The 121,366-nt window shown below is 42.4% G+C and overlaps 1 protein-coding gene and 1 pseudogene across 1 annotated transcript; both read left to right on the forward strand.

Moving 5' to 3' along the window:
- The first annotated feature begins 10,226 nt into the window (after positions 1 to 10,226).
- TMEM150C (transmembrane protein 150C) lies at positions 10,227 to 98,788 on the forward strand. The gene is made up of 8 exons (XM_010358929.2): positions 10,227 to 10,455; positions 76,653 to 76,742; positions 77,885 to 77,938; positions 78,071 to 78,103; positions 78,204 to 78,271; positions 85,110 to 85,237; positions 91,377 to 91,554; positions 96,231 to 98,788. The coding sequence occupies exons 2-8, from the start codon at positions 76,663 to 76,665 to the stop codon at positions 96,437 to 96,439; spliced, it is 750 nt and encodes a 249-aa protein (XP_010357231.1). The 5' UTR covers positions 10,227 to 10,455; positions 76,653 to 76,662; the 3' UTR covers positions 96,440 to 98,788.
- Positions 85,414 to 86,748, forward strand: LOC104658819 (annotated as a pseudogene).
- Positions 98,789 to 121,366: the final 22,578 nt, after the last annotated feature.

Genomic DNA, 121,366 nt, shown 5'->3' on the forward strand with positions numbered 1-121,366 from the left:
AATGGCGTGAACCCGGGAGGCGGAGCTTGCAGTGAGCTGAGAGCCGGCCACTGTACTCCAGCCTGGGCAGCAGAGGAAGACTCCGTCTCAAAAAAAAAAAAAAAAAAAAAAAAAAAAAGAATCCAGAAACAAAAGATCATATATCATATAATTCTATTTATATGAAATATTAAGAATGGGAAAATCCATGGATACAAAAATTAGTTTAGTGGTTGTCCCTTGCAACCTTAATCTACTTTGGGGGGAATGAAATATTAAGAATGGGAAAATCCATGGATACAAAAATTAGTTTAGTGGTTGTCCCTTGCAACCTTAATCTACTTTGGGGGGAAGTGGGAGATAATGGGTATAGAATAATAGGACTGATAATAGGCAATGAAAATGTTCTAAAATTGATAGGGGTCATAATTGCCCAATTGTGTACATATACTAAATATCATTGAATATACCATTAAATGGGTATATTGTATGGTGTATGAATTATATCTTAATAAAACTGTGATTTTTAAAAAATAAATGAGTTAAATTTGTATGTATTGACTTGGAGGGATGTCCATGGTATACTTTTAAGTCAGAAAAGAGAGTTCTATAGTAATATACATACCGTAATCCCACTTTTTGTTTTAAAATGTGAATCAATATATGTACATGAACAAATTTTCAAAGGATGCATGCCAGACTGTTCATACTGGAGGTAGGAAGGAAGGGGAGATTATTAACTTTTTATTAGACATATTTGGATTTTTTTCACTTTTTTTTTGAGACAGAGTCTCACTCTGTCACCCGAGTCATCTTGGCTTACTGCAAACTCCACTTCCTGGATTCAAGTGAATCTCATGCCTCAGCCTCCTGGGTAGCTGGGATTACAGGCACGTGCCACCACGCCCGGCTTATTTTTGTAGTTTTTAGTAAAGAAGGGGTTTCACCATGTTGGTCAGGCTGGTCTCGAACTCCTGACCTCAAGTGATCCACCTGCCTCGGCCTTCCAAAGTGCTGGGATTACAGGTGTAAGCCACCGCACCTGGCCTTTTCACTTTCATTTTTAGAAAAAAGCTTTAGGTAGTTGATTAATTTATAAAAGTTTTGGTATACTTGTTGAAAATAAATTCCTTTGACCAAAGATATTTAAAACCCAAGAAAGGATCCACCAGCATCCATGTAAGATTGTAACAACCGGATTTCTCCCTGTGAATGACATTCATACAAGGTAACTCTGTTGCTTCCTACAGTTGCAAACACTAATGGATCTCCTTTTTTACCGTGCCAGTTAAACTGAACTCCAAACAATGGTTGGTTATAATATTCCTCGAGATTGTTTATACATTTGAAAGAATATTTGCGTTTCTTTGACTTCCATTTTCCCTTTCCCCAGCTTTTCCTTTCAGTTGCCTTTGGTGTGTTTGTAGGTGGATCAGGGCATTCAGTGTTTGTTAACACTTTCTATACTGACGGCGTCATCATTCTCATCTCCAAAGAGGTCCAGGTTGCTGTTCCTGTCACTGCTTAGCTTCTCAGTTTCACTTTTTAATTGGGCATGTAGGAAATGTATTTTTTTAAAGTGAAATAAAGAAAGAAAATCAAATCATTGAAAAAGAGAGTGGGGACAGAAAGAAAGGGAGATTGGAGCAGGGGAGAGAGTGGAGGCTGAGGGAAGGAAGTAGGGCAATCAAGCATACTAAAGGTGACCAGGACTTGCCCTAAAAGAGTAGAAATAAAAAGCAGACAGACTCCCAGGATGCTGTAAAAGTAGGATTAAGAAATAGGACTTAATTCCTGAGTGAAGATGAGATGGTTTGAAGAGAAAAGGAGTTGTTGCTAACTCCCAGATTTCAGGCTGGTCTATGAATAAGGAGGCTTCCTAGAGTGTGATTTTGAATTGGAGGTACTGGCTGGCTGATCACATAAAGACACAGGATGGATGAGTGGTTTGCAAAGAGATACCATTAGACAGAGGGAGAAACCAGTGTTAGAAGAGACAGGACCACGCGTAGAATGTTGAGGACCACGTCTGCACAAGAGGAGCTTCCTGGGAAGGAATATGTGAGAAGCAGTCAGAGAGGAAGAAGGAAATCCAGGAGATTGCAGTGACATCCCAGGAACAAAAGGATGGGTGAGTTTCAAGGAGGACAACCAGGAGCCTGCAGCAGTTAGCGGAACTTGGGACCAAAGGGTCATTCACTGTAAAGCTACAAGGAGCATTTTTGACAGAGGAGGTGTGGAATTGAAAGACTAGTGGGGGCTGAAAGTAAAAAGCAAGGACTGGAAGTAAAGGGGAGGTAGCAAGTGAAAACTATACTTTTGAGAATGTTCTCATCGAAGGGAAGGGAAGTGATGAAATTGGAGCTTGATTAAAAAGGCAGAATCTATGGAAGGTGTTTTTAGGATGGAGGAAATACGCATATGTTTGTAGGCTAAGTGGAATGACCACTTGAGAGGGAGGGATCAGGTACCAAAAGAGAGAGTATTAGGAGAGGACAGAATAAAGAATAACAGCTGATAGAGTTTGGCTTGGGAATAAAGGCTTCTTCTTTATTCTTCTAAGAAGGTAGAGAGAGAAAGAGAGATGAAAAAAGATACTTTTTGGTGGAGAGAAATTGAGAATATTTTCCAAGAGCCCCCAATCAGGGATGATATTGAAAATATGTAACAACCAGTGCAGAAAAGACACCAGCCTGTCAGACACTGGCTGCCCACCTCAGCAGATCCAGGAGGCCACCTTCTCCTTTTGCTGTTAACTCTTTAGTTGCCGGATCATAGCAAGGTCTCAGGGTAAAGACTGGGCAGTTGAGTGGCAGACAGCAGAGTGGGACAATAAAACAATCAGGCTGAAGCAACAGCACTTGCTTAGAACTTTAAAAAACTGAATAAGAATTACTAAAAGTCCTTAAAAACAGCCATTTGTGGCAAAAAGGATATCATACTGCAAAATAATTAGTCATCAGCTCTCTAATTTAGGAGGTTTTTTAAATCAGTAGAGAATGGATGACTTTCATAAGCTTAATGCATGTTGGCAAAAAGTCCAAAGAGGGGACTGATTAAAATCAAAATTGCTCGCTCTTTTGGCTTATTATCTTGTAGCAGATAAGAATCTCCTAGCTAAAATAGGGAAAATGGAGTAAAATAGGGAAAATTTCAGAACGCAGGATCTGGTTTTCATTTGCGGCTCTCCCTCTGAACACCAGTCGCAGATGGCTTTGCAACTTTGCTTCTCACTGAAGGAGGGTGGCAGGAGTGATACAGGAATTCAGAGAATAAAGGAAAATGCTCCGGAATTCCCAGATCACAATTGCCAAGTGCATAAGATGGAAACTGTCACCAAGGTAACATGTCACCTCCAAAGGAAGGTATCACTGTGCTTGTCAGTACCTCATTTTGGAAATACTTCTTCCTTATCACTCCAAACCATTGCAGCAATCTCACGCCAGATATGCTGGTCTGACAGCTGCTCACCTGCGAAACAGTCTGAAAACTTTGTCCTTGATCCGTGGTGTGCTGTAGCCTTTCCAAATAGAATTTTCTTACAGAAAGAGGCCTTGACAATCATCTTATCCAGGCCCTTTAGAGATGAGGAAACTACAGCAGATGCTTATTTAATAGAAGGTTAAGCAACATTTAGACCCCTCACTCTTTTAATCCAGTATCCTTATTTCTAACTTAGTTGTTGGAAAGCTTAAACTATAATTTATATACATAAAAAGGGAATTTCTTGACACATATTACATGCTAATAATTCAGGCAAGATGCCAGAATGAGACATCCTCAGAGGTTTTAAGATATAATATGGAGTGCATTATATTTGAATGAATAGCTGATATGCTGACCCAGCTGGGCTCATGGGTACAGTCAGAATGCAGCTTTATTCTCTTCCATTAAATCTGCTCCATGGGGCCTGTTTTCCTGCCCCTCAGATGACTGAATACACAGGCCCTATGACATTTTAGGCTACTCCCAAATAATTAAAAGACCTCTGATTACTTTTAGCCAAAAATACACTCTCATTTCAGTAATTAATATGCATAGTACAGGTCGAGCGTGGTGGCTCATACCTGTAATCCCAACACTTTGGGAAGTCAAAGTGTGCGGATCACTTGAAGTCAGGAGTTTGAGACCAGCCTGGCCAACATGGTGAAACCTCATCTCTACCAAAAATATTAAAAATTAACTGGGCATGATGGCGCACACCTGTGAACCCAGCTATTTGGGAGGCTGAGGTGGGAGGATCACTTGAACCGGGAGGCAGAGGTTGCGGTCAGCCGAGATTGCGCCACTGCACTCCAGCCTGGGTGATAGAGTCAGACTCCGTCTCAAAAAAAAAAGAAAAAAAAAAGGTTGTTAGAAGAGATAAGATACAGGCATACCTTGGAGATATTATAGGTTCGATTCCAAACTACTGTAATAAGGAGAATATTTCAATAAAGCAAGTCTCTCTCTCTCCCTCTCTCACACACACACAAATATATATGCATAGTACAATTTTACCCAGAAATTCATTTTTAGGTATATGCCCAAAGGAATATAAATCATTCTACCATAAAAACACATGGACCTGTATGTTCATTGCAGCACTATTCACGATAGCAAAGTCAGGGAATCAACCTAAATGCCCATCAACAGTAGGCTGGGATGGGCATGGTAGTTCATGCCCGTAATCCCAGCACTTTGGGAGGCCAAGGCGAGCGGATCACTTGAGCTCAGGAGTTTGAGACTAGCCTGGCCAATGTGGCGAAACCCTGTCTCTACTAACAGCACAAAAAATTAGCTGGGCGTGGTGGCGCACACCTGTAATCCCAGCAACACAACAGGCTGAGGCAGTGCTTGAACCCAGGAGGCGGAGGTAGTGACGAGCCAAGATTGTGCCACTGCACTCCAGCCTGGGCGACAGAGTGAAACTGTCTCAAAAAAAAAAAAAAAAAAAAAAAAAGAAAGAAAAGAAAAGAAAAAGAAATAGACTGGATAAAGAAAATATGGTACATATACACCATGGAATATTATGCAGCCATAAAAAAGAATAAGATCATGTCCTTTGCAGCAACATAGATGGAGCTGGAGGCCATAATCCTAAACAAATTAATGCAAGAACAGAAAACCAGACACCGCATATTCTCGCTTAGAAGTATAAGCTAAACATTGAATACACATAGACAGAAGTGAACAACAGACCTGCAGCCTACTTGAGTGTGGCAGGTGGGAGGAGGGACAGGATTGAAAAACTCCCTATTGAATACTATGCTTTTACCTGGGTGACAAAATAATCTGTACATTAAACCCCTGTGACACGCCGTTTACCTATATAACAAACCTGCACATGTACCCCTGAACCTAGAAGTTTTTTAAAAAATGTGTGGTATAGTAAAATAATCTTAAAAATTCCACACTTCAGTGGGAAAAGGTGGGTTATGGTAGGCTTCCTGTGTTTTCCTTTCAGCCTAGTGCTTCCACCTCTTTCTACTCTCACTAGCTACCCGGTTCCTCCAGGATGGAAGAGGGGAAGAAAGAGCTGAGGAGTTGGAAAGGTGTTGGATGGCTCTGGCTACCATGGCTACCTCTGGCCATGGCAGATGTTTCCAGCTGACTCTTTCTCTTATGAGCCCTGTGGTGGGTTTGTTGGACATCACTTACCACAGCCACTCTGCTGGGGAACTTCTTACCACCCATTCATCCCCTTGGCACGAACAGGTTCATTTTGCCTTTGCTTCGTTGCTTTAGAGTTTTGCCCTGGACCCTGAACATTTGGAGGCAAACCTCTGGCCTCTTTCTGCAGAGACCCCTGCCTTTCCAAGCAATCCTCTTGGGTACAATCAAGGCCAATCCTGCCCTGTGTCACTCTCTTAGACTTGTCTTCTGTGAGAGTAAATTACTTCCCCGACCACAGTCTCTACCTGATATTCAGGCCACTTTTGCTAACTCTGGTCCTTCAGGTTTCTCAGGCATGAGCCAGGCACCAGTCCGTGGTACTCCCCAAACTGCAGGGGACATCCGCGGAGCTCTCCAAGAGGTCTTCCTGAAGTCTTTCTCACCAGATTAAGGTGAGAGAAAAACCCCGTTCCCCTCCCTGTGGTAAGTGCAGAGAAAGAGCCTCTTAGAACGCCTATGACAGGGTAAATGAGAAATTCAGGAACACTCCTTTGCAAATCCTACATAGTAGTCCAGAACTTTGTTTGGAATGTGAGTGTGGTTGACAACTATTATCTGAGCCCTTTCTCAGAATGGGAATCAAATAAAGGCTTCCATTTAACATCCTGTGACCAGATGTATTCTTACTATCATTCCAATTGCTCTTACAAGGTTTTCTGTAATAGACAGTTTTGATAACAATAAAATGCCATTCCAATGAGACAGTCTTGCTCTGTTCCCAGATTGGAGTACAGTGGTGTGATCTCTGCCCACTGCAACCTCCGACTCCCTGGTTCAAGTGATTCTCCTGCCTCAGCCTCCTGAATAGCTGGGATTACAGGCATGCACCATCACACTCAGCTAAGTTTTTGTATTTTTAGTAGAGACAGGGTTTCACCATGTTGGCCAGGATGGTCTCGATCTTCTGACGTCGTGATCCACCTGCCTCAGCCTCCCAAAGTGCTGGGATTACAGGTGTGAGCCACTGCACCCGGCTGACTTTATTGTTTATCAGAGACTACTTGGATTACCAGTTGTTGGATAAGGTTTGACAATAACTTTGTTATACAGAGATTTTTATTATAATGAGAGTCATTGCAATTGGACCAGCAGCAGGGATTTACAGAATCCCTGAGAGCATTATTTATGAGCTGTGCTTCTCAATTCTGTTTTTTCAAATGAATTAGGGAAGTGATTTGAATCATAAAACAACAAAAACAAATTGACTGCCCAAGAGAAAGCAAATGAGCAAGAATATAAAATTTCTTTGTAATTCTAAATGTTCTGTAGTGGTTTCAGTTAGATAATAAATTCATTTATATCAGGAAAAACTACCCCCCTCCTCCCAACTCAGATAGATGGATGTTTGTGTTGTTCACCAGAGTTAGGACATCAACCTTGTAGAACAACATGGGGTCGAAATCAGGATGCCTCATTGTGGTTCTGTAGAATGTTGATCTCTCTGAGTATGGATCTCCATTTGACACAAAATTTTACAAAGTTTGTGGCTGGCATCTCTTTCTGGGCCTTACACTCTATTTCTTTCATGCCCCAGTCTCTAACTCTGTGCTTGGCTCTTTCCTCACAGCCTGAATCATTTTGGAACATATCAACAGATTATTTAAAGGTACAAAATGAACATTTGTATGTATTTTTTAAAAAGACAGCCAGTTGTAATCAAACTCCTTACCATCGGTAGGACACACACGAGAGTTCTGAGATCAGAGGAAGAGAGTTCACATATGAGAGGGCAGAACCAAGCTCAGTGGTGTAGGGGTTCTTGGGAACAGGGGGAGTGCTGCAGGTGTTAGACAGAGAACCTAAATCCTTCACCACCAATAGCCATTCCAGAGATGGCCTTTGAATTGGAGGCAGAAGTGGACAGAACCTTTATTCAATGTCACATTTTACAATGGATCAATGTGACAACCTCCCAAGTGATGCCAAGGAACAGCACATTCTCCGAGAGCTAGCTTCCTATAAAAAGGAGTAAGAAGAGGATGTAGGAAGATCCTCACAAATATGTGCTTACCTCATCAACACAACAATTCCTAACTCTCACTCCCCAAATACTCAGGACCAACCTGCCTTGGGGCCTTTACTGGTCTTTGTGAGGTAGAAGCAAGTGCTGGCTGGAAGCTTTCAGAGATTCATTTAAAATTCATCCCCCCGAAAAAATACACAAAAGAAAAAAGAGACAACCAGTTCTGGAAAAGTATTTCAGTCTTACACCCATATGTGATTTAAAATATCCACGGTCATATTGAGTACATGGTGGACAACAAATTTTAACAGATGGAATATCAAGAAAAAGGCACAGAGAAACCCGTGTTTTGTTTGTACTCTCGAAGCTTCACTCGAACTCTCATGACATTCACAGAATCTGCTTATAGCAACCAACTCTCCTTCATGGCCAGCATTTTAACATACAATTTCAGCTGGTATTATCACTGAAATGAATTACATTCCTGACTTTTTGGGTTTATTTGGAGATGAAGGCGGTGGTGATTTAGTGGTGCTGAGGAATGGCACTGAGCCTGCGATCCTCACAAACTCAAGTTGGTTTTTTTTAGGAAACACAGGCCTGGCTCTAAATGAAAATGAAAATGTTGAAATAAATTAAACGTGGTGCAAGGGCTCTCAATCCTTCCACAAAAAAATGGGGGAGGGGAAAGTAAGGGCGTTTTACAAATTGGGAGCCCTATTCCCAAGAAAGGCAGTGACATGGCATGGCCATGTCAGAATCACCTACAGTTCTTTGTCAGAATACCTTTGTTCTGGTTTCCCCCACCATCACCTCCAATCAGGTTCTGACTCTGGGTCTGAGGTGAACCCAGGCATCTCTATTTTTTCTAAAGCCTCCACTGGTGATTCTGATGTAAAAACAGAATACCACTTCTGTGTTTGAGGGACAGCTAATTATTTGGCTGGATCCAGTTCTGAAAGAATGAATTGGAAGGTCTAGCTAGAGGACTCTTTCCATTATTGCAGAGAGAAATGAATGGCATGGGGACAGGGAGTAGATGTATTATCATAGGTGGGGCTCATGGATGGGCCTCAAGCAATTCTTAACTTTGGGGGAGTCAGACCACTTTGAGGGTCTGATTCATGTGTAGTTACTCTCCTCAGTAAAATACACATAAGCTAATTCCCACAAAATAATAAATTCATTTATATCAGGAAAAACCACCCCCCACCCTCCAACTCAAATAGATGGATGTTTGTTCTGTTCACACAAACTGTTCCCACAAAATTAAGCATATACTTTCAAGAGCGTCTAGACTCTCTTGAAGTTTTTGCTTTTGCTGTTTTAATTGAATGGATAACTGTCCCACTCATTAAAATAAGGAAAACAAGAGAAGGCAAGATCCCTGGTCTCAGGAAGCTTACAGTCTAGTAGCCAGGAGAAAACAAGAAATCAATATACAGAAAAAAAAAAAAAAGAATCAATATACACATGGTAGACGATAATCACAAGAATTGTGGGAAAGGCAGAGTTCTGGAACAGAACATTAATTGCAGAATTTGAACATGCCGAATTGGAGAAGATTCTTAGAAACACCTGGTTGGGACGGGCGCGGTGTCTCACGCCTGTAATCCCAGCACTTTGGGAGGCTGAGGCGGGCAGAGCACTTGAGGCCAGTTTTGAGACCAGCCTGGCCAACGTGGCGAAACCCCGCCTCTACTGAAAATACAAAAATTAATCGGGCATGGTGGCTGGCGCCTGTAATCCCAACTACTCAGGAGGTTGAGGCGACAGAATCGCTTGAACCCGACAGGCAGAGGTTACAGTGAGCCGACATTGCGCCACTACTCCAACCTGGGCGACAGAGCAAGACTCCGTCCAAAAAAAAAAAAAAAAAAAAAAGGAAAAAGAAAAAAGGGAATGCCTGCTTGGAGAGACAGCAATTTAAAGGAGACAGGTGTGGTACGGAAGTCCCCAGAAGAATGGAGGGCAGACTGACAAAGGCGGATTGATAAAGGAGAGCCCCCTGTGGGAGGCCAGACAGGCTGTGTTTGGAACCTAGGCTCATGATGAGCCTGAGATAAAAGTGGCATTGATCCATGCTGCTGCAAGAGGTCACTGACATGGTGCCATGGGGTCCCATGGTAGGTTGGGGGTCTGGGGTGGGGGAAGCTGTCAAAACGCTGATGAACATAGTTTATGACGGACTCAGACGAGACCCGGGGAGGAAAGCTGCAAGCTGGCGCTGGGAGGGCGGCTTTAGTGTCTGCTGTTCATTGCCAGGGTCAGAAGTTGGCTCTGTGTTTGTTCAACAGGATGGTAAAACAAAAACAAAACAAACAAACAAACAAAAAAACGCGGGACAGCGCTGAGTGGAGGAGAACTACATTCAGCCAATGGGCATGAAAACGAATTTTAGCTGCTTTGTGCAAAAACCCTAGGTGTGCGGACGAAAGGGAGCCACGAAGAAGGTTACAACAGGTCAGGAATAAATAACCACCAGGCGGAGGATCCCAGATTCCGTCCTTCCTTTTGTTGGATGAGGAGTGCCAGGCAAACGCGTCCACAAAGGCTTCGGAAGGAAGCGGCTCGCCTGTCCACACCCGGCTCCTGCCCCGGGTGACTATTAGGGGCCCCGGGGGATGGCATAAGCCCGAGACCCAGGGGATCAACTCTCCCCCGAAGGCCTAGCAGCGGGGACCCCAGAATAAGTCGGGGGCGGGCCCCGGCGCGGCAGGAGGGGGCCGGGCGGGCGGGCGAGCAGATCCCACCCCTTCCTGAAGGAAGCGCCCTCCCCGCCGCGACTGCTGCCGCCTTCGCCACCGCCGCAGGTCACAGCCCCTCGAGGCGATAGCGGCCCCGCCGCACCAGAGCAGGTAGGCGCGGCGCCCCCTCCCCTGCCCGGGCCCGTCGCGCAGCCAGGGGGCGTCCGGCCCGGCCCCGCGCGCAGCCAGCAGGCGGAGACCGGGGACTGCCGGGGCTGCAGCGCGGCTGGGGCGGCTGGGTCCGCCCGGCTGCGGGGCCCTGCTCGGCTGCGGCCCCCTCCCATAGCGTCCTGGGCGCGGGGCCTCGCGCTCTAGCCCTCCGCGGGCGCACGCTTGCCGGCGAGTCCCGGAGTCTGTGCCGGCTCTGCCCCGCGCGCTGCGAACGCCCGAGCCGGCGCGCCTTGGTCCCAGCCGCCGCAGTGCCTCCAGCCCGCTTGCCCGCTCGCCCGCTGCGGCCCCGGCCCCGGCCCCGTCCTTTGACAGGTGTCCCCACCCCATCATCTCGTTATCGGGTGGACTCGGGTGAGAAGCGACCCCAAGTTTGACCTCCCGGTCCCTGCACTTTGCCGTTAGCCAGGTCAGGCTGGCTCGGGAAGCAGGGGATCCGGGAAGGAGGCACTAACTTGCTTTGCCCTGTGTACCGCCCTCCACTCTAAATGCACAGTCTTCTTTCCTTTCCTGGGTGCATACTTGGGAAGAAATGGGATTTTTGGTTTTTCGGCGGGAGGCTGTGGTAGGTGGGTTACCTAGGCTCTTTGGTAATCCGCTGCAATGAAAAGTGATTAGCTTTGGGTTCTGGAGAGAGTCTTTGAGTGGTTTTCCCCTCCTTAAATGAATCAAATGGAGAATGAGAGGGTTTTCCCATTTTAAATTAATACTCGTTTTCTCTCTACTCATTCCTTTCCTCCACCCCTACCCCTGCAGCACTTTATGATGTCCCAAACATTTCACTGGTCCTTTTGGTCAGATTTATTCCGGCCACACCGCCTTTCACGGTCGGGCCAGGATTGTGACTGCATGTGGGAACAAAGCTCAGGTAGAATGGAAGTCCATCTTCCCGAGTGAACCCATTCCGATGTCCTACATGCGAGGTCCTATTGGGGAACCAGATATACTAATGCCATGTTGAAAAATAAAACCAAACAGTTATTGGATCTAAAACAATAACAAAGCCTAAATGGCAGGATCAGTTCCTGCTTCTTTCTCTGCTTGAACCAAAGACATTTTAATAGTGCAGGGCTTTAACTCCATTCTGGTCAGCAGTTCATCGAAAGGATACTTGAGTGTGGGTGTATAAACTCCATCGTAGCAGTCATTAAACTGGCCTACTTAAAGTTTCCTATTCAAGGAAAAATTGTTAGGCTCATATATGTGACCTATCAAAGAATTTTAGTCTCAGCTCTCATGTATCAAATCCCAAACTTTTTCTTGTATGTGTTCTAGAGACTCCATATTTCCAGGATTAATTATAGCTGTCATCTATTAATGAGCTAGAAATGTGAGTTTAATCTTCAAGGCATAAGCATAGGAATTTTAATGGTGCGTTCCTTATACATTATTTAATAAATGTTGCAAGTCCCCCAAGTTGGAAGCTTACAAACTGGACATGGTAAATAAAAGGGTAAAGAAGTTTTGCTAACAATAATAACTAGTTGATAGATGTTATGACATTCACAAATATATTAAAGTATTTGAAAAACACTTTAATGCATGTTTATTATAGTCTGCCATTAGCTGAATGCAATCTGTTTGGATTATTTAAATTGGCATTTAAGTCTTCAGAGCAATTGCTTAATTTGTGCATTTCTCACAAATGCCTTTTCCATGTTGCTTTGTGAGGGGATAATCTGCTCTATGGAGTAATTTTTTTTTTTTTTGCATGAACACAATAATGCGTTATTTTTAGCCTTTGTTGTAGATCTACCACAATCATGTTCACAATGACCTTGCAGGGGTTTTTGTGCTCACTTTACCTGCTTTGCAGTTGTCAAGAGGGAAGGCCCTTTGCTTTACACTCTTGTCTATCTTCCTGCTTTGTCTCCCTTGTGACCCACACCTCTTTAGTACAGTGGGTCAGATTAGCAGGGCAGCCTGGAGTCATGAGAGAGGAAAAACTAGCTGGCCCCTGCAATCTCAGCCATTTGGTTTCACTGTAATCCGGCCATTTGGGATCAGTTCAGTAACCAATTAAGCAAGACAAACACTGACAAGATAATGTGTTACTTCTCAGTCATTCGCTTTCACAGAAGAATCAGTAACGCTCAGAATCAGCACTACAGTGTGATTAGGTTCTAGTAAGGGTCAAATGAGATGTATGCTGAAGTTCCCAAAACATTATAGTTATTGTCCAAGTGTTATTGAATCCGGATCTAAGTTCATGAAAAGAGTAGGACTAGACACAGGTGTGTAATAAGTGTGCCCTACCTTTTTGTTTGTTTGTTTTTGAGACAGTCTTACTCTCTCGCCCAGGCTGGAGTGCAGTGGCACAATCTCAGCTCACTGCAACTTCCGCCTCCCGGGTTCAAGCTATTCTCTTGCCTCAGTCTCCCAAGTAGCTGGGATTACAGGCGTCCGCCACCATGCCTGACTTTTTTTGTTTGTTTTTCTTTTTTTTTTTTTGTATTTTTAGTAGAGATGGAATTTCACTATGTTGGTCAGGCTGGTCTTGAATTCCTGACCTCAATTGAACCACCCACCCTGGCCTCCCAAAGTGCTGGGAATACAGCCATGAGCCACCATGCCCAGCCCCTGTCACACACGTCCCTGTGAAGAGAGTCCACCAACAGGCTTTGTGTGAGCAACATTGTGTTTATTTCACCTGGGTGCAGGCAGGCTGAGTCCGAAAAAGGAGTCAGCAAAGGGTGGTGGGATTGTCATTAGTTCTTACAGGTTTTGGGATAGGTGGTGGAGTTAGGAGCAATGTTTTGTGGGCAGGGGGTGTATCTCACAAAGTACATTCTCAAGGGTGGAGAGAATTACAAAGAACCTTCTTAAGGGTGGGGGAGTGCAAAGAACTTTCTTAAGGGTGGGGGAGATTGCAAAGTACATTGATCAGTTAGGGTGGAACAGAAACAAGTCACAGTGGTGGAATGTCATCAGTTCAGGCTATTTTCACTTATTTTGTGGCTCTTCAGTTGCTTCAGGCCATCTGGATGTGTACGTGCAGGTCACAGGGGATAAGATGGCTTAGCTTGGGCTCAGAGGCCTGACAGCCCTTACTTATTTTAACTATAAAGTTTTACTCCTGGAGCTGATGGTGCCATGTATCTTTATGCTTTTCATAGTTGTTTAACTATTTTCAAACTTATTCAAAAATTATTGGAACTTTAAGTTATTGTTATCACCAAATATCATTTCCTGGTATGTTTAGATTTTTTTTTTTTTTCTGGTATGTTTGGATTTTGAAAGACAACTTGTGGCAATGGAAAATCAATCATCATGCAAAGAGATTTTTAGATCAGCTATTTGGAACATTTTGAGATAATCGTGAAATCTTTGGCAGTAGCCTTCAAATTCAGCCCCAAACTGTTCTGAGTCAAACCAGCTCTGGTAGGTAGGGCTTGAAGCTCTTTTACCAAGTGAGAAATGAATATTTTCCTTTTTGGCATCTACAAACAGCCTGTTCCAGATCAGTGCTGTCCAAAAGAACTTTCTGCACTGATGGACGTGTTCTATAATCTGTCTAGTATGATAGCCATGAGCCACATGTGGCTATTGAACACCTGAAATGTGGGCTAGTGTAACTGAGGAACTGAATTTTAAATTTTATTTAGCCTTAATTAATTTAAATAGCCACATGGGGTTAGTGGCTACCATATTGGGCAGTATAGTTCTAAATTTTCTCCCCACGTTTCCTAGAGAGATAGCACTTAAGGGCAATTATCTTTTAATTAGAAAAAAAAAAAAGTGGCAGTTGGCATTGATAATACCAGAATTGAGATTTGACTTCATAATCCTATTGCTATGAAAAACCACTTGTGAGGCCACGTGCAGTGTCTCACGCTTGTAATCCCAGCACTTTGGGAGGCTGAGGTGGGTGGATCATGAGGTCAGGAGTTCGAGACCAGCCTGGCCAATACAGTGAAACCCGTCTCTACTAAAAATACAAAAAAAATTAGCTGGGCATGATGGCAGGTACCTGTAATCCAAGCTACTTGGGAGGGTGAGACAGGAGAATCGCTTGGACCTGGGAGGCGGAGGTTGCAGTGAGCCAAGATCATGCCACTGCACTCCAGCCTGGGCGACAGAGCTAGACTCCATATCAAAAAAAAAAAAAGAAGAAGAAGAAGAAAAGAAAAACCACTTGCACTTGCTCTGAAGAAGATACTTTGTGGTGAAGTTCAACTCTACTCTAAAAACAGTTTCTCTTTTTTAATTTCTATATGTCTGCTAGCCCTAATAATAAGCAGCACCCAGAGTTGTTTAGATGCTTGGCCCCTCATGTTAATGTTCATGAACTGGAGCTTATTTGCTCTTTTGCACATTATAGATCATGTATTCTTAGAGTCAGTTTCTTTATGTTTCAATTTTTCAAGGGAGAGGAGTTCAGGGAAAGGTAGGACATAGGTAGTGATGCACATCTCTCGCGCTCTTCCCTTGATTGCAATCACAGAGACCCTGTGAAAAGTCTGACAAATGGGTACTCCTGGCTCTAGGAGCAGCTGAAGTCTCTGCCTCTGTTGAGCCCTTCTTGTCTGGTTTCTTTCTCTTGGGTTTCAAACCCAGATCCTCTTGCTCAAGTCCAGCCTGTGGAGATTACCAAATCCACTTAAGGTATAACCTACCATTATTTTGGGATTATAAAATTATAAAATTATAAAAATGGGATTTGATTTAGCATCAACCATGTTGTTTCCATTTTTAAACTAATTTGCTCTGATTAAAACCATTATTTTGATCATGGAGAGGGACATGTTGTTAATTAGACTGTTTTACAAGACGCTGCCTCTCATGTTTCTTGGGTGAGTGATGCTCCCTCACCCAGCATAAGTATCTAGGGTATTTCTCTCCAGGCCAGGGCTCAGGGTCCTGGGGGTTCCCCTCCTCTGGAAGGGACTCTCCCTCAGTCAACTATTTAAACATTTATTGACGATGTTTGTGCTAACTGATTAAAGTATAGATTGAAATAACCCCCAAATTTTCCGTCTTGAAGGTATTAACACCCGTGATAACATTTCCCAGATTAGTGTCCATCCCATAGGGTGATGGGGGTGCTTGAATAAATGCTCCATATAATCTTTTTTATTTATTTATTTTGGAGATTTACAATGCACAATAGCATGGTAAAGCCTCTGAGATGAGATACATATACTTATTTAACTTTTTATTGTTAATGTTTTCTGTTCTTTTCTTTTCCCTTTTAGTAGAGACAGAGTCAGGCCAGGTGGGGTGGCTCACGCCTATAATCCCAGCACTTTGGGAGGCTGAGGTGGGTGGATCACAAGGTCAGGAGATCGAGACCATCCTGGTGAACATGGTGAAACCCCATCTCTACTAAAAATATAAAAAAATTAGCCACGCGTGGTGGTGGGCGCCTGTAGTCCCAGCTACTCGGGAGACGAAGGCAGGAGAATGGCATGAACCTGGGGGGCGGAGCTTGCAGTGAGCGGAGATCGCACCACTGCACTCCAGCCTGGGCGACAGAGTGAGACTCTGTCTCAAAAAAAAAAAAAGAGAGACAGAATCTTACTCTGTCGCCCAGGCTACAGTGCTGTGATATGATCATATCTCACTGCATTCTTGAACTCCTGGCCTCAAGATATCCGCCCACCTCAGTCCCCCAGCAGCCCCCCAAGTAGCTGGGACTATAGGTGTGTGCCACCATGCCTGGCTGTTAGTGTTTTCAAAACAATTTTTCTTACAACACTTACTGTAGTATTTTTCAAATTACGTGTTTGGGTTGTAAAATCAATTGAACAGGTTAGGATCAGCATTTTTCTTGATGAAATAAAATGTGTAATAGAAGTGGTCACAGTGCGTCCTTCTTAGTGAGGGTTACTAGTGTTTGATGAAACTTTGGCTCCTCCATGTATAACAAGTACCAGGCCACAAGGCAGTGGAGAGTAGTGGTTAAGAGCACTAGAGAGGCTGGGCACGTTGGCTCATGCCTTAATCCCAGCAGTTTGGGAGGCTGAGGCAGGTGGATCACTTGAGGTCAGGAGTTCAAGACCAGCCTGGCCAACATGGCAAAACCCCATCTCTACTAAAAATACAATATTTGTCAGGCGTGGTAATGTGTGCCTGTTATCCCTCCTCCAAGAAAAAAAAAAAACAACAAACAAACACTAGAAAAACAGGGCCCTGAACCCCTAGGTTCAAATCCTAACTCTGCGTCACTCAGTCCATATGTAATAAGCAGCATATATGCATATTTATTATTTGCATTATTATTACATAAGTGTATATGTGTATACTGGTTCATGATGTAAAATATTGCCTATGAAACTAGGCTTGGGATCCACTTCAGGAAACACTGACCTAAGACAAAAATAATAGCTAACAGTGAGTAACATTATTGCGTGCTTACCAAGTCCTCCATGCTGAATGCTTTACATCTGTTATTTTGTCTCTCACAACAGTCCTTTGATGTAGGTATTGCCATTATCCTGCAGTACCTACATCCCAGTAAGTAGTGAAGGCAGAATAGGAACCCAGGCAGTCTGGTGACGGCCCAAGCATTCAACCACCTCACCTCCCATCTTACCATGTGATAGTGATACATAGATGGACACCTACAAAACTGTGAGGTTCAAAAATTGTAGAGCATTGTACAAGTACAGAAATAAGCTGATGCCAGTTATTTTCTGTATAAGAGGAGGCCTGATGGGTGACAGGGGAGTCACTTGCACATTTAGGCAGGAAGAGACCTCACTGCTGCCAGCCTGTGGTCTCTGACGGTTAATGTCCTTGAAAAAGCAGCCGTATGCCCAAAGAAATGTGATTGTCCCAGAGACTGACTACAGATTGTGTCTCCAGAGCTGTCTTCCTTCCCTCCTAACCACTTCCTAACTTCTGCACACATTTGTTTGTACAAATAGGACAAATGGTCTAAATAGATACATCCATCTTATAAATCTACCACTGTTTACTACATCCTAAGTTGTCTTTTCAAAATCACCTCCTGCCCACAAGTGCCTCGTGACATAGTTTTAATAAAATAAATAGAAAACAATGTTGTTTTAAGAATTTCACATGACAAGAGAAGTCTTGAAATTGAGGCTGGAAATATTTTTTCTCCAGTGCAATCTAGAAAGTAAAACTAATTTCATTTTGGAAGTAGATTTCAGTTTTCCTTAAAGGTCAAACTTAATGTAATTGGATCACTTGAAGTCCATAAACTTTGTCAGGTAGACTAGAAGAGGCAACAGCTTGCCATCATGCTTACTTTTCTTTAAAAAGTACAGAAGCTGTGTCTAACATGTGAAAAATTCTAAAGCTATTCAGATTTTGTTCAAGGCTGTAGAATGAATCGTCCATCTCTGAGGACAGTGATCCAGACTCTGTCTGTGGAATACAAAGGAGCAAGATGAACTGCCTTTGAGAAAACATTGAGAGTTGGGTAATACTTTTAGACAAGTGTAGACAAAGCTTAAGAAGTCACTGTGCTTAACTATGGCAGTATAGGAAATTAGCCCACAGTTTAAATGATGTTATTTAACTCTGAAGCAATTATAATGAATTATAATGACAATCAACTGAATATAAACATAAATGTCTCCAAAAATAGCATAGCTTTACTATTCATCAAACATTTTATTTATTAACAAAGTAGATTTCTTACTCTTTTTTTACGCTTATGATGACTTGACTGCCAAAGAAATATTTAAATGGCAATAAGTGGAAGTTTTAAAGCATAAATTAAAACTGTATGTAGCTAAAATTAACATTATGTATTTTTTAAACTGTGCTGGTTGATAAAATAGTCTTTCAAGTTATTTTCATTCTGTTGATTCATGAGTGAATAGTGTTAATTAAGAAATGTTGATACCATTGTAATGCAATCCAAATAGAAATAGTATTTTTTTTACTGAACTTGAAGTATTTGCAAATTAAAATTAGAATTCTGTAATATAATCATCCTGGAACTTCTAATGGAAATATATCTCCTGGAATTTCTAAATTCTAGTTTGCACTAAAACTTAAAGTGTATTTATATAGAAACACTGATAACTAAAATATACCTACATGTAGTAGCAGGAATATTAACTTGTGGGTGACATTTTTTTCTGCCTTTGTGGTAGTATGTTCCCACATACCATAGACTTCAAAAGTATGGCATTTTGAAACATTTTCCAGTCTTGTCATCGACAGCACAGTGTTCACAAAAACCATATTTATCTCCTGTATTTTTAGCAGCTAATAGAATTGTTCTTGAGGGAGCTGATTATCTTTTCTATGACATTTTGATTGGTGTTTCCCCATTTTAATTTCAGCTTACATGTGGCATAAAATTGATTTATATGAAAAGGAGTGGCTTGCCATTTTATAACAAAATTTTCATTGTATATGTATGCACATAAAAATAAAGACGAAAATTCTCCATTAACTGATTCGCAGAACGATATAGTTATGATCAAATAGTGGCACATCGTGATCTTTTAAGATCAAGCCACTGACCCAAATCAATGTTCATTTACAGAGCCATAAATGTAGCAATTCAGAAATGTTGCTTTTTATTAGCTATCGGACAATATTTGTGAATTCCCTAGCACAGTCTCTGGCTCAAAGTAACTTTTTTTTTCACTCTTGTTTCTTGTTCATAACACAGGTTCTAACTTATTTTATCACATGAGAAATTAAAGAGGATTGTTCTGGATGATAACTGCTCCCCTGTTCAGTGTCTCAGAGTTAGAAAATGCCTTTGGAAGGCACGCAATTTATTTCTTTAGAGTCTTGGCTTAACCACAGCCATCACAGAAGGATGAGACTCCATTCCACTTTGGCCTATGAATATTTTATATTAGTTCTTGACATATTGTTTGTCCAGGCCAACTTAACATGACTCTGATGTTGTACCTTAAGGCTTACTTTGGTTTCATCTGGCTTCTAGTTTGCTTGCTTGTTGCATATTTACCTTGCCTTTCCAAATAAATCACTATCTCTTTGTGTTTAGAAATTTTATTAAGTAAATGTTTTTGTCTTAGGGCATTTGATGGTTTTTCGATAGGAGTCAGCTATTTTGTAAATAAAGTCCAATTGGAACACAGCCATACCCATTGTTTACATGTTACCTGTGACTGCCTCTACATGGACACTGAAGAGTTGAGTAACTGGAACAGAGATCATGTGGCCCATAAAGGTGACAATACACTGGCTTGCCTGTTGTTGACTGAATTTTTAATTTTGATTAATTCAAATTTTAATAGCCTCTGTGGCTACTGGACAGCAGTTTCAGATGGAACACAAAGGTGTGCTTTCCTCCAGGCCAGTTAACTATGTGATTTGGCTTCTTGTGCTGCCCTAAGATGAAGCACCCTTCCACTGGGTTCTTCAGACAGACCATTGACCTTTGCCCATGGCTGGCCTGGGCAGACCCTGGAGTGAAGAAGTTCTTGATGAGGTGCTACCTTGGACAGCACCACAAACCCGGAAGAGATGGCAAGCGAGGCAGGGGGCAGAGGTTCTCAACCATGGCTGCACAGTAAAATCATCTGAAGAACTCTACAATTCCAGCTGCACCCCAAATCTATTAAATCAGAATCTCTGGGTGGGTCAGGGAGCTCAGACACCAAACTTTTTTTTTTAAAGCTTCCCAAGTGATTTCATTGTGCTCTACTGGCTGGGCAACATCACAGGTGAGCAAGGTAGCCTGTGTACTTCAGAATTCCACCATGTCATCACAGGCATGCGTATAAGCAGATGGGCAGGGAAATGGACACATGAAGGCCAGTGGACCCCTAGCTTAGCTTAACAGGAAGGCTGTGGTGGGGACCTGTTTTCCCACCTGGTTTCTCTAGCACCAGGACCCATTTGCTCAGTAGGGCCAAAGTGTAGATTTGTGTGTGACAGGGGTGAGCTTCAAAGAAGGAAAAATGTAGGATCTTCCAACTCACACATCCAGTGCTTTCCACTTATATATTCAAAAACATCTATAGAACATGTTTTAATCCATTTTTGTGTTGCTATAAAGGAACACCCAAGGCTGGGTAATTTATAAAGAAAAGAGGTTTATTTGGCTCCTAGTTCTGCAGGCTGTACAAGAAGCATGGCGTCAGTATCTAGTTCTGGTGCGGGCTTCAGGCTGTTTCCACTCATGGTGGAGGGTGTGGGAAAGCTAGTGTGTGCAGAAATCACATACTGAGAGAGGAGGCAACCAGACAGAAGGGAGGGAGGGGCCAGGCTCTTTTTAACAGACAGCTTTCTTGGGAACTCATAGAGTGAAAACTTACTACTGTGAGGATGCTACCAAGACATTTATGAAGGATCAGCCCCCATTACCTAAACCCCTCCCATTAGTCCCCACCACTAACATTGGGTATCAAATTTCAACATGAGGTTTGGAGGGATCAGATATCCAAACTATACCAGAGTGCCTACTGCATGTTTAAGATATGCCACACTTATTCAGTCTAGTGGAGTGACCGCCGTGTAAACAGTTACCATACAGTGGAGTATGCATGCTAATTGAGAGGCATCCTAGGGTACCATGAGAACACAAGGGGCAGCCGCCCTGGATAGATAAAGGGAGAGACATCATGTGGTGCTTTCCAGAGGTGGTGACACCCAAGCTGAGTCTTTTAGGATCAAAAAGAGTAGTCACGTGAAAAGGAGAAAATAAAAAGCAGATACACACTGGGATGAGGCTGTGGCTGACTTTTCTATGCCTCTAAGTCTGAACACTATAAGACAGCTCCTTCCTAAGGAAGACTGTCCCTGCTATTTTAGCAAACCTCATGGAGTGTCCTTATTTTAACTGGCCTTTACGATTTACTCATTCATTCATTCATTCAAATATGATTTACTGAAGCATTGATATGTGTAGACATAATCTAGGTATTGGTGGTAGAGCGCTGAACAAAATGGACATTTCTGTCCTCGGGGAGCTTTATATTATAGTGGGGAAGACAGACCGTAGAAAAATAAATAGTGTAGTGTATGCTGTATGTGCTATGGAGAAAATAAATCATGGTAAAGAATTTAGAGTTGCTGGAGAATGTACTCTAAGTCTCATTGCTGAATGAGGCAACCCCCTTCCACCCTTTCTCATCCCAACTCTTCATTCAGCTCCCAGTCACTCCTGTTTATTTCTTAAAGAACTGACAATCTGGCTCCATGTCTTCCTGTACCTCCCTTTCTCCCCCAGCTCTTGCAGTAACCTATGGCAATGACATCATCCTAGACGGTCTGACCGATGAATTCAGCCTCAAACTCCATTGGACCTTCTTAGCATCTTCACCCCCACTAAACCATACCTACGCACTCTCAACCCTCCACCCAACTCTTGTCTGGCTGCTATTTTTTTCACCTCAGAAATCTTAACCCCACTATCCCATTCTCTGAACATCACTGTGCATCCTTTGGACATAACTGTGCATCCTTCCAGCTCTTTCTTTTTTTTTTTTTTGAGACGGAGTCTCGCTCTGTCACCCAGGCTGGAGTGCTGTGGCCGGATCTCAGCTCACTGCAAGCTCCGCCTCCCGGGTTCACGCCATTCTCCTGTCTCAGCCTCCCGAGTAGCTGGGACTACAGGCTCCCGCCACCTCGCCCGGCTAGTTTTTTGTAGTTTTTAGTAGAGACGGGGTTTCACCGTGTTAGCCAGGATGGTCTCGATCTCCTGACCTCGTGATCCGCCCGTCTCGGCCTCCCAAAGTGCTGGGATTACAGGCTTGAGCCACCGCGCCCGGCCCTTCCAGCTCTTTCATACCCTACTTCCTCCATCTCTTTTTTCATTGAGACATCTAGTCTCTTGACTTCCCTCAGCTGCCCAAACTCTTTCTTATAGATCCATCTGTATCTCTGTTTTCACAGGCTATAAAGAACTGCCCAACAGTGGGTAATTTATCAAGGAAAGAGATTTCTTTGACTCATAGTTCTGCGTGACTGGGGAGGCCTCAGTAAACTTAAAATCATGGCAGAAGGGGAAGCAGGCACGTCTTATATGGCGGCAGGTGAAGAGAGAGAGAGTTCATGAGAGAGAGCATGTGAAGGTGGAACTGTTAAACACATATAAAACCATCAGATATTGTGAGAACTCACTACCATGAGAACAGCATGGGGGAACTGCACTATTGATCTAATCACCTCCCACCAGGCCCCTCCCCCAACACATGAGGATTATGGGGATTACAATTCTAGATGAGATTTGGGTGGGGACACAGAAATAAACCATATCAGCCTCCTTTCCTCAGAGGATATGATATCCATTTTTCTTTGTGTTTAAGACTAGTGCCTCACCTGAACCTCTAATACCATCTCCTCTCACCTCCTTTGGGTCCGGGGCTTTTGCTCTATTATTATATTCCTCTCTTCTGTGGTCCTGTACCTCTGTCTGCTCTTTGCTAGCTCCTTCCCATCAGACAAGCATTTGCAAGTTTCTTCCATTCTAAAAAATAATTCTCCTGGGTTAAATAAATTAAGGTAGATCTCTACAATAGAATACTATGCAGTCATCTAAAATATTGACGGAGTTGTATATATCTCCAATAAAGAGACGAGTACAAAAAGAAGTGAAAAAGTTTAAAGAGCTTTGTTAAGTGATTTACTTTTTAAATTTTATTTACTTACATGGTTAATCCTTACTTGTGGTAGAATCCACATAACAGAATTGACCACCTTCACTATTTTTAAGTAGTCCTAAGTATTTTAACATTGCTATACATGCAATCTCCAGAACTTCTTTCATCTTATAGAACTGAAACTCTATACCCATTAAACAACTCCCCATATCCTCCTACCCCTAGCCCCTGGCAAACATTGTTCTACTTTTCTCTATGAATTTAATTTCTCTAGATACCTCATGTAAGTGGAATCATAAGGTATAGTATTTGTCTTTTTGTGGCTGGCTTATTTCACCTAGCGTAATGTCCTCATGATTCATCCATGTTGTAGTATGTGTCATAATTTCCTTCATTTTTTAAGGCTGAATAATATTCCATAGTATATATGCCACATTTTAAATCATTTTATTTTTGAAGAAAAATATTTTTGTTAGTATATGTAAATGTGTATATTCATATGAATAGATTACATGCAAACATGCACACATATATATTTGTGCAAAGGATTGCACATCAAATGTAACAGTGGTTATCTCTAAATTGGGGATTTTTTTTTAGTACTTCTCATCTTCTTCTTTATCACCATCTCTACCTTGTGAAGTATTTCCAATGAACACATTTTCCTATAGTGAAAGCCAAATGAGATTACCCCTCCATGGGTCTTCATTGGCTGCAATGCCATTACCCCCAGGATGGGTCACTTGTCCACCTCTCTAGCTCACCTGTCACCACTCTCTGCCTTACTCATGATTCCCTGAGTGTCACAAACTCTGTTTCCTGCACACACAAGTGGTTGGGTGCCTTGTAGCCCTGCCCATGCCCTGGTATCTGCATGCAGTGCCTCCTCACCAGCTTAAAGCCTTCACATCCCTGAAGACCCAGCCCAGGGCCATTGCCTCCTCGCTTGCCCACCGCCTGCCCCAGTGCTGGGTTAGTTTCCTCTCTTTGGAGCTCCCTGGTTTCCTGTACCAATTTCCAGCTGCTGCACTTGTTTCCTAATTAATTATCTATGAGTTGCATGGGAGTGGGACTGTGTCTTCGTATTCACACCATCTAGCACAGAGCCCAGCCAACAAGCTCAGCAATTTGGGGAGCCACTTTTGGTTGAGAGGGACTGAATTGCAGCATGCTAAGAAAGGCAGCTGGGAAAGGAGACGGAAGACTTGCTCTGGGGCCCTTCATTCCACAACACCCTGCTGCCCCTTGCATGAACAATGTAAATATTTTAAAATGTATTACATTTTATTAAAAATAAACGAGATGTTATTGAAAATAAATTTGATATTTAAATGATTGAAAAACTACGTTTTAATTTTTTAAGTAATTTCAGCTGTTTAGGAGGTACATGTCCAAGTTTGTTACCTAAATATATTGCATGATACTGAAGTTTTGGATACAATTGTTCTCATCACCCAGATAGTGAGCGTAGTACCCAATAGTTAGTTTTTCAGTCCTTGCTATCCTCCCTCCCCTCTCTGGTAGTCCTCATCTTTATGTCCATGAGTACCCATTGTTTAGCTCCCACTTATGAGAACATATGGTATTTGTTTTTCTGTTTCTTCATGAATTCGCTGAGGATAATGGCCTCCAGCTGCATCCATGTTGTTGCAAAGGACATGATTTCATTCTTTTTTATGACTGTATAGTATTCCATGGGGAATATGTACCACATTTTCTTTAACCAGTTCCCCACTGATGGGTACCTAGGGTGATTCCATGTCTTTGCTATTGTGAATAGTGCTGTGAGGAACATGAGTGCATGTGTCTTTTTGGTAGAAAGATATATTTTCTTTTGGCTATATATCCAGTAAGAGGACTGCTGGGTTGAATGGCCGTTCTGTTTCAAGTTCTTTGAGAAATCTCCAAACTGCTTTCCACTGTGACTGGACTAATTTATATTCCCACCAATAGTTCCTAAGCATTCCCTTTTTTCTGCAGCCTTGCCAACATTTGTTGTTTTTGGACATTTTGGTAATAGCTATTCTGACTGGTGGGAGATGGTATCACATCGTGGTTTTGATTTGCATTTCTCTGATAATTAAACCTTTTTTAAATTATTTATTCTTTGAGACAGTGTCTTGCTGCAATGCCCAGGCTGGAGTGAAATGGCACAATCTCAGCTCCCTGTAACCTCCGCCTCCCTGGTTCAAGCTATTCTCCTGCCCCAGTCTCCCAAGTAGTGGGGACTACAGGCGTGTGCCACCATGTCCGGCTGATTTTAGTATATTTAGTAGAGATGCGGTTTCACCATATTGGCCAGACTGGTCTTGAACTCCTGACCTTGTCAAGTGATCCACCCACCTTGGCCTCCCAAAGTGCTGGTATTACAGGCATGAGCCACTGCACCCAACTGATTAAACCTTTTTTTTTTTTTTCATGTTTGTTGGCTGCTTGTATGTCTTTTTTTGAGAAGTGTCTGTTCCTGTCTTTTGCTCATTTTTTATTTGGGTTATTGTTTTTTGCTTGTTTAATTGTTTCTCATAAATTCTGGATATTAGACCTTAGTTGCATGCATAGTTTACCAACATTTTCTTCTCCCATTCTGTAGGCTGTCTGTTTACTTTGTTGATAGTTCTTTTGCTGTGCAGAAACTCTTTAGCTTAATTAGGTCCCACTTGTCAATTTTTGTTTTTGTTGCAATTGCTTTTGAGAACTAAGTCATAAATTCTTTCCCAAGGTGTTCCTGAATGGTGTTTCCTAGGTTTTCTTCTAGGATTCTTATAGTTTGAAATCTTACATTTAAATATTTAATCCATCTTGGTTAATTTTTGTATATGGTGAAAGGTAGAAGTCCAGTTCTATTTTATTTATTTATTTATTTATTTATTTATTTATTTTTGAGACGGAGTCTCACTCTGTTGCCCAGGCTGGAGCGCAGTGGTGCGATCTTGGCTCACTGCAACCTCTACCTCCCGCGTTCACACTTGGGAGGCCTCCCAAGTAGCTGGGACAACAGGCACCCGCCAGCATGCCTAGCTAATTTTTTGTATTTTTAGTATAGACGAGATTTCATTGTGTTAGCCAGGATGATCTCGATCTCCTGACCTCATAATCTGCCCACCTCAACCTCCCAAAGTGCTGGGATTACAGACGTGAGCCACTGCACCCGGCCCCAGTTTTATTTTTCTGCATATGGCTAGCCAGCTATCCCAGCACCATTTACTGAGTAGGGAGTCCTTTCCCCATTGCTTATTTTTTGTCAATTTTGTCAAAGATCAGATGGCTGCTGGTGTGTGGCATTAATTCTGGGTTTATTCTGTTCCACTAGTCTGTCTGTTTTTGTACCAGTACTATGCTGTTTTGGTTACTGTAATCTTATAGTCTGAAGTTGGGTAATGTGATACCTCTGGTTTTGTTCTTTATGCTTAGGATTGCTTTGACTATTCCAGCTCTTGTTTGGTTCCATGTGAATTTTAGAATAGGTTTTTTCTAGGTCTGTGGGAAATGACATTGGTAGTTTGATAGGAATAGTGTTGAATTTGTAGATTGTTTTAGGAAGAACGGCCATTTTAATAATACTGATTCTTCCAATCTGTGAGCATAGAATGTTTTCCATTCGGTTGTGTCATTTGTAATTTCTTTCAGCAGTATTTTGTAGTTCTCCTTGAAGAGATCTTTCACCTCCTTGGTTAGATATATTCCTAGATTTTTTGTTTTGTTTTGTGTTTTGCAGCTGTTGTAAATGGGATTGTGTTCTTGATTTGGCTCTTAGCTTTTTTTTTCTTTTTTTCTTTTTTTCAGACAGTCTTGCTCTGTCATCCAGGCTGGAGTGCAATGGCACAATCTCAGCTCACTGCAACCTCTGCCTCCTGGGTTCAAGCAATTCCCATGCCTCAACCTCCCAAGTAGCTGGGAAGTGTGTACCACCATGCCCAGCTAATTTTTGTATTTTTAGTAGAGACAGGGTTTTGCCATGTTGGCCAGGCCATTCTCAAACTCCTGGCCTCAAGTGATCTGCCAGACTCAGCCTCCCAATATACTGGGATTACAGGCATTAGCCACTGTACCTGGCCAAGTTTATAGGATTTTCTAAGTATAGATTCATACCATCCACAAAGAAAGATAGTTTGACTTTTTCTTTTCCTATTTATTATCTTCTTTCTCTTGCCTAATTACTGTGGCAAAGATTTCCAGTACTATGTCAAATAGGAGTGGTGAGAGTGGGCATCCTTGTCTTGCTCCAGTTCTCAAGGGGAATGCTTCCAGGTTTTGCCCATTCAGTATAATGTTGGCTGTAGGTTTATCTTAGATGGCTCTTATTATTTTGAGATATGTTCCTTCAATGCCTAGCTTCTTGATTTTTATCATGAAAGAATGTTGGATTGTATTGAAAGCTTTTTCCATATCTATTGAGATGATCATATGGTTTTTGTTTTTAATTCTGTTTATGTTGTGAATCACATTTACTGATTTGCATATGTTGAACCAGCCTTGCATTCCAGAAGTGAAGCCTACGCGATCATGGGGAGTTAACTTTTTGATGTGCTGCTGGATTCGATTTGCTGGTATTTTGTTGAGGACTTTTGTGTCTATGTTCATCAGGGATATTGGCCTGTAGTTTTCTTTTTTTGTTGCATCTTTACCAGATTTTGTTATCAAGGTGATGCTGGCTTCATAGAATGAGTTAGGGAGGAGTCCCTCCTCCTTGATTTTTTGACTAGTTCCAATAGAATTGGTACCAGCTCTTTCTTGTACATCTGGTAGAATTTGGCTGTGAATACATCTGGTCTGGGGCTTTTTTGGTCGGTAGATTTTTTTTTTTTAATTACTGCTTCAATTTCAGAACTTGATATTGGTCTCTCCAGAGCTTCACTTCCTGATTCAATCTTGGAAGCCTGAAAAAAAAACACTACATTTCAATCTTTTTTTTTTTTTTTTTTTTTTTTTTTTTTTTTTTTTTTTTTTTTGAGGCATAGTCTTACTCTGTCATCTAGACTGGAATACAGTGGTACAAACATGGCTTACTGCAACCTCGACCTGCCTTGCTTAAGCCATCATCCCACCTCAGTCTCCCAAGTAGCTGGGACCACAGGTGTTCACCTCCACACTTGGCTAATTTTTGTATTTTTTTGTAGAGTTGAGGTTTTGCCATGTTGCCCAGGCTGGGCTCAAACCCCTGGGCTCAAGGAATCCACCTGCCTGGGCCTCCTAAAGTGCTGGGATTACAGGCATAAGCCACTGTGCTCGGCCCTACATTTCAATCTTAATGTTACTGGTCAACTCTGGTGCTTATGCTGGGTCGGGTGGGCAGGGCCTTCTATTGTGTTGGGCCCATCAGGCGTGTTCAATAAGTATCTGTTAACTTCCTTAATAACCCTGCTAATTCCCTATGATCAAACTTCTCTTCCTTAAATTCATCCACTTTGACAGGCTGGCACAAGAGGTATTTAAGGGCAAAGGAGGCCTCTATTATCATCCTCCAAGTCATGCGATAGTGACTAGCTGCTCACACTTACATGTATGTTTGACCTTGAACAGGACCCTTATGGGAAATAAAAAGAAATCAAAAGATCTGCTACTGACATGGCACCTACGGTGTTTAAGCACCTTAGTAAGTGAAAACTTAATGAATATTTGCTGCACTTGATGTTGCCAGCTACGTCTGGTGAGGGGCAGTTAATATCCGATTGTTCATAATAGTGGTTCACACTGACAAACTCAGAAAGGCCATCAAAATTTGGTAAAACAAATCTTGCAAGATGGTATAGTTAGGTAGTTTGAGAACATTTTCTTATGTATCAAAGGAGGATCTGTAGGCCTCCCTTAAGGGGCATTGAAGGGATAGAAGGAAAAATAGAAAACGGTTTTAATTACTGTAGAAGTGAACTGACTGGAGTGGTCTTCAGCTTCTCAGCCCACAAGGGTTTCTCTTGATTTTCCTTGAAAGAAGTGGCCCTATGTGAATGATTTACCTAGAGCATCTGGAATAATTTTAGGAAAAATACTGATTGATGACAGGACATTTCATGTTTGAAATGATACATTTTTTAGCCCTTGAATGAGTATGTGGTATATTGGCATAGGTAACCTGTACTCTGCACCAGAGTCACAGCCTCTTCATTCAATGTTGTCTTCATCCAAGATCAGGCCCTTTTTGTAGAAATCTGGCTAGTTAGTTCTGTTTTTTATATTGTTGTTTTCTTTCATTTTTGTCTAGTAGGCCAGAAAAAGAAGTAACAATGTTACTTGGAATAAGCATTAGACTTGCAGATGTAATATCAGCATTCAAGTCCTGGCCTAATCACCTGCTATATTGGCTGTGTGTTTGGATAAGTTATTTATTTAAGCTTAGATTTCCATTTTTCAGCAGTAAAATGTGGATATACTTGTCTTTCTGGCTCTCTAAACTGTCTGTGGTTGAAAGTAGGGATCATGGCTCATCCACCATTGGAAACTCAATATATGGGATAGATCCTTGCAAGTAAGAACTCTGTAAATATTTGTTGAACAAGTAAGATTGATCTTATCTACTTTACAGGTTGTTTTGAAGAGGAAGTAGAATGAGAAGCAGCAGAATGTAGTGTTAAGAGCACAGGTCCTGGAGTTAGACCCCCTGGGCCCAATTCTGGTGCCAGCATTGCCAGGAATGTGATGTTGGACAGGTTATTACTTTTGTGCATCTGTAAAAGTGGATCCTAGTACCTACCTCCTAGGGTTGTTGTATTGGTTGTGCCTGGCACATAGTAAGTGATATATATATAACAGTCATTAATATAGTGCATGAAACGTTTTGCAAAGTGCTATTCACATAAAGGTAATATTTATTCCATGTGGTCTTGCCACTATTGGACACACTGTGAAGTACTTTCAGTACTGTGTCTTTCCCAGTCTTAACTAGTGGTAACTCCTTTCAGTTTCACATTTTCTTCAGTCCAGCTAGTGTGTCTTTCACCTGGATCCATTTAATGACACCGATGATCACCTTGATGCAAAGTATAAGCTTCCAAGAAGGACTGAGCTTGAACTGACCTGCCTGGAACTTCTACCTACTCTCTTCTTCCACCACTTATTTAGAAATAAGTCTGATAACGCCATGCATTACAAATTTTTAAGACAATGTTAAATAACCATGGTTTGATGTGTGAAAACCCTGCAGTAGTTTCCACACTGGTTTCCCTACCTCCTGCCTTTTGGCCACTGGAGGCTCGTGCATAGGTCCTGCTTACCTCATCTTCCCTGAACTTCACTTTCACAAGGTCTCCCTGCATCCGGGAGCCCTCTTGAGTGACTACTTGTTTACAGGACCAAATCCAAGCTATAGGGATTGGCATTCAAGGCCACGTATAATCTGAACCCATTTTATTTGTCCACATTTTTCTTCCAGTTCCTTGCTTATGTAGACTTTTACTGCCCACTGATGTGAACCATGTCCTGTCTTCTTCTGTTTTCGTGGTTCCCACATTGAAATGCCCTCCCTGGCCCATTCTATTTATTTACATTTGTCCACAGCTTTAAGGCCCACTTATTCCATAAACCTTACCTTTTCCTAAACATTGACTGGCTTCCTCCTATATTTTTGCATTTGGTTATATTTAAGAGCTTTATTAGATGCCATTTTGTATTAATATCTTCTTGTTAAAGACTCAGACCAAGTTGATAATATTAAAATTATTATTATTATTATTATTATTTTGAGATGGAGTCTCGCTCTGTCACCCAAGCTGGAGTGCAGTGGCCAGATCTCAGCTCACTGCAAGCTCCGCCTCCCGGGTTCACGCCATTCTCCTGCCTCAGCCTCCCGAGTAGCTGGGACTACAGGCGCCCGCCACCTCGCCTGGCTAGTTTTTTGTATTTTTTTTAGTAGAGACGGGGTTTCACCGTGTTAGCCAGGATGGTCTCGATCTCCTGACCTTGTGATCCGCCCGCCTCGGCCTCCCAAAGTGCTGGGATTACAGGCTTGAGCCACCGCGCCCGGCCATATTAAAATTATTATAGGCTTTCCAGTTAGGCATTTAGGAAAACTGTCCTTGTTTTGTATGTGTAAGTAAAAAAATAAATGAATAACGTTTTTCTCTTGGCAGCTGTATTTCCACCTCACTGAGTGTCAAGTATAGCCCTAGAGTCCAGACCATATGCGGTAAAACAAAATAATATTATAGAGCAAGGCAGGGCTGTTACTATTATGGGAACCATAAGGATATATTTCTTGACTTTTTATGGGAACCATGAGTATATATTTCTTGACTTTTTAGAATACATGAGACTCGGGCTGTTTTAATATATCATCATTTCATCTTATTAAACCATGGATAGAGTGTTGAATTAAGAGCCGGAACTCCACCGTCATTTAAGTACATAGTGGGAATTCAGTATTTAAGTACATAGTGGGAATTCAGTAAATGTGTACAGATTGATTTGTGGCTTGTTTTGGGCTCCTCACTGATTTAGTGTGATTTGTACATTTCAAGTCATTTCTTTGTACTAATTTAGAATATCATCTAATACTGAGGTTTTATTAAATTTAAGAAATAATGAAATAAAATGTTGTTGCTAGAGTACGAACATATACATCCGTTATTATAATCAACCTCCTTTTCCTTTTCTTTCCCTCTCTCTGTTCCTTCTTTTTCTTCAGTTTTTTCACATCGATGGTTATTTGAAATGAGGACAGCAATGAGCTAGGAGCTGTATAGATGTGTAGATGAATGAAACATTGCCTCCTCTCTCTAAGAAATTACAGCTGAGCATAGCAGACGTACATGTGAACAACTATGGTCTACCCATATTATAAGATTGAATCAAATCAGGGTTAAATATTTACATAAGAAAACTTTGGGGAAATACAGAGAAAGGAATAGAAGGTTAGAAAGTTTATAACTTATAATAAATCATCTTTACTAAGCTTCTAGTATGTGCCAAACCCTGCACTAGATAATTAATTATGTGACTGCATCCCCATAGCAAATATTTGAGGTAGGTACATTAATCTGCTTTTCAAAAATAAATAAATTGGAATGCACTGTGATTAAATAAATTGCTTAAATTCAAACAGCTAGTAGAGACAGAGCTGGGATTCAAATCAACCTGTCTTAGAAGAATAAGTTCACAAGATCTATTGTACGTCATGGTGACTAGAGCTAATGACAATATATCGTATACTTGAGCATTGCTAAGAGAGTAGATTTTAAGTGTTCTCACCACAGAAAAATAAGTATGTGAGATAATGCATATATTAATTAGTTTGATTTATCCATTCCACAGTGCATACATATATCAAAACATCATGTTGTACACCATAAATATACGTAACTTTTATTTGTCGATTAAAAAAACAGCACACAACAATAAATCAACCTGTCTTTATGTCAGGATAAAAATATAGTAATTATGTAAATAAAAATGTTTCAATGGGTGCTTCTTTTAAATAACCACAGAGCTTTGCAAGGGTTTGCATTTCCCTAGAAGGACTTAGCCAGGATAAAAAGGAATAAGATGCAAAATATTAATATAAATAATAATAATGCTTAGAAGGAAAAAAGCAAAACCTTTTTAAGAAAACACCCTTCAGTTCTGAAGCTTCCCAGGTAGTGAAACACTAATTAAAAGAATAGGTAATAGCCAGGCGTGGTTGCTCACACTGTATTCCCAGCACTTTAGGAGGCTGAGGTGTGGGGAGGATTGCTTGAACTCAGGAGTTTGAGACCAATCTGGGCCACATAGTGAGACCCCATCTCAACAAAAACATCAATAAATTAGCCAGGCATGGTGGCATGCACCTGTAGTTCCAGCTACTCAGGAGACCTAAATGGGAGGATTGCTTGAGCCCAGAAGATTAAGGCTGCAGTGAGCCATGATCACACCACCACACTTCAGCCTGGGCAACAGAGCAAGACCTTGTCTAAAAAAAAAAAAAAAAAAAAAAAAAAAAAAAAAAAAAAAAAAAAGAGAGAGAAACATTGAATGACTATGGCTTATTTGGGCTTAGACACCAATTTTATGTGCAGGTGTTTGCCTCAACAATTCCTTCTTCCAGATGAACATTAGAAACATTGTCAAATTCCAAATTAATCTCCTTAATTTTTCTGTTGGATTATCTGATATCTCTAAATTTGGCAAGAGTGGTTTTCTTCACAGTATTCTATTAATAATTTACCTTCCAGCCGGGCGCGGTGGCTCAAGCCTGTAATCCCAGCACTTTGGGAGCAGACGGGCGGATCACGAGGTCAGGAGATCGAGACCATCCTGGCTAACACAGTGAAACCCCGTCTCTACTAAAAAATACAAAAAACTAGCCGGGCGAGGTGGCGGGCGCCTGTAGTCCCAGCTACTCGGGAGGCTGAGGCAGGAGAATGGCATAAACCCGGGAGGCAGAGCTTGCAGTGAGCTGAGATCTGGCCACTGCACTCTAGCCCGGGCGACAGAGCGAGACTCCGTCTCAAAAAAAAAAAATAATAATAATAATAATAATAGTAATAATAATTTACCTTCCAGGAACATTTATTCAAGTTTTTGTGTCTCTTAGTAGTTTTGTGGGGTTTGTTCATGTAAATTTCTTATAGGTAGTCCTCGATATTTTATGGGTTTTGTTGATGTTGTAAATCTGTTTCCATTTTTTTCTGTATATTTAAAAGTTGTTTGGATTTTTATCCTTTATCCAATTCATTATATGAACAGTCATTAATTCCAATAATATTTTAATCAATTCTCTGGTCTTGCTGTTGCAGATAATAATTCCATGTTATTGTAATTAGACCCCTTATTTTTGTTTCTCATCTTACTGAATTGGTAGAAACTGCCAGAGCAGTGTTAGTGATCATGGTAATAGTATTCATTCATCCTAATTCTGTTTAATAGGAAAGCTCTCCTTTCACCCCAAAGAATGATACTGGATGATAGTTTGAAAAAGAGAGATACTCGGCCGGGTGCGGTGGCTCACGCTTGTAATCCCAGCACTTTGGGAGGCTGAGGCGGGTGGATCACTAGGTCAGGAGATTGAGACCAGCCTGGTTAACACGGTGAAACCCCGTCTCTACTAAAAATACAAAAAAAAATTAGCCGGGCGTGGCGGCGGGCGCCTGTAGTCCCAGCTACTCGGGAGGCTGAGGCAAGAGAATGGCCTAAACCCAGGAGGCGGAGCTTGCAGTGAGCCGAGATCGCGCCACTGCACTGCGGCCTGGGCGACAGAGCAAGACTCCGTCTCAAAAAAGGAAAAAAAGAAAAAGAGAGATACTCATTATAGAATCTTTCTATTCCTGGTTTTCTTAGCTATTTTGTAAGGAATGATCGCTGAATTTTAGCAAATGTCTTTTGTGTTTGTTTGTTTGAGACAGGGTCTAGCTCTGTTCCTCAGGCTGGAGTGCAGTGGCGTGATCTCAGCTCACTGCAGCTTTGACCTCCCAGGCTCAAGTGATCCTCCCACCTTAGCCTTCTGAGTAGCTAGGACTACAGGTGTGCAACACCACACCTGGCTAATTTTTGTATAATATTTTTTGTAAAGTTGAGGTGTCGCCATGTTGCCCAGGGTGGTCTCAAATTCCTGAGCTCAAGTAATCTGCCCATCTCAGCCTCCCAAAGTGCTGGGATTGCAGGCATGAGCCACTGCACCGGGCCCCTCAAATGTCTTTTTAACATCCTTTGAGTTGATTCTAAGGCTTTGACTCATTAATATATTATATGTTGATAATAACAACTATAAATTTTCTGGGATAAACTCTCCTGGGTCATGGTTTGTTTTTCTTCTAATATATTGTTGACATGCTATTTTCTATTTCAGATTTTTTTTTTTTTTTGCCCATCTTACTTATCAGGGCAATAAGTATATATCATATGTAATTACATTTGAGGATCACATTGTACATACACTTTTATATCCTGAATTTTCTGCACATGTAAGCATTTTCCTATGGCATTAGAAATTCTTCAAAAACATATTTGAATGGCTGCGAATTAATTATAGGTACATTCTAACTTACTCCTTCCCCTGGTTTTCATGGCTTCAAGTTTTTTTCTAACTTTCTGCTGTTATAAAATAATGCATAGGCCGGGTGCGGATTATCATGCCTGTAATCCCAGTGATTTGGGAGGCTGAGGTGGGTGTATCATTTGACATCAGGAGTTCGAGATCAGCCTGGCCAACATGGTGAAACCCTGCCTCTATTAAAAACACAAAAATTAGCCAGGTGTGGTGGTGGGTGCCTGTAGTGCCAGTTACTCAGGAGGCTGAAGCAGGAGAATCGCTTGAACATGGGAGGCAGAGGTTTCAGTGAGCCAAGATTACGCTACTGCACACCAACCTGGGTGACAGAGTGAGACTCTGTCTCAAATAAAATAAAATAAAATAAAAATAATGCAGAGATGAATATCTTTATATATAAACCTTTGTTCACATCTTGGATTGTTTCCTTAGTGTATTAGTTTCCAAGGGCTGCCACAACAAATTACCACAAACTTTGTGGCTTAAAACAGCAGAAATTTACTCTCTCACAGTCCTGGAGGCCAGAAATCCAAAACCAAGTTGTCAGCAGTGCCTTGCTCCTATTGAAGGTTCTAGGGGAGAATGCTTCCTTGCCTCTTCCAGCTTCTGATGGCTCCTGGCCTTCCCTGGCAGCAGCATTCCAATCTCTGCCTCTGTCTTCATGTGTGCTCCTTCCCTATGTGTGTCTATTTCCTCTCCTCTTTTGTATAAGGACATCAGTCATTGGATTGAGGTCCCACCCTAAATCCAGGAAGCTTGCTTCTCAAGATCCTTAACTAATTGCACCTGCAAAGCCTCTATTTCCAAAGAAGGTGACACTCACAGGTAATGGGGATTAGATCTTGGACACATCTTGTGGAGGGACACAATTCAGTCCAGTACACTTACTGTGAATTTGTGTGAGCAGAAATACGAAGTCAAGGATGGGAGCATTTTTAAGCCTCCTGATACTTATTACCCAGTTGTTTTCCAAAGTGTGTAAAAGCACCTGCTCATTTATCATCAATGGTATGGAGAATACCCATTTGTCTACCTCTTTACCTGCATTAAGTATTACCATTTAAAAAAATATCTTTTCTTCTTGGTTAGAGTAAAAATGGAAATTCATTATTTTAAAATGTCTTTAATAATTGGTGGAGTTGAACAAAATTTTTGTGTATTATGAACATTTGTAGTTCTTCTGTAAAATCTTTGTTTACATCTCTTGCCCATTTTTCTTTTGATGTATTAGTGCTCTTCTTACGGATACTACCATTATATATGAAGAATATTAGCCAGTTCTTTGTCATATTGCTTATAAGTATTTTTCTGGTTTGTCATTTACCTTTTAATTTTGCAGAATTTTAGCTTTCTGTGGTCAAACATATCAATATTTCATTGTTTTTTTAATGGGGTCTTGCTATGTTGCTCAGGCTGGTCTCTAGCTCCTGGGCTTAAGTGATCCTCCCACCTCTGCCTCCTGAGGAGCTGGAACTACAGGCATGCACCATCATGCTTAGCTATTCTTTCTTTGTTTTTTAACCTAGAAAATGCTTCGCTATCCAGACATTAGCTAAATATTTACCTAAGTTTTCTAGCCATGTTATAGTTTTACACTTTGACTCTTTATTTCACCTATAATGTGTGTGATATGAGTATCTAAATAGGTGAGTCATTTTTTTCCCTGTTTAAAAATTGATTTTCCCAGCACATTTATTAAATAATTCTTTTTTTTTGTTTTTTTTTTGTAAGATGGAGTCTCACTCTGTTGCCAGGCTGGAGTGCAGTGGCGCTATTTCGGCTCACTGCAACCTCTGCCTCCCAGGTTCAAGCGATTCTCCTGCCTCAGCCTCCTGAGTAGCTGGGATTACAGACGCATGCCACCACACCCAGCTAATTTTTGTATTTTTAGTAGAGACAGGGTTTCACCATGTTGGCCAGATGGTCTCGATCTCCTAACCTCGTGATCTGCCTGCCTCGGCCTCCCAAAGTGCTGGGATTACAGGTATGAGCTACTGCGCCCAGCCTAAATAATTCTTACATTCCTCACTGATTCCTTTAAAGCAGTTGTTTTCAACCAGAGGTGATTTTTGCCCCTCCCCACAATACTCTCAACTCTGCCTGGAACATTTGACAATGTCAGGAGATATTTTTGGTTGTTGCAGCAGGGATGGGGGTGCTACAAACATCTAATGGGTAGAGGCAGGTATGGTGATAAACACCTTAGGGTAAACAAGTCAGCCCCCACAACGAGGGATTATTCAGCTAAAAATGTTAATAGCTCCTCTTCTGAGAAACCCTATTTTAAAGATTAACTTACACTAGCAATCTTCCCCATATTAGATATTCTTTAATACTCAAACCACTGCTGCTACCCAGTCTAGAACCTACAAAAAGAGTTGCTCATGTGAGAAACAACTCAATCGCAGGCCAATGCCTACACTTCCTTGAGTGTTCCCTTTTTTCTTCCAACTTGAAGGCCCTTTTAGATGTTTTATTACATATTTATACATATGGGCCACACATCCTGACTGCGAATTGCACGGTTTCTCCTTGTCACTGTACCTCTGAGGTGTACCTGTGGCCTCCCCACCTGAATTGCTTCTATACCATTGCTACAGTTTGAATCTCCCCTCCAAATCTCATGCCAAAACTTAATTGCCATTGTGATTGTTTTGAAAGGTAGGACCTTTAAGAATGATTAGGTCATGAGAGCTTCACCCTAATAAATGGATTAATGCTGTTATTGAGAGAGTGGGTTAGTTGTCACGGGAGTTCAACCCTGTTTTTCTCCGTCTTGTGCTTGCCCTTCCCCACCATTTGACGCCTTCTGCCATATTCCGTCCCAGCAAGAAAGCCCTCACAAGATGCAGCCCCTTGATCATGGACTTCTCAGCCTCCAGGACTATGAGCCAAATCAACTCCTATTATTTATAAATTATCCAGTTTGTGGTATGCTGTTATAGCAACAGAAAATGGACTAAAACCACCATGTAGCATCAGATTGATCCAAACAAACCCTCCAAACTGGGTGAAAAAGATGCAGCAGTTCTCTGGTGAATGCAAGAATTGACACAGAAACAATTTTACTTCTGTAACTTAATGTAGGAGTCTGTCTTGGTGCTGTTTATTCAGTTCTGTTGATTTGTTTGCTGGGTTTTTTTTTTTTTTTACAAAACCACATTACTTTTATTACTAAAGTTTATGATATACTTTCTTTAAATACTTTGTGTTTAAGTGTATTATACACTTTAACATATGTTAGGCCAGCCCCCTTCATGGCTCTCATTCTAGATGAAGTTGGAATGTTCGTGGAATTTTATGAAACCTACATAAAGCTGTGGTTTCTAAATTTTAATGTGTATTACAATCACTTGGGGAGCATGTTATGAAGACAAGTTTTTTGAAATCTTACCCTCCCTCTGCGCCGATTCTGTAAGCTGGGCATCTGTAAACTAGGAATCTGCATTCTAATCAGCATCTGAGGTGATTTTTGAGGCAGTAATCCTTGGACCCCATTTAGAGATACACTGCTGTAAAGTAATCTGCACTAGAATTGGTAACTTTTTGCTGTCTCTCCATTTATTTGGGATGTCTTTTTATCTTTTAGCAAAGTTTTCCCTTTATAGGTTACATCTTGCACATCGTACAGGCTTTTTTCTATTATATCTTGTAATTATTTTTGTTAGTACACAGAAAAGCTGTTGATTTTTAGATGTTTATGTTGTATTCAGCCACTTTGCTAAGCTCTGTTGTTAAATGTAATAGTTTTTCAGTTAAATCTTTTGCAGGGGTGAAGTGAGGGGCTTGGTTGGTAAATAAGCCTATCACGTGGAAACAAATTATTTTTGCCTCCTCCTTTACAGAATTATACCTAGCATTTCTAGCTGTTCACATTGTCCAAGCTTCCAGAACACTGCAAAATAAACACTAATAGAATCCACCCATAATTTGTTCCCGATTTTAAAGGGAATGCCTCTATTATGGTTTCATAGTTAAGAATGGTGCTATTTTAGATAGGACTTTAAAAAAATTACATCAAGGAAGTAGCCTTCTAGACCCAATCTTCTTAAAGCTGCTTTTAAAAAAGAGTATGTATATACTCTTACTCAATGCCTTTTCAGTATATGTGACATTTTCCCTTTTTTTTTTTTTTTTTTTTTTTTTTGAGATGGAGTCTCGCCTTGTCACCCAGGGTGGAGTGCAGTGGCACAATCTCGGCTCACTGCAACCTGCGCCTCCTGGGTTCAAGTGATTCTCCTGCCTCAGCCTCCTGAGTAGCTGGTACTATAGGCATGCGCCACCACGCCCAGCCAATTTTTGTATTTTTAGTAGAGGTGGGATTTCACTATGCTGGCCAGGATGGTCTCCATCTCCTGACCTCGTGATCTGCCTGCCTTGGCCTCCCAAAGTGCTGGGATTACAGGCGTGAGCCACCGTACCCGGCCCGACATTTTTCTTTCTTTAAAAAATGCATGTATTAATAAAATTCCTAACCCATCCTCACCCTTATGAAATAATTTATAGTAAGTTGTGGTGGCTTACTCTTGTTGTATATTCTTTTTTTTTTTTTTTTTTTTTTTGAGACAGAGTCTTGCTCTGTCGCCCAGGCTGGAGTGCAGTGGCGCTATCTCGGCTCACTGCAAGCTCCGCCTCCCGGGTTCACGCCATTCTCCTGCCTCAGCCTCCCGAGTAGCTGGGACTACAGGCGCCCGCCACCTCGCCCGGCTAATTTTTTGTATTTTTTAGTGAGACGGGGTTTCACCGTGTTAACCAAGATGGTCTCAATCTCCTGACCTCGTGATCCACCTGCCTCAGCCTCCCAAAGTGCTGGGATTACGTGCGTGAGCCACTGCGCCTGGCCTACCCTTTTTATATATTCTAAGTTTTATTTTCTAGAATAGCAATTTCTCACCAACTGTGAGAGGTTTTGTTCTAAAATGTAGCTTGCCTGGCAGAACTCCAGTTACTAAAACCAAGATTTCAAAGGGGATTAGGGATAAAGCACCAACTTTGGTTTTGAATATGCAACTAAATTCAGTAATGTGAAAGTTCTAGATGGTAACCTCTTCTAAAACAAACCAAATTTGTTACTATTGAAACCTGGGCTGATAGGTAACTTTTTTCCTGATTTACACTCTTTCATTGTGCAGAAAACATTTCTGTGGCTTTATATTTTATTGAGAAGCTGATGCTTTGGACTTAGTCTTCCTTATTTGTTTCTACAAATCTAACTAACTACTCTTTGAACTATGGCCATTTAAAAAATTATCAAAGTACTTACTGGCATGTTTGGGAAAGCTGCCTGACAATCCATATATTGAAAAGATGGAGTTAAAAGAGATCTTTCTGAAGTACCAATTGATAAAACTGCTTACAAGATCTAAGGACAGTAATAATTGATGTCTTTTTTGTCTGTTTAAGACATAAACGGTGGATATGTAAAAAAAATTGATAAGTAATTGTAAAACTGCATCAGCTCAAAACTGTGAGAGTTGATATATTTTACTCAGAAATAAAATTGGCCTGTAGTTTTCTTTTTTTGGAGATATGCTTATCAGTTTTTGTCATTGGAAATAGTCTATACAAAAGTTTGAGTAGCTTTCCATAATTTTCCATATTCGAGCATAATTGATTTAGCATTAAAATTAGCTTTTCCCTAAAAGTTTGCAAGTGTTAAAGGATAGCTGTCAGAAAAATATAAATTCATGGCTCTCATACAAATATATAAACGAACGCATTACTTTATGGTATACGTTAATCAGTGAGGGAATCAGGCAGATGTTATAACCAGTTCAAAAGAGAATTCAGAAAGTGGACACATCTATGGACCACCACCATTGATTCATAAACAAATATTGAAATAAATGTGCAAATGGAAGCAAAAGTGGTTGTTTTGTGGGAGGGTGGGAGAAAGAAGAGTCAATTAAACGTTTACTTGACAGAACAGAATTTGCATGTCTATAGACAAGAATTATTTTGCATTACTGTTACCTATAACTTAAAGTTCTTTGTATATACAATTATAGATGTATGTATATACATACATATATACACACACATACCCCTATCAGTAGAAATATATATTATAGATACTTTATAACACTACTTTGCATATCTTCCTTTTTAAGACACTTGATGTGTCAATTTTCTGTGGTGGAGATAGTGGTTTTAGAAGCAGCTCTAGGATTTCTTCATGTTAATTTTGCTGTCTTAAAAAGCTCATTGATTATTGCTTTTACTTTGTTATTGTCACCCTCGTGGTTTCCTTATGTGTTTCTTTCTAAATTCATGAAGAGCGTGCATCTTTTTCTCTTCCTTTCCTCCTTTCTTTCTCTACTATAATGAAAATATCTAAGACCACGAATTTATCCCTGAATATAACCTGGGCTGCATCTTCCTACATATTTGACAAATCTAGAAATATTTGCATATCAATTTTTATTCTCACCAGCATTGTCCTTTTAATTAAAAGTTTGCTAACTTGATAAGCAAACATGTTATCTTGTCTTATTCATACTCTCTTTTCAGTTCTCCACTGGCTTCCTTTTATCAGCCTGTACAAATGCTCAGTACTAATGTGCTGTTTTACTGTAGCTCCCTCAAAAAAAAAAAAAAAAAAATCTTTCTTTGATCCTGACTGATCTTCGAACTATTGCTCCATCTGTTTGTTTACAGCCAAAGTTCCTCCCATCCCTTTCTCAACTTAATTGTAACCTGGTTTCTGACCCAGTGCCCTACTAAAACCTTTCATGCCAGTGTCACCAGTGACCTCTGAATCCAGCAGATTCCTCTCAGTGCTAGTCCTGGTTGAACTCTAAGGACATTTGACATTGGACATTGTTAACCACCTCTTTGTCTTGCACCTTTCTTTCCTTGGCTTTCACGGTAACATTCTTTCCTCATTTTCTTCTATTTCCATGCCCTTTTTTTTTTTTGAGACAGAGTGTTGCTCTGTCACCCAGGCTGGAGTGCAATGGCGTAATCTCAGCTCACTGCAACCTCCACCTCCCAGATTCAAGCAATTCTCCTGCCTCAGCCTCCCACATAGCTGGGATTGCAGGTGCACGTCACCACACCCAGCTAATTTTTTGTATTTTAATAGAGATGGGGTTTCACCATATTGGCCAGGCTGGTCTCGAACTCCTGACCTCAGGTGATCCACCATGCCTGCCCCTTCCATGACCATTTTTTCAGCCTCCAGTCCTCCACTGCCCCCTAAACATGAGTGTTCTCCTTGGCTCCATCATTTCTTCTCATTCTACATAGTCCACCTGGGTTATTGCAACAGTGACCTTTACTTGAATCAGCACCTCTGTGCAGCTGACTTCCAAACCTCCATCTTTAACCTCTTCTGAACTACAGGTTCTATTTCTATCCTTGTACTTCTCTCCTAAATGTCTCGAAGGCATCTCAGTGCAGCTCATCCAGACTTGGGTTTCCTTGGGCATCTTATTTTTCTTCTTTTTATTCCCATCTTAGTTACTAGAGCTTTACTCCTTACTAAGTCTCCATCTCTGCTTCTTTGTATTTTGCTTTATCTGCCCTGCCTTGGCTCCATTAGCCATTGATATGGTTTGGATCTGTGTCCCCACCCAAATCTCATGTCAAAATGTATCCCCAGTGTTGGAGGTGAGGCCTGGTGGGAGGTGATTGGATGATGGGCGTTGTTTCTAATGGTTTAGCACCATCTCCCTAGTGCTGTCTCATGATAGAGTTATCATGAGATCTGGTTATTTAAAAGTGTGCGTTACCTCCCCCTTCACTCTCTCTTGCTCCGGCCGTGTAAGGCGTGCTTGCTTCCCCTTCGCCTTCCACCATGATGGTAAGTTTCCCGAGGCCTCCCCAGAAGCTACTATGCTTCCTGTACAGCCTGCAGAACTGTGAGCCAATAAAACCTCTTTTCTTTATAAATTACCCAGCCTCTGGTATTTCTTTATAGCAGTGTGAGAATGGATTCGTACAGCCATCTACCTTTTATGCCATTGTATATTGGCTGCCGAGCACTGCTGGAGAAAAATTCTGTGGAGACAAACTTAGAAACTCCAGGCAAATTTAGGCCTTCAGTGTGGAACAGGATGTTTTTTTTTTTGAGATGGAGTCTCACTCTGTCGCCCAGGCTGGAGTGCAGTGGTGTGATCTTGGCTCACTGCAAGCTCTGCTTCCCAGGTTCATGCCATTCTCCTGCCTCAGCCTCCCGAGTAGCTGGGACTACAGGTGCCTGCCACCACATCTGGCTATTTTTTGTGTGTTTTTAGTAGAGACGGGTTTCACCATGTTAGCCAGGCTGGTCTCAATCTCCTGACTCCATGATATGCCCACCTCGGTCTCGCAAAGTGCTGGGATTACAGGTGTGAGTCACCGTGCCTGGCCCCTGTACAGGATGTTTTTTATAAGTCTGTTCACCCTCCTCACGCCTCAGTGATTACTCCAAACTCATATCTCTTCACTCCCCTGTATCTCTCACTACCTGCTGTCTCCCTTGCTTCCTCCATCCCTCCTTTGCCCTCCCTCTGACTCCTCCTCTCTCTCAAGAGAGAGAGTTATCTTTGCATTTTACTTTCATGGAGGAAATGGAGATTATCAGGCATGATCCAAGCCTTTCACTTTCCTGTGTCTCAGCCCTCCTCTCCTGGGCTGAGAGCCACTCTTCTGAACTCTCCTGCAGCACATGGAGCCCTGCGCATTCCCTCCCTCTCTCCATACTTTCAACCTCTACTTCTTTCCTATTGACCATAAAATGCTCAAATCTCTATTTTTTGAAAAGCAGATTTCTCTCTTAATTTTTAGTTAGGTCTCCCTTTACTCATGCCTGCACATCTTTCCTTTCTTTCACAGCCAAGCTTCTCTTGAAAGTAACCCACTTTCACTTTCTCTACTTCCCCACCTCCCTTTCATGTTAAATCATTGCAGTGGGACGTCTGTCTCCACAGTCCTGCTGAAACTGCTGTGATAAAGGCCATCAATGATCTACTCACTAGCCAATCCCTTGGCCTCTCTTCACCCCTCACCTGTGGCATTTGAGACATTTGACCTCCATAACAAAACTCTCATAGGTGGGCATGGTGGCTCATACCTATAATCCCAGCACTTGGGGAGGGCAAGGCAGGAAAATCGCTTGAGCCCAGGAATTTGAGACAGCCTGGGCAACATAGTGAGACCCCCATCTCTAGAAAATGTCAAAAAAATTAGCCAAGCATGGTGGCATGTGCCTGTGGTCCCAGCTACGTGGGAGGCTGAGATTGTAGGATCTCTTGAGCCCAGGAAGTTGAGGCTGGAGTGAGCTGTGATTGTGCCACTGCACTCCAGCCTGGCCAACTGAGCAAGACTCTGTATCAAAAAAAAGAAGAAGGAAGGAAGGAAGGGAGGGAGAGAGGTGGGGAGGGAGACAAAAAACAACTCTCTCTTGTGCTTCTGCTGTCTCTCTGATCGTTCCCACTCCCCTTCCTTGGCAGCATCACCTTTGTCCTCCCACTGCTGGTGCTTCTGTGTCTTTGGCTCTCCTGTGCTCTGTGCTCCTCTCCCCTGCCCTCCTCCTGGCTCCTCTCTCCCTTCACACACTCTCCGCGTGTGCTGACTGCCCTCTGCTTTCATGCTCCCTCTCTTACCACTCTGTGTAGACTCCCAAATCAGCACGTCCAGCCTGACCACTTACCTGAACTTGAGACCCCGGTTATCTCCTGCCTTCTGTACATTTCCACTTTTGTGCCCCAAAGACACCATAAAACTTGATCCATCCAAGACGGTAGGTAAAGAGGACAAGGACACTTTGGGAGGCCAAGGCGGGCAGGTCACGAGATCAGGAGTTCGAGACCAGCCTGGCCAATATGGTGAAACCTCGTCTCTACTAAAAATACAAAAATTAACCAGGCTTGGTGGCACACGCCTGTGGTCCCAGCTACTCAGGAGGCTGAGGTAGGAGAATCACTCGAACCCAGGTGGCAGAGGTTGCGGTGAGCCAAGATCGCACCACTGCACTCCAGCCTGGGTGATAGAGTGAGACAATGTCTTTAAAAAAAATAAAAATAAAAAGGACAAGGAAAAGTAACTAGAAATAGTAAGAGAAAAAGGAGAATGAGAGAGGGGGCTGTGGGCAGGGGAAATACATTTCCAATGAATTTTTATGGCTGTCTCCATTTGCCCCTGCTCTGTTTGGAACACGTGCCATCTTCATCCCCACGTTTCTTTATTAGAGCTGTGGTTCTCAAAGTGTGGTCCCCAGGCCAGGAGCACATCAGCATCATCTGGGAGCTTTGTAGAACTACAAATTCTCAGGTCCCACCTGGGGCCTACTGAGCCAGAACTTCAGAGGTGGGGCCCAGCAATTTCTGTTGAAACAGCCCATGCAGGTGATTTTGAGGCCTGCTAAAGTTTGAGAGCCGCTGCACTGGTGAATGGCTCATTCTTTATGGCCTAGCATCAGTGCTGCTTCACCTGCAGAGCCTTCCCTGGTCCTGTCAGAACTGACGTTCTCCTCCATGTTCCTGTAGTACTTTATTCATACCAATTATATAGCACTTAATCTATTATAGTTAGCTCTTTGAGAGTCCTCCTCCCCCATCGATTATGAGGTCTAAGGTTAATATTAATCTTTGTATTTCTAGCATCAGGCCTGGTGCCTGTGAAAAGTGAACATATATTACATTATCACAAATTACTTTTTTTTTCCTGCTCCTATGACCTCTTTTCACTCTCTCCTTGCCTTTTCTTCCTTTCTTCTTTCCTTGAACCTGACTTCTGGATACGAATAAATTACCAGAATGAGACCTTACCATGCAGAGGCAATGTTTTCACTGGATTCAAGCTTTCAACCCCTTTATATCTATCTGTGTCAGGGTTCACAGAGAAGCAAAACCATGGTGGATACACACACAGTTTACAGAGATTTAAGCTTACTTAATTGTAGAGCTGGTTAAACTGTGTGAAGCTGTTTTCTTCACTCCTGCTGCTGGAGCTAGAAGTCTACTGGACAGAGTTGGGAATGGAAAGATGGATGGGAAGGAGGCATGGCGGGAGAGCACAGGGAAGCCACCTGCCACAAGCTCAGCTAGAACTCATGAGCATCAACCCAGACCCACAAGGACACTGGAACCCGGTCAGCCCTCATCAACCTTGATGGTGTGAGTGTCCTGCAGAAAGAGGGTACCTTTCATCATGGAGCTAAACACAGTCCTGACCCAGCAGAAAAGCTCAAGAAGCATCTAGAGGAAGGGGGAGCAGTGGCAGGCCCAGCAGATGCCCCACACCAAGTGGGGGAGCCGCAGAAAACAAGTTTGTGTTTGAGCTGCAAAAGCACCTGCCCTGATCCTCAGAGCATAAGAACAGAATGGCTTTGAACATCTAAAATTATTCCACAATAAAATGGGAGCATTTTAAAAAAATGGCTGCTGCTTCACTTTCACCTCCAAATTACGTGTGAAAATGTCTCTTGTGCCCATTCTAACCAGAAACACACAGGTCAGGAAACTCTGGAAAACACAGGTCAGGTGAGCCAAGGTGACACAGTACAAAGCTACCACAATATCTCATGACTGAAGCTGAAATACCTGAGGTTTACTCTCTGAAGTAAAATAGGAGATATGGGCAATTATTTGAAAAAAAAAAAAAAAGACCCAGTATGGTCTAGGTGATGAGGGAAACCTTTCCTAGATTGGCTGACAGTGGAATCAGTTCTGGAAAGATGGGTAAGAATTACATGGGGAAGACATCCCGGGAGACAAAATCATGATTCTTAACCGAAGACCCTCGGTCACCAGTGAAAGGCATAATTATGCTCAGTATGTAGTCTTTACTGAGGTAGGATAGACTTTAGAAAGACTATCAGTAAGGATCGAAAGCAAGGCTGTCGAGTTTTAATTAATTAGAAAACCATCTAAGCATTATAATTAATTGAGAGGTTTTTGTAAGTGGCGAGTGTCATAAGGGATAATAAAGTTTAGTTGTAGTGATAATAGCCGAGGAGCTTGGATTCAACTGCTTACTAGCTGTGTCACCCTGAGCAAGATATTAAACCTCTGTAGGCCTTTATACATTTGTATACAATTATACATTTGTAAGTTGGCAGTAAAAATAGTCTCCACCTTACAGAGTTGCTGTAAGGGATTAATAAGAGAATCCATGTAAAGTACTTGGCAGAATGTTAGGCACAGGGCATATGAACTGCTGCCAATATCCTGTCATCATCATTGTCATAATCATTATTATTGTCATTATTATTATTTCCCAAAGAAATACTTGTTTAGGCAGGGTGAGTCCAAAGGCCAAATGATATGTTTGACCATTCAAAGTACCCGGCCAATTGAGCAGATAGGATCTAGCGCTGATTGCCAGAAGAAATGTGTTCCACTTGTTCTTATTGCTTCCTTGGATTCAAATATAGTTGTCCTCATCTCCTCATCCACAACCCCAAAATGTTTTTCTGTACTTTCCTATCAAAGTTTTTTATCTTGGGTGGGCACAGTGGCTCACACCTGTGATCCCAGCACTTTGGGAGACCACAGTGGGAGAATTGCTTGAGCCTAGGAGTTCGAGACCAGCCTGGGCTAAATGGTAAAACCCTGTCTCTACTAAAAATACAAAAATTAGCCAGGTGTGGTGGAGTACACCTGTAGTCCCAGCTACTATGGAGGCTGAGGTGGGAGGATTATGTGAGCCCAGGAGGTGGAGGCTGTTGTGAGCCATGATCATGCCACCTCAGTCCAGCCTGCATGACAGAGCAAAACACTGCCTGAAAAGCAAAAAACAAAACAAAAGAAAAGGTTCTTTTTCTTTTCCCTAAGAAATGGGCTTTGCAGCCTTTTTCCACTACCTGCTTTTATCAGGCCTTGGGCAAGGACAGTTTTACAACCCAGGGAACAAACCACAGCCACCCTGCCGATCCATGAGGCTGTGTGCATGTGATCATATGGTCTCCCTGTGGCAGAATTTAGGGACTTGTCTTGTGGGGGCTTGGAAAAATGGACTAATGTCCATCCACAGTCGTGGGTGTCATTTTGTAACCATATTCAGAAGCTGTTAAGCATTTTTCTGCCAGAGAGAAGGGGCTGGATATCTTTTCATCTTCGTTAAACAATGAAAAACAAAGAATGGAATGTTATCTTTTAATTAAAGAGCTATTCTACCCCCCTTTCTTTATCCTGATTATCGAGTTTTCATAAATCTTTATCTCCTATAAATCTTCAGTCTCATCCCTCCCACCTCCCATCGTTAATTAGACTTTCTGGTTTGTAGCCACTTGAAGTGGAGAAAAATCACTGAACTAGACTTTGGAAAGAATACAGTTCTGGTTTTATTACTCGATTTCAGGATTGATCGGATCCTCAGAATGTACTTTCATTTACATATCTACCTTTTAAAACAAAATTACAGATCCTATCAATGCAATGATTTTTTTTTCTCCTTTACCAAGCCCCAACTGACTTTATTAAACACACAAATTCACGAGCAGAGTACATTTTAAAGTTTCTATTCATTGAAAGGTGTGTACTGCCGGTCCTGTCTTAGCTGGGTTTGCAAGAATGAAATGCCTCAAGCATTCTTTCTATTGTTGCCTCCTACCTCCAAAATATTTCTTGAATTCATTGATTTCACAATGCTTGATTCAGTATACAATGTTCTCTCTCTGAGAACATTGTGATAGGTTCCTCCTCCCCCGGTACTGTAGCCATGCTGTAATCCTCCTCATCAGTAAAAATCCTTCTCATTTGGTTTGTAATCACAGCACGTTTCTGTGGCTTTGTTTGAACGGTCCCTTACCCAGAATGCCTGTCTAGCTTTATCTACTTGGTGAATTCCTTCCAGACCATCTTAATGTCACCTCCTCTAATTCATCTGTCCCAGTTTCCTCTGGTGGGATTATGCTTGCCTTACCCTGGGCTTTGTAGACTGGTTTGCATTATCAAAGTTGCTACATTTGCATGCGTGATTATGTAATTATGTCTGTCTCCTCCTCTAGATGCTTTCAGGTCAGAGTCTGCCTTTTTCATAATTGTACCTTCCCACTGTAGCAGGACGAGCCACAGACAAAACTCCTCAGACACCGAGTTAACGAAGGACGGTGTTTATTCGGCTGGGGGCCTAGACAAGAATCCTGTCTCAAGAGCCGAGCTCCCGGAGTGAGCAATTCCTGTCTCTTTTAAGGGCTCACAACTCTAAGGGGGTGCGTGTGAGAGGGTTGTGATCGATTGAGCAAGCAGGGGGTACGTGACTGAGGGCTTCATGCACCGGTAATTAGGTTGGAACAAAACAGGACGGGGATTTTCACAGTGCTTTTCTATACAATGTCTGTAATCTATAGATAACATAACCAATTAGGTCGGGGTCGATCTTTAACTACCAGGCCCAGGGTGTGGCATCGGGCTGTCTGCTTGTGGATTTCATTTCTGCCTTTTAGTTTTTACTTTTTCTTTCTTAAGAAATTGGGCAAAAGACAATATGAGGGGTGGTCTCCTCCCTTACCACTACCCAACACAATACCTGACCCAGGGAAGGCAATGGGTAAATACTTGTCAAGTGAATGAAAATCTCCTTCTTCAGTGGTTATATAAATAAGAAGGAAAGACATAATAAAGACAATTACTTGAGTAATTTTCTGCCGAGACTAAAGAAAGCTGCAAGTAATTTGTTTGTGATTTAAAAGAAATGGGTAGTCATTCACAGCTAAATAATGAAGTGTGGGGGTCCCAAGACACATGTCTCTCTTTTTAGAAATGTCTACCTAAATGCACAATGAATGTTTTTGGAAAAAGAAAAAACAGATTTTGTTTTCAACACAAAAATCAAAAATTAAAATACTTCTGAAATAGATTCTGCAACCTAATTTTGAATTACGGTCATGTTTTAGTTGTGTTTTTTTGTGTTGTTTTTTGCGTGATCTCGGCTCACAGAAAGCGCCACCTCCTGGGTTGACGCCATTCTCCTGTCTTAGCCTCCTGAGTAGCTAGAACCACAGGCTTTCACCACCACGCCCGGCTAACCTTTTTTTTTTTTTTTCTTTTTTTTGTATTTTTAGTAGAGACAGGGTTTCACCCTGTTTGCCAGGATGGTCTCGATCTCCTGACCTCGTGATCTGCCTGCCTCAGCCTCCCAAAGTTGTTGTGTTTTAATAAAGTAAGTTATTTGAGGCCGGGTGTGGTGGCTCACGCCTGTAATCCCAACACTTTGGGGGACCGGGGTGGGCAGACCAGCCTGGCCAACATAATGAAACCCGCATCTCCACTAAAAGCACAAAAATTAGCCAGGTGTGGTGGCAGGAGCCTGTAATCCCAACTACTCAGTAGACTCAGGCAGGAGAATCGCTTGAACCCAGGAGGTGAAGGTTGCAGTGAGCTGAGATCATGTCACTGTATTCCAGCCTGAGTTATTTTTAAAAAAAGGTTATTTGTGTTGTAGGAGTTATTAAGAAATTATTTTAGGCAAATAGAGAGGAAAAGGGGTCTCTGGGAAGTTTTCTTTTCTTTTTTTTTTTGAGGCGGAGTCTCGCTCTGTCGCCCGGACTGGAGTGCAGTGGCCGGATCTCAGCTCACTGCAAGCTCCGCCTCCCGGGTTTACGCCATTCTCCTGCTTCAGCCTCCCGAGTAGCTGGGACTACAGGCGCCCGCCACCTCGCCCAGCTAGTTTTTGTATTTTTAGTAGAGACGGGGTTTCACCGTGTTAGCCAGGATGGTCTCGATCTCCTGACTTCGTGATCCGCCTGTCTCGGCCTCCCAAAGTGCTGGGATTACAGGCTTGAGCCACCGCACCCGGCCAAGTTTTCATTTTTTAAAGCATTTCCGTAAAAGTTTCTTGTAAGGCCCTGGCTCTTAGAGCCAGGTTGGCAACCTTTGATATACAAATTCTGGCCATTAGAAACTGGATCCGGGCCGGGCGCGGTGGCTCAAGCCTGTAATCCCAGCACTTTGGGAGGCCGAGATGGGCGGATGACGAGGTCAGGAGATCGAGACCATCCTGGCTAACACGGTGAAACCCCGTCTCTACTAAAAAAAAATACAAAAAACTAGCCGGGCGAGGTGGCGGGAGCCTGTAGTCCCAGCTACTCGGGAGGCTGAGGCAGGAGAATGGCGTGAACCCGGGAGGCGGAGCTTGCAGTGAGCTGACGTCCGGCCACTGCCCTCCAGCCTGGGCAACAGAGCGAGACTCCGTCTCAAAAAAAAAAAAAAAAAAAAAGAGAAACTGGATCCACCCAAAATGGCGATTCCTGCAGCCTTCTGGCCCTTGCCTTACATGTTCCTGGCAACACGGCCTCTCCCACATATCCCCAAGTGTGTAGAGCATCATGGCCAATGTGTTTGCATATTAAAAGGCTAGGGTGAGAGGGCCAGCTTTTTCGCAGGGCTATGTAAATGACATGCCTAGTCAAACCAATCCCCTGAGCCCTATGCAAATCAAACACGGCCTCCTCCAGCCTCTGTATATATACCTGACTGGTATCTGTGACAGGTGGGGACCTTCTTTTTTGGTTTTGGAGCACCGACCCCCATCCCTCTGGCTCTGTACTGGGGAGCCTTTTCCTTCTGCCTTTCTCTTTTCTTTCTTGCCTATTAAACTCCTTAAAACCACTCCAAGTGTGTCCGAGTCGTTTTATCTAAACTAGCATGAGGACCAAGGACCCTGGTGTTCCTCCACTCATCAAAGCCGTATCATTTGGACACTACCCTCTGACAAAGATTCTTCGTGTGACTAAACTTTAGTCAGGGCTTCTGAACCTTCTACTGGGCCCACCTGTGAATGCCTTGTAAAATCCAGTTTTAGCAAAAAAAAATCCCAGCCTTCAATACCTCATCATTCCCCATGTCAGCTTTCTATTCTCCACCATCCCCTAGGTGCCATCTGATCACCCTGGTGTCTTCGGCAAGAATCCCGTTAGGTTGGTTTAGCCGGAATCCCCTCTTACCCCTGATATTTCCTCTTAGTAATTTTCTGTCCACTGCCCCCCTACCCAGCCTCTTGGCTATAGATTCCCACTTGCCCGTGCTGTATTTGGAGTTGAGCTCAGTCTCTCTTCCTAACTGCAAATTGCATTGCAGATGTCCCTGTACCTGTCTCCATGGTCCTGAAGAAAGTCAGCCTTACTGTGCTTTAACAAGTCTTATTAAACGGTTTTTTCTGTAACATCTGTCTTTCCTTTCATTCTTTTATCATTATGCAGAACCTAAAGACCATACACCATGCTATCTGATGCCTCTCAGGGAAGTATAAATTTTGATTTCATGCATTAAGATGCATGAAATTTGTACCCAAATAAACCTACAAGCATCTCTTTTCCTTTGTAATTTTATCATTTAACTCAGCGGGAAATAAAATTGCCAGGGCTCCTGCCGGCTAACTGATTGCCAGCATGTGTTCTGCGGCGTCTTACTGGAGCTTACTCCCATCTTCTCAAAGCCATTTCGAAAGTGTCCAGTGTTTTTGTCTCTCCACATTGTTTCACTTTCGTTGCTTGTGGATTTTGGTGAGATAACCAGGATTGGCCACACTCAGTCTTACCATTTCAGACCAGAGGACTCCCAAGGCAGGGAGCTGTGGTTAGAATATGGGGTGGTAGTTCTTCCTGTAGCCTCCTAACCTGTTTCTACCTCTCGTGTTTTTATAGTTTTGGAGAATACCATAAACAAAGAGCAATTTTTTTTTTTTTTTTTTTTTTTTTTTTTTTGTAATAAAGGTCTCGCTCTGTTGTTCAGGCCTGGAGTACAGTGGTGCAATCATGGCTCACTGCAGCCTCGACCTTCCAGGCTCAAGCAATCCTCCCACCTCAGCCTCCCAAAATGCTGGTATTACAGGCGTGAGCCACTGCTCCCAGCCCAAAGAGCAAATTTAATCCTCCAGGCATCACCTTCACTTTATCACTAACAAGTCAGTGCTGCCCATTGCCCAAGTATGGCCCCCTTCAGTGCCCCTCCTGAGCATTCTGTCCTGGCCCCACACAATCTGACTAGGGATGCCTCACTAACCTCACCTCCCACTAATCTCACCTCACCTCACATCTCCTCAACCAGTTACCTGTGTGTCATCCCCTCTGCATCACCGAGTCTTCTCCACAAACATTTTGCATTTCCCGTTCACCAAGATACTCTTGCTGATAGCCTTCCATTCCCTTTCAGTATCTTACAATTCTGTTTATCATGCAAGGCCCAGCTCGAATGCTACCCTCTCCGTGGACCCTGTTCTAATCCCCATGGGCAGAATTAATCACTCGTACTGTGTAGATGTAAGAATTCATCTTCTATGTGTGTATGGCAATTTTCAGGCTGTTCCGCATGCTATAGTTACTTGTTTACGTTTCTGTTCCCTTAGCCAAGGCTTCTGCTTTTGTTTTGCCTTTTTCAATCTTGTATTTCCCATTTTGTAGCACAGTGCCTTTCATTTATTCTTCGCCAGATACTTATTGAGCACTGCTATGGGTGAGGTCTTGTTTTAGAGACTGGGGAAAAACAAAGAGCAAAAGGTAAAAATCCCTACCCTCGTGGAACTTGCAATTAGTGTAAGAAGAAAGTCTGGGATTAAAATAGATAAAATGTAATATTAGGTGCTATGGAGAAAAATATAGCAGGGTGACACAGGGAATTCTAGGGGTGAGGGGATTTTCAATGGGATGCTCAGGGAAGGCCTCGCCAAGAAGGTACCATTTTGGCCAAGACTTGTGGTAAGGGAGAAGCCATGTGCCTTTCTGGCGGGACAGGGGACAGTACACCATATGTGTGGCCTGTGCAGGGCGGTGTCTGATGTGTTCGAGTAATGCAAGGAGACTGGAATGGCTGGAGCCAGGGGTGAGTAGTGGGTAAAGTCAGAGAGGAAGGGACAGGTGCTCTAATGTAGGGGCTTAGCCAGTTTTTGTGTGTGTTTTGTTTGTTTATTTTTAGAGACAGGGCCTCACTTTGTCACCCAGGCTGGAGTGCAGTGGTATGATCATAGTGCCTATTGTATCCTCAGTTTCCTGGACTCAAGGCTCTGCCTTCTGAGTAGTTAGGACTACAGGCACCTGCCACTACACCTGGGTAATTTGTAAATTTTTTCGTACAAACGGAGTCTTGCTATGTTGCCTAGGCTGATGTTGAACTCTTACCTCAAACAATCCACCCACCTCTGTGTGAACCACTGCACCCAGCCTTAGCAGGGTATTGAGCTAAAGGATGACATGATCTGATCAGTGCCGTCATAGTATCTCCCTGGCTGCTGTAGCAAGGAGTAGTTCAGTTCAAACTCTTATTTTGGCTCAGGATTTTGGGCACATTGAATGTGGGTTGTGGGAGAAATTGAGGTGTCTAAGATTATCTCAAGGCTTTTGGCCTGAGAAGGAGGAAGGATGGAGCCACCATTCATGGAGCAAGGCAGACTGCGGACAAAGCAGGTTTGGGGAGCAAGATCAGGAGGATACCCGTGGGTGCTGACATAGAAAGGTGTCCACATTGAGGTGTCCACATTGCATGGTTAAGTAAAAAATTTCACACTTACACATATGTGGGGGAGAACCTGGGAGGATGTATATTGAAGCATTAACAGTTAACTGTTTCGGGCATGGCACTACTGGGCGTTTTTACTTTCCAATTATGAATTGCACGTCTATATAATTCACCAGTCCAGATAATATAAAGGTAACAAAAATGCCTAAGACCAGTCTGCCCAGGTCCACTGTCCAAGCCCTCAGAGTGACAGGTTTCTTTCATCATTCACTAGAAGGCGCACAAACTGCAGACCACCTCACAATGACAAATTTATAAGACTTTTGTAAACCAGAATAGAAATGTACAGTAGACCCCTTTATCAGCAGTTTCACTTTCCACAGTTTCAGTTACTCATAGTCAACTGAGGTCCAAAAATATGAAGATATTTTGAAATAGATGGGGAGGAGTATATTCACATAGCTTTTATTACAGCATATTATTATAGTTGTTCTATTTTATTATTGTTGTTACTCTCTTACTCTGCCTAATTTATAAATTAAACTTTATCATATGCATGCATGTATGTATAGAAAAAACATCGTGGCCAGACTCAGTGGCTCATGCCTGTAATCCCAGCACTTTGGGAGGCTGAGGCGGGTGGATCACTTGAGGTCAGGAGTTCGAGACCAGCCTGGCCAATATGGTAAAACCCCATCTCTACTAAAATTACAAAAATTAGCTGGGCATGGTGGTGCGTGCCTGTAATCCCAGCTACTTGGGGAGGCTGAGACAGGAGAATAGCTTGATCCTGGGAGGCAGGGGTTGCAGTGAGCCAATTTTTGGCCACTGCACTGTATCCTGGGCAACAGAGTGAGACCCCATCTTGAAAGGAAAAGAAAAGAAAGAAAAAACATGGTATATATAGAGTTTGTTACTATCCAAGATTTCAGGCATCTCTTGGGGGTCATGGCATGTGTGTGTCCCTTGTGGATAAGGGGGTACTACAGCATTCACCATGGGGCTAAAGCAACAGTAGTCATTTGCTTAGGAAAATCCTTTCTGGTGAGTAACTCTGTTCAGAAAACCATATTGTAGGCCAAAAGGTGACATGATAAATATAGATTTACAACAAAAGAAGTGAGGATATTTCTGTCGAGCAGGTTTGGCAGATTGCTGTTCTTTACCGGCAGGTTGTTTCTTTCCAGAAGGCTAACACTTATCCTCTGAATCAAAGCAGCTTTCTCCCCCGTATGGCACTGTTCAGACATACTGAGAATGCTAATGGTTCAACTTCTTCAGTCAATGAATCTGCCCTTAATTCATCCCAGGCAACGAACAATTCAAGATATTGGGGGGAGTATAACTGATTTGAGAATCTAAATAATATGCTATAAATAGTTTTCTAAGGAAGAGAACAGATTATCTAATAACTGATGAGCTACTTCTAAAAGAAGAATATTCTCTCAGTCCATTTTTGTACTCTACCAAGTACCGTAGAGCTGCTTTAAAGGTGAATTAGTCAGGTTCCATTGCTGGGAAGGAAGTGGTGCAGGCAGGTGGCAAGTCCTGAAAGGTACAGCAGTGCCCATTGTCTAGAAACTGGGCAGCCAAACCCCAGTAGGGAGGAGCCTGCTGGTCTAGGAATGGTAAAGGGAACAAAAGGAGAAATCCCTTGTATGTCTCAAAGGATGATTCCCCCAACCTCTGCCCTGCCCTACCCTCCCACCTAGGAGAGGAAAATGGTGCCAACATATGATCCGCTTCATAGGGAAGTAGAGGCGGCTGAAGAAGGCAGCTGGCATAAAAAGCTGTAAAGGGACAGCCAGGAGAGGACTGCTCTGTAGAGGTAACCCAGGACCAAAGCCCAGTGCATCCTGGGTCTGGAAAGCAACACTGGAGCCTTTGGAGAGTCGCTGAGGGGCACGGTGGCCAGGGGCCAGGGCATGGAGCAGCTCATGCCGGTCACTACTTTTTTTTTTTTGAGATGGAGTCTCACTCTGTCATCCAGGCAGGAGTGCGGTTGTGTGATCTCGGTTCACTGCAAGCTCCACCTCCCGGGTTCAAGCAATTCTCCTGCCTCAGTCTCCCCAGGAGCTGGGATTACAGGTGCCCACCAATACACCCACCTAAGTTTTGTAGTTTTAGTAGAGACAGAGTTTCACCATGTTGGCCAGGTTAGTCTCCAACTCCTGACCTCAGATGATTCACCCGCCTCGGCCTCCCAAAGTGCTGGGATTACGGACATAAGCTACCACGCCCAGCCCAGTCACTACTTTCTGAGAATGTTTGCTAGTCTCTGTAAGGAGAGTTGGGAAACATGTCAGTCCTCTTAGCAGTGCGCTTGCAAGTTGTTAGAATATGTTATTGCTCTACGTGCTTCATTTTCTTGGTTGCTTCATTTTCTTGGTTAACTATGGAGCCACTTTTGCTGATGACTGTATAGTCAGAGTTTTCCAGAGAAACAGAACCAATAGGATATATGGAGATATTTAAGAGGAGATTTATTATGAGAATTGGCTTAGGCAATTATGGAGGCCAGAAGTCCTATGATGTGCCATCTGCAAGCTGGAGACCCCATAAAGCTGCTGTTACAATCCAGTCCAAGTCTGAAGGCCTGAGAGCAAGGGGAGCTGATGATGTAACTCTCAGTCCGACGCTGAAGGCCTCAGAGCCTGGGAGATGTGCAGGTATGTGTCTGGGGTCCCAAGGCAGAGACTGGAGTTCTGATGTCCAAGGGCAGTAGAAGATGGGTGTTCCAGCGCAAGAAAAGAGAGAATTCATCCCTCCTCTGCCTGTTTGTTCTATTGGGGCCCCCAATGGATTGGGTGATGCCTTCCCACATTAGTAAGGGTGAGTTTTCTTTACTCAGTCTACTGATTCAAATGCTGATTTCTTCCAGAAACGTCCTGACAAGCACACTCAGGAATAATGTTTTACCAGATACCTGGGCATTCTTTAGCCCAATCAAACTGACACCTAAAATTAACCATCACAATGATCTTCCTGCTTTTGCTCCTGTTTCTGAGGACACACTCTTATTCATATCCTGTAACCTTATAAGTGCTTAAAATAAACATGAAATGTTATCATTGGTGGGAAATGAGAGAGGATTTGAGGAAATAGGGAAGGTTGATCATTTACAAGGTCTGTTCCAGGTTGGTTTTTGTACCGGGTACTGTATGAAGTGAGAAACTGCACTGAGTCACCTTTCACGAGGTGTGTGGAGCACCAACAGGCTTTGGAAGGACAGGCATCAGGCAGTTAACTGCATTTTACAAGTCCCTGGTCTCACTGTTTTTCATTCTGGTGATGTAGTGGTCCTCAGCGTTCTGGGGAATTCGGGTTCTGAGTTGTTGATTAATTCTTCTGGCCATAGGAAGGATGCAGGATGATGTACAACCTTCCCCATCATTGGTGTGAACTCCAACAAGAAACCTATGATCTGGTATATTTCACATGTGTTTTGTCCTTCCAAAGAAGTCATCAGCGTAAAGTAATTTCTAAGAGACTATTTTAAGGATTTGTTCCTTCTACTTCACCAAGAGGACATTAAAAGCATATTCTACATGCTCTGTCAGGTTTCTCACTGAGTTCCTAAGCAGTCATCTTTCAGCTAGACTAGATCTGCAATTTTACCTTCTTTTCCTGGACCACGAGTGGGATGGGCATCAGTGGTACTGAGACAACCATTTATAACAACAATAATAGCTTCCAATTACTGAATGCTTGCCATGTGCTTGTCAAATAGTCTCATGTATGTTAACTCCCTTAATCTTCACCGCGGCCCTAGGAAATAGGTACTTTTATGATCCCCATTTTATAGATGAAAAAATTGAGGCTTAAAGAAGTTTAAGCAGTTTGTGCAGCATCACCCAGCTACTAAGTGGCAGAGCCTGGATTTGAAACCAGAGATTCTGGATCCAGGCTATGTGCTCATGGTTCCTGCTCTGTTCTGAATTCCCATTAGAATGGAGCATGGAAGAATTATCATTTTGACTGTCACCCTGGTATAACACATCCACTGAGCAGCCAGTTTGTTTGAGGAGGAGGTCCGAGTTTAGTGTTTGGGGCTTGATGGTCAAATGCATTCGCCCGGCATTTCTCAGTCTTTGTGTTCTACCATTAGCCACATAAGATTCAACCTGAATTTGCCTCTCAGGTTCCCATCTCTTAAGCTTTCTGGGCCTGTCTGTCCTCTGGGGATCTGGGTGGTGCATTTCTTGTTGTGCTCTGGTTTGCTTCATGTTTGGTTGTTTCTCTTCACTGAACCAGGCCTGAGGTGTTGATGTCAGAGCCTAGCAAGGAGAGCCAGCATTGTGAAGGCTCACTGTTTGTTTTGGCACTTGGAGCTGTGACTATGGGCCAGAAAGAGGGTTGCTGTGATGCTATTTCAAAGCTGTAGACCAGGGGCTTCCAGGCACAAGGATCTCATTTTCAGTTAGCTTGTGGTCAGGCTGCCCTACATAGTTGGTTTTTTGGTTTGTTTGTTTTGGCTTTAGGGATAGGAAGGCACATGAAATCACTGCATATGGCTGAAGGACTAGAAGAGATTCTTTTTTTTTTTTTTTTTTTTTGAGACAGAGTCTCGCTCTGTTTCCCAGGCTGGAGTGCAGTGGCACGATCTCAGCTCACTGCATCCTCTGCCTCCTGAGTTCAAGCGATTCTCCTGCCTCAGCTTCCCAAGTAGCTGGGATTACAGGCGCCGGCCACCACACACAGCTAATTTTTTGTATTTTTAGTAGAGACATGGTTTCACCATGTTAGCCAGGCTGGTCTCCATCTCCTGACCTCGTGATCTGCCCACCCCGGCCTCCCAAAGTACTGGGATTACAAGCGTGAGCCACTGCACCCGGCCAAGAGATTTCTTTAGAACTGCTGAGTCAGTCATATTGGGAGTAATCACCTCACTATATCATCTATAAAATGAAATTAGTCATGTTACCTATACATTCCTATACTTCTCAGGGGACTGTGCTGAGTAAAATACAGTGAAATATTTAAGGAAAATGTATGTGTGCATATTTATAAAACCTTTCTAAAAATTGTATATGTCAAAGATGGGCCACTGCTAAGTGAGGAACCCATTCCCTGGCCTTACTTCCTCCCTGTGCTGAGGGGAACCACGCAGTCACTTGGAACTCTCGGGTATCAGTGGATTCACCAGAGTAGGGTTCTGTTAAGTTAGTGTCACCTCAGAATCAATGTACCTCTCACGTAGCTGATGAACAGAGTGACTTTGTCCTTTTTATAGAGAATAGGGGGAAACATCAGGTAAGGTGTTTGGGCTTCAGTTAACAGAGTATCTGAATGTATTAGCTAGAGTGAAAGATTCAGCTGCTATGACAACAATAAGGCAACAATAATGTGGCTTAAGAATGAATTTTTTTTTCATGTAACAGTCCATGGTGGCTATTTCATATCACTGAGGGAAGAAGGGTCTCATGATAGCCAGGCTATCTACAGCATAGCTCCTGTCTTTTGGTCATCATGTCCCAGTTCGTAGGAAATGAGTACGTGCCAGGCAGGCTTACATTCCATTGGCAAGAATTCATTCAGTGGCTACTTCACAGTGCAGAGGAAAATGGGGAGAGTCATGTAGCCAGGCAGCCATGTGCCTAGCTATTCTTCTGACACAGTGGAAGAAGAGAAGAATGGGTGTTCATAGTCAGCTGGCCGTCTTTGCTGGAATCAGTGCCTCTGACCACCAAGAATCAGTGAACACCCCAATTTCTACACATAGAACACACTTGCTTCATCCCAAGGGAGACAAACCAAAGCCCCATCCAGTGAATGCACTGCCTGAAAGTCCATGGTCACTGGGTAACATATGAATTATTTCCATTACGTTCCAGCATGGTTCCTGATGGTCTTGCAACCTGGGAACTAAAAGGCAAGTTATCTCCCCACTTCTGCACTCATACTCACACTCAATAAACCACGGTAGAACAGGAAGCAGAGAAAACACAATTAAAACTCCCACTGGAAAAAGAGGAGGAGGAAATGCACACAGCAGCCCCTGGTCCATAGCAGGGCTGGGATCCTGCGGCAGGCAATGGGAAGGGCCCCTGCCCCGGCGGAAGAGGAGCTGCCCTGACTAGATTCTGGTACTGTTCTTCAGGAGAGCCCTTGCTCATGCTCTTGGTGTCCCTTGGCCTTGCCCTTGGGGAAGGGGCTTCTCTGTGTTCAGTTTCCTCCTTCACCAAATCTAAAGTGGGTGCTGGGGTTATCCCCTCCTTAGTGGCTGTTCAGCTTTTGCAGCCCACTGCCTGCTGGTGCCAATTTGGAAGTTTGAGAGTGCAACAGTCATTTTACTGGCTTGGCTATGGTCCCTTTGCTAATGCAGTTCAGGTACTCAGAACTTCCAGCCAGTTCACATGCCAGCCTTCTCTCCCAGCCTTCTTTCCAAGACCTGGGCTATCTGCCTGCTTTATTTCTTTGCTTCCTTGCCCTCCATGTTTTCCTCTTGCCATGTAGTGGCAGCTACATGGAGCGCTCTGAGACAGCAGACTTGGGAGGGAAGGCAGAACCCTTATTTTCATCTCCAATCTCTTGCTGTTTGAGGTATAGAAGTTATTGGCTTTTCCAACCCTTCAAGACACCATTTCTAAACTCTTCCTCTTCTTTTGTATCTCTCTTTGCAAATCAGTCTGGGTAGAGGCTCGATAGAAATGTAGCCTGCTTTCCAAGTTAGGTCAGCTGACAGGTTTTTTTTTTTTAAGGTCAACAGATTTTGTTGGTACACACCAGATTTTAGTCACACATTTTCCTTATGACTGTCTTTTTTTAAAACTATGGTAAATTATCATGACATTAAATTTATGATGTTTAAGCGTGCAGTTCAGTGCAAAACTGAAACTCCATACCCATTAAACAATAACTTCTCATTCCCACTCTTCCCCCATCCCCTGACAGCCAACATTCCACTTTTGCTTCTGTGAATTTCACTGCTAATTCTGTGAATTTCACTACTTTTGTGTCTGGCTTATTTCACTTGGCACAATGACTTCAAAGTGAATCCATAATTCAGCATGTATCGGAATTTCCTTCCTTTGTAAGTCTGAATAATATTCCATTGTATGTCTATACCACATTTTATTCACCCCTTCATCAGTTGATGAACACTTGTTTTCCACCTTTTAGCTATTGTGAGTAATGGTGCTATAAACATGGGTATGCAAATATCTGTTCAAGTCCCTGCTTCCAATTTATATGGTTATATACACAGAAGTAAAATTTATGGATCACATGGTCATTCCATTTTTAATTTTTTGAGGAACTGCCATACCATTTTCCAGCAGCTGTAACATTTTGCATTCCCAGCCACAATGCACAAGGGTTCTAATTTCTCCACATCCTTGCCAACTCTTGTTACTTTTTTTTTCCTTTTTTTTTTTTTAATTGTACTTTAAGTTCTGGGGTACATGTGCAGAACATTCAGGTTTGTTACATAGGTATACACGTGTCATGGTGGTTTGCTGCACCCATCAACCCGTCATCTACATTAGGTATTTCTCCTAATGCTTTCCGCCCCAGCCCCCTACCCCCTGAAAGGCCCCAGTGTGTGATGTTCCCCTCGAGGTGTCCATGTGTTCTCATTGTTCAACTCCCACTTATAAGTGAGAACATGTGGTGTTTGGTTTTCTGTTCCTGTGTTAGTTTGCAGAGAATGACGGTTTCCAGCTTCATCCATGTCCCTGCAAAGGACATGAACTCATCCTTTTTTACAGCTGCATAGTATTCCATGGTGTATATGCGCCACACTTTCTTTATCTAGTCTATCATTGATGGGCATTTGGGTTGGTTCCAAGATTTTGCTATTGTGAATAGTGCTACAACAAACATATGTGTGCGTTTGTCTTTCTAGTAGAATGATTTATCATCCTTTGGGTATAGACCCAGTAATAGGATTGCTGGGTCAAATGGTATTTCTGGTTCTAGATCCTTGAGGAATCATCACACTGTCTTCCACAATGGTTGAACTAATTTACACTCCCACCAGCAGTGTAAAAGCATTCCTATTTCTCCACATCCTCTCCAGCATCTGTTGTTTCCTGACTTTTTAATGACTGCCATTGTAACTGGCATGAGATGGTATCTCATTGTGGCTTTGATTTGCATGTCTTTAATGACCAGTGATACTGAGCTTTTTTCATGTTTGTTGGCTTCATAAATGTCTTCTTCTGAGAAGTGTCTGTTCATGTCCTTCGCCCACTTTTTGATGGGGTTTTTTGCTTTTTTCTTGTAGATTTGTTTAAGTTCCTTGTAGATTCTGGATATTAGTCCTTTGTCAGATGGAGAGATGGCAAAAATTTTCTCCCATTGTATAGGTTGCTTGTTCACTCTGATGATATTTTCTTTTGCTGTGCAGAAACTCTTTAGTTTAATTAGATCCTATTTGTCAGTTTTGGCTTTGGTTGCCATTGCTTTTGGTGTTTTAGTCATGGAGTCTTTGCCCATGCCTATGTCCTGAATGGTATTGCCTACGTTTTCTTCTAGGGTTTTTATGGTTTTACGTCTTACATTTAAGTCTTTAATCCATCTTGAGTTAATTTTTGTATAAGGTGTAAGGAAGGGGTACAGTTTCAGTTTTTTGCATATAGCTAGCCAGTTTTTCTAACACAGCTAATTAAATAATAATTTAATTTTTTAATAATAAAATTAAGTAGGGAATCCTTTCCCCATTTCTTGCTTTTGTCAGGTTTGTCAAAGATCAGATAGTTGTAGATGTGTGGCATTATTTCTGAGACCTCTGCTCTGTTCCATTGGTCTGTATATCTGTTTTGGTACTAGTACTATGCTGTTTTGGTTACTGTAGCCTTGTAGCATAGTTTGAAGTCACATCCGTGTGATACCTCCTGCTTTGTTCTTTTTGCTTAGGATTGTCTTGGCTATGCGGGCTCTTTTTGGGTTCCATATGAAATTTAAACTGGTTTTTTCTAATTCTGTGAAGAAAGTCAATGGTAGCTTGATGGGGACAGCATTGAATCTGTAAATTACTTTGGGCAGTATGGCCATTTTCATGATACTGATTCTTCCTATCCATGAGCACGGAATGGTTTTCCATTTGTTTGTATCCTCTCTTATTTCCTTGAGCAGTGGGTTGTAGTTCTCCTTGAAGAGGTCCTTCACATCCCTTGTGAGTTGTATTTCTAGGTATTTCATTATCTTTGTAGCAATTGTGAATGGGAGTTCACTCATTATTTGGCTGTTTGTCTATTATTGGTGTACAGGAATGCTTGTGATTTTTGCACATTGATTTTGTATCCTGAAACATTGCTGAAGTTGCTTATCAGCTTAAGGAGATTTTGGGCTAAGACGATGCGGTTTTCTAAATATACAATCATGTCATTTGCAAACAGAGACAATTTGACTTCCTCTCTTCCTATTTGAATACCCTTTATTTCTTTCTCTTGCCTGACTGCCTATGTAGAATAGGAGTGGTGAGAGAGGGCATCCTTGTCTTGTGCCGGTTTTCAAAGGGAATGCTTCCAGCTTTTGCCCATTCAGTATGATATTGGCTGTGGGTCTGTCATAAATAGCTCTTATTATTTTGAGATACGTTTCATCAATACCTAGTTTATTGAGAGTTTATTGCATGGGCCGGGCGCGGTGGCTCACGCCTGTAATCCCAGCACTTTGGGAGGCCGAGGCGGGCGAATCACAAGGTCAGGAGATTGAGACTATCCTGGCTAACACGGTGAAACCCCATCTCTACTAAAAATACAAAAAATTAGCCAGGTGTGGTGGCGGGCACCTGTAGTCCCAGCTACTTGGGAGGCTGAGGCAGGAGAATGGTGTGAACCCAGGAGGCGGAGCTTGCAGTGAGCCGAGATCGCGCCACTGCACTCCAGCCTGGGTAACAGAGCGAGATTCCATCTCAAAAAAAAAAAAAAAGAAATAAAACAGTTTTTTGCATGAAGTGTTGAATTTTACTGAAGCCTTTTTCTGCATCTATTGAGAAAATCATGTGGTTTTTGTCATTGGTCCTGTTTATATGATGGATAATGCTTGTTGATTTGCATGAGTTGAACCAGCCTTGCATCCTAGGATGAAGCTGACTTGCTCATGGTGGATAAGCTTTTTGATGCGCTGCTGGATTTGGTTTCCCAGTATTTTATTGAGGATTTTTGCATCGATGTTCATCAGGGATATTGGCCTGAAATTTTCTTTTTTTTGTTGTGTCTCTGCCAGGTTTTGGTATCAGGATGATGCTGGCCTCATCAAATGATTTAGGAAGGAGTCCATCTTTTTATATTGTTTGGAATCGTTTCAGAAGGAAGGGTACCAGCTCCTCTTTGTACCTCTGGTAGAATTCAGCTGTGAATCTCTCTGGTCCTGGGCTTTTTTTAGTTGGTAGGCTATTAATTACTGCCTCAATTTTAGAACTTGTTATTGGTCTGTTTAGGGATTTGACTTCTTCTGATGTAGTCTTGGGAGGGTGCATGTATTCAGGAATTTATCCGTTTCTTCTAGGTTTTCTAGTTTGTATAGAGGTATTTATAGTATTCTCTGATGGTAGTTTCCATTTCTGTGGGATCAGTGGTGATATCCCCTTTATCATTTTTTATTGTGTCTATTTGATTCTTCTCTCTTTTCTTCTTTATTAGTCTGGCTAGCGGTCTATTTTGTTAATCTTTTCAAAATGCCAGCTCTTGGATTCATTGATTTTTTTGAAGGGTTTTTCGTATCTCTGTCTCCTTCAGTTCTGCTCTGATCTTAGTTATTTCTTGTCTTCTGCTAACTTTTGAATTTGTTTGCTCTTGCTTCTCTAGTTCTTTTCAATGTGATGTTAGGGTGCTGATTTTAGATCTTTCCTGCTTCCTCCTGTGGGAATTTAGTGCTATAAATTTCCCTGTAAACACTGCTTTAGCTGTGTCCCAAAGATTCTGGTACATTGTGTCTTTGTTCTCATTGGTTTCAAAGAACTTACTGATTTCTGCCTTAACTTCGTTATTTACCCAGTTGTCATTCAGGAGCAGGTTGTTCAGTTTCTGTGTAGTTGTGCAGTTTTTAGTGAGTTTCTTTTTTTTTTTTTTTTTTTTTTTTTTTTTGAGATGGAGTCTCGCTCTTTGTCGCCCGGGCTGGAGTGCAGCGGCCATTGCAAGCTCCGCCTCCCGGGTTTACGCCATTCTCCTGCCTCAGCCTCCCAAGTAGCTGGGACTACAGGCGCCCGCCACCTCGCCCGGCTAGTTTTTTGTATTTTTTAGTAGAGACGGGGTTTCACCATGTTAGCCAGGATGGTCTTGATCTCCTGACCTCGTGATCCGCCCATCTCGGCCTCCCAAAGTGCTGGGATTACAGGCTTGAGCCACCGCGCCCGGCCTCTTTTTTATTTTTTTTGAGATGGAGTCTCGCTCTGTGTCGCCCGGGCTGGAGTGCAGTGGCCAGATCTCAGCTCACTGCAAGCTCCACCTCCCAGGTTCATGCCATTCTCCTGCCTTAGCCTCCTGAGCAGCTGGGACCACAGGTGCACACCACCACACCTGGCTAATTTTTTGTATTTTTAGGAGAGATGGGGTTTCATGTGTCAGCCAGGATGGTCTCGATCTCCTGACCTCGTGATCTGCCCACCTTGACCTCCCAAAGTGCTGGGATTACAGACATGAACCACCACGCCCAGCCTTTAGTGAGTTTCTTAATCCTGAATTCTAATGTGATTGCATTGTGGTCTGAGAGACTGTTTGTTATGATTTCTGTTCTTTACATTTGCTGAGGAGTGTTTTTTATGTGGTCAATTTTAGAATAAATGTGATGTGGTGCTGAGAAGAATGTATATTCTGTTGATTTGGGATGGTGAGTTCTGTAGATGTCTATTAGGTCTGCTTGGTCCAGAGCTGAGTTCGAGTCCTGAATATCCTTGTTAATTTTCTGTCTTGTTGATCTGTCTAATATTGACAGGGGGGTGTGAAAGTCTCCCACTGTTATTGTGTGGGAGTCTCTCTTTGTAGGTCTCTAAGAACTTGCTTTATGAATCTGGGTGCTCCTGTATTGGGTGCATATATATTGAGGATAATTAGCTCTTCTTGTTGAATTGATCCCTTTACCATTATGTAATGCCCTTCTTTGTCTTTTTTGATCTTTGTAGGTTTAAAGTCTGTTTATCTGAGACTAGGATTGCAACCCCTGCTTTTTTTTTGCTTTCTATTTGCTTGGTAGATCTTCGTCCATCCCTTTGTTTTGAGCCTCTATGTGTCTTTGCATGTGAGCTCAGTCTCCTGAATACAGCACACTGATGGGTCTTGGCTCTTTATCCAGTTTGCCAGTCTGTGTCTTTTAATTGGGGCATTTAGACCATTTACACTTACGGTTAATATTGCTATGTGTGAATTTGATACTGTCATGATGCTAGCTGGTTATTTTGACCATTAGTTGATGCAGTTTCTTCATAGTGTTGATGGTGTTTACAATTTGATATGTTTTTGCAGTGGCTGGTACTGGTTGTTCCTTCCTGTGTTTAGTGCTTCCTTCAGGAGCACTTGTAAGGCAGGCCTGGTGGTGACAAAATCTCTCAGCATTTGCTTGTCTGTAAAGGATTTTATTTCTACTTCACTTATGAAGCTTAGTTTGGCTGGATATGAAATTTTGGGTTGTAAATTCTTTTCTTTAAGGATGTTGAATGTTGGCCCCCACTCTCTTCTGGCTTGTAGGGTTTCTGCAGAGAGATCCACTGTTAGTCAGATGGGCTTCCCTTTGTGGATAACCCAACCTTTCTCTCTGGCGGCCCTTAACGTTTTTTCCTTCATGTCAACCTTGGTAAATCTGACAATTATGTGTCTTGGGGTTGCTCCTTTTGAGGAGTATCTTTGTGGTGTTCTCTGTATTTCCTGAGTTTGAATGTTGGCCTGTCTTGCTAGGTTGGGGAAGTTCTCCTGGATAATATCCTGAAGAGTGTTTTCCAACTTGGTTCTGTTCTCCCTGTCACTTTCAGTTACACCAATCAAGGTTTGATCTTTTCACATAGTCCCATATTTCTTGGAGGCTTTGTTTGTTCTTTTTCATTCTTTTTTTCTCTAATCTTGTCTTCATGCTTTATTTCATTAAGTTGATCTTCAGTCTCTGATATCCTTTCTTCCACATGATTGATTCAGCTATTGATACTTGTGTATGCTTCATGAAGTTCTCGTGCTGTGTTTTTCAGCTCCATCAGGTCATTTATGTTCTTCTCTAAACTGGTTATTCTAGTTAGCAGTTCCTCCAACCATTTTTCAAGGTCCTTAGCTTCCTTGTGCTGGGTTAGAACGTGCTCCTTTAGCTCAGAGGAGTTTATTTTTACTCACCTTCTGAAGCCTACTTATGTCAATTCATCAAACTTATTCTCCATCCAGTTTTGTTCCCTTGCTGGTGAGGAGTTGTGATCCCTTGGAGGAAAAGAGGCATTCTGATTTTTGGAATTTTCAGCCTTTTTTGCGCTGGTTTCTCCTCATCTTTGTGGATATATCTACCTTTGGCCTTTGATGTTGGTGACCTACAGATGGGGTTTTTGTGTGGACGTCCTTTTTGTTGATGTTGTTGCTATTCCTTTTTGTTTGTTAGTTTTCCTTCTAACAATCAGGCTCTTCTGCTGTAGGTCTGTTGGAGTTTGCTGGAGGTTCACTCCAGACCCTGTTTGCCTGGGTATTACCAGTGGAGGCTGCAGAATAGCAAAGATTGCTGCCTGTTCCTTCCTCTGGAAGCTTTGTCCCAGAGGGGCACCCACCAGATGCCAGCCAGAGCTCTCCTGTATGAGGTGTCTGTCGACCCCTGCTGGGAAGTGTCTCCCCATCAGGAGGCACGGGGGTCAAGGACCCACTTAAGAGGGCAGTCTGTCCCTTAGCAGACCTTGAGCACTGTGCCGGGAGATCTGCTTCTCTCTTCAGAGCCGGCAGGCAGGAACATTTAAGTCTGCTGAAGCTGCACCCACAGCTGCCCCTTCCTCAAGGTGCCCTTCCGAGGGAGATGGGAGTTTTATGCATAAGCCCCTGACTGGGGCTGCTGCCTTTCTTTCAGAGATGCCCTGCCCAGAGAGCACTTTTTGTTTTTTGATAATAGCTATCCTACTGGGTGAGGTGGTACTTCATCTTTTTTGAAGTGGCTTTTTAAACTTCTAAAAATTTTGGTGAAATATATATAACAAAAACTGCCATTGTGACCATTGCTAAGTGTATAATTCAGTGGCATTAATTATATTCACAGTGTTGTACAACCATCACCACTGTGTCTCTAAAACTTTTTAATTACCCCATTGATGAAAATATTAAGTGAATTTTAGACATTATGACAATTGGCTGCTAAATACTTCAGTATACTCCTCTAGAAAATGGACATTTTCCTGTACAATACAATCCTGTTATCATATGAGCCTTCACTCATTTTCCATTGGAGAGAACTTACAGGGCCACACTTGTTGCAAAGGAGGCTGTGAAGTATAACGTAGGTGAGCAGCTGCTTACCAAATTATAATGGAAGGAGAGAGAGTGGATTTTGATGCTCTACCACCCTAAAGTAATAAAGCAATAATGACTTTTTTTTACTAGTTTGGAGGTAGGTGATATTGAGCATTTGGTAGTGTCTTAATGATGTTATCAAGGACTCAGTTCTTCCCACAGTCTAATCTGCCATTCTCCATATGTTGACTTTGGGTCTTCATGTTTTTTTGTCTCGTGGTTTCATTATGGCTGCCATAGCACTAGGTGCCATGTTTTCACTATAGCATCCCAAGTTGGAGAGAAGTAGGGTGGGCAGAAAAGAAACAATCCACTATCAGGGATGCAAACCCTTCCCATTTGCTACTCAGTAGACTTCCTCTTGCATCTCATGGGCCAGGTTAAAAGGAGTCTGGAAAGGTACTTGTTAAAGGAAAATGAGATCATTATGATTGGCTTAACAACTCATGACCTATAGCCTTGGGCTGAGCACATTGCTGTCCCTAATAAAATTAGACTTCTATTAGCTAAGAAAAAGAGGAGAAATGACTGTTGGGTTGGCAGTTACATCTGCCACATGTGGGCAATATTTTTATTATTATTAAAGATATAAACGGACTCTGAAGAGGATCTTGGCATAGAAACTCTAAGACAGTATTATTGAATTAAAGTGCTGGTAGAAGGGAATTCCTTCTGGGATTATTCTGTCAATAGTGTAGGGACAGGCCAGGTTCAGTGGCTCACGCCTGTAATCCTAACACTTTGGGAGTCCGAGGCAGTTGGATTGCTTGAGCCCAGAAATTCAAGACCAGCCTGGCCAATATGATGAGACCCTGTCTCTACAAAAATTAACTGGGCATGGTGGCACATGCCTGTAGTCCCAGCTACTCAGGAAGCTGAAGTGGGAGGATCACCTGAGCCTGGGGAGATTGAGACTGCAGTGAGCCATGATCATGCCACTGCACTCCAGCCTGAGTAACAGAGTGAGACGCTATCTCAAAAAAAAAAAAAAAAAAAAAAAAAAAATAGTGTTGGGACAATGTGCTCCGTTGATTTCTGAGAAAAAGAATCCTTAGGTCACTGGCATGAAAGGATCCCTATAGTCATCTGTCAGTTGAATGAAGGTGATTGCTTTTAGAAATCAAGACAGCATTGGAGAAAAACTAGTTGCCATTGGTTCTACTTAGGAATCATCATATTCTTTTGGGAATGGTAATGTTTAACAGAAATCCTTTACTACATGTTGTTTCTTGCCAGCACTTATGAAAAATGTTGTGGGAACAGGGGGATTGACCTCATTAATTGAATAATATTGTTTGTATCTGTGGATGGAGGGAAGTCATATACTCTTAAGGTGACACCAGGTCACCTGACTATTATGCCTTCCCAAACTTAGGATTCAGTGAAAACAAAATTTTAATTTTACCAGAACAAGTGTGACATTTGTTGGTTGTATTGCATATCTCCCCAGGCTGATTTATATCCGAGAGCCTGCAAACATTTTAGGGGAAAAACAAAAGAAACAGTCCTCATCATTACCCCTTATAATTACAAATGAATGATAAGATAATACAAGCCCTTCACATTTGCCCATGACACAAAAGAAAAATAAGATTTACAGGTGGTTAAAAAACAAACCAAGGATGCTCTTGGTTCATGGACACTGTGACAGTCGTGGTCATGATGGGTGACTCGTTCATCATTTCTGCTTCATTCCAGTTGGCCCTGAGAGCAGAATGAAAAATTACTGTAGCAGGGAACTCATTTCCTGATAAATTACAAGACAAAAAAAGAGAACCAAAGACCCCCAACAGCACTTTCAGCGTAATACAGTTAACATTTATTGAAATGCTGGCTAACATTTGTTGTATGCCAGCCACAGTTCTGAGTGCTTTAAACATATTTTCAATCCTCATAAAAACCCTATAAGGTAGATACCATTATTATTTCCACTTTGCTGATGAAGAAACTGAGGCACAGAGAAGACTTAACCAAGGACACAAAACTAGTAAGAGGCAGAGCTGGATTCCAAGCCCTGGTGGCCTGGTTCCAGAGTCTGTGAACTATAGCTGCCTCTCTCCATTGCCCCAGGCAGGACAAAGTCCTTCTGTTTATAATAAGCAAGTCCTTTCCAGCTCTTGGAAATATAAACTACAATGACACTTCACAGTCATTGTTGTAACTGGTTCTCACGAATCAAGTTGTTTTTTTGGTTTTTGTTTTTTGTTGTCGAGATGGAGTCTTGCTTTGTCCCCCAGACTGGAGTGCAGTGGTGCGATCTCGGCTCACTGCAACCTCCGCCTCCCGGGTTTAAGCGATTTTTCTGCCTCAGCCTCCCAAGTAGCTGGGACTACAGGTGCGCGCCACCACGCCCAGCTAATTTTTTTGTATTGTTAGTAGAGATGGGTTTCACCATGTTAGCCAGGATGGTCTCGATCTCCTGACCCCATGATCCGCCAGCCTTGGTCTCCCAAAGTGTTGGGTTTACAAGCATGAGCCACCGCACCCAGCCCTAATAAAACTTTTAAAGCTGTAAATGAAGATTGGGCTTTACTTTTCCATTTGTAGCTTCCATTTCCATTTGCAGCTTGAAAAAATAGAAAGTTTGTCTTCAAGGATTAGCATGGGTATGCTATGTTCTTTCACTCCGTAGCTTCAGTAGCTAATAATGTACAAACTGTTTTGAATTTGATGATAAAAGTATGAATAATCATGTGACTTTGACTTTTTATTTATATATTTATTTTTTGAGAAAGAGTCTCATTCTGTCACCCAGGCTGGAGTGCAGTAGAGCAATCTCAGCTCACTGCAACCTCTGCCTCCTGAGCTCAGACGATTCTTTTGCCTTAGCCTCCCGCATAGTTGGGACTACAGGTATGTGCCACCACACCCCGCTAATTTTTGTGTTTTTACTAGAGATGGGTTTCACCATGTTGGCCAGGTTGGTCTCGAATTCCTGACCTCAGATGATTTGCCCACCTCAGCCTCCCAAAGCACTGGGATTTCAGGCATGAGCCACCCCACCTGGCCATGACTTTGACTTTATAAACACCCCCTTTTCAAACCAATGAAAGGAGTTAGAGTCTTAAATAATAAATTAATATGGGCTTATAGTAACACTCTGTTCAATTCCACAAAATTGTACATTTTCAAGTCGCCAGGTGTTCTCTTGGATATTTGCAGCTTGAAGACTTCCAGAGCAACAAAAATGTCAACAGTGGGAGCCTCTGAAGACCTCATGCTACAGGTCATTTTCTCTCAGAGGAACAAAGAGAACTGCAGGGATGTCAGGTCACAAAGCGAGCATAGAAGGTGGGGATTTTCATCATCTGACTCATAGTGTTCAAGAGCCCCACTGTGCAGTCTCACTCACACCACAGACTGAGTAAAAGAGAGTGAAGATAACTCAGACTTAGGGAATGACATTTATTGGAAGAAAAGAACATGCGACAGAAATATACAGAGAGTTTGCGGTATTGGCTCTCTGGGAAGATTTGGCCATCTGGATGACAGCTTTGCAAATCATTTGGATAAATGATACCATTCGGAGGAGAGTCTTCCAAAGCAAATCTAAATGCCAGAACCCTTTCAAGAAAGTTTATGCAATTCTGGCTTTTTTCCTCCACTTTTTAGAAGCTCATGAGGTGACGTTGTCCTAGATATAATTAACCATTTAGGACATAGGAAGAATTATCTTTAATTTTTTTACTGTGAAGTATTATTGAAAGATTAATATAAATAGAGTAAATATTATGTAGAATATAAAAGAAGTATGGGCCAGGTGCATTGGCTTACGCCTGTAATCCCAACACTTTGGGAGGCCAAGGAGGGCTGATCACCTGAAGTCAGGAGTTCGAGACCAGCCTGGCCAACGTGGTGAAACCCCATCTCTACTAAAAATACAAAAATTAGCCGAGTGTGGTGGTGGGTGCCTGTAATCCCAGCTACTCAGGGGGCTGAGGTGGGAGAACCACTTGAACCCAGGAGACGGAGGTTGCAGTGAGCCAAGATTGAACCCCTGCATTCCAGCCTGGGCAACAGAGTGAGACCCCATCTCAAAAAAAAAAAAAAAGTATAATTCAGAATGTAAAGATACAACAAACCAGGTGTGGTGGTGCATGCCTGTAGTCCCAGCTACAAGGGAGGCTGAAGTGGGAGGATCTCTTGAGCCCAAGAGTTTGAGTTCAGCCTGGACAACATAGTGAGATGCCATCTCTTTAAAAAAAAAAAAAAATGCTGGCCAGGTGCGGTGGCTCACGCCTGTAATCCCAGCACTTTGGGAGGCCGAGGTGGGCGGATCACGAGGTCAGGAGTTCTAGACCAGCTTGATCAATATGGTGAAGCCTTGTCTCTACTAAAAATACAAAAATTAGCGGGGGCGTGGTGACGGGGTGCCTGTGGTCCCAGCTACTCAGGAGGCTGAAGCAGGAGAAACGCTTGAACCTGGGAGGTGGAGGTTGCAGTGAGCCAAGATTGTGCCACCATGCTCCAGCTTAGGCAACAGAGTGAGACTCCTTCTCAAAAAATATAAAATAAAATGAAGAAAATTTTAAAAAATAAAAATAAAAATGAATGCAAAGATAAAACTATTTTAGGAGTATGGAATATTCCATTCTTCTCCCCCTCTTTCCTTTAAGAGGCGAGGGGAAAATTTACTCTTCTAGCTGGGAGGAAACTGGTTGATTTAGCTCAGGGAAAGAGTGGAACTTATTCTTGCTGGGAAATATAAGTAAAGTTTGGGTGACACTTTCTAATGTGACTAGAAGCAATGGACCAGTTTATTTTCATGGTGTCTGGAAGGATGCAAGAAAGAGATCCATCTCCTACTTTTAACTTTAATTCTCAGGCAGCAGTAAGGCAAAGTTAACAGAGTTAATTTGGTCATGGGCAGTGGCTCACATGGGTGGATCACTTGAGCTCAGGAGTTCCAGACTAGCTTGGGCAACATAGTGAAACCTTGTCTCTACAAAAAATACAAAAAATTAGCCAGGTGTGGTGGCTTGCAGCTGTAGTCCCAGCTACTTGGGGGCTGACGTGGGAGGATCACTTGAGCCCAGCAGGTTGAGGCAGCAGTGAGCTGTGATCGCGTCACTGCACCCCATCCAACCTGGGTGACAAAGCGAGATCGTGTCTCAAAAAAAATAAAAAGATAAAGAGAGTTAATTTAATAGATTGTTTATCCTTTGCAAAAATGTACTTTCAGTCAAGTATCTGAACTTGTCAAGCCAAGGCAGCTCAGAGAGCTGTGAAATTAAACCAAATTAAACATTCATCTCCAAGAACCTCCTGGAATCCTTCCCCAGTACCTGGAGCAGAGAGCACATCAGAGTCATTTCTCTATTGCAAATTCTTTAGTCAAAATATAAGCTGACAAGTGCAGGTAAGTGAGAATCAGTGGCTAAATGGGACATCCCAGTACCTCGGGCCAGGAAATTAGTATTAAAGCTATTGTAGCTTGATGCCATGGTCTTAGAATTATCTTGTTAACCCTCTTCACTCTACCTCCCTGCTTGAAAATTTCAATTTCCCACATAGACATTCCTAAAAGGGGAGCCAGCATGAGTATTTGTCCATTTGACAGTTGTGCCTCTCATTGTACATTAATAAGTTGTCATTCTGATTTATTCAGCAATCTGTTGTAACGATAGTTAACATTTTCTCTGGGGCTGATAATTTTGAGTACATTGGATCATTCTGTTTTTGCAAAGGTATAAAATACCAGACTTGGCTTAACCTCCAAGGTACTGCCACTCTGTCCTTGATGTCCTTCTCCCTCTCTTTGCATTCAGTAGTGTTCATTTAGTTGAATCTCACAATCTAGGAGTTGAAAGACATTTCAGCTCCTAGATTCTGTAAAACCATAAGAAAATGGTGTTACAGATTTAAGTAACGACCCAGACCCGATTAGTCAGTTATTGGGAAAGCCGAGGTTGGGAACCAGATCTCCTAAGCATCTCGGCTGTACTCATCCTATTAGAGGGCCCTATTTCAGTGACAGACCTAGAATAATTGGTTTACATACTCAACCATCACTCCTATTTTCTGTGCTCCCTCTACATTTGACTACTTACGGAATTATTTTTGTTAGCATAATGGAAAGCTTTATTATGAGCCCACAACTTTTTGGACATAAATAAATGAATAGAGACTGACTAGCAATGTTGTGTACGCTTAAAATGTTCACTCTTCTTCCATATTATATAAACTAGAAAGCCATGGACCACTAATTCATACAATAGTTTTTATATATTGCATAGAATGTTACGTATAAATAGTCGTATTCATTAGACCTTGCCTCAGTATTTCCACCACCTGGTATAGTACCTGGCACAGGTAGGGTGTCTATAATTTTGAGTTGGATTGTATTGGATTAGATTCATTGCAAATTAAATTATTGAAAGTGGCTCTAATGTCTTTCAACTCCTAGATTCTGTAATTTATTTAACACCACTGCCCAGATATGTGTTTAGACTAAGGCACACTGTTGAAAGACACTTTATGAGGCCCAGTGTCTATCTCCTAGTCCGAAAGATCTACGTAATCAGGTAGACCCGTTTAGGGAACTGAGACCTCCTGAGATGTTGCAGAAGGGATTGTTTTGCCATCCTGAAGTGACCATCATGTTCCCTGTCTTGTCTCAACACTTGGAGGGTCCAGAGAGTCCCAGCATGTGAAAGCAGTTGTCTTGGAGGTATTCACAAATCGGGCAGTGCTGGTTCAAACCCAGTAAACAAACTTGCTTTAACTGCAAAAACTTGTAAAAAATTGTAAAAACTTGTAAAAAATTGTAAAACACTTGTTTTAATTGTAAAACTCAAAATAAAGAGCATTGATATCTCCCTAGAGGTGCCATTTAATCACATTATTCTTCTGATTGTCAGGTCCCCAGTGTTGGTTACTAGGGCACTTAATTTTCTTAGAACAGGTGTTTTTGCCACAAGGATTATGTTGGCATCCAGTGTCTCAGATAGATTTTGTCTGGCAGGTAAGACATAAAGTGATAGTTATTTCTTTATGTTTAATACTGATAATTTTTCATAGACACTTCTGGAGCTTCTAGTTTTCACTTCATTTGTGTGGGGGGGATTTTTTATTTATATATTTTTGTAACATCCCAAACGCCAGACATATGTATTTTTTCATTGTGTTTATTAGCACTAATTTAAAGTTATACACAATGCATTGTTTTATAGAGCATTCATCTTTAGTCTCCTGAGATTGCTGCTCAATAACATGTCATGAGAAAAGTTCAGATTTGCAAAGCATTTGTCATTTCCTCCTGATAAGTGCTAATTTATTTAGTAATCGTTTGTTTTTAACACCTTCGTCTGCCAGCCTATAGATTTATGTACATGTCAGATCCATAAATACATAAATGTTAATATTAGCACTAAAAGTAGGTTGAAGTATACCTTTGGTACTTAGCTCTTCTAGTGAAAGTCCTAACCTAACCCAAACTCTTTTGTCTTTTCTTAAATGTATCAATACTTATACAAGGATAAATGTTTTTATGAAAAATTTTCTGGCCAGGCACTGAGGCTCATGCCTGTGAGGCTTTGGAAGGCCAAGGTAGGAGGATCACTTGGGGCCAGGAGTTCAAGACCAGCTTGGGCAACATGGCGACCCCATCTATACAAAACATATAGACCCCATCTATACAAAAAAAAAATTAATTAATTAAAAATAAGTCTTCTATTAGTTCTCAACTAAAACTCTGGAATATTTAAGCTAGATAACAATCATCCCTGTTAACTGTTTCAGGGATTTCCCACATGAGTAGGTGGGAATGATGATACCAATTTGAATCATGGTTTCATAAAATACACTTTTTTTTTTTCAGTTAGACTAAACTTTCTATCTTGAAAGAGTGAAGTAAATGTTTTGCCTTAATTATTAATACCTGTTTATTTTATTTCAGTGGTACAGGCATGGATGGGAAGAAATGCAGCATATGGATGTTCCTACCTCTTGTATTTACTTTGTTTACTTCAGCTGGATTGTGGATAGTGTGAGTATACGCTCATTTAATTATTTAAGGATTCAGGTGCAATGTAGATAAAAATGTAAACCTTAATAGTATATGGCGGCCAGCCACAGTGGCTCATGCCTGTAATCCCAGCACTTTGGGAGGCCGAGGCGGGCAGATCACTTGAGGTCAGGAGTTTGAGACCAGCTTGGCCAACATGGCGAAACCCAGTGTCTACTGAAAATACAGAAATTAGCCAGGCATGGTGACGCATGCCTGTAATCCCAGCTACTCAGGAGACTAAGGCACAAGAATCACTTGAACCCTGGAGGCAGAGGTTGCAGTGAGCTGAGATCACGCCACTGCACTCCAGACTGGGCAACAGAGCAAGACTCTGTCCCCATCCTGAAAAAAATAGTAGATGGCATATCTATATGACTGTATTTATAAATACTTTAAAATAATATATTTTACTAATTCAACCTTGCTAAAGTCCTCATTTCTTTCCCATTTTCTGTTAACCAAAGTAAGTAACAAGAGTAATAATTATACAAAGCAGATGGTGAAGAATACAAGTTTATTTTGTGTTCATGTGTTCTTGTTGTGATGAACATTTTGTAAACTGGTTATTTGAATTAATTATTTACAAGATTTTTGAATTTGACGCTAATATGCCGTGGATTCCATCTGTAGTCCAGTTCATAGTCAAGTTATTCATGACTGGGTCTGATATGCTTATAAAATGAATATCATTATATCAGAAGTCCTGGCTTACCACAAAATGTCCCCACGCTTGCTTATTTTAGGTAATATTCACCTTAAGAAAATTATTTTAGTTCCTTAAAGTTTGTTAGGAAAGGTAGGACACATATTCCTGAGAAGTTAGAAACTGAACTCTAATTTTAGTTTGCTCAAAGTTATAAGGTCTGTTTCCTTGTTTTCTAGTTTCCAGTTTATAGGCATGGCCATTAATTTGGGGGATGTTTTGAAAATTAAGGAAATATTACTAATAATGACATTTGAGCTTCAAAGAACTAGATGAGCTATGGGTAAAGAATTGTAAAAGAGCATTTCTCAGTTAGAAAAAGTGAATATGAATTAGTGCAGTTAGTTTAATAAAACTGGGAAACAAATGATTCTTTTTTTCAATTTCTTTGTTCTATAAACTTATTCTTTTTTGATAGATACTTCATAGCTGTGGAAGATGACAAAATTTTACCATTAAATTCAGCTGAAAGGTAAAGTTTATCTGTGGGTATTTCATTGTTCATCAATAGATTTAGCAAAAACTTTCCCACTGGGAAGGTTAAACTGCACAAATGACAGTGCTTTAACCTGAACTTCTGTGTTTTTTTGTTGTTGTTATCCAGGAAACCTGGTGTGAAGCATGCACCATATATAAGGTAACCCAGCAATTCTCTTCTGTTCTGTGGGACCATAGGAAAAGTTAGGAGGATCATAGATTTTGATATAGTAACTATAAAACATTTCATCTTTTTCAAGCATTGCAGGTGATGATCCTCCTGCAAGCTGTGTGTTTAGTCAAGTTATGAATATGGCAGCCTTCCTAGGTAAGAAGAGTGTAAAGAATGCTTTATGTGCTTTGGTACATTTCTTTTTTATTTTAAATTCTCCCAAACCCTTATCGAAACAATAGGGGGCTTAGTTGATCATTTAGTATCATATCACGTCAGTATGCTGAAGCCAGCTCTTTGTCTTAAAGGTCTTTTTCTCTCATACATCCATTTTGTTCACCCTGCTGTCCTTACATTTTCTCTTCCCTTTACCATCTTTATCATTCAGATACTCTTGATTTGATTTATTTTGCTGCATAAAATAATATATTTCATGGTATAAAATCCTGTATGAGAATGTAATATTGTATAAGACGTTTGCTTTGAAAAGAATGCTTTATTTATTCCGTCGCTAGCAAAGATGAAAAAAATGCATGGGCTTTGTGATATTTGTTGATGTGTGTAGATACTGTCTTTAAACCTAAAGGTCAATATTAGCATTAGGATTACACTCTCTCCTGTGCCTGTAGACATAGTAAGCTGGCAAATGGAGAAGTAGGCTTAAAAAGAAGAAGAAGAAGAAGAAGAAGAAGAAGAAGAAGGAGGAGGAGGAGGAGGAGGAGGAGGAGGAGGAGGAGGAGGAGGAGGAGGAGGAGGAGGAGGAGGAGGAGGAGGAGGAGGAGGAGGAGGAGGAGGAGGAGGAGGAGGAGGAGGAGGAGGAGGAGGAGGAGAAGAAGGAGAAGGAGAAGGAGAAGGAGAAGGAGAAGGAGAAGGAGAAGGAGAAGGAGAAGGAGAAGGAGAAGGAGAAGGAGAAGGAGAAGGAGAAGGAGAAGGAGAAGGAGAAGAAGAAGAAGAAGAAGAAGAAGAAGAAGAAGAAGAAGAAGAAACCTTTGGTACTCATATTTAGCCCCAGTTCCTCACTTTTTCTTTGGGGTCCAAGACCCTCATGTAATATTCTGTCCCTCTGTGAGTGCATCCACAACCCTGCATAGTCCTCCGGAGATGGTGGGAACCAGCCATGCACTCTATCCTTTTTCACATCTACCTTGTATACCATCTCCTCAATGTCAGACTTTCCCAGTGTCTCTCCAAGAGTCAACTAGCTGTCACTGTCAGCATGCTGTTAGGAAGGACCAGAGACAGCACACCCTTCCCACAATGGTGTTCTGGAAGTAGTTCTTTTGATGGTGAGACTTGCACTCTAAGTAAAAGGTAGTAGTATTACTGAGGGAATATTCAACCTTTATGGGACATGTCCCCCAAAGAAGTAACCTGTTATTTCACCTCCCCCGCAAAATTCCTACTCATTCTTAATGTGTTCTTTTTTAATGTTTGCTATAAGAATGGGAAGACCTTTAGAAGTCAGTGGAAAATCAAGGGAGATGGGTGGTCCAACATGCAACACAGGCAGAAACTAGTTGGTTCAGAAAGCCCAGAACATGAGAAACATGGAGAATGTTTCCCATCAGGCCCATCAGGCCTCTCTTGAATCTGTAAGCTTCAAAAAGAAGTACACTGGGGAGCTTCTGTACAGTTAACAAGATTCTTCCCTAGAGCTAACCACCTTTCCATCAAAGCCCTCCCCAGCCTTCCCCAAAGCATATCCCATTTGCCAAAGCAGGAAGCATCTGGAAGGCATGGGCTGCTATACTACCACTAAGGAGAAAGTTAAACATATCCTGATGTGGGGGTTGCTGAGTCTTTAAAAAAGCTCTCCTCTTTATGCCCCTGGCAGTCAGGACTTTCACATCCTAGATATTTACAGGTATCAAGATGGATGGCACCTGCAGCATCTGGTGCACCCGTGGGCACCAGGGCCAGTCCTGGGCAGACAGGTTTGGTTGTCACTGCTTTCAGCCTCAGAGCTGCCAGGACCTTTATATGCGCTCCTTTTTTCTACTCTTGACACCAGTCTTCTGAAAAGACCTAATAAACTTATTCATCCCAAGACATAAATAGCTGCTGAGGAACATTCACATTTAACAGAGCGCAAAGGCCCAAGAGTGAACCTTGAATGGCAGGGTCAGGGACCTTTCCTGGCCCCTCTGCCATCATAGCACATAGGCTTGCAGGCTGCCATCTATTCGTATGATCATCCCACAGGGGGCAGCAACAATAATTAATAGCCATCATTTCTATTCCAGGAACAATGCAAAGCGCTTTGCAAATACTACCTCATTTAAGCGTGATACTCAAGTCTGGAATATAAAAAAGCTGTCACCAGCTGTCTGTCCTCCACTGGGCTTTAAACAAACCAGTGAGCACATTGGAAGCCACATATTGTTTCCTTTGTATGCTTAAGACAAACTGATATTTCCCAGTAGTCTTTAAGTGTATAATTTTTAAAAACCCAGTTTGTATCACTCACAAGTTTATCCAGTTATAAGGCTTATAATTGACTAATTACAAAAGCACTTCCAAAAACAAAGCAATGAAAGCAAGATCCCCTCTTCCAGATGACATTTGTCATCATCTTATTCTCCAGTCCTTCCTGCTCCACCAAGAAGCAATTAAGCTTTTGCTAGCTCTTGCTCTAAGGTATTACAACATCCAGTGTTTATTCTGTATTATCGTTCATCATTTTCAGTACCATCTGGTAGACATAAAATTGATTAAGATTAGTATTCAGTGGAAGCAAACCAACAAGTATTTATTTATCAACTCTGAGAGTGAAAAAGAATCAGTTTACTAATGATTCCTCCTCTAAACTGTGGATACCTTCATCTCCCCAGGCCCGCCCTTGTTAGACTTCAGACTATTATTTTAGTCTACATAACTAACTTTAAGAAATAACCCACACTGCCTATCAGTCACTGCTTTTCAGCAGCCGTATAGATTATAATTTACAATCTAAAACTGAGTGAATGTAGCATGTATTAAAATTAGCAAAGATATTTTATCTTTTTTGGCAGACTAATCAAAGATTGAATGCTCAATTATTTTCTTTAGAGAATTAGTTATGCTCTTTGTCTTGAAACTGCATTTCTTTCCACAGGGTGAGAGAGAAAAAGACCTAAGACAAATTTCTTCAAAGGAATATGATTTCCTGCCCTGGGGAGGTTGTGAGGATAAAGCTAATAACTGAATGATTTCGGTCACCTAATAGCAGCCACTCTCCCTTCAGGCAAAACATATTGACAGTTGTGTTCTACTGCAGTCATAAATAGGAATTATTCATGCATAAAGAGTAAAACAAAACAAAACAAAACAAAAATTTGGCTAGGTACCAGTTTAGATCTGCAAGGAAGAGACGTTATTTTGAGTTTTGAACTTTAAAAACCCAGTCAGACTCAGAATTTAAAATGTAGTTAGAAAAATCAGCCATTATTTGATTTGCACTCTTTTAAAAATAGACAGGAAAATTAAGTAGGGGACACCTCCGTATAGCAAAGAACCGTTCTAAATACCAAAAACCACAGAAGGATGAGTTTTTAAAATCTTTTCTGAAACTGTTAGTGAAATCTAAAACTTTTAATGAAACAAAAAAATATATCTATTGATCAGAACGTGAATGTAGTAAAAGCTAGCATATATAAAGATGGCTTTGAAATGGCCCGTAAGTCTTTTTCAAGAAGGTATAATTAAATCACTACTTGGTTGAAAATGGACTTCATAACAGTCCCAATCTGCCTCCATTCATACCTAAGTGTTAGTAAAACTGTTATGGGGCAAAATCTTTATTAGATCAATCGTTCTAAAAATTCAGCTAGAATCTATTTTAAAAGGAAAGCTTGCCTCCCCTGATCTGATTAATAATGGAGTTAAGAGGTAAAAAAGGGCAAAGTGTGGTGTTTAGAATGCAATTCTGGAAGTTTGGAGTGTTGGGTTAAATCCCTGTCTTCAAATTGGTTTCTGTTTCCTGCTGAATTTCATAATTTGTTCATGATAAGATGACTTACTGTTCATATTACAAATAGGACAGCTAGCAATGCAGGGACCAGGAGATGTTGCATGTCCTGTGTTTAATGGACAGAAATAGATAATGAAGAGAGCGGCCATCAACTCTGTTCCCCTGGGCATAAAGGAACAAACTGTTTGGCTGGGTGGGTCAACATGAAGAGCCATTTCAGGAACTGGGTTTAGGGCTTAGGTCAAGTTCCAGCACCATCCTATCCCACAAAATGGCCAGAGAGTTCAGTGGTCATTAAAAAAGAAAAAAAAAAAAATTAGCCAGCCAGGCGCGGTGGCTTACACCTGTAATCCCAGCACTTTGGGAGGCCAAGGCAGGCAGATCACAAGGTCAGTAGATAGAGACCATCCTGGCTAACATGGTGAAACCCCATCTCTACTAAAAATACAAAAACATTATCTGGGCATGGTGGCGTGCGCCTGTAGTCCCAGCTGCTCAGAAGGCTGAGGCAGGAGAATCACTTGAACCCAGGAGGAGGAGGTTGCAGTGAGCCAAGATTGCGCCACTGCACTGCAGCCTGGCGACAGAGAGACTCCGTCTATATCATAGGCTTATGCCTATAATCCCACCAACTTGGGAGGCCGAGGCGGTCAGATCACCTGAGGTCAGGAGTTCAAGACCAACCTGACCAATATGGTGAAACCCTGTCTCTACTAAAAATACAAAAATTAGCTGGGCGTGGTGGCATGGGCCTGTAGTCCCAGCTACTTGGAAGGCTGAGGCAGAAGAATTGCTTGAACCCGGGAGGCAGAGGTTGCAGTGAGCTGAGATCACGCCACTGCACTCCAGCCTGGGTGATAGAGTCAGACTCTGTCTCAAAAAAAAGAAAACAAAAATTAAGTGTGCTGTCTTAGTGTCTTGTTATTATGTCCTAACAGCCATACACAACTCATTAGAAGGATATCCTATGGTGCCTGTGTTGAGCTCTCTAGGCTTAATCTAATGACTTCTTTAGCTGATGACCACTTTGTGATGGAGTGCTGTGTGTTGAATTACTCCTCTCCCCTGCTTCCTCCTCCTGTTCTTATCCTAAAATTAATAAGACATTGTGACTATTTTTCATCCTCTAGGATAGTTATTGTCGTTGTTAAAGACTTCAGATATAATTCCTACCTAGGTCCCTCAAACCAATAGTTTGAGAAACTATTGTTAACCCAGGTATAATGTATTAATTTTCCGATCAACAGTGGATACTAGCTGAAGCATATACTAAAGTATATATCAGGGCTGAACAATTTGAGATTTTTATAAATCATGATTTATCTCTATTTTGTTTCTAAAATCCAAATATTAATCAAGTTTTATACCACTCTTTGATCAGAAGTACTTAGAACAAAAAGTCAACTTACCGAGCTTAAAGCCATAGGGTTACACTATGAAATTTAACATACTTGGGAAATGCAAATTTATGGATAGATTTTCTTTATTAATGACTACTAATAATGGCCTGTAATCAAAGAAAAACCTTTAGCAAATAATTACCAACTGAATTGCTGTATAAATAAGGTAATTCTTGAATTTCTAATTGTCTTTCCTGCTGAACCTTAATGTCAAAATAAATTATCTTAGTAGTAAGTTTGTTTCCTTACATGTAGATATAATTTACATTAATTGAAAGTGATTTTTCATCATTTATTGACTAACTTCTGCCAACTCTTTGTATAAATATGAAAATATCTCTGCACTAGGCAAAAAAAAAAGGTCATCCTTAGATTACGGCCTTGAGTATATGGACTATCCCGAGGTTACTATTAGAAGTCAGATTTGAAATCTAAGTAACTTCCCTCATTCTCTCTTCAAATTCTCCGATACCAATTTGCTTCAAAAGATAGAGTGGACTTTTAAAAGGAGTAATTAATATTATTTTCAGGAATTAAGTTTTCTTGATATACTAGGTACCATTTCCAGTACATATCAAATCTCCCAATCTGCTGTGTTCAAATACAGGTTTCATATGTGTGAATATTGTAACTTCTCTAATTTAGATTAACTATCTTTGTTGTTTGACAGTGAACACCTCCAAGTAGAATCAAAGGGAAGTGAGAGTAAAACCAGTAATAAAGGAACTTGTACACTTACCATTATTTTTCTTCCTCTCCCCAGGAATGGTTTATGGCACTAGCACCAGTAGTTTTGTCTAGATGTGGTAACCTTGTCTGCTTCCCATTATGTTCCTACCCTATCATTATTTTCCACACTATTCTAAGCTAAAGAATAACTGAGTTGGCCGGGTGCGGTGGCTCAAGCCTGTAATCCCAGCACTTTGGGAGGCCGAGACGGGCAGATCACAAGGTCAGGAGATCGAGACCATCCTGGCTAACACGGTGAAACCCCATCTCTACTAAAAAATGCAAAAAACTAGCCGGGCGAGGTGGCGGGCGCCTGTAGTCCCAGCTATTCGGGAGGCTGAGGCAGGAGAATGGCATAAACCTGGGAAGTGGAGCTTGCAGTGAGCTGAGATCCGGCCACTGCACTCCAGTCTGGGCCACAGAGCGAGACTCCATCTCAAAAAGAAAAAAAAAAAAAGAATGACTGAGTCAGTCTGTCTTTATCCCATCTTATATGTTGTGTGCCAAGCCTCTGCAGTGCTCTCCTAAGCCAGTCTGTCCTGTGCTGACCTTGTTTTTGAAAACTCTGAGAACACCATTCATAGTCCTATCATCCTTGCCTCACCTAAGTAACATAAGGCCCTGCTGCCTGGAGTCCTCTCTGCCTCTCTGCTTTCCCCAGATTGGGTGTAATAAAACATCTAAATAATCATAACCATTGCATGGAAAGTTTCTCTGAAAAATTGTGGATCATTCCAGAGATGTAAAATGTACTGCGGTGAAAAGTTTAATTTTGCACATTGTGGCTTTAGAATTCTCCCTCTTACCTAAGAAAATAGTGCAGCAGCAAAATAATAATATTAATAATAGAATTCTGCCTCACAGTCTAGGTGTGTGATTTAATTTCTTTCATTTTAAGACTTTGCTTTACTCCTAGCCCTTGTGGTAGCTGTTCTGCGCTTCATACAACTGAAACCGAAGGTTTTAAACCCGTGGCTGAATATTAGTGGATTGGTGGCGCTGTGTCTGGCTTCCTTCGGAATGACCTTACTTGGTAATTTTCAGGTACTTGATTTGACCTTTTTCACCTCCCTCTGACACTGGTAAGACCTTCACTTGTGAGATTATCAACACTATTGAGGTATAATCACCATATGGCCCATATAATTCTGCACAAACCTTTTTTTAAAAAAATTAGGACTCTTTTCCATGGCACCTCGGAGGCGTTCAGCTATTTCAAGATGAAGCTGAACATCTCCTTCCCAGCCATTGGCTGCCAGAAACTCATTAAAGTGGAAGATGAACGCAAACTTCGTACTTTTTTTTTTTTTTTTTTTTTGAGACGGAGTCTTGCTCTGTCGCCCAGGCTGAAGTGTGGTGGCAAGATCTCGACTCACTGCAAGCTCCACCTCCCGAGTTCACGCCGTTCTCCTGCCTCAGCCTCCCGTGTAGCTGGGACCACAGGCACCTGTCACCACACCCAGCTAATTTTTTTTTTTTTTTTTTTTTTTTTAGTAGAGACAAGGTTTCACCATGTTAGCCAGGATGGTCTCCATCTCCTGACCTCGTGATCCGCCTGTCTGGGCCTCCCAAAGTGCTGGGATTACAGGCGTGAGCCACCGCGCCCGGCCAAACTTCCTACTTTTTATGAGAAGCCTATGGCCACAGAAGTTGCTGCTTAAGCTCTGGGTGAAGAATGGAAGGGTTATGTGGTCCGAATCAGTGGTGGGAATGACAAACAATGTTTCCCCATGAAGCAGGGTGTCTTGACCCAGAGCCGTGGCCACCTGCTACTAAGGGACATTCCTGTTACAGACCAAGGAAAGCTGGAGAAAGAAAGAGAAAATCAGTTCGTGGTTGCATTGTGGATGCCAATCTGAGCGTTCTCAACTTTGTTATTGTAAATAAAAGAGAGAAGGCTATTCCTGGACTGATACTAGGGTGCCTCGTTGCCTGGGGCCTAAAAGAGCTAGCAGAATCTGCACACTTTTCTTTTTTCTTTTTTTTTTTTGAGACAGAGTCTCGCTCTGTCGCCCAGGCTGGAGTGCAGTGGCGTCATCTCGGCTCACTGCAACCTCCGCCTCCCGGGTTCACTCCATTCTCCTGCCTCAGCCTCCCGAGTAGCTGGGACCACAGGTGCCCACCACCACGCCCAGCTAATTTTTTGTATTTTTAGTAGAGACAGGGTTTCACTGTGTTAGCCAGGATGGTCTCGATCTCCTGACCTCGCGATCTGCCCGCCTAGGCCTCCCAAGTTGCTGAGATTATAGGCGTGAGCCACCGCTCCCGGTCAAACTTTTCAATCTCTCTAAAGAAGATGATGTCTGCCAGTATGTTGTAAGAAAGCCCTTAAAGAAGGTAAGAAACCTAGGACCAAAGCAGCCAAGATTCAGCGTCTTGTTACTCCATGTGTCCTGCAGCACAAACGGCAGCCTATTGCTCTGAAGAAGCAGTGTACTAAGAAAAATAGGGAAGAGGCTGTAGATTATGCTAAACTTTTGGCCAAGAGAATGAAGGAGGCTAAAGAGAAGCGCAAGGAACAAATTGTGAAGAGACGCAGACTTTCCTCTCTGTGAGCTTCTACTTCTAAGTCTGAATCCAGTCAGGAAAAAGATTTTTTGAGTGACAAGATCAGACTCAAAAAAAAAAAAAAAAAAAAAAATTAGGAACATTGGTTCCTAATATGCACAGGTTCTCCAGAGTTCAGCCTTTCTAATCTCTCAGGCTGGTCTTCCTGAGTTCTCTTAAGTGTGCGAGGTTGTTAAATATGCCTATGAAATACAGTGTGGCTACTGAGAAAAGCAGCTACTAGAACAGCTGTATATTTTCTACAGAGGATTTCCAAGTGGTTTATACTTTTTTCGTAACAAATTGCATCCTAATGTACCCTTCTAGAAAACCAATAGGATCATTGCCTTTCTATAACTAAACACCAAACATCCTTTTTGGATAAAAGCATGCTTTCAGATTAGCAAGTTTATGCGGAAGTCAAGTTTGAAAGCCCAGAATTTCTCTAGAACACTTATGGCTTGTATAAAGATATACTACTCCTAACTCTTCTTCCTAGAAATTCAGAAGCCCAAGGTCACAACCTTTAAGCATAATTTTCCTTGCCAATACCATCACCCAACTCTTGACAAGAATGACTTTATTTGTAAAATAGACAAGGAAACCTCTGTACTATGATAGTGGTTGACTGATTTCCCTCCCTCCCCACCAACCTCCAACCTATGCTATTTATACTACTGCTAGAAACTTCCTCCTTGTGGGCAAACACTGATCCTGACACTCTTCCCCCTGTCTGTTGAATGAAACCCCAAAAAGCATAGGCATTAAAGACCCTCAGCATTCTAGTGTTAATTTAGTAATGTTCCTAATGAAAATAGTAGTGGATTTTCTAAGGCCATTTCTTGTCCTACCCTCAGCACTGCTGATTCATTCCCAAATGAATGGATCACTCATTTGCAAAGACTTCCCCTGGCACATAGTAGCAACCCAATAAGTATTTTTTGCTTGGCGAGTTGTAAATGGGCAATCCCACCAATTCCTCTAACTTTTCTATCTCCCATCTGTATCCAGCTAAGCAACCAGAAAGCTGCATTCTTAGAATATATTGGCTGAGGCAGTGATTACCAGGAGAATATTTGAGAGTTTATCCTGTTACGATCCAAAATGTAAGGCAAGGCATGGGGCATTTTAACTGAAATTTTGGTGGGAGTGTTTCCCCCACTTGCCGGCCTGTGCTGAGGGTACAGGCATGTTGTAAAGTGCTCAATCACTATTGTTTCTCTCAACCAGGGCTTTGATGAGTTACTAAGAACACATTTTGTTCTTTACGGAAGTCCTAGAAAACTCCCCAAGATTGGGTGGCTTTGGTGAACCACAAATACCCAAGACCATGAATGTTGACACTACTTATGAAGAACGTTTGCTGAAATATAACAGAATACATGAGAAATGACAAATTAGTTTCCCATGGAGAAACCAGGTGGCTAGTATATGGGATGGGAGACAGACTTTTCAATCGATCCCTCATTATAATTTTTTTAAGTTTGAACTATGTAACTATATTATCTTGTTTTAAAGATTAAAAATAATAAATGAATAGATTTATATAGCTTGGAAAACCAATTTTCTAGAAGCAAAATTTGATTTCAGGTATCATTATTTTGAATAATTTTGAAAATATATCTTTTGAACTGTGAGAGAAAACATGGCTTCTTCCAAAAAAGAGGTAAAAATCCTACAGCCAAAAACAATAGAAAAAAGTGTAAAAGGAAAGTAATATTGATTTGATGCAACCATTATGAACAACAATGTCAAACAACAAAACATCTGAAGGCAATAGCAATTCAAAAAAATAATACTTTCACAATGGGTTTAAAAGCCATATCTTCGACAATAGATTTTACTTTCCTATATGTGCAATTAAAAAATATATGTTGAAGAAAAGGAAAAGGAAGACAAATTTTTTTAAATATGTAAATATATAATAGTGAACTTTTATCATACCACCGTGCTCTAGCCTGGGCAACAGAGCAAGACCCCATCTCCAATACATGTATATGCATACAAACATATACGCTAGATTTGATGAAGACGTGGATAGACTTTATTTTTTCTTTTTTTGAAGAAGTGGATAGTCTTGGTGAAGTATGATTCACTAAAAAAAATTATGATCTAATGGTGATAATCTGAAAAATATGTATATTTACATATGTATATATGTATATATACACATGAAAATGCAAAAAGAGTTTTAAGTGATGGATATATTTTTTAAATATCAGTGGGTAATGATTTGGGGAGTTTACATCTATAACCCCCAACAGCAATAACCTAAATGGGTTATTTAGGTTCCTCTATAAAAGCCTTGAGTATGAATCTTCAAATACTGTTGTCCTACTGTGGGTCTCTATATGTGGCAAAAGCTCATAGATGACAGTTTTTCTTATTACTATGGGAAACTAAAACAAACAAAAAATTCTCATTAACAATGAATTAGGGCCGGTTGTGGTGTCTCACGCTTGTAATCCAGCACTTTGGGAGGCCGAGGCAGGTGGATCATCTGAGGTTGGGAGTTTGAGATCAACCTGGTCAACATGGTAAAACCCCATTTCTACTAAAATACAAAAATTAGCTGGGTGTGCTGGCATATGCCTGTAATCCCAGCTACTTGGGAGGCTGAGACATGAGAATCGCTTGAACCCAGGAGTCTGAGGTTGCAGTGAGTGGAGATCGCACTACTGCACTCCAGCCTGGGTGACAGAGTGAGACTCTGTGTCAAACAAACAAACAATAACAACAACAAAAACAATTACTTAGGCCAGGCACCATGGTGGTTCATGCCTGTAATCCCAGCACTTTGGGAGGCTGAGACAGGAGAATCACTTGAATCTGGGAGGCAGAGATTGCAGTGAACCGAAATCATGCTGCTGCACTCCAGTCTGGGTGACAGAACACTCCATCTCAAAAAAAAAAAACAAACAAACAATGAGTTAGTCGCATTACATAGACGGGCCAGTTTTGTAAGAGTGAAGAACAGAGCTTAAAGAGTTTTAGTTGTCTGTGCCAATTAAATATTGACTTGCCTAGAATTGGCTGTCCTCCATCAGTAAATATATATTGGCCAGGATTGATGGCTCACGCTTGTAATCTCAGCACTTTGGGAGGCCGAGGCGGGATTACTTGAGCTCAGAAGTTCATGACCAGCCTGGGCAACGTAGGGAGACACCATCTCTATAAAAAAAATAAATAAATAAAAAATTAGTGCTCTCCTCCCGCTACCAAAGGTGCTGAAAGGAAAGAAGGCCAAAGTGAAGAAGATGGCTCCGGCCCCTGCTGTCGTGAAGCAGCAGGAGGCCAAGAAAGTGGTGAATCCCTGGTTTGAGAAAAGGCCTAAGAATTTTGGCATTGGATGGGACATCCAGCCCACAAGTGACCTTACTCGCTTTGTGAAATTGCCCCACTATATCAGGCTGCAACGGCAGACAGCCATCCTCTATAAGCAGCTGTGATTAACCTCTGTAAGTGTTTCCTGCAATTAACCAGTTCACCCAGGTCCTGGACCACCAACCAGCTACTCAGCTGCGCTCGCTAGCCCGCAGGTACAGACTAGAGACAAAGCAAGAGAAGAAGCAGAGGCTGTTGGCCTGGGCTGAGAAGAAAGCTGCTGGCAAAGAGGACGTCCCCACTAAGAGACCACCTGCCCTTCAAGCAGGAGTTAACACTGTCACCACCTTGGAGGAGAACAAAAAGGCTCAGCTGGTGGTGACTGCACACGATGTGGATCCCATCAAGCTAGTTGTCTTCCTGCCTGCCCTGTGTCGTAAAATGGGGGTCTTTTACTGCACTATCAAGGGGAAGGCAAGACTGGGACATCTAGTCCACAGGAAGACCTGCTGCACTGTTGCCTTCACACAGGTTAACTTGGAAGACAAAGGAGCTTTGGCTAAGCTGGTGGAAGCTATCAGGACCATTTACAACAACAGATTCGATGAGATGAGATCCTCCGTCGCTGGGGAGGCAATGTCCTGGGTCCCATGTCTGTAGCTCACATTGCCAAGCTCAAAAAGGCAAAGGCTAAAGAACTTACCACCAAGCTGGGTTAAATGTACACTGTTGAGTTTTCTGTACATAAAAAACAAAGTAATACAAATTTTCCTTCAAAACAAAAAAAGTAGCCAGGCATGGTGGCGTGCACCTGTGGTCCCAGCTACTCCAGAGGCTAAGGTGGGAGGATCGCTTTGAGCCAGGGAGCCGTGATCACGCCACTGTATTTCAGCCTGGGAGACAGAGTAAAGACCCTGTCTCAAAAAAAAAAAAAAAAAAAAAAAAAAAAACGAAACACACACACACACACACAAAAGCAAAAACCATGTCCAAATCCCTGGTCACATTTTCTTAGCCTGGGAAAGTTTGGGGTGTATGCTTGTAGAAACATTTCTTTTTCTGTAACTCTCCTGTTGTTTTCTTTTACTTTTTCTAAACAAATGTTTTTAAGGGTTGGGGCTATTGTTTATTTCCTTCATCCCCTCAGAGTTCAAACCATTTGAGAATAGAACAAAGAACTAATCTTTCCACAATCTATTATCCCATTGTTGGGATATTTCTTTTCCTATCTTTTCCCCTCATATATTCCTTCAACTTGCCTGTCTTCTTTGCTGAATGGGCCTTCATGTGTCATTATCCATTCACCCCTAAGCTCACGAATGATGAAGAAATCCATAACGTCGGAACTTCCTTGACCTTTGGATTTGGCACGTTGACCTGCTGGATCCAGGCTGCGCTGACACTCAAGGTCAACATCAAGAATGAAGGACGGAAAGTTGGAATTCCACGAGTTATTCTGTCGGCATCTATCACTCTCTGTGTGGTCCTCTGTATCCTTTGAATGTGAAAAGGTTCTTTTGCCAGTAAGATGAAAACAAGGAAGTTGTCTCTGTGGCAGAACCCAGTGGGTTAGGATATTCTGCCAGATTATCTCAGAATCTTAAGGCAAAACAAAGGTAAATGGGTATAAAAACAAAAACTCTCAGACCGACTTTTCATGCCAAAGGGGAGATGGAGAAATAAAAATAAAACAAGGTCTGTCCTCTCCAGATTGTTTCAGTCTTCAGGAATGGTGTCATACACTCTCCTTTCACTAATGATGTAAAAGTTCTTATTTGTGAAAATCAGAGAATGCATAGCCAAGGGAGAATTGTCATTTTTCTCTCCAGCTTAAAAAAATTCATTTGTGATTTTATTAATGGCCCTGTTATTTCATTTCATTTGCAGCTCTGAAATGAATTTCAGAGGACCAATACATTTATATCTTTCCGGAAAACAATGAAGCTTTTCTGGAAGACAAATTCAAGCTGTAGATTAACGCTGCGTGTGTAGTTTTCCTCAAATATTTGAGGTTTTGGGGTGTTATACATTTCCCTTCCTCCCCTCAGAGTTTGAACTAATTGAGAGTAGATGCTAGGAGCCAGATGGGGATGAAGAAATCAGCCTTTATCCTAGTAAACCTGGAAAGGAAAATGCTGCAAGTCTCCTCTCTCACACCTTGGAATTCAACTTAACCACCCAGTGACAAGCAGAGAAGCCAGGGAAAGGCAGAGGAAAGCACCTCACTCCGCTTAGCCCCACACAGATCCCAGAGACAGTCTAGCTTAGGATGGAGTGCAGTGACCTCACCTACTGGTAGTGTGGTCCAATAGAAGCCTGCCAATTCCCATCCCACCAATCAAATCAGTCACTCATTCCATGGCATGGAGTAATCAGAAGTGTTCAACAATTTCGGGGGTGGAGGCAGGAGGATCACTTGAAGCCAGGAGCTCAAGATCCACCTGGACAACAAAGAGAGACCCTGTCTCTACAAAAAAAAAAAAAAAAAAAAAAAAAAAAATATATATATATATATATATATATATATATATATATACACACACATATATATATAAAATTCAGCTGGGTGTTGTGGCAAGCACCTGTAATCCCAGCTACTGGGGAAGCTGAGGTGGGCTCGCTTGAGCCCAGGAGTTTGAGGCTGCAGTGAGCTAAGATCGACTCTGTCTCTAACAATCAATCAATCAATCAACCAATCAATAAAAAAGGCCTGGTGCTGTGGCTTATGCTGTAATCCTAGCACTTTGGGAGGCTGAGGCAGGAGGGTTGTTTAAGTCCAGGAGTTCAAGACCAGCCTGGGCAAGATAGCAAAACTTGGTCTCTATAAAAATTTATTTTAGAAAATTTAGCAGGGTGTGGTGGTGTGCACCTGTAGTCCAAGCTACTTGGGAGGCTGGGTGGGGAGGATTGCTTGATCCCAGGAATTTGAGGCTGCAGTGAGCTGTGATCATGCCACTGCAATCCAGCCTGGGTGACAGAGTGAGACCCTGGCTCAAAAAATAAAAGAAATGTTCACTCCAGTAAGGCCCTCCTCAGGAAACCAGAGAAAGGAATCAAGGTTCCTAAAGGGTATATTGTACAGAAAACACAATTACACATCTTCAGTCATAATAATCACCAATATTTAGACACTGTGCTAGGCATTATTCTAAGTACTTTAAATGTGTCAACTCTTTTTATCCTCACTTAACATGTAAGAACAGTGAATCACAGAGAAGTTTAATTTGCCTAAGATCACACAGATAATGTGTGGTGGATCAAGATTTAAACTCAGGCTCAGCTCTTGCACTCTTAACCACTACAGGACCCCAAGTTAGAGAAAGTAGCTTTAGAATGAAACAATGGCATTTGCAGCAACCTGGTTGAATTGGAGAGCATTGTTCTAAGTGAAGTAACTCAAGAATGAAAAAGCAAATGTCCTATGTTCTTACTCATAAGTGGGAGCTAGGCTGTGAGAACACAAAGGCATAAGAATGACACAGTGGACTCTGGGGACTCAGGGGAAAGGATGGGAGGGGGATGAAGGATAAAAGACTACAAATTGGGTACACTATACACTGCTTGGGTGGGGGGTGCACCAGAATCCCAGAAATCATCACTAAATAACTTATTCATGCAACCAAACACCACATGTTCCCCAAAATCCTATTGAAATATAAATAAATATAAATAAGAAGTTCAAAAATAGCTAGAAAAAAATAAAGTGATTCCCCCCCCAAAAAAAAAGAGAAAGTAGCTTTAAAATATGAATAGAAGCAGACCCTAAGATGAGGGGGGAAAAGAATAAAATATGAAAACATACATAGTTCAGAGCCCATTCTATAGTTAGTGGAGTATTTGGACTATTTATTTCTTCTTCATTCACAAATTCCCATTTCACCATTTTGCTGATTTTTCAAAGCTCTACAGTCACGTTAGATAGAGAACATTTAAGGACTTAAGTTCAAGCCAAAAAACTTGGTTCTTGCTAGCAACCTAATAAATACTCTATGAACAAAAAGATCAAAACTCTGCCAATATAAGATACAAGGAGATATGCTTTCTCCATTAATTTAAGTAATAAGTTAATATTGCTTTGGCAATATTTTGCACCCTTGTTCAGAAGAATGTGCAGGCTTTAAATTATTCCGAGATGTTTTTTGTGATTTAAGACAGGGTCTCATTGTGTCACCTAGGCTGGAGTGCAGGGGCATGATATTGGCTCACTGCAACCTCTGCCTCCCGAGTTCAAGCCATTCTCCCATCTCAGCCTCAAGAGTAGTTGGGATTACAGGCACACACCACAACACCGGCTAATTTTTGTAGTTTTAGTAGAGACGTGGTTTCGCCATGTTGTCCAGGCTGGTCTCGAACTACTGGCTCAAGTGATACACACTGCTCAGCCTTACAAAGTGTTGGTATTACAGGCATGAGCCACCTTGCCCGGCCTATCCCAAGTTTTGAGCTTCCACCAAATGCTTCCGTTTCATGGTTTCTGAACATGTGGAATCTTTTTTTTTTTTTTCCCTTTGGTTCTCAGGTGAATGGATTAAGGCCCAGTCAGAGCAAAGTTTGGCTGAAGTAATTTCACACTCTTGCTCTCTGAAAATTTCCCGATTTCAGGTCTTGAAGATAAAACTAATTCTAAAGAGACGTTTCTGATCTTTCTAAGTAAATGTATTTAGTTCCTCAGACACTTGGCCTTTCACTAAAGCATGCTATAAACTTTTTACCCTTCTTCCCAGCTCCTCCCTCCATTTATTCTGTTGTGTATATACAGATACAGATACACACACACACACACACATTCCATATATATCCAGGCGTAAGGGTCTCATCTGTTTTTCTTTTTTTGAACATGGGGCCTTGCCGTCACCCTAGCTAGAGAGCAGTGGTGCAGTCATAGTTCACTGCAGCCTCAAACTCCTGGGCTCAAGTGATCTTCCCACCTCAGCATTCCAAAGCACTGGGATTACAGGCATGAGTTACCCCACCTGGCCTCATCTGTTTATTATACAAGTTTAAACGTGATATGAGGAATGAAACTAATCTATACAGTATTGTCTGAAAGACAATAGTAAAAATTAGAAGAGACAGACGGGCCAGCCACTCAGACACTGTCAGTAGCACTGCAGAGCCACACACAGCTTACATGTCGGTAGTTAGTAATTTCATATGTTCGAAATTATTTCTGCAGATATGAATTCATAGTCATTTGCAATTTGCAATGCTTTCTTCTTCTTTTTTTTTTTTTTTTGAGATGGAGTCTCGCTCTGTCACCCAGCTTGGAGTGCAGTGGCCAGTCTCGGCTCACCATTTGCAGTGATATTTTTAAAATTAGCTTTATTTTGGCTGGGTGCGGTGGCTCACTCCTGTAATCCCAGCACTTTGGGAGGCCAAGGCGGGTGGATGACCTGAGGTTGGGAGTTCGAGACCAGCCTGACCAACATGGAGAAACTCCATCTCTACTAAAAATGCAAAATTAGCCGGGCATGGTGGCGCATGTCTGTAATCCCAGCTACTCCGGAGGCTGAGGCAGGAGAATCGCTTGAACCCAGGAGGCGGAGGTTGCAGTGAGCCGAGATCGTGTCATTGCACTCCAGCCTGGGCAACAAGAGTGAAACTCTGCCTCAAAAAAAAAAAAAAAAAAATTGCTTTATTTTTCTGGCCAACTAATTACTTTGGAATTGTCATCCTTTTTCTAATCTCCCAGTTTTGTAAGCAGCTACAGAGTACAGCTGTTGAATACATGGCGCAGGAGTTAGAGTGCTTGTTTGAGTCCAGCTCAGCCAATTAATACCTGTGTGACCTCAGGCAAGTTACTTACCCATTTGGTCTCAGTTTCCCTATTTTTTAACAAACTGACAATTATTTGGATAAGAGAGTATTTAAGGGCAAATAGAACATGTAAAAAAGAGAAACAAAAACAATGATAATAGGATTGTTGTGAGGATTAAGTGATACCGTCCATGAAAGCACCTAAAAGCATGTCTACCACCAAATAGAAGCTCAATAATGTTAACTGTTATTATTCATATAGATTTTCCTGTTCAACAAGCTCTAGCAGGCTACCAGTTTTGCTAGTGAGGAGGAGAGCCAGACTTTTCCTATAATCTGTCTCTGCCCTGAAAAGATTCCAGTTTTAATGTGGCTGATGAGGGTATTTTCCTTGACTGCTTCTCCCCAGACTTCATCCTCATGGCCCAAAGCATCCACATGTACGCAGCCAGGGTCCAGTGGGGCCTGGTCATGTGCTTCCTGTCTTATTTTGGCACCTTTGCCGTGGAGTTCCGGCATTACCGCTATGAGATTGTTTGCTCTGAGTACCAGGAGAATTTCCTAAGCTTCTCAGAAAGCCTGTCAGAAGCTTCTGAATATCAGACTGACCAGGTGTAACCCATCAGATTTTCCTTGCTGGTGAGGTGGGTGTGACGGTGGGGGAGGGGCCAGTAGGACACACTCACGGGACTTGACACAGAACCTCATTTCTCAAACACACACACACACACACGTTCATGGCCACATTTGCCAAATGAGCTTTTCAGGGCGAGTTATTTCTTTAATGAAAAAGCACAAGCCCTTATGTGTCGACATACATGCTGTTACACTGAAAATATATGCACGACAGAGCAAGAAGCTTGTGCATGATCACTTCTTATCCTTCCCCTTCCCAGCACTCCCTCCTCTTCCCATTCTCTCCACATGTCTCAAGCACCCTACTAAGTAGGGCAGGCCAAATGTTCCTTGGGAGTAATGCCAACTCCCAAAGTTGCCTTCAGGTCCAAAGGGCTTGGAACCAGCTCGTGAGGAAGTTCTGAATCTGGCACTAATATTCTTGAATGGATAATAGTGTATCATCGAATAGGACAGAAATTGTATTGAGATGTGACCCTGTGTCGCCTGTGGAAAGGCATGGTGACTAGAACTTACCCACGAAAGCCCCCTTCGTCGTGGTTCAGTGGTCCGCTGCGTGGATCCCAGGAGAGACATGTGCCACAGACTGTGAAAGCAAAGCCCGCCACCGTGATCTGGACTTGATGCACTGTAACTGAGAATGATTTCCAAATGTGAATATGTATAGGGACGTGGTCTGCCAGGCCCAGAACAAGAAGGGGGCAGTGAAGGTGTGGTTTAGTGTTTGCTTTCATAGTATGCCATGTACAATGTTTTATATTTCATAGTTTATTTTTCTTTTAAGTAACTACCATGAGTCTCTCTAAGCCTCATGGACAAAGATGTAGACCAAATGCAAGAGCTGAGCTTGCTTTGGGTTCAACCATGATCAAAGAAAAACAGAGGTCACTGGCAGGCTTACATTGGAAGCTATGAAAATATCACAGAAAAATGGAAAGAAATATGGATGTGCAGAGGTAATAAAAAGAGCTGCTGCTGGACATTTATCAAAGATAGGCATCTTAGAGTATCTTGTTGCAAGTCCAAATCAGGGGAGACTTTTTAAATATATATCTTTTGCTCAAATTTAGTAGGTTTTTTTTTTTTTTTTTTGATTAAGGGCTTTTCAAATTTGGAATTGATAGAATCCGATTAAAAGAATACCCTTCCTAAAAACCAAATGGACACAGCTGGCTCCCCTGCTAGCCAACCCGCAGTTCCCAGTTCCCACCTGCTGAGTGTTCAGAACTCAGACTGTAGGTGTGAGCTTTTGAGACTGCTTCATGAAGAAGAACAGAATTCCAAATTCAAACTGTGTTGGAGTGAGCCAAGTGGACAGACCCTCCATGAGTGCACTTTCTTTCAAGAAATCCCCAGACTGACCCCATAGAGGTCTGGGATTACATGGAATATAATATGAAAAACATTTTTCAGGCTAGGCGTGGGGCTTATGCCTGTAATCCCAGCACTTTGGGAGGCCGAAGTGGGCGAATCACCTGAGTCGGGAGCTCGAGACCAGCCTGACCAACGTGAAGAAACCCTGTCTCTACTAAAAAAAAATACAAAATTAGCCGGGTGTCGTGGCGCATGCCTGTAATCCCAGCTACTCAGGAGGCTGAGGCAGGAGAATCACTTGAACCCAGGAGGCAGAGGTTGTGGTGAGCCGAGATCAAGCCATTGCACTCCAGCCTGGGCAACAAGAGCGAAACTCCATCTCAAAAAAAAAACAAAAAAAAAAAAACATTTTTTAATTCAACCCAAGGTCTGAACTTCTTGAGGAAAAGGTCAATGTCTTTTCATCTCTGTATTTTTCCCCACCTCTTAGCACAGTGCCTGGCACGTATTAGGTGCTCAATGAATGTCTCTTGAATAGAATTATTGATAATTTAAGGGTAGGAAAAAGGAGTGTCAGAGAGAGACTCAAAGATGCGTGAGGGAGCATGGAAGATGGCTGTTTCATGTGAGACAGGAATGAAAGAAGTCATGAATAGGGATCAGATGGGGGAGTGAGAATCCCTGTAAGTAAAATGTGAGGAAAGGAACAAGCTGAGAACAAGATTGTCCTGTCAAAAAGGCGTCTTACTGTAAATAGTCCAAGGTGACATTTGTTAGTTTTGAATACTGCTTTTGGGTTTCTTTTTTTCCTTTTCATATTTTAAAATTTTTATCAAAGAGCAAAGACTTATGTGGTTTTCTTTTATTCTACACAATCCAAATTAAACAGCTTTTGGTGATGCAACTGTACACTTTCTTAAGAATATATCTAATACAACATTTTAGCAGAACCAAGCAATGACTGACATTATTCATTGGGATCTGGTCACTAAATAAAATTCTTTTATGCATAATTGTGATTTCTTTGTCTCTTACACCACTATTTCTTCTCTAATATTAAAACATGTGAAAACTCTGTCAGATATTATGTTAAAAATTAACTTAAGTGTTATATTGGTAGGGTGTTTTCTAACACCATCAACCAATTCTGTGATTTTCCCGGACACCAATTGAGTATCTGCAATTCAATACCACAGATTCCACAGGTTTAAGGGCTGAGTCCCACAAGACTGCCTCACTTCCACTGCCAGTCACAAATACTGGGCCCACAGGTGACCCTCACTTCTGTCCAGATTGGCTACAAAGTTGAAGGGGCTCCCACACACCACCCGCTTAAGGTTCAAATAATTTGCTAGAACAGCTCACAGAACTCAGGAAAATCCTTACACTTGCGGGTTTATGATGAAGGCTACAACTTAGGACGAGCCAAACTAAAAAGAAGCAGAGAGGGCAAGGCATGGGGAGGTGCCTGGAGCTCCACGCCCGCTCAGAGCACATCATCCTCCCAGCACCTCGCTGTGTTCATCTACCTGGGAGCTCTCCAAATCTTACCATTCAAGAGTTTATTTTATGGAGCTGGATCTCCAGATGCCCTCTCTCCCCAAAGCTCAAAGGTCAGCAGGCGTTTCTGCTGACCAGCCTGAGCCTGAGGTTATCCAGGGGGCCCCACCCTAAGTGGCCTCATTAGCATAAACTCAAACTTCAAAGGTTTCAGAAGTTCTGTGCAGGAACTGGGGACAAAGACCAAATACAGCCATGCACCCATAGCAATGTTTCAGTCAAAAACGCACTGAATATTAAGACAGTGGTCCCATAAGATTATAATACCAGCTAGACGTGGTGGCTCACGCCTGTAATACCAGCACTTTGAGAGGCCGAGGCAGGCGGATCACCTGAGGTCATGAGTTCGAGACCAGCCTGGTCAACATGGTGAAACCCTGTCTACTAAAACATACAAAATCAGCCAGGCGTGATAGTGCGTGCCTGTGATCCCAGCTACTTGGGAGGCTGAGGCAGGAGAATTGCTTGAACCCAGGAGGTGGAGGTTGCAGTGAACCGGGATCACACTCTTGCAGCACTCCAGCCTGGGAGAGAGAGCGAGACTCCATCTCAAAAAAAAAAAAAAAGCAAACTTACAATGAGGCCACGTTTTATCATCTGTGTTATTTGCTGGATTTTCTCTACCCCTGGTGTGGAAAAGTAAAATTTTTGTATCCTGAAATGTATAATCTACTGGTTATCAATGGAGACTGGATACCACTGTTTATATTATTTTTGTATTCAGGCATTGCTTCCTCAGGATAGGTTAAGTTTTGCTGTCCCAACATAAAACTAATAAAACTAAAGTTTATTTCTCATACTGGATGTCTATCCAAGTTCAGCAGGGGGTTCTGCTCATTGTAACAACTCCAACCTTGGCTGATAGACGTTTCCTCTTGGCACATGCTCCCACAGTTGCTCACGGCCAAGGAAATGTGGCAGACTGCTCCCTGGCTCTCAGAGCTCCTGCCAGGAATGGCAAATGTTACTTAGCTTACATTTCACTGGCTAAGGAAACCGAGTGGCCTTCTCTATGCATGGCACTCCTACCATGTGCCCACAATGGGAGATGCATTTGTGAACAGCCCAGTGACCACCACAGGATCCTCAACTTCTTTAGTCATTGTCATTCCTTTGAGGTGCAAGTTCCAAAGAATCATTAGAGAAGCCATCACAATTCAGAAATAGAGGAAAGGGACCATCTGTGGGGTTGGCACTATTCAATTCTCAGTGCTTTTCTTACTGTACCTAGATCCATAAGCAACACTTCACAATTTGATCACCCCCTTGCCACCTCTCTGCTTAAAACTTTTTTACTTGGCTCTCAGAATATTGTGCCCTTTTAATTTGCCTCCTGCTTCCCTCTCCACTCAGTGTCTCTGCTGGGCCACTTTCTCCCTGCCATCCCAACACTGGAGTACCCCATGGCTCCGTCCTGACAACTCGTCTTTCCTACCCACACTCAGTCTCTGAGTGACCTCATCCAGTATTCCAGTTCTAAATATTGCCATGGGCTGACGTTTCCCAAGTTCTCCAGGCCAGACCTCTATCCTCAGTACCATAGACCTGTGTCTTCAACTACCCTTACAGCATCCTCACTTGAAAGGCATCCCAAGTTTAACACATTCTGATCTAATCTCTTTAAAAGCATTCCTCCCACCCAAGTTAGAGACAACCCATCTTTCAGTTGCTTACACTGAAACTTTGGAGCAATCCTCATCTCTTCTCTCTTGCACACCCCAAATCCTCTCTGCTGTACCTTCAAAGTATACTAGAATTCATCCACTGCCACTGTCTAGTCCAAACCACTGCTATCTCTCCTGGATTTTTATAATAATGCGTAAAAATTAGTCTCTCTTCTTCTATCATCTGCTAAGGTGTGTCCTCAATATAGAAGTCAAAATGATCTCTCTCAAAGCTAAATTAGGCCTGACGTGGCTCATGCCTGTAATCCCAGCACTTTGGGAGGCCGAGGAGGGAGGATCACTTGAGCCCAGAAGTTCAAGACCAGCCTGGGCAACATGGTGATACCCTGTCTCTACAAAAAAAATAAGCCAGGCATGGTGGCACACACCTGTAGTCCCAGCTACCCAGGAGGCTGAGGAGGTAAGATCACCTGAGCCTGGAAGGTCAAGGCTGCAGTGAGCCCAGATTGTGCCACTGCACTGTAGCCTGGGCAACAGAGTGAGACCCAGTCTCAAAAAAAAAAACAAAGCTTAGATCATCATCTCTCCTCTGCTTAAAACCCTCCAGCACTCATCACTCGGCACTCAGAACTCCTCATACTCAGTGAAAACCCCAGTCATTAAAATGCTCTACAAGGCCTAACAAGGTCTGCCTTTATACCTTTCCTTCTCTCTGTTTCAGTCCCTCTGCCTCCTTGTGTTCTTCCAACAGTCAGGCATGCTGTGGCCACAGGGCCTGATGTGGTCTGGCCGTGTTCCCACCCAAATCTCATCTTGAACTGTAGTTCCCATAACCCCCATGTGTCATGGGAGGGACCCAGTGGGAGGTAATTGAATCATGGTATTACTGAGGGTCCTCGTTCTTAAAGCTCCAAAGATGGTGGCGGGCAGCTTCCAAAATGACAGCAAGCCTCTTTTCTCTGACCTGGGGTTCTTGGCCTCACGGATTCCAAGGAATGGAATCTTGGACCATAAGGTGAGTGTTACAGCTCTATTCAGCTTGATTAGGACGAACCCCAGGCACTTAGCCCACGCAGGAACAATGGCGAGCCTCTAGCCCAATTGGGAGCAGCAATGGGCACCGCCTCATTGGATCAGAAGTGCAGCAGACACCCTGCGGGATCCAGAGGGGTGGAAGTCAGTGATGGTGTCTGCAACAATAGCAATCAGCAGTGGTGGACAGCGAGCAAAAGCTTAGTTCGAATGGGAACAAACACGGACCAGAGAGTGTGCAGTTGCAAGATGTAATACAGTGAAAACAGAGCTCCCATACAATGGGAGGGGATCCAAAGGGGGTAGCCATTGTGGGCTCAAATGCCTAGGTTTATATCCCGATCATTGTCCTTCCCCGTGTGCTCTCAGGCGATAGATGATTGGCTATTTCTTTACCTCCTGTTTTTGTCTAATTAGTATTTTAGTGAGCTGTCTTTACTACCTGATTTGTTGGGTGTGAGCTAAGTTGCAATCCCTGTGTTTAAAGGTGGATGCTGTCACCTTCCCAGCTAGGCTTAGGGATTCTTAAGTCAGCCTAGGAAATCCAACTAGTCCAGTCTCTCAGTCCCTCCTCTCAACAGGAAAACCCAAGTGCTGTTGGGGACGTTGGCTGACCAACACTGTAACTGCTTCCTGCTGAATTGGGGCATAGTAGGGGTCATGCAGTTGAGATTTCCTCAGGAGGGGTGCCTTCGATGTCATCAACATTGGAGCATGGGCTAGCAGGCTGGTCCAAGGGTCTGCAGTAGATTTTGGTCATGGACTGCTCCATTTGAAGAAACACTTGTAGCTTTACAGCTTCGATTCTGGAAGAAACAAACTTAACAAGGAGGTTAAAGATGCAGGGTCCAAAGAGAAGCAACAATATTATAGCTGCTAGAGGTCCAAAGAAGGGGAGAATCCAGGACATCCATTGACTGAGGAGGTCCCAGGGTCTGGTGTTTTGAAGCTCCTCTGCTCTACATTGTGTTCAATCTCAAATTTCTTTAACTTTCTCCCTGAGGATTCCGGATTGATTAACATAATAACAGCATTCTTCCCCTAAAAATAAACAGGTTCCCCCTCTTTTGGCGGTTAGCAAGTCTAAAGCGCTTCGATTTTGAAGGATCACTGCTCCTGGGAAGTTAAGTTGATCTTGAAAGGTGACAAGTGAGTCGGCAACCTGTTCCATGTCACCACTGAGTTATTGAGATGGTTTATAGTAGAACTGAGTAGAGGCTGTGATACCGCCAATGCCAGTACCTACTCCGCCTAGCACTCCTGCTCCGGTAACAAAAGGAAGAATGGGTACTCTTTTGTTGTGGGGCTTAGGTACTACATGATTGTATAAATCTTGTTCGGTGTAAATGGTCATGGAGGCACTAAGAATGAGAGGAAGCACATAGATTCTGAAGAGTCATTTAAACAATGATAGGCTGAGGTACCACAGACAAAAAATATTCCTGAGGGTAGGCAGACTATTCATGTGGGAGGAGTTACCCACCTGATGCATTGGGAGTTGTGTCCGTAGTATTGCTAACATTTACACAGGCGAGGTTTGAGGTATGGGTTATCTCCAGATTGGAAACAAGAGGTCCTTAACAATCTTTTGGAGTCCTTGTCGGGCCTCGGGTCTAAGGGGGTACTGCCTTTGGTAGGGAAAGGAGGCGGAATCCTTTAGTTTAACTTGAACAGGACAGGCATTCTTTGCTTGTCCATATTGTCCTTCTGTTACCCAGACTTCAGGATTAATTCCTTCCTCAAGCAGGGGACAACAAACGGATGTTCCTTCTCCTACGTTCAGGTATATAATGGTCCCTGCTTTTGCTTGAATGTCTCTCCCTAACAAGGGAGTGGGGCTTTCAGGTATAATTAGAAAAGCATGTGAAAAGAGGCGGGCGCGGTGGCTCACGCCTGTTATCCCAGCACTTTGGGAGGCTGAGGCGGGCAGATCATGAGGTCAGGAGATTGAGACCATCCTGGCCAACATGGTGAAATCCCATCTCTACCAGAAATACAAAAAATTAGCTGGGCGTGGTGGTGGGCATCTGTAGTCCCAGCTACTCAGGAGCCTGAGGCAGGAGAATGGTGTGAACCCGGGAAGCGGAGCTTGCAGTGAGTTGAGATCGCAGCACTGCACTCCAGCCTGGGCGACAGCAAGACTCTGTCTCAAAAAAAAAAAAAAAAAAAAAAAGGAAAAAGCATGTGAAAAGAGTAAAGTTCCTCAGTCACAACTTAGTGGCTGGGAGAAGTATCTAGTGACTGGCTGTCCTAGGACCCCTCGGATAGTTACAGATCTGGAGGACAGTTGTCCAGGACAGGAGAGTAAGACTGAGAAGACCACACCCGTGTCCAGGAGACAGGTAACTTCTTGGCCCTCAATGGTCAGGCATACCTGGGGCTCTGTGAGGGTGATGGCATGGGCTGGCACTTGTCCCGGGCAACCTCAGTCCTGCTGCTGTATCATCTGGTTAGTGGTTTCTGATTCAGAGGACCTTCGTCCCCTGGGGCAGTGGGCCTTCCAGTGATTCCCCTGACATAAGGGGCATGGACGAGGGGATGGCTTATTTCTATTTGGACAGTCTTTTTTAAAGTGTCCTTGTAGACCGCACAGGAAGCAAGCCTTATTAGGCATTCGATTTGCCCAGCTTTTCCTTTTTCCGAGCCTCCAAAGTCCAATTGCCTGAGGGCCATGACTAAAGCGGTGGCCTTTTTTTTTTTTTTTTTTAAATCTGGTTTGTCCCGTTCCACCTGCTCCTCCTCATTCTATTATAAAAACCCAAGGTTGCCAAGTTCAATAGGATTTCTAAGTTTTGCTCCGGGCCTAAGGTGCACTTTTAAAGTTTTTTTCTAATGTCTGCAGCTGACTGAGTGATAAACTTATCCTTTAAGATTAGTTGGCCTTCAATAGAGTCAGGTGACAGAGAGGTATACTTTCTTTTTTTTTTTTTTTTGACGGAATCTCGCTCGTCGCCTAGGCTGGAGTGCAGTGGCGCGATCTTGGCTCACTGCAAGCTCCGCCTCCCAGGATCACACCATTCTCCTGCCTCAGCCTCCCGAGTAGCTGGGAGTTCAGGCGCCCGCCACCACGCCTGGCTAATTTTTTGTATTATTAGTAGAGACGGGGTTTCACCATGTTAGCCAGGATGATCTCAATCTTCTGACCTCGTGATCCGCCTGCCTCAGCCTCCCAAAGTGCTGGGATTACAGGCGTGAGCCACTGCACCCAGCCCAGAGAGGTATACTTTTCCAATGCCTCCCTTAGTCTCTACAGAAAGGCAGTAGGATTTTCTTCCTTTCCCTGTGTTATAGTGGACATCATTGAATAATTCATAGGCTTCTTCCTAGTTTTCCTTAATCCTTCTAGCACGCAAGTTAACAAATGTCTGCAGCACCAATCTCCGTGTTCTGATTCTATGTCCCAGCAAACTGCTTGCTGGTCTGTGGGGAATCAGTCTCTTTCCTCTGTTGTCATCCTATCATTGACCTCACTGAGATACCAGAGATCACCAAACTCTCAGGCTGCAGTTATGATGCACTTCTCTCATTTGGGGTTAGTGTCTGATCTAGCAGTAACATTATATCTCTCCATGTCAGATCAAAGGATAGTCCTAACCCTTGTAAAACATCAATATAGCCATCAGGGTTATCTGAGAATTTACCTAGGTCTATTTTAATTTGCTTCAAGTCAGAGAAATAAAAAGGTACATGCACTCTGGCTGGGCCAAATTCTCCTCCTCCCACCACTTGGAGGGAGGGAATATAATCAGGGAATATTGGCACTCTTTGGTTCATTGTTTACCCCTTTGTCTATCTCCTTTGGGACCGTTTGCGTTGAAGGGGGGTTCTTATTAGTTGGGGAAGGAGCGGGGGGGTGGGGGGAGACGCTGGGGTAGGAGGTAGACTGAGGACTTTCTGTAGGGCATAAATCACACTTTTTACATAATTGCCAGTTGTCTCTTAATGAAAAGCAAGTTTATACATATGGCACTTCACTCCATTTGCCTTCTTTTCTACAAAAGAGGTCTAGCTGTAAGATGGTGTTATAATTTATGCTTCCCTCAGGAGGCCAGGTTTCTCCCCCTTGAATAGGATATCGTGGCCAGGCCATACTGCAGAAAAATTTAAGTTGCCTCTTTCTTAGCATCTGAGGGTCAAATTGGTCCCAGTTCTCCAGAATACATCTTAGGGGCATTTTTGCCTTCTGGGGAATGTTTCCCATCTGAAAAAAGAACATAGGGATGCCAGCACCCCTAGCCATTTTCCGATAAGCATTAGTCCTAGAGTGTCCTCTATGGTCCTAATGCTTATTCCTTTCCAGGGTGTGTAACCACCCACGGACGTCTGCTTATTGGATTAGTTATGCTCACTGTTGTAGCAGTCCTGCACCCCTTTTCCCACCTTTATTGACCACAAAGAAAGGGGTCCGGGCTGCTGGATTCTAGTGGTCCTTCACGAGCGAGCCTAACATTGCCTTTGCACTCAGGGGTGAGTTCTAGAGCTGGGCTGGATTCCTGAGTATTTCCTAACAACCCAGTTGCCCCATCAAGATGCATTCCCACAAACAACAGTTCTTATGCAAATTCATTTCAGAGAGGGTGTGGGTAACCTTTTGAGTCAGGATTGAGATAGAGTTTTTTGATTCTGTAAGTACTTTAAAGCTTGGCTGAGTGCAAACAGCTCCCACTTTTGAGCAGACCAATTATTAGGCAATTTTCCTAACTCGCTTCTACAAGAGTTTCCCTCAATTACTGAATACCCACTGTGTTTTTTTTCTCAATCACCTGGGAGGAACCATCTATCCTCCTGTCCTGAAGGGGGTTCCTCCTAGGTCTGGTCGGACTTTTGTATGGTAATTAAGATTTAAATCCACTGTTAGGAAATCTGCTGGGTTAAGGGAATTTTCAGTGGTTAATGTTAAATTATCTTTTTTTTTTTAACAGAATAGTCCTACACTTTAAGATTTTTGAGTTAGTAAGCTACCCTTTTTGCTTTTTTTTGACTTAGTATAGTTTTGAATTGTGAGGTGTGCTCACAATGAGGTTTCCTCTAAAGGCTAATTTTCTACTTTCTTTTGTTAGCAAAGAAGTTGCTACTACTGGGATCTCTTTCTTTCTCTCTTTGACTTTCTGTCTCTCTCTCTCCCTCTTTGAATCCATCTTTTTTTCTCTCTCTCTCTCTCCTCTCTGTCTCTCTGTCTCTCTCTCCTTCCCTTTTCTTTGTACATAGATTTTGGGAACACAGCGGAAGGACGTTCACTCGTTGCCCCCATTTGCCACTATAGGAATATGCACCTCCCTTTTAATTTACTCTATTCACTTTCATCCTGATCTATTATGTTGTTGTAGACCTAGTTCCAGTTGTTAAAGTACTGGGCCATCAGTTCTAAGGCCCTGGCCAAGGAGTCAAGGCTTGGAGATTGTATTGCAGAGGGGTAAGCTGGGTAGAAATTGGGGGAGGAGAGCATCCTACACAATGGGAGAGCAATCCTCCTAGCCATTTACAAACTTGAGGACCTGGCAAGGGTGGTGGGGGAAGGGGTCTCACATAACTGCCCATGTCGAGAGCTGTATACCTAAATTGGGAGGGGCACCAGGGACAAGACTCCCTGGGTTCATGGCCTAGATGCCTAAGGACACAGGGTAGAGCTTCACTAGATCCTTTTGGAGATACAACTTGCTCTAATGCTTGGGAGAGGAAGTGAAAGTCTGAAGTATTAGTACCTAGGAGGCAGGGATTGGAGGAAGTAGATTCAGACGTAAGCAGAATTTTGGGGCTACACTTTCAAGAAAGTCATGGTCAGGACCCTGAAGGTATGGGTCAGAAGGAAAGGTAGGGGCGCATGCATGGGCGACTGTTGAGTAGAGACTTCTGGCGCAGCCGGGGGATTTGGGGATGACAGCTTTCTGCCTCTAGTCAGCCCTCAGCTTCCCCAGGAAAATTGAAAGCGGAAGCTGGTTCCAGGCAGACCAATGCTGTCAACCCCAAAGGGTTGGGGGTTGTTAGAAAGCCCTTTCCCAGACAGCCTCACACCTGAGTCTTAAGTCCAGCAGCCACACTAATTGTTTTTTTAACTGGCTGACAGGTGCCTGGTATTTTCCTCCAATTCTAAGGAAGGATAGAACAGAATAGCAAGTGAAAGTGGCCCAATATTATTCACCACTTTGGAGAGTACCATCTGAGTCGCCAAAATGTTATGGGGGGTGTCCTTGGTCCTTGTTCTTAGAGCTCCCAAGATGGTGGTGGGCTGCTTACAAGATGGTGGCAAGCCTCTTGTTCTCTAACCTGGGGTTCTTGGCCTCACAGATCCCAAGGAATGGAATCTCAGGCCATGCGGTGAGTGTTACAGCTCTATTCAGCTTGATTAGGATAAACCCCAGGCACTTAGCCCACGCAAGAACAATGGTGAGCCTCTAGCCCAACTGGGAGCAGCAATGGGCACCACCTCGCTGGATCAGAAGTGCAGCAGACACCCTGCCGGATCCGGAGGGGTGGAAGTCAGCAGCAGCATCTGCGAAGATAGCAATCGGCAGCCCTGGATGGTGAGCAAACGCTCAGTTCGAACTGGAACAAACACGGACCAGAGAGAGTGCAGTTGCAAGATTTAAGAGTGAAAACAGAACTCCCATACAACAGGAGGGGACCCAACGGGGGTAGCCGTTGCTGGCTCAAATGCCTGGGTTTATATCCCAATCATGGTCCCTCCCCCTGTGCTCTCAGGAGATAGATGATTGGCTATTTCTTTACCTCCTGTTTTTGCCCAATTAGCATTTTAGTGAGCTCTCTTTACTACCTGATTGGTCAGGTGTGAGCTAAGTTGCAGGCCCTATGTTTAAAGGTGGATGCTGTCACCTTTCCCAGCTAGGCTTAGGGATTCTTTGTCAACCTAGGAAATCCAGCTAGTCCTGTCTCTCAATGGTTACTCTCATGCTGTTCTCATGATAGTGAGTTCTCACGAGATCTGATGGTTTTATAAAGGGCTTTTCCCCACCTTCGCTCTGCATTTCTCCTTGCTGCCACCATGTGAAGAAGGACGTGTTTGCTTCCCCTTCTGCCATGACTGAAAGTTTCCTGAGGCCTCCCCTGCCATGTGAAACTGTGAGTCAATTAAACCTCTTTCCTTTATAAATTAGCCAGTCTCAGGCAATTCTTTATAGCAGTGTGAGAAGGAACTAATACAGTGCCTTTGCTGTGACCTCTGCCCTGGGCAGTCTTCCCCTAGATATTTAAATCTCTCACCTTGTTCACCTACTCAAATGTTACATTCTCACTGAGACCCCTGACCTCTCTAAAATTCAACCCCTGCAAGCCCACCCCTGTACAATCTATCCCTCTTTCCAGTTTTATTTTGCTCTACAGCATTTTTTTTTTTAAAACAGGGTCTTGCTCACCCAGGCTGGAGTGCAGTGGCACCATCTTAGCTTACTGTGGCCTTGATCTCCTGGGTATAGCATTTTTTAAACATGGTCCTATAATCAGTTAAAATTCTAACATCCACAATACTGAGACATTTTATTATTTTTGTTATTATCTGACTCTCTCTACCCCTAAAATATAAACTCCAGGAGGACAGAGATTTGTGTCTGCCATATATCCAGCCAGTACTTAGAACCAGTGGTTGGCACATAGGTAAGCACTTACTATTTCTAAAATAAATGACTGGTAGCTGCCAACCCCCAACTCCAGATGTTTTTAAAATATTTGGTCTATTAGATATGAGCTGCTCAGTCATTCAAGGCATTTAAGAAACAGTGCTCACACCTGTAATCCCAGCACTTTGGGAGGCTGAGGCGGGCGGCTCACGAGATCCGGAGATCGAGACCATCCTGGCTAACACGGTGAAACCCTGTCTCTACTAACAATATAAAAAAATTAGCCAGGCGTGGTGGCGGGCACCTGTAGTCCCAGCTGCTCAGAAGGCTGAGGCAGGAGAATGGCGTGAACCCGGGAGGTGGAGCTTGCAGTGAGCCAAGATCGCGCCACTGCACTCCAGCCTGGGCGACAGAGGGAGACTCTGTCTCAAAAAAAAAACAAAAAGAGAAACAGTGCTATTGTAATCAATTTTGGAGGATACAATTGTCCTTGTGCTAGTCCCATCAAACAGCTTTCTAGGTCTCGAGGAAGTTCTAGATTATAATTTTTTTTTTTTTTTTGAGACAGGGTCTCGCTCTGTTAGCCAGGATGGTCTCGATCTCCTGACCTCGTGGTCCGCCTGCCTTGGCCTCCCAAAGGGCTGGGATTACAGGCATCAGCCACTGTGCCCAGCTAATTATAGTTATTTTTTATGATGTCTGCAGCAACTAGTACATGTTAAATACCCAAATTCTAAATAAGACTTGAAATATCCTTATGCAAACTCTGTATTAGTACCTGATTGCCTCTCATGTAGCTTCAAAATAAAATATTAAGGATAACTAAGTCCTTACTTGAGAAAACTAAATGTGTTTCATGTTTTTAAGACAAGAAACTGCTGGGCACAGTAGCTCATGCCTGTAATACCAGCACTTTGGGAGGCCGAGGCAGGAGGATCATTCGAGCCCAGGAATTTGAGACCAGCCTGGGCAACATGGCAAAACCCCCTCTCTATCAAAATACAAAAAAATTAGCGGGTATGGTGGTGTGCACCTGTAGTCCCAGCTACTTGGGAAGCTGAGGCAGGAGGACTGCTTGAGCCTGGGAGGTCAATGTTGCAGTGAGTCAAGATTGTGCCACTGCACTCCAGCCTGGGTGAAAAAGTGAGACCCTGTCTCAAAAAACAACAAACAAAAAAAACAAAAAACAAAACAAACAAACAAAAAAAGAAGCTGAGCTGACTCTTTAAGTCATACTCAGATTTTAAAATTTAACTCATCAAAAACTCTCCCCACAGGTCAGGCACGGTGGCTCATGCCTGTAATCCCAGCACTTTGAAAGGCTGAAGTGGGTGGATCACTTGAGAGCAGCAATTCAAGAGCAGCCTGGCCAACGTGGTGAAACCTCATCTCTACTAAAAATACAAAAATTAGCCGGGTGTGGTGGTGCATGCCTGTAATCCCAGCTACTCAGGAGGCTGAGGCAGGAGAATGGCTTGAACTCAGGAGATGGAGGTTGTGGTGAGCCGAGATCATGCCACTGTGCTCCATCCTGGGCAACAGAGGGAGACTCCATCTCAACAACAACAACAACTACTCTACCCACAAATGCTATCTGGGTCAGAATAAAGAAAAGATGTAAGGTATTCAATGAATATTTCTGTATAAAGCAGAACTAAGGGATTTACCAGTCAATATTAGAATAACATCTAAGATGACTAGATTTTTGTAAACCATATTTAGATTTGTAGCCAGGGATAATTAAGAGCACTGGGGGGAAAGGGCTTTGACTAGACACAGGAACAAGTGGGTTCAGTGACTAGAAGTACTCCAGATAGAGACTAGCTGGTGATTTGCTTTTTGCATTGTCCTAGGAGACAGCTTTCTCAAAGTACATTTGATTTCCTTATCATATCCATAAACATTATCATTACTTGCCGTTGGAAGGCTTTAAGCAGTACCCTTTTCTAGTATAAAGCTGAAAGCACTATGTCTATTATTGGCAGTCTTTTTCTATTGTGGCATTTTATTGTGTAGGAATAACCACTGGAGCTTCAAGCACAGGCTGCTAGGAATGGGAAGAAAACGAATTTGAGAGACGCTGTGCAAAAGACAGCAGGTGTGACTTGCTGCCTGTGGAGGAGGGTGAAGGGGAAGAAAGTGTCAGAGACATTCTGAAGGTTCAAGCCTGCATGACTGGGAAGATGGGGACACTTGCAAAATGTAGGAAAACAAGAGATGCCACCATTTGGACGGAGAGAGGGAGAGAATGATGAGACAATCCTGATGTTCCTAACTGCATACCCCAGCACAGGCCTTTTAAAAAGCCTCGCTGTGCTGAAAGGGATGAAAAAGACTGTCCACTGCTTAGTACTAGTTGATTCATGTTGGCTGCCAAACAGATTATCACAAAATGTAGTGGCATAAAGCCACCATTTATTACACTCATAGATTCTATGGGTCAGGAATTCAGACAGGGCACAGCAGGGACAGCTTTTCTCTGAAGTCTGGGGTCTTTACCCCAGAGCCTGAAGGCTGGATGCTGGAAGCATCTGAAGGTCAGCCTATTCTTGTGTCTGCAGGTCAAGGCTGGCTGTCAGGTTGAGGCCTTAAGTTCTTCTCCATATGGGTGAATCTGGGCTTCTCACAGCATAGTAGCTGACTTCCCCAGAGCAATTGTCTAACCCCAGCTCTTGAAAAAAATGAGTCAGCTAGAAGCTGTATCATAACCTAGCTTAGAAAGTTACAAAGCATGGCCTCTGTTGTCCTTTTTTGGTTGGACATAAGTCCTACCCAGACTCATGGAATGGAACATAGGCCCCAACTCTTGGTTAGAGGAGTGTCAAAGTCACATTGTAAGAAGAGCATGTGGTGTGACATCCGTGAAAATGGAAGAATAAGGAACATCAAAAGTCCTTCCAAAAAAGCAACAAATAAACTGACAAAAACTGCCAGAATCAACTTTTTCAGAATTCTAGAACCTAACCAAAAGCTTACAGCAACCAGGAGGACTTAATCAAGAAAGTCTGAAACTACTTTTGCAAAAATTATGAGTGAGGGAAATCTAACATAACTGACTCCATCTTCCTTCTAACCTCACAAGCTGTCTTTGCTCATTCCAGGCTAATGATAGGAGGAATTTAGTATTTACTTTTATTTTTATTTTTTGAGACAGGGTTTCACTCTGTCACCCAGGCTGGAGTGCAGTGACACACTCATGGCTCACTGCGGCTTTGACCTCCCAACCTCAAACAATCCTACTGTCTCAGCCTCCTGCATAGCTGGGACTACAGGCACATAACCACCATGCCCGGCTAATTTTTGTTTTGTTTTGGTAGACAGGGTTTCATCATGTTGCCCAGGCTGGTCTTGAACTCCTGGTTTTGAGTGATCCTCCCACCTCCGCCTCCCAAAGTGCTGGGATTACAGGTGTGAGCCACCGTGCCTGGCCTATGAATTTATAGTTTAATTTTAAAACAAAGATGAAAATAGTTCCATCTCATAACCCCCTCCTTGCTCAGGACCAAAACTGCCTTTGTAAAACTAATCAAAGGCCACAAGCTTAGAAGTGTGATAGGGCCCTGAATTCTGCTAAGATGTAGGCACAAACTCATTGTGTCTTCTGCTAAGATGTAGGCATAAACTCTAACCAGTTGTTTTATAACTTGCCTTTTTAAAACTCTTTACTACTCAGAAGTCACATAGCCACTGGTCACAAGATTTGTAACTTCCCCAAATGCCCCTGTGGATAACGTCACTGTTGTAAAACCTAAGACTGATGTTTGAGATATTTTTCAGATTTGAATTCTGTATGGACCAACTGGCACCACCCAATCAAAAAAGTTGCACCCAGATATCAGCTCAGCAAAAGACAGTATCAACCCCCTATGATTTCATCCTTGACCCAACCCATCAGCGTTACTCATTCCCTAGCCTCCTGCCCACCAAACTGTCCTCGAAAAACCCTAGTCCCCGAATTCTCAGGGAGGTGGATTTGAGAATTATTTCCTGTCCATCGGCTTGGTGGGTCCTGTGATAATGAAATTATCCACTGCAACACTCCTGCTGCTCTTAGTGCATTAGCTTTTCTGGGCAGTGGGCAAGAAGAACCCAGCTGGGTAATTACAAAACTACCTGAATCTCAGCAAAAGTTCAGGAAGCTCTGTGGTGTTTTAAGTTACCCTCCTTCTACCCCTCCACTCCTGTGCTCAGTGATGATGGCCTTGAAGGTAAAAGCCCAGGTTTCTAGTACAGGTAAGAATGCCAGAAGGAGCAGAATAATGGATCTCATTCACAAAGAACTGTGGTCATTCGTTTTGAGCTGTGCGTTTGTCTGCTTGGACTGCTGTAACAAAATGCTACAGACTGGGTGGCTTAAACGACAGAAGTGTATTCTCTCACAGTCCTGGAAGCTAAAAGTCCATGATCAAGGTTCTGGCAGATTTGGCTTTTAGTGAAGGCTCTTCCTGGCTTGTAGATGTCACCTTCTCAGTGGGTCCTCACATGGTGGAGAGTTCTCTGGTGTCTCCTCCTCCTTTTATAAGGCTGCCAATCCATTGGATTAGGGCCCATCCTTATGACCTCATTTAATCTTAATTGCCTCCCAAAGGCCTTATCTCCAAATATAGTCACATTGGGGCTTAGCTAGGGCCTCAAGATATGAATTTGTGGGAACACAATTAAGTCCACAGCAACTTATCTGGTGGCTCCCTAGCTGAATGGACTTACCATTATCTTGCCTAACTTGGAACTCTGCCAGTTCTGAGGCAGCTACCAGGGTCCTTTGATAAAAGCAGTTAAAGGCAAATGTATTAATCACAACCCTGGAACAATGCATAACAGGTGGAGCAAACAGCAGTCTCACCAAAACACTTGACAGAAAAGGCTAGTGATGCTTTGGTGAACAAGGGCTTTGAAAAGCTCTGACATTCTTGGTGTTATGGGTTGAAATATGTCCCTCCACCACAAAGATATGCTGCATCCTAATTCCCAGTATGTCAGAATGCAACCTTATTTGGAAATAGAATCATTGCAGATTTAGTTAGTTGAGATCACACTGGATTAGGGTAGGCCCTTCCTCTAATATGACTGGTGTGCTCATAAGATAGCTTTGTGAAGACACAGACACACAGGAAAAAATGCCATGTGAAGACAGAAGTAGAAATTGGAGTCATGCATTTATGACCCAAGCAATGGCATGGATTGTCAGCTGTCACCAGAAGCTAGGTGGAATGCAACAGATTCTCGCTTAGTGCCTCCATAGGACACTAACTCTGCCAACACCTTGATTTCAGACTTCTAGCATCTAGAACTTAGGGAGGGTGAGTTTCTGTTGCTTTAAGCCACTCAATTTGCAGTACTTTGCAGCCCTAGGAAACTAATACAATAGTTAAATATTAAAAGACAGTATAAATGTATTTGTTGTTTGCTACTCCTTTTTCTCCTATCTGATTTAAAATACAACTGCATAAAGCAATAGTAATAAATCTATGTTGATGGGTACACAATATATACATGTGTAATCTGTGACAATAACAACATAAATTGTTGGGAATGAAGTTATGTGGGAGCAAAGTTTTGTATACTATTCAATCTAAAGTGGTACTGGCCAGGCGCGGTGGCTCTTACCTGTAATCCCAGCCAGTAGGGAGACTGAGGTGCAAGAATCGCCTGAACCCTGCAGGAGAGGCAGAGGCTGCAGTGAGCTGAGATCACGCCACTGTGCTCCAGCCTGGGGGAGAGGGTGAGACTCCGTCTCAAAACAAACAAACAAACAAAAACTAGGGTGGTATTAATCAGAACTAGAATGTTATAAATATATGTTAATTGTATCCTCAGGGGAAATCACTAAGAAATAATTCAAAAATATATATTAAAAGAGATGACAGTGCTGGGCATGGTAGCTCACGCCCGTAATCCCAGCACTCGGAGGCCGAGGCGGGCAGACCACCTGAGGTCAGGAGTTCAAGACCAGCCTGGCCAAGATGGCAAAACCTGTCTCTACTAAAATTACAAAAATTAGTCAGGTGTGGTGGTGCACACCTGTAGCCCCAGCTACTTGGGAGGCTGAAGCACGAGACTTGCCTGAACCTGGGAGGTGGAGGTTGCAGTGAGCCGAGATTGTGCCACTGCCCTCCAGCCTGGGTGACAGAGCAAGACTCCGTCTCAAAAAAGAAATGACAAGGAAATTAAAGCAGTATGCCAGAAAATAGTTAACACAGAAAATGGCAGCAATGAAAGAAGTGAGGAACCAAAAAGATACACAAAATATAGAAATCAAATAGCAAAATGACAGAATTAAGTGCTTGTCAGTAATTATATGTCAATGGTTTAACCTCTTCAATTCAAAGGCGGAGGCTGGCATCATGAATTAAAACATAATCCACTACATACTATCTACAAAAGACACATTTTGGATTCAGGACAGAAATAAATAGAGGATGGTAAAAGAAATTCGGCTGGGCTGTAATCCCAACACTTTGAGAAACCAAGGCAGGCAGATAGCTTGAGCCCAGGAGTTCGAGACCAGCCTGGGCAATAGAGTGAGACCTCATCTCTACAAAAATACAAAAATTGGCTAGGTGCGAGGTCGCACACCTGTGGTCCCAGCTACTCAGGAGGCTAAGGTGGGAGGCTCACTTGAGCCTGGGAGATTGAAGCAGTAAGCTATGATCTTGCCACCACACTCCAACCTGGGGCCATGGAGTGAGACCCTGTCTCCAAAAAAAAAAAAAAGATATTCCATGTAAACAGAGGGTGAAGTGGCTACAGTAATACCAGACAAAATAGACTTTAAGACAAAAACCATTACAAGAGACAAAGAAGGACATTATAATATTAAAGAAGCTAGCAAGAAGCTATAACAATTATAAACATATATACACCTTACAATAGGGCAGCAAAATAGATGAAGCTAAAGAGAATTGAAGAATAGACAATTTAACAATAAGAGAGGGCACATTCAATACTTCACATTCAATAATAGAGCAACTGGACAGAATATAAACAAGGAAACAGAAGATTCAAACAACACTATAAACCAACTAGACCTAATAGATATACACACAGAACACTCCACCCAACAACAGCAGAATTTAAATTCTTCTCCAGTGCACAAAGAATATTCTCCAGAATAAACTATATGTTAGGCCACGAAAAGTCTTGTTAAATTTTAAAAGATCAAAATCATACAAAGTATGTTCTCCAAGTATAGGGGAATGATATTAGAAATCAGTAACAGAAGGAAATTTGGAAAATTCACAAATATGTGGAAATTAAACACTTAAACCACCAACGGGTGAAGGAAGAAATCACAAGGGAAATTAGAAAATATATTGAGACACATGAAAACAAAAACACAACATACCTCAACCTATGGGATACAGTGAAAATAATGCTCAGAGGGAAATGTAGAGCCGTAAATGCCTACATTAAAAAAAAAGAAAATGGCTGGGCACAGTGGCTCATGCCTGTAATCCCAGCACTTTGAGAGGCCAAGGCAAGCTGATCACTTCAGGTCGGGAGTTCAAGACCAGCCTGGCCAACATGGCAAAACCCTGTCTCTACTAAAAATACAAAAATTAGCCAGGCCTGGTGACAGATGCCTGTAGTTCCAGCTACTTGGGAGGCTGAGGCAGGAGAATTGCTTGAACCTAGGAGGCGGAGGTTGCAGTGAGCTGAGATTGAGCTACTGCAGTCCAGCCTGGGCAACAGAGCGAGACTCCGTCTCAAAAAAAGAAAAAAAAAAAAAAAACTCGCAAAACAATTACGTAAGTTTCCACATTAAGGAATTAGAAAAAGAAACGCAAACTAAACCCAAAGCAAGCAGAAGGAAATACAATTCCAGTGGAAATAAACAAAACAGAGAATCAACAAAACCAAATGTCCTCCTTTAAAAAAGATCAACAAAATGGATAAATTTTTAGCTAGAACTCATAGGCCCTCCTCACCTCCTCAACTTAATCTTACTTCTGTTCCCGCCACTCCACTTAGACTGCACTTGAATAACTCGAGGGCCACTGCTATTCTCAACTGAATTCTTAGCAGCAATTGATAAATTTGAGAAGTTCCTTCTTCAATGGACTCCCCTGCCACTCTCCTGGTTCTCCTTCCTCAATGCTCAGTACTTTCCCATCTCCTTTGCTGGCTTCTTTGCTTGGCTTGACCTCTAGAGTTGGAGCCTATGGGCTGTTTAGGCTCTCTTCTCTATCAACAGATGCTTCCTAAGCGACCCCATCCCATGGCTTTTAATAGCATCTCTATGTCAGTGAACTCTCAAATCTGATCTCCAGCCAGGCCAGCATTCTGAACTCTAGATTATATCCAACTGCTCTTCAGTCATGTTGACATCAGTATCTACGTCGGCTTTACGTTGTATCAGCAGCACCGCTATTTTTCCTGTAGTATCATCTATCCAGTTGCTTAAGCTAAAAATATAAGAGTTACCCTTTTAAATCCAATCAATCAATAAGTGGTCACTGTCATGTCTAAACCCTATTTTGAATGTTTCCACTTCTATTTCTGCTATTACCACCCTAAGGCAAGCCACCACAATCCCTTACCTTCATTACAACAACAGCCTTCTTAGACCCAGCAGATTGACTCTCTCAAGTGTCAATTTTACCCCCTAATTGGAGAAATTGGAAAATTATTATTATTATTATTATTTTTTTTTTTGAGGCAGGGTCTCACTCTGTCACCCAGGCTGGAGTGCAGTGGCACAATCTCAGCTCATTGCAACCTATACCTCCTGGGTACAAGCAATTCTCCCACCTCAGTCTCCTGAGTAGCTGGGATTGCAGGCGCCCACCACCATGCCCAGCTAATTTTTTGTTTCTGGTAGAGATGGGGTTTTGCCATGTTGGCCAGGCTGGTCTTGAACTCCTGACCTCAAGTGATCTGCCCACCTCAGCCTCTCAAGTGCTGGGATTACAGGCATGAGCCACCGCACCCGACCAGAAGTTGGAAAATTAAAAGCACTTCCCAGACACCCTTACATGTAGTTTGGGGTCAGAATTAGACATTGTCAATTAAATGCACTAGCACAAAGTTTGTCAAGAGAAGCAAGACAGAGGCAATCTTCCTATTGCTATTGCTGCTGGTAAGCAAGGTCAGAGATGGAAGTGTTCTGTGTGGAGAGGTTGCAACAATGGGACCTGGCATTCCAGAGTCTGGCCAGCGTCGTGGGCATGAGCTGCAGTGGTAATGGTAGCAGGCTTCCTGAGCTAACCACTGTGAGGTGTCCTCTAACTCCACAGACCAGTGGTAGTGGCCCTGACTCTTCTGCCAGTTCTTCCACTGATGTTGTATACACCTAACTCCTTGTGATTTTTGCCTGCAGCACTCAACCCTGATATACCTAACTCATTCTTCCTGCATCCACTCATGCTCACCTATAAACCATTCTCCATTCCATACAGAATTCCTTAAATATGTAAATCACTCAGGTTATCTTCTGCCCAAAATCCTCCAGTGGCTTCTTACCATACTTAGAATACAATTCAAACTTCTTACTGGAGTACAAAGCCCTATCATGTGGCTTCAGCCCACTTCTCTGATGGTATCCAGCCACTGGGCTCTCAATTCCTGAAGCAGGCCAAGCTTTGCCCTAGATCTGTGCTGTGGTGTTCCATCTGCACAGGACATCAGTTCTCCCAGTTTCTTACATGTCTTCCATGTCATTTAGATTAGATGTCACCTTCTCATCATCCCCCACCCCCGTAAAGTTATTCTACCCTATATTCTCTGCAGAGCACTTACTAGTATCTAATCTTTTCTTGTCATTAGTCACCACTGTCTCTCTTTTCCAAGAATCTATGCACAATGGGAGAAGGAAGGAACCCTGTCCCCTCATAGCAGATCTGGGATGCAAGGTAAATGCTTAATAAATATTTAAGGAATAAATTTGGGTTAAATTTGTAAGGTAGAAATTTTACTTGTTAGTTACTCCAAGTGTCTTAGTAAAAACTCCACATTCTTAAATATTAGGTTGAGGATAATATCACTTTGCCATCTGTGCACAGGTGGTAGGATAACAAACTTTTGGAATATATTATACTCAACTTTGTACTCAGGGGAATAAGAAAACCCTGAAAACGATCCCTTTTTAACACTGCCGCTGGAAAAAGGGACTATCTAAAAATCACTAATTTTTTATTGAGGAAGAGGAATATTAGACAGTTGGATTTCATTCAGGATTACTGCCATTTTCCCCAAATTACTCCAACTCTTGCAACATCATACTTTTGGCTTGTAAGGATAAACAAAATATAGTTTTCTCTCTCTCAGCTCCATCTGCTGTACTTGGCGAGCGGCGGGGAGGGGGTGGGTGGAGCCTCATATTTGATATCAAGTCTGGAGAAACGGCACCACCTGCTGGGGAAAGGCTGCCGTGCATCTGCCCTGGCAAGAAGCCTTGTGCACACCTTTCCTTGTGCAACTACACATTTGACGTTCTGCGTAGCAACGAAAACCAGCTTTTCAGACCAAAAGGAAGTCCTGCTACTCCAGAAATGTTGATAAAATTAGAGATCTTCTGTCAAAGGCTTCTCTTCTAAAAAACCAACCTGGGCTTTGATCCAAGATTGGAAATCAGTGCCACTGTAGGAAAGAGAACAACAGAAGCACATCTGGATTAATAAACAGGAATAAAAAGTCACAACTTTAAGAGGCCTTTGTCCCCCGTATTCTCTGCAAATAAGAGGCTGAGAAAATTTAGTGCCTTTGTCCTCTTTTTGGAAGTTCCAGAGGTTTTTTTCCTTCCTCCCCCTCATCTGAATTCACCTAGCTTACTATCCACATTAAAAAAAAAAAAGTTTTTTAATGACACATAAAAACTGTGCATATTTATGGCGTACACGGTGGTGTTTCAGTACATGTATACATTGTGTATCACTACTTACATTTTTTTTTTTTTTTTTTTTTGAGACGGAGTCTGTCTCTGTTGCCCAGGCTGGAGTGCAGTGGCCGGATCTCAGCTCACTGCAAGCTCCACCTCCCGAGTTTACGCCATTCTCCTGCCTCAGCCTCCCAAGTAGCTGGGACTACAGGTGCCTGCCACCTCGCCCGGCTAGTTTTTTGTATCTTTTAGTAGAGAGGGGGTTTCACCGTGTTAGCCAGGATGGTCTCGATCTCCTGACCTCGTGATCCGCCCTTCTCGGCCTCCCAAAGTGCTGGGATTACAGGGTTGAGCCACCGCGCCCGGCCTACATTCTTAAATAGGTATTTTTCCTCTTGCCAATCTACTTTATCTTTCAAATTCCTCCTAAGACCTTTATCATTTGTGAATGGGTTTCTCAGGATCTAAAAACGATTCCACTCAACTGGTTTTTCCATCACTTTGCAAAATAAATCTGGTATTTCAACTTTCTCTTCATTCCTGAAATCTATTTATTTTCTATCCTCCTTACTCAGTGTACATGGGTGGCAAAATGCCTCTCCACCTCAATCCTCTGCTGGCTAGATGCTGTGTGCCTTCTGTTTTATTCAATTCCTTTCTAATCTAGATCCCAGTGCCTAATCTTCTCTCATTTCTTCCTTTTCCGGCTACTCCTTAAGTATCAAGATATACCGCTTTCTGCCATATGCCTATGAGCTTTCCAAAAAAAGATATTAAGTTCATCCTTTTATTATCATTTGTGGTTTTATCATCATTTACAAATTATTCCCATTTCTAAGATTTACCTAAACTCATTTCCTTTCTTTTTTACTCATATATTTTCATAATCCCTAGATTTCTTAATTGGCTACTAGATCAAAATTATCAACATAAAATATTTTATATCCCCTGTCCTCTCATAGTTCTAAGACTTCTTTTTCCTTATTCAAAG

Source organism: Rhinopithecus roxellana, chromosome 2 (assembly GCF_007565055.1).
Source record: "Rhinopithecus roxellana isolate Shanxi Qingling chromosome 2, ASM756505v1, whole genome shotgun sequence".
NCBI lineage: Eukaryota > Metazoa > Chordata > Mammalia > Primates > Cercopithecidae > Rhinopithecus > Rhinopithecus roxellana.

Bases quoted from the DNA above. Each gene is read 5' to 3' on its own strand.
- TMEM150C (XM_010358929.2), top strand. From the start codon at position 76,663: ATGGATGGGAAGAAATGCAGCATATGGATGTTCCTACCTCTTGTATTT. The intron at 78,104-78,203 runs GTAACCCAGCAA...ATCTTTTTCAAG, and splicing joins AAGCATGCACCATATATAAG to CATTGCAGGTGATGATCCTC. The intron at 91,555-96,230 runs GTATCCTTTGAA...GCTTCTCCCCAG, and splicing joins CACTCTCTGTGTGGTCCTCT to ACTTCATCCTCATGGCCCAA.